This window comes from Antedon mediterranea, chromosome 3, assembly GCF_964355755.1.
Source record: "Antedon mediterranea chromosome 3, ecAntMedi1.1, whole genome shotgun sequence".
NCBI classification, from domain to species: Eukaryota; Metazoa; Echinodermata; class Crinoidea; order Comatulida; family Antedonidae; genus Antedon; species Antedon mediterranea.
In genome coordinates, this window is record NC_092672.1 from 22,774,368 (window position 1) to 22,905,638 (window position 131,271).

The 131,271-nt window shown below is 31.5% G+C and overlaps 4 protein-coding genes, 1 non-coding gene and 1 pseudogene across 6 annotated transcripts; 3 read left to right on the plus strand and 3 right to left on the minus strand.

The window, feature by feature from the left end:
- Window positions 1-43,848: 43,848 nt before the first annotated feature.
- On the minus strand, window positions 43,849-43,920 carry Trnad-auc (transfer RNA aspartic acid (anticodon AUC)). Its single transcript has one exon. It is a non-coding gene; the product is annotated as a tRNA-Asp (tRNA).
- A 3,523-nt stretch (window positions 43,921-47,443) lies between these two features.
- LOC140044158 (uncharacterized) lies at window positions 47,444-48,952 on the minus strand. The gene is made up of 2 exons (XM_072088636.1): window positions 48,789-48,952; window positions 47,444-48,476 (listed from the first exon to the last, which is right to left on the minus strand). The coding sequence occupies exons 1-2, from the start codon at window positions 48,950-48,952 to the stop codon at window positions 47,582-47,584; spliced, it is 1,059 nt and encodes a 352-aa protein (XP_071944737.1). The 3' UTR covers window positions 47,444-47,581.
- A 6,959-nt stretch (window positions 48,953-55,911) lies between these two features.
- LOC140044159 (uncharacterized) lies at window positions 55,912-96,750 on the plus strand. Its single transcript, XM_072088637.1, has 11 exons — window positions 55,912-55,929; window positions 56,275-56,373; window positions 65,017-65,115; window positions 72,253-72,351; window positions 84,496-84,606; window positions 86,183-86,260; window positions 87,927-87,956; window positions 92,771-92,881; window positions 95,634-95,696; window positions 96,426-96,435; window positions 96,581-96,750. The coding sequence occupies exons 1-11, from the start codon at window positions 55,912-55,914 to the stop codon at window positions 96,748-96,750; spliced, it is 888 nt and encodes a 295-aa protein (XP_071944738.1).
- LOC140045727 (5S ribosomal RNA) lies at window positions 78,629-78,749 on the minus strand (annotated as a pseudogene).
- Window positions 96,751-97,133: 383 nt separating the features above from the next.
- On the plus strand, window positions 97,134-104,971 carry LOC140044160 (uncharacterized). Its single transcript, XM_072088638.1, has 4 exons — window positions 97,134-97,299; window positions 97,655-97,723; window positions 97,835-97,965; window positions 104,873-104,971. The coding sequence occupies exons 1-4, from the start codon at window positions 97,167-97,169 to the stop codon at window positions 104,969-104,971; spliced, it is 432 nt and encodes a 143-aa protein (XP_071944739.1). The 5' UTR covers window positions 97,134-97,166.
- Window positions 104,972-106,892: 1,921 nt separating this feature from the next.
- On the plus strand, window positions 106,893-114,368 carry LOC140045057 (uncharacterized). Of its 2 annotated transcripts, none has more exons than XM_072089788.1 (6): window positions 106,893-107,037; window positions 107,202-107,363; window positions 108,129-108,416; window positions 108,612-108,716; window positions 108,961-109,171; window positions 113,710-114,368. In XM_072089788.1, exons 1-6 carry the CDS (start codon window positions 106,906-106,908, stop codon window positions 113,964-113,966), a joined length of 1,155 nt encoding a protein of 384 aa, XP_071945889.1. In that variant the 5' UTR covers window positions 106,893-106,905; the 3' UTR covers window positions 113,967-114,368. The 2 variants fall into 2 exon arrangements, with proteins under 2 accessions (XP_071945889.1, XP_071945890.1); XM_072089789.1 differs by having other exon boundaries at window positions 108,630-108,716.
- The last annotated feature ends 16,903 nt before the right edge of the window (window positions 114,369-131,271 follow it).

The following is a 131,271-nucleotide window of genomic DNA, read 5'->3' on the forward strand; positions in this document are numbered from 1 at the left end:
GTTAATACATTCAAATACAGTACTATTCAAAGGCATAGTCCAATCTAATGCATGGTATTGATGCTTCTATACAACATTCTTATCTGTTATACATTCAAATACAGTACTATTCAAAGGCATAGTCCAATCTAATGGATGGTATTGATGCTTCTATACAACATTCTTATCTGTTAATACATTCAAATACAGTACTATTCAAAGGCATAGTCCAATCTAATGGATGGTATTGATGCTTCTATACAACATTCTCATCTGTTAATACTTTAAAAATTATAAAAGATCAATTATTATCAACCTATTGGTAAGATCAATATATATATATGTCATGTTATAAGCCTGTTATATAATCTGTCAACATTTTTTGTTTTAGTATTTTATGTTTTTAATATAATCATGTTTGTAATTGTTATTATGTTTTTAGGCATGTAGTACATATCATGTTTGTAATTATTATCGTACGAGTTTGCTATTTTTTGGTCATTCTTTCCATTTAAATTGTCAGAAATCAATTGTGATACATCTAGTGAATCACACAAATCGATGAGAACATTTTAGAGATTGGTTACCCTCTCATTATGCCCAGTCTCTCAGCTGAAATATGTCAGGAGTCAATTGTGATACATCTAGTGAACCGCACAAATCGATGAGAAAATTTAAGAGATTGGTTACCCTCTCATTATACCCAGTCTCTCAGCTGAAATGTGTCCTATGTGTTTACATCTCTGATATGATGTTATATAGGCCTATATTCTAAAAAGAGAGATGGGAACAAATAAACTGACTCTGAAACAAAAATTATTAAAGTAAAACATGCAAACTAGATTGAAAATGAAAGCCATTTATTCTATGATTGTACACAGCTAATTATTATGTTATGATACCATATTATATAGGAATCAGTTGTTAATATGTTATGATACCATATTATATAGGAATCAGTTGTTAATATGTTATGATACCATATTATATAGGAATCAGTTGTTAATATGTTATGATACCATATTATATAGGAATCAGTTGTTAATATGTTATGATACCATATTATATAGGAATCAGTTGTTAATATGTTATGATACCATTATTATATAGGAATCAGTTGTTAATATGTTATGATATCATTATTATATAGGAATCAGTTGTTAATATATGTTATGATACCATATTATATAGGAATCAGTTGTTAATATGTTATGATACCATATTATATAGGAATCAGTTGTTAATATGTTATGATACCATATTATATAGGAATCAGTTGTTAATATGTTATGATACCATTATTATATAGGAATCGGTTGTTAATATGTTATGATACCATATTATATAGGAATCAGTTGTTAATATGTTATGATACCATTATTATATAGGAATCAGTTGTTAATATGTTATGATACCATATTATATAGGAATCAGTTGTTAATATGTTATGATACCATTATTATATAGGAATCAGTTTATAAAATGTAGTGTTAACTATCTGTCGGTTATTTTGTACTCCAAAGCAGATGTATTTTGTGATGTAGTTAAATATCTATGGACGTTTTATTACGAAAGGAAAATTATAAAACACATTTTAAATATTTTTATATCACTATTTTGAATATAAAGTATCTAATTTACAGTACTAAATTGTTTATATTTGTATGATAAAATAATTATAAATGAATAAAAGCGGGATGATATTTCCATGAAATATTTTTAATTACCGTGATAATAATTTGTATAGTTTGAGCTTAATTCATTTTAAATCTGTGTCGTTGTAAGAAGAGAACACCTCAAGTATTAATCCGCGTCTCTTTGATTGCCGTTTAAATATCACGTCATCGTTCATCATCATTGCCGTTCGTGTTCATTACCATTGTCACTATCGTCATTATTATCAAATCATTATTCGCCACCATCATTCGAAACTGTATATTAAAATGCAACGTATTTTTTTCGGAATTCTGTGGGTCACCTCATTAGTGCACTAGAGAGAAATTTGTACTAATGCGTCTTTAAATTATCTCTAGACTTCAAAAGTATATAATTAAATGCACCGTGCAGCAATCAGTATACTTCAAGAAAGAGATCCAAATACTTTGAGGAACTGTAAGCACGCCGAAAAAAAAAACAACTCATCATGGTGAAGTGAACATGATAAATAGTAAGCAAATACGAATAAAAACAACTCATCATGGTGAAGTGAACATGGTAAATAGTAAGCAAACATGAATAAAAACAACTCATCATGGTGAAGTGAACATGATAAATAGTAAGCAAACATGAACAAAAACATCTCATCATGGTGAAGTGAACTTGATAAATAGTAAGCAAACATGAATAAAAACAACTCATCATGGTGAAGTGAACATGGTAAATAGTAAGCAAACATGAATAAAAACAACTCATCATGGTGAAGTGAACATGATAAATAGTAAGCAAACATGAATAAAAACAACTCATCATGGTGAAGTGAACATGGTAAATAGTAAGCAAACATGAATAAAAACAACTCATCATGGTGAAGTGAACATGATAAATAGTAAGCAAACATGAATAAAAACAACTCATCATGGTGAAGTGAACATGGTAAATAGTAAGCAAACATGAATAAAAACAACTCATCATGGTGAAGTGAACATGGTAAATAGTAAGCAAACATGAATAAAAACAACTCATCATGGTGAAGTGAACATGATAAATAGTAAGCAAACATGAATAAAAACAACTCATCATGGTGAAGTGAACATGATAAATAGTAAGCAAACATGAACAAAAACAACTCATCATGGTGAAGTGAACATGGTAAATAGTAAGCAAACATGAATAAAAACAACTCATCATGGTGAAGTGAACATGATAAATAGTAAGCAAACATGAATAAAAACAACTCATCATGGTGAAGTGAACTTGATAAATAGTAAGCAAACATGAATAAAAACAACTCATCATGGTGAAGTGAACTTGATAAATAGTAAGCAAACATGAATAAAAACAACTCATCATGGTGAAGTGAACATGATAAATAGTAAGCAAACATGAATAAAAACAACTCATCATGGTGAAGTGAACTTGATAAATAGTAAGCAAACATGAATAAAAACAACTCATCATGGTGAAGTGAACATGATAAATAGTAAGCAAACATGAATAAAACAACTCATCATGGTTAAGTGAACTTGATAAATAGTAAGCAAACATGAATAAAAACAACTCATCATGGTAATGTGAACATGATAAATAGTAAGCAAACATGAATAAAAACATCTCATCATGGTGAAGTGAACATGATAAATAGTAAGCAAATACGAATTCCTCCAATTTAACTTATTGGGAAAGATGTAATTTTAATTGTAGATGACCTTTGCTGTTTTCATTTGGTTTTTATTGTTCAAATGTTATGATTGTACCGTTAAGCCTAAATTTCAAGCTTTGTTTAAAAATGATATATTGATAGATCTATTTATTGAACGAACAGTAGGCCTAATGTACTGTCTACACTATCAAACTATTTTGACAAAAAAGTGTGATGTGCCCAAATATGGTAATGATATTCCCAAATATGGTAGTGATATGACATCATCATATCCATATATGGGCACATCACATTTTTTTGTCACATATAGTTTGATGGTGTAGACAGAGCTTAATAATAATAACGGAGCGTTATTTGAGGGAAAAATGCCCCGGGGCGTTTATTATTTGAGGAGGTGGAAGGGTGGGCGTTTATGTCAAACGATGTCTTATTCAAAGGGGGCGTTTATTCGAATAAATACGGTAGATTATTTTGAAGTTAATCACTTCCGTAAAAAAACGACAAATGACAAAATAAAATGGTTAAATTCTACCAAAACCCATTGGCTTGCACTTGCAGCAATTTGACTCTTTATAAAATTACAATTTTTCAGGTAAATTGAATTTTTGTCAAAGTGGATAACTATAATGTGACATTAAAATAGCATCTGTATTTAAAATAATTACATTTCGATGATTATGTTGACACCTTAAATAATGAACAAAATATATATTGCGATATTAATTTGATTTAAAAATCAGGATTAGGATATAACATTAAACAAAATAAAAAAAACATTATCACCACTTAATACGAAACGATTTGGGAAGGCAACTTTAGCTTATGGTCATAAAAGATATCTCTGATTATTTGATGATAAATAGATGTATGAATTACTTGATCACAGTCATTCCAAATTACATCTTTCTTGCGTCTTTTAGTAATTAGTTAATAGATTATAATGATTAAGACATGGTTTATTCTTCCAGGTCTAAAAGTCTGTCGATCGCTTGATGATCGATTGATGACATAATATAGGGCCACATCCCTACCATAGGTCTGCAATATTTATTACATAATAGTATATCCTCACTTGCAGTGATCTCAACCATGATCCTGTTTTAGACTGATTTAAAAAAAAAAATAGATAAATTCGTATTATGGGTATTAGGCCTACTTTTTTTTAAACATTTCATTAACATTACGTCATTTCAGTAATTTCCCAGGTACGTCTTCTTAAGATTCCAGGTAATCTCTTTAGACGTGTACTATACTGGTAGTCGTCGGCAGAGGTCGTAGTAAGACACGTGTGTGTGTGTGTGGCACAAAAAAGTTTTCAGGAATCATGACTGTTTATTTACTTTATTCAGTGGCTTTTGTATAGGATAACAATAGGCCATTTCAATACAGGGGCCTAAGCCTATTAATAAGTATTAAGCTAGCAAGACAAGAATGAGTTTAGCCTTAATATAGTAGGCTGTGTAGTAAGTAAGTATGTAGGCTAACGTTAAGCCCCAGACCCGGCTTCACTAGGGCCTAGCTAGCTGAAATTGAGGTACCTGTCTTTCTTACTATCACAGCAGTTTTCCGACATGCGAGGTATGCAAGACTTGATAATTTTAAGATTGAATACCTACAACTTAAGCAATAAATCCGTTTAATAACTTGGTAGCAAAAGGGATACATTAGTCACTATACAGTGTGTGCCGCAATTGTAAGTAAACCACTGATGGAAGGTATCCCATCCTTTAAGTCCCATTCTCTACGTGTTTGGACGTTTTGTAAAAGTAATGCATAATATATATTACTTTTAGGTTTAAAAACACGAAACCAGGTCATTCCTTGTCGTAAATGTACGTTTTATGGTAATATGATAAAAAGAGAAAACCAATGCACTACTAATCTATTAGAATTGATTATTTTTCAGAGTTATCAGAATAGGATAAGATGAATGTAATTTGTGACCTTATTAAATTAGATCTAAAAAACATAGGGAATGGGACTTTAGACAGACTTCCTTCTTGATTGTATACTCCCTCAATGGTGGTATTCACAAACATTGTTTTGCCAAATGACTCCTTTGAAAGTACCACTACACCATGACATTTATATTAACTAAAAAGACTACTAAAAGTATTACGGTTACCTCTGACTTAATAAAAGTCTTACAGTCCATGTTGATTAGATTGCTGTAAAAGCTAAACCATTGTATAACTCACTATACGACAAAATTATACATGGTTTGCAAATATTTTTTTCTCAGATTTTGTTTTAACTCCAAAATTGTTCCACTCATTTTACCCGATGTCATCCTTTTAAGTTTGTAAAGCTTGGTTTAATACCTTTAGCAGAGCATCATTTCTTACATTTGTATCAGGGAGGTATTTGTATCATGGACACATTCTCTACCTTACCAAATTGTTAAGCCCAAACAAACACCATTTAATAAACAACTGACACATAAAATCTATGAGAGTAGTCAGCCTAGACGAGTACTTACTCTTTGCCTCTTTATTGCATTTAAGGTAAAGATTAATAAGATAATAAATTAACTTCTATAATAATTAATTATGGAAAACTACAGGGATATTGTAAATTAGAAATGTAAAACTATGAATATATCCACTGTCATGTAACATATACACATCTATGAGGCACACACTGCAGAATAAGTGTAATTTTCAGAATAACCATTAATTAATAGTTCTAGACAGTCTTTCTCCTTTTTTGCTGGAGTAGAGGAAGGCCATTTGTCCCTGTATCCCCTCTTTTGATCCTGCATTTGCCCTCATCATGGTTTTTCAAGATTAAAAAAACCATTAAAAACCTGTTGAAATACTGGCTGTTCTATTTAACTCAGTTCAACCTTCTTTTAACAATAGTCAATCTTTCAATTCATGACATTTTCTCACCACAACTCAAACATTCATTATTTGCATACTAATGCCAAGTGCCAAGCCATAATAACATCAATTTCCATAGACAGCTGCCAACTATTTTATTTTGCAGGTTCATAACTGGGCAGCAGTGCCTCTTGTGGTTGTTACCTTACCACAAAGGCAGAAATAGCAAAGCATTGAAGAAGACTGCTCATAAAAGTGTGCCGTACAGACAACATAGTACGGTATGTTTTTGCTATAGGTCTACAGTATAGCAATGATTTTCTATTGAAACTTGTTTTAATGATACTTGTATGATTGATATTATGTCTATTAAGTTTCCATATACTACACTTAACAACTTCTTGTGTTTTGTACTACAATTCCAAAGGAAATCATGTGTAGGAGTTTTGTAAATGAATTGTAAGAATTCTAAAGTGAAATTCAATAGAATACTTGTGTATTGTGCTTCTATATTTAATAAGTGCATAGACCGTGGACACGTTTTTGTGATATCATAGTTAGGTACTATTCATTGTGAATACTAATAAAAGAAATATACTCTAAAGAGTTAGACAGTTGGTGCTATGAATTGATTGAATTCAGACAACTAGAAAGTCAGTCCAGTTATTGTGAATTACCAGATTATTCCATTTTAACCAATAATAATGTAAGTTTGCAATGTAGATGTTATGTAAGTACAGTAAGAAATACAGTATATTGCTGATTTTTCAATTTTATAAATTTGATTAATATTAGTTTATAATTTTGATTATTAAGAGTAAGAGTTTTAAGGAAGAAGGAAGCTAAAATAAGCTGGTTGAGAATTGAAATGTTTGGATACAAGAGAAGAAAATTAAATGGGTTGTTAAAACAGGATATGTCATTTTTTTTGTCACCAGTATGTAGATTTAGGAAGACACTTTAATATAGTCTAACTCTATTTCCTTTAACATAACATGTTTGGTAGCCTGATAAGTTTAGTAGACTTCTTAGTCAATGTAAAGAGTGGCCTACTGTATCTTTTAAGCTGCTTGGTCAGTTCTGTAGGTCTGTCAGTCTTTTAAACATGTAACAGGTTAGATCTAGTACACCAATTGATTCCTGTAGGTCTGTCAGTCTTTTTTAAACATTTAACAGGTTAGATCTGATATACCAATTGGTTTCTGTAGGTCTGTCAGTCTTTTAAACATGTATAACAGGTTAGATCTGATATACCAATTGATTTCTGTAGGTCTGTCAGTCTTTTAAACATGTATAACAGGTTAGATCTGATATACCAATTGGTTTCTGTAGGTCTGTCAGTCTTTTAAACATGTAACAGGTTAGATCTGATATACCAATTGATTTCTGTATGTCTGTCAGTCTTTTTTTTATTATGATAACAGGTTAGATCTGATATACCAATTGATTCCTGTATGTCTGTCAGTCTTGTAAACATTTATCACATTAGATCTTATATACCAATTGATTCCTGTAGGTCTGTCAGTCTTATAAACATTTAACAGGTTAGATCTGATATACCAATTGATTTCTGTAGGTCTGTCAGTCTTTTAAACATTTAACAGGTTAAATCTGATATACCAATTGATTCCTGTAGGTCTGTCAGTCTTTTAAACATTTAACAGGTTAGATCTGATATATCAATTGATTTCTGTAGGTCTGTTAGTCTTTTAAACATTTAACAGGTTAGATCTGATATACCAATTGATTTCTGTAGGTCTGTCAGTCTTTTTTTTTTATTATGATAACAGGTTAGATCTGATATACCAATTGATTCCTGTAGGTCTGTCGGTCTTTTTTTATTATGATAACAGGTTAGAGCTGATTTACCAAACCTACAGAAATCATTTGGTATATTAGATCTAATGTGTTAAATGTTTAAAATACTAAAAGACCTACAAAAATCAATTAATGTACTAGATCTAATGTGTTAAATGTTTTATTATTTTTTCTGTCTAAACTTGCAGTCCTCTAGTTACCATACTGAGAATTTTCCTCAAGTAGTAATTAAATTAAAATACTATTTATTTTTTTGGCTTAAATAGCAATTATTTGCTAATAAAAACTGGGCTAAACTTGTTTCCCTTTAGTACTTTTTAGGGGTTTTATAGAAATTTAATAACAGAATTCTAAAGAAAATTCCACAGAGTATTGTGAATTGTACAAGTGCATAGACCATGCAAAAGTTGTTGTGACATCATAGCTAAAGTCAATAAGCATATTATGTGAATGAACACTAAATATGAAAATAGACTGAGGAGTGGTAGGCAGTTGGTGCTACAAATTGGTTGAATTGGTAAAGTCAGTATTATAAGTTATCAAGATTTCTAGTCCAAGTTGAGTCCATAATTTGTAAGTTTGCACTGTAGTTCATATTAAAGCAAGAAATACTACCCTAACTATTATCAGATTAATTTATTTACAAATCTGATTTGTAATTTACAGTGTAGTATGGAAGGCTGCAATGAGTAGGTTTGAAAATAAACACTGAAATACTGGATTTGGATCAGAATGCAAACCATTTTTGTAAATGTAAAAATTACACAATTGTGGGATGGTGTTAAGAGTATGGGAGGGGCATGTGCTTTCACCCCTAATTAGGAATGTCAGAGCCTAAAATCTGGGCAATCCCTAGGCTTTATTGTTTTTTATCCAGTCACCATGCATACAGATTTATGAAGCCAATTAAATTGGACAGAAAAGTATGAGTCAAATGTAAAATTGTCATATTAAACATTTTTTTGAACGGCAACAGATTCTATGTAAAAGATGCCGAGATTGAATTCATTTTCTTAATTTTGTTTTTCTCTTTTGTTGGGGCAGTCCCCCTTTTATTGCACATATTATGATAAACAATATGATAAAAGTTATATCTATCTATCAATGGATATTTATGTTATACATTTTTTACTGCACTTTTAAATTTTGGCCTATAGGCCTATAACACACACAAATTCCTATTAGGGAGTGCATTAATTGTCTCTTTTATCATAATTAACCTTAAAATGCACATTTAATGTTTTTAAAGTTATACTGTATATATGCATTATTTTTACAAAACGTCAACAATTGCAGATCTAGTGTCTTTGACCAATATTAAAACCGATGTTGTAATTTCATGAATTAAGTCATAGATTGTATACCTTCCAAAACTCCTAAGCGTCAGAATCATTTTTTTGTTAGGTCGTTTTCTGACTTAGTGTATTTATTATTATTATCAAGCAAAGTAAGAATGCAGTGGCGCACTCTCCGCATCTCATTCGTAACGATTTGTACAGAGGACACCGTCATACAACCGTGGCCCCTAGGCCTACCTATTGTTTAGCTGACAGTCAGTAAGCATAAATAAAAGTGTATATACGTCAAAAATGGAACGCCTTGGTTACCTACAGATCATCATCATAGAGGATATGTTAATAATAATATAGTACACTAACTGTGGTAACTGTGTACTGTAGTATACATTATAGCAACCTATTTTTTTCAAGGCCATCCACCCAACTGTATCAATACCTATTTATATATTTAATTTCTTCAACAAATTGATGTAAATAAATATTGAGCTATAATAAGCATTAAATTTTGCGCTTTTTTCGGGGCTTCCCCTAGATGTACGTTCACAATGAACTTGAACGCAACGCAATAAAAACTAAATACTGAGTGAATGAAATCGGCAACAAAATGTTATATCGTCCTGCAATTAGTCATGTGTGTTTATTGGAGGGGAAAAGTATGATTGTTTTGCTCATTGGTAGCATGCTACTGTACATATGAGAGTGTCTTTTCCTGCAAATTAGAGGTGCCATTTATCATGAATTTTATGTGCGAGAGTACCATTTCCAGCCATCTAGGGTGTCATTTAACATTTTAAGTTCGCTTCGCCATAGGTCCTGTCGACGGCCCTGGACAAGCACCTTTTTCCACCATGTGCAAACGCTAACTTGCTCGAAGCGCCCTGTTGTGACGGAAATTGGGGAAAATGTCACCCTTTAGTAGGCTAGTACCTCAACTCATCCCCAACCAAGGTAGGGCTGAGTTAGTGTGGACTCTCTACAGTTGCGCCCCCTCCCCCCTTTCACAAAATCCTCGATCCGCCCCTGGAATGCATTAATTAATTTATTAATAGTAAAAGCCAAAGTTGTTTTTCGAAATGCTTATTGGCTGATTCAGCAGCTGGTTATTTAATGTATACGTTTTAGTTTTACTTTGTTGTTTGTAGGTATAGTAATCATTTTGACATACTGTATATCATTTATTTGAATGGGTACATACAGCACAACTTCATTAACTGTATTAATAGTTCATAGTACACAACTGTATTAATAGTTCATAGTACACAACTGTATTAATAATTCATATGATCATTTTCTTTGGTTTTGCCTGTAAACATTCAGTTGGTTTGGTTTTGTCTTGTCTCTGATTATTAACTACTAATGCCTTGTTTAATAATGGATTTATTCAATACCTAATTACATAGAGTAAGAAAATTACTGTTACCATCTTTTTTTATTTTATAATTGCATTATACTGTATTTGGTTTTATAGTCAAACCTGTTTCAAGATCATTATTCATCATGCATACAGATTTACGAAATGTAAAATTGTCTTAATAAAAATGCTAAAGTAATTTTTGTGTATTTCTTGAAACACATAAAACGGTTATGTTTTTTAAAGAAACCTATGTTGGATCGCATTGTACTTTATTTCCTTGCGCCTGTTTTAAACTGTACATGAGACAGTATGCGTTTGTAGTTCTAATCAACTATATGATAAAACAAGGACAACCTATGGTGTAAATTTTACAGAATATATTGAATTGCCCTGGTTATCAGATAAAAGTGTTGGTCTTTTGTACAACAATTTGCATTCAAGTATTAATATAGAAAAAGCATTATATATTTTAGATTTGTTTGTATTTCAGCATTACCTACTTGTAGAGCTAGAGTTAATATATTATTAATTGATAGAGGACGTATTGGTTACGTTGAGGAAAGTGTTGATAGATGAGACATTGGATTTACTCAACATCATGTTCAGTACTTTTAGTCCTAGTACTGTATTTATATTGATTACTGTCAAAATTAGTGGAAGGGATAGTATTTAGGTTGAGTTTAAAGCCACAATCTACAGATGATCCCAATGATTGCTTCATTCTTTGCCATTGTGATGAGCTGTCAAATTAGAGGAAGGGATAGTATTTAGGTTGAGTTTAAAGCCACAATCTGCAGATGATCCCAATGATTGCTTCATTCTTTGCCATTGTGATGAGCTGTCAAAATTAGAGGAAGGGAAAGTATTTAGGTTGAGTTTAAAGCCACAATCTGCAGATGATCCCAATGATTGCTTCATTCTTTGCCATTGTGATGAGCTGTCAAAATTAGAGGAAGGGAAAGTATTTAGGTTGAGTTTAAAGCCACAATCTGCAGATGATCCCAATGATTGCTTCATTCTTTGCCATTGTGATGAGCTGTCACACAAGTTTCTTTTTATCATTAAGTATCTACCACTAGTATTCAAATAACTCATAATATTATCATCATGTTTTTATGTCTGTGAAAAGAAGCTGTGTATTTATTAATGCAGTTTACTTTAATATAAAATATTTTTATTTGAATTGAAAAATTGTTTTTTTTATAACTTAAATAAGCATTATACATTGTTTTTGTATTTTCTTTCAGTTTAGCAATACAATGGTTCTCCATGGAAGGCTGGTTAATCTTTGTGCAAAAAATGGTCTTGAGGTAGGCAAGTTTACACTGTTTTAGGATAATAGCATTTATTTAGTATAATAGTATTTATATTTAAGTGTGTATGTATTATTTTTCACTGTAAACTTGTTGCACATCTCATTGAGACTGTGCCTCTGATTTAAAAGAGATACAATAAAAGTTCAGTTCAGTTCAGCATTTAACCAGCAACAATTATAGCAATGCTATCACAAACAACTTAATAAATTGTTCTATTAGCTTATGATCTGGAATCAAAAGAGAACTAAAACAAGTAACTAAATAAATTAAATAGTGACAACAAATTACAGTAATACAATGAACAAAATAATCACTGTAGTGCTTCTATGCTGTTGGCTCATTTGATGTGATTGTTTTGCTTTAATTATTTTACCAGCATAATACATCAACACATTAACATACAATACAACATAGAGATGAAAAATGCTGGGCAGGGGCAACTTAAGTAAAATACATTGCTGTAAATCAAGTCAGCCAGCTACCCCTCATACAAAAATAAATATAAACAAAATAATTAAATACAAATTTCATTAACATTTTTCTATAAAAATATGTCTACAAAATTAATGTAAATACAAAATTTAAGACAAGAAGAAAAAAAACTTATTTATTTGGGCAATCTAATATATTATGATAATATTATAATATAATGGCTGTAATTTAATACAACATGGAATGTATTTTGTTGTCTATGTTTACTATAGTATATGTATTTTTAAGAAAAATGTAACTGAATGCATATTGATCTATATGTTTTATTTCATAGATTGCAGGGGAAAAAACTGCTGAAGAAATTTGCCATTTCATTGTTAGCAACAATGCTGTCAACATCCAAGACCAGGTATACATCAATTTGTTTTCCTTTGTAATGAATTTGATAATACAACATTAAATTACTTGACACTAATTAAAGTACATCAATAATTGTTCTCTGGTTGCATATTTGCAGTTAACATTCACACTGATTGTTAAAAGCATCATACTTTTTTTTTCTCAACATAATTGTTTCATCTCTTAAGCAGTTTTAGTGTTAAAAAGTATATTGTGTGTTTATATCTTATCTTAGCTGTATGTTAGATGGTTTGTATATTGTGTGTTTATATCTTACCTTAGCTGTATGTTAGATGGTTTGTCAATATAATTTAGTACATTAGTCTTTCAGTACAATTTGCTTAGACAATTTGATTGGCTAATACCGGATTTGAATAATGGCTTGGTAACTCAATCCCCTGTAATTGTAATTAATTTGAGAATCTGAACAATGATATAATTATTCATCTGTTGGACAAATAACTAAATAAACTTTTATTAACATAGAGTAGTAGAAATATATACTTTTCATTTATTAAACTTTATCACTGAAAAAAAAATACAAGGCACAAGGCAGTGAAAAATAAGTGATGAACAGGTGGCAATCACATCTATCCACGTTTAACCTTTGAACAGATAACAAAACATAAAAACACAAACATATAGGCCCTTAAATAATTTCTTACCCTACTACATGTACCAATTTAACTCAGCACCATTTTTATTCAAGTTAAACACAGTGAAATTCTTTGGTTTAATGAAAAATATTTCCAGGAAAAATGTATAAATACATTAATTATTATATTCCAAGTTTCCTGGACTTTCTGCATTCTCACTCATGATGACGATCAAAGTATACTGAGAGAAACGTCGAGAAACTCAACAGTTCTTTTCAGAACTAATATACGTAGTGTACCGCAAACTTTATATCAACATTCGATTTCGCCATGCAAACCTTCAAACAATATTACATTAATTATGTTGTTACAATTCATGATAAAAGTACAATTGGGCCCAAAACGATTGAACTGAATGTGATTTTGTGCGTCCCGAAAAACCCAGCCGAAGCATGTGATTGGTCAGTCATTTTTCTGTCATGATATAATATTTATAACCATCATCTCTCAACAATCTCTCGATCTCACGCTCAGCAGTGACTTTGACATCGGACACTCAGTATATTCGATCGATTTAAACATGGTCAATAGAAGTAAAATGATCAAAAAATCTGCTATAATTGATAATTAATTGCACGATTTTGGAAGTAGGGCCTTTGTTTTTTAAGGTGGGGTGTTCGCTGGTAAAAGGGGGTTCGCGCAAAAGGTGGGGGGGGGGGGGGGTGGTTCGCCCGAACCCCAAAAAACCCTCTGGCTACGGGCCTGGATATAAGTAGGCTACGAAAGTTGTTATTTGATCATTTTGTTCCAAAATAAACAAGATGTTTTTGTCATGATTTATTGTGATACAGATGTTAAAGCACCGCTCACTCTGTCACCCACTTGATAAACTAATAACGGTTTCCTCCTATGTGTATCGTTCAGATAATAATATAATATATATTTATGTGACATACTGTTCTTTACTATTATATTATTTGCATCTTACGTTTTTATGATTAGTACCAATTGTTGTAAAGTGTTTACATCATTACAGGAGAATTAATGTACATTTCGTTTACAAATAATTAAATATATTGAGTAACTTTTCATTACCCTGGAAGTGATATTTTTGGCGTACATAATTTACAGACCACAATAAAACATCACAGAATCAAGATGCATACTCATCAGTCATATGCATAGGTGTCACCCGGGCTTCAATTTCCAGAGGCGTTGGCCATGTTTTCGTTTCAAAGACGTTTATATTATCCTCATCCTGTAGATACTGAAATTGTTACATATACTCAAAGTGCAGTCGTTTCAGTACATATTAGACAATGGGCTGTTCTGAATGATTTTAATCTTCATGTTTCATGTTTTTGAGGGACAATACATCTTTAAAGTATCTCAATTATAAATACAGAACATGGGATAATTTAACTATACTTCATTCTAATACTATTGACAAAAAATGAATATTATGGATAATCATTAAACTGGACTGACAATACTGAAAAATAAAAATTGTTATATTTTTTTTAGCTCTAATCTCTAAAATGTTATATTAATCCTCAAAAGACAGTAAAAATAATGGCAGTATGAATTGTATTTTCACTTTAAATCAACTTTTAGACAATTACAAAGCTGTATTTTGTATGGAGACAATTAAATGGTTATGGTAATTTTCAACATTTTAGTGATTTACTAAAATGTATGCTTGGTTACATAATATAGGCTACAAAATGTTTATTATGTTATAAAAATAATAATTCAGTTGTTTGATGGAAAATAAGTTTGTTAAGATGAATTGACCAGAACATAGGATAGCTCAGTCACTTTGCAGGTTTAACACAATTCTAACATTTTAATGTTTTAATATTTCAATAGGATGGTAAATCAGCATTGGCTTGGGCTGCATTATATGGTAATTTAAACATATGCCAAATATTGGTGGGTGCTGGAGCTAAAGTGAACCTCCAAAATAAAGTAAGTCATTTTATATTATTTAACATTTCAAACAAGTAAAAGTGAATGTAATACTAATTCACTGCATATTTTGACAGAGCCTACATTATTGTAAGAATAGGCAGAGTAGTATCAATAGTAACATGTTTACTATTCCCTGATATGTATAACTACAGATATCAAAATGATTACAAGTCTGTACATTAAAACTATAGTTTAAAAAAATTACACTATTTGTTGTATTTAAACATTTGTTCTACCAAACATACTGTAGTTGTGCAAGGAATGTTTATATAGCAATGTATGAATTTAATTATTAAACATTTAAATGTCTCCAAATAATAAGAGGAAAGATATGATTCAAGGTTTATGTCTTTATTGGTCATCAGGGAAACAATACTAATTCAATTAAAGTATGCAATTGAGGAAAGATAAACAAAGTAATTAAATATATGTAATAGTAATACCTGTACCTTGATTTTACTTTTAGATCTAAAATATTTTATTCTTAAAATCTATTTTTTAATATCTATTTTTTAATTGAGCACTTTATACCTTAGAAACTTAGACTGGGCAAATTTTATACACAAATAGTTTTTTTTTATAGATTATTTTTGGGCAGCAGAAACGTCGCAAAATTAAATAACCTATTAAAAATAACGGATTAAAAACACTCAATCCATTGCATGTTTTAACCGATTATTTCATGTTTTAACCGATTATTGTGGAGCAGTTTTGAGCTGCAACACAAATAGCGATTATTGACCACACTTTGTCCTCTAGAGTATGGCAAGCCTCACTCACAGAGCATGCTGTTTATTTGCGCGATCGACGACGATCAACAAAACAATGATGTGGACCGAACATTTGATTGTTATTATTTTGTGGGGGAAAATTATACCGAGAGGATTCTGCATTACAAGTACACCGTTACATATCCCACCCAGTCCAGGCTAACAGTGTTTTGCATGTCCTTTTTTAGGCCTGTTGTTTTCGGTAGAAATTATATCTCAGCTACTAGGCTTAAGGCTAGGCAGAGTAGAACCAACAACGAAACAAACTTTCTCGCCGACATGCCCTTATTAATACATCATTATTCTGTTGTATGTGGTACGGTAGTAGGCCTAGATGTTTATTTTACAAATAATATAGCTTTACGTAAGAGTTCAATTTTTACTTTTTAATCCTACATGTGAGAGTTTTAGGCAGCGATACTGTAGGATGTAAACAAACCAACTCTCATCGGCCTTCCATAACTTGAACTGCGTTGTGGGAATTGATGACATGATTGATAAAAAGCGATTACCAGATAACCGATTAACGTTGGAGAACATTTTCAGTTACAATGCAATCAATTCTGTGGTTTGTGGTACTTAGGAAAAATCGATTATTTTAATTTTTTCAGCAAAAACAGACCCTAAAAAATTTACAATTTGTTGCTGATGCACTATAGTATATTACAAACAAAATTTACCTCTCTTGATAATCAGAGGAGTTTCTTGATATTTCATGTTTTTCCGTAAAAAAAAAAAAAGATTTCTGATTTTTTGGATAATTCAAAAAATGTCCTGACAATGTATATTTCTACTACTAGTATGAGAATAGATATAGATAAGATAATAGAAAACAAGAATATTGACTTTTAAGATATTTATAGTAAACTACTTTACTTAATAGGGCCCGGGACAATACAGTCATTCAGCGTTTGGGTAACAAACTCGCATGATGAATATACATGTGGTAAATTCTTACCAGAGGGGTACATGTACATCAAATGGAATTTCACAACAGTCGTTCGGTGTTCGGGCAACAAACTCGCATGATGAATATACACGTGGTATGCCAGAGTGCGTGAAATTGTAATTATTTCTACTTATTTGTCTATATTACACGAAAATAACGTTTAAATCCTGTTTAAAAAAATTGTTTTCATTCAGTTTGCCGACGACATTTTTTTTTGGCTTTGATATGAAATATGAATCAATATCTTTACGATTGACGATTTAGAGACGCTTATCAGCATGTTAACGCAGGTTTCAATCGTGACTTGATTCGTGTTAATGCAAATTGGCGTGAAGATAGTAGGTAATGCAACGATACGATTTACTGTCACTCTCGCTTGCGATCAAAATAGGCATAGCATCAGGTAAATTTCGGTTAGTTGTACATTTTGCCAGAGACATGATTATTGTATGCGTTTGTGTCGTTTGGAATAATTTGTTGATCACAGCCATGAACTTTTATTGACCCAAATCAATGCACATGTTTACCAACCGCTGAACGAGCACATTGTTTGTGTTACGCATTCATCGTCCTCCATTTGTTTTTGGTTAATTCGTGTACCCCAAAAATGACAGTTCGTCGTTATCGAGTCAGTATTAGGCCTAACGTTTATTTTCCAATAAATACATTTTCCAAATATCGAAAGCGCATTTATATCAATAAAACATCAATTAGTTAGTTTTATAGAATAATACATCCACTGTAAAAAAACCTTGTTTGTGGGTTTCCGGCCGTTGTGTGCATAAACTTGTATACGCAGATATTTATATACTTTCTTTGCAAGTATGCCACTGTTTTAAAAGTCTAGATTTCCAAATAAATTTTTATTAATAATTCATTTTTTGTACTGTAGTATGTATTTAAGTGTATGTTAAGTAATAATTCATGTTTTGACCTAAACAATGATAAGCTAGGCCTAGTCTTAGATTTGTTGGTTCTGTGAAATGATACCAAGGTTGGTTAACAACATAGGCGGTAATACGCATTTTCTATGTATTGTTTCACCATACAAAAAAACAAGCAATACAGACGGGTTTTAATCACACATACCCCTTTCACACCAAAAGCAAAACTCCAGAGACACACCGGAGTTGACGCCCCGGTGTTTTGGTATGAAAGGTAAAATCAAGCAACTTTAAGTTTAAAACTGTGGAACATTCTCCGGAGAGCGAACTGTGAAAGGTACTGTACCAACATAAAACTCTGCGGGGACACCCCGGTGTTTTTAGGTCAAAAGGTCATTCTCACACGATCACTCATTGAATTAGTATTATTTCAAAATACTTTATTTTAATATTTGTAAAAAATATATAGCGGGTCTAGAAAATAATAAGTAGTATCAATAAAACATTATATAACTTCTGAGACTTTTGAAAATAATTATTAAATTAAAAATATTGTCAATTAAAATGATTCTAATGATTTTCGCTATGTAAACAAACAAAATAGAGGGCGACATTTACAATTTCATTTTATAAACCTTGGGGTTGCTAGGTTGGTGTGAAAGGGATATCTCCAGAGTTTCTCGATATTTTGAATGGTCATAAACCCCGAGGTGTCTCCGGATATTACTCAGGAGTTTTGGTGTCAAAGGGGTATAAGTTGGCAACACAATTTAAGCCTGACATACTTATATATTTACATTTTTTAATAGCAGCCTTTATGGTTTGTATTTATTTTTTTCAAATTTTATAGCAACTTCTGTAGTTTGGCCATGCTATCCCTCCCTATATATAGGCCTAGCCTATATCAACTTCTGTAGTTTGGCCATGCTATCCCTCCCTATATATATCAACTTCTGTAGTTTGGCCATGTTATCCCTCCCTATATATATCAACTTCTGTAGTTTGGCCATGTTATCCCTCCCTATATATCAACTTCTGTAGTTTGGCCATGCTATCCCTCTCTATATATATCAACATCTGTAGCTTTGACCTTGGCCATGTTATCCCTCCCTATATATATCAACTTCTGTAGTTTGGTTATGCTATCCCTCCCTACTGTATATACTGTATATTTCCAAGTTGTGAAGTCTGTACATTTTGCAAATTGTACACTGAATCATTAATACAATAAAAAATAATTACCGTATTTATTTGAATAAATCTCCCTCTCCCTCATCCTGAATAAACATTCCAAATAGAACATTGTTTGAAAACTACCCCCATCCTATGCATACACACAATATTGTATTGTAACTCATTTTTATTTGTAGTAAAATTCATTATCTTCCATGATCTACATTTACCAAATACTTTGATCTATTTTTTATTGTATTTTTTCACTATTTTATATTAATTGTGTTTTTTTCATATCTAGAGGGTATTTATTTCATTATACAGGCTACCATAAAAGAAATGAATGCCTCTTTCAAATTAACTCCTCTCTCGCAAACACGCCCTTTTACAAACCATCTCAAACAATAAACACCCTGGGGGTTTTTAACAGTTGTTTGATTTGCTAAAGCATCGACTCATCTATGTACAGTATTATGAAACCTGCTGCATGTTCCTTTTTTACTTTTTTAAACTGTACAATAAAGTTATAGGTGCATATTTTATTGGATACCAAATAAATTGAATAGTGAGAAAAAATAAATAAAGACCATTTATTTTTTTTTAGAATAAATCGGCATCCTCAATATTTCTCACATTCAAAATCTACTTTGAATTATTAATTATTTATTATTATTTATTATTCCAAATTCTTCAATAGACCTACTGTTGCCAACGCTAAAGTTCTTGCAATTAACAGAACTTTTTTTTTTTGGATTTTCTAATTGTGTTATATTATTTATGTTTTATTTGTTTTGTTTTGAGGAGCCTATTCACCACAAGCTTTGCTTTCTTTTAGGCTCCTCCACTTTATATTTACAGTATATATTTGTAAAGTGAAATAAATAAATGAAATGAAAATGAAATGAACTTTCCACTTCAATTTTTTATTCATAATACAACATTTTTTTAAATCAAATGTTGTACAGTAAATGCGAGGAAAAAACAGTTTCTATTTGTTAGCTAAAATTTAAAACCCAGTGTGAGTTTGAAAGCAAAGGCTTGTTTTGTGTACTTAATATAAACTAATGTAGAAATATTACAGTGGTTCAATCATGGAGTTAAATTTGTTCTAGAATAGTATTTCTGGAGTTTATTAAATCATCAAGTAATTTGATAAACATTTAACAATAACAATTTATTAACTAGAATTTAATTCGTCACTTTGACGAATTATAGGTGATCATTTTTATCATTTTAATGAAATTAATTTTTTTTAAACATGTACGTACGTTAACATACGATAGGAAAATGTTGATGTATGCCATCCTATTATACGCTTATAGTGCTGAGTTATGCCTATTATATGCCATATACAATGTACAGTATATACTGTATATCTATATACAGTGTAGCATAGGTGAAATTATGGGACACACATCAAGTTCAAATTTTTTGGTATGATGGAATTATCAAAATAAACTCGAAGATGACAATTTCGAAAGATAATGAATTGAGCAAATAAATATAAGGATTGGAAGAGAATTTGACACGTAGAAGCGCAATGCGCGCTCTTTGAAATTTGTATAACTTCGACTAAAGAAATTTAAAAACTACTTTTTAACTTCAACTGGCCATATGATAACATCACAACATCCGATAGGCTTAATTTTGATATGAATTCATATCTACATTTCATCAGCTTTCATAATAAATTATAATCTTCAAGGTCACCTTTAATTCTGAGGAGCTATAAGATATTCAAATGTATGGTGTAGCTGAAATTACACGACCTAGGTTATTCAAGTTTTTACGCGTGATGACGTCATCACAATAAAAATGTTGACAACTCACGAGAAAGATAATTAATTGAGCAAGCACATACTAAAATATCTGCAAAAATCGGCCTCAAATAACGGAGATGCGCTCTATTGAATGTGATAACCCACACAAAAAGATAAAAATTACTAATTTTTAAATTCAAGTGGCCATTTCATGACGTCATACCATTTTGTACGTCTAATATGTATATATATTTATATCTACAACTTATTGGCTTCCATAATAAGTTAAAAAAATTGGGGTCACCTGCCATTCTGAAGAGTTATATTCATTTTAAAAAGGCCTTATTTTTTACCATTTTTAGCACTTTTGTACAATTAATGTGTGCATTTTGTCATTTTTAACGTGCTCGTATAGCGTTATTTTAAGTCGGAATGGACTCAAAGTCGGAGAATGTACTAAGGATTGTGAGTAGAATATGATGTATACATCAAATTTTATTTTTTACCCTTTTTAAAAATCGCGTGCGCAAAAATGTGTTTTTGCACAGTAATTTTTTGAAACACGCAAATGGCCTATTTCATGCTCTAAATTGATCAAAACTTAAATTTGAGCTTTTTAAAATTTTAATGCGCGATTTCACGCGCATGACCTTGAAACACGCAATTTTTTATTTGCTAATACTTTTACCTTTGACCTGAAGTTTACGTGTAGTGAATTTCATTAATATGTGATAATGAATTATGGAGATATGATTGACAATGTGATTTCACAAAATGGCGTATACGCGACGTCATGGATGAGTGATCACGCTGAAAAGCTTATTAGGACTAAGTTACAGTATTTGAAAGACATTGTAAAATTTTGGTAATCATTTACATTAAACTTTTTGAGATAATTGTTACACAAATTTGTACAGAGAGAAATAAATAATAAGAATAAGAAAAAGAAGAATAAAGATTTCATACAATAACAATAGGTGATCATTTTATTCTAAATGATCACCTAAAAAGTTGTTAAAAAATAAATTATATGATGATAAAGTAGAATAATTCTAGATTATTGGGGATAAAAGATTTATGATACTATTAAGCAATTTCCATACAGTAATAGCCTTATTCAGTTTAATTAAAACTGTATATTTTAATTTTAATATGCAGTTTTTTTTAATTTTTTGTGTTCACATTTATAATTTTTGAATAAATTTGTAGCTTTACAATCTAATTTTGAAGTGTGCATCCATATCTTTTATGTATTTTTTTTGTAATATTTTCAAACTTTAGCTATCCTTCTACTTATGTACAGTATTATTATACCCCAAAAATAAGTGTTAAATCAAGTGTGTGATACACTACATGAAACAGTAGCTGTTATATTGGTTCGATGGGGTTTGCTATGTTTTTTGGAGAAAGTTTGTGGGGTTTAGAAATTATTTTAAACCAAAATATGATGTTTACCCCAAAAGTAAGTAAATTAGCAATGATCATACAGTTATCATTTTCAACTAGATTTTGATAAATTTGTCTTTTAATACAGTAACAATACATCTACCTTTGTATAACCTCTGTACTTAACATTTTCAGTATGGATCGTCACCTTTGCATTATGCTAGTAGAGAGGGACACAAGGATATCTGCCATTTTCTAATTCAAGCCGGATCCAATATCCATCTTGTTGATCAAGTAAGTCATACAAACCTATTTATTTAGGTGCATATTGTGATTTTAAAGATATACCACTTTTGTTAAAGATGTTTAATTTTTTTAATAACAAACAATAATATATTTTAATATTATAGTTTCATTGAATTAATGTTTACATTTTTCATAGAATCTACAAACTCAAATTGAAGATCTTTAATATAAATGATTCTGTCTGATGTCTTATTGTTGTACAGTATTATAGAAAGAATCATTTCCTCTTAGACCTTATCTTTATTCATTATACTTATATTTTAACGATTTACATTACTGTATATGTCGCTATTTTTTATTCTTAGACATTTTTTTGGCGCATGATCTTAATTGTGGCACTTTTTCTATAAACAATTTCATAGAATTACGATAAGTAATATTAGTAAGGAGATTGACTCAATTTTAAATAAAAACCTGTTTAATTTAAATTGATTCCCTTTTTTATTTGTTATAATAATAATGACATGTCTATTTGTATTGATAATGATTGCAAACTATTATTATGCCGATGACAGTGCCTTATGGTGGCTCATCATGATCCAATATACATTTTATATACTGTAAACTAGGGCATGTATGCAACCATGATGCAACTATGTTGCAAGTGGTTGGTTGCAAATAAGTTGTCCTTACACCCACAAAACAGAGTGGGAATTTAAAAGAAAATTTTCAAATATTTAGAATTTCAAAGTAATTTTTAATGATTAGACTATCCTTAGTCATGATTTCATTGAGTAGCTTGGTTTACAAATTGATAACTGTATTTCAAATGAAGACTATAATGTTACATGCCAAAAAGCAATGAATTCAAGACTGACATTTTTGTACAGGCAGACTAACTTCTTAGACATGCAAAGTAGACACTTTTATGCTCTGCAATAATTCAATGTGTTTTCGACTACTGTATGCTACATCAGTCTGGTATTCTGGTTTAACTTCACTCCTCAAAATAAACTGTAACCGTAAATAAAATTGTACAGTTTATTCTTCTCACCCACTAACAATCAACCACTAATGAAACAATTAACAGTAGAAAATGTTGAGTTATTTTGGGAAATATTCTGGATTTTTTTTTTCTAATTTGTTGAACTTCAGTTTTAATCCTATGTGTGTTTGTCAATTCTCTATGTTTTTCTTCTCTGAGACAAATATGGTACTACATTTTTCGCATGTATGCGCTCATGAACTTTTGTCTGTCCCACTTAATAAAGTTGAATTGTCAAGTTTGTTGAATTTAGCCTGGTTAATGTCTGTCCGTTCATTTGTTAATTTAATATTTGTACAAATGTAGGACATACAGTATAGGGTCTTTACTTTTTATAGAGTCTATTGAACCTAGTTTGACTGTCTGTCCATCTTTCTGTTCTCATTTTTAACCTTTGGACTTAGGGTATTTAAAATGAAAATGCCACCTTCGGTTTTTTGCGAGTGGGAGATGTGGAAATGATAATTTACAACGAGAGTATCTCCCCAATCCCATATTAGAACAAACTAAATTCCCTTTATCTAATTATAATTTGAGTAGAATATAAAAAATGATAATGAAATATAATGAAACACCTAACTTTTTCTTCAAATATGTTAGATACAGAGATGCTGTACTGACAGCTGTAAGTTGCTAACTTTTTTTGTGCAATTGTTGTGTATTAAAATTGATTGGGAAAAAAGAAATCACAAAACATTTTAATCTTTTGTAGTTTATTGTAAAGAACATTGTTTTTATTTCATTTTCATAAATAGTAGTATACACTTACATATAAATAGAATTCAGTACCGTAATACTTAAAAACATAGGCGTACAATGTTTCAAGCAGTTAAGGTAAGAGGAATCATTGGACAGTATTAAACAGTTTAAATTTAAAAGAAAAAATTAAATTTATTGTATTTTGGTTCTCAAACAACAAGTGTTGTTCAGTGACTTTATAGAGATCCTTACTGCTAGCTGCCAAGAAATGTTTTTCTTGGTTCTGTGAGATTTTGTTTAGTACATGTTGTTGTATCTCTACACATTTCCAAACTCCTTTATTGCTTTATTAATCCTTCTAGCTTCATTTTCATTTTGTTTGTCATTTCTGTCATGGTCTGTTTAATGAATAGGAAAAAATATACCATTTAGTCACATGATTTATATATTTATACTTTTATTGTACATGAACGTTATTAGTGAAATGAGGTTGGTTATATTTTGTTAACATATGTACAAAATTGAACTATGGTGAAATGCATGCAGTACATAATGTTATTATAAAAAATGTTACACTTTTGTACCAGTAACTTCCATAATGAATGAAGGAATGTTGAATACTTTGATTTGGATGAGGGTGGGGCTACTGATATTTTTTACCTACCGGTAATAGCTTACTTAAGATTATTTTATTTTTATTTTTTAATTTTAATTTATCTATCAACTGACAGATATGAAAACCTCCACTAAAAAGTTGATAAACATGAAACAGTAACATCTTTATCTCATTGTAACATTAAACAACGGAAGCAGGTTAATAATACTGCAGTGTAATTCTTTAATATAATAAACAGTATGAATATTATTATTATAAAGTGTTGTACATTAAACAAGCATTGCGGATTGTTTGTATATTAGAAATATGCACAAAATTAAATTATGACAAAGTGCCGGTTTAACTTGGTAACAACAGTTTCTACTAGGCCGACATTACAATTCCTTAATCTAATAAAACAGTGCATGAATCTTATAATGAATTAATGCACATTGCACAGGAGGTGGAGGATGGGTAGGGTTAAATGAATTAAGCACAATGGTGGTACTTACCTGACTGAATGTTGAATACTGATTGTTGAATGTGTCTCTCCTGGCGGAGGGAAACAACAATTTACAAAAGAATGCCATAACATGTGGAGTAGCGTGATTGTTGTTCACCTAGTTGTGTGTGTATGTTATTATAAAATTTATTTTATCAAAATATTAAAACCACTTTAAAAATGAAATAAAAAATGTTTACATGGAACTACATGTAATACACAAAACAGTGATATTTATTAGGCCGTCATCCTTTCACCCACTAACAAGTTTTACAATAACAAACCTTTTTTCTCATACTTTCTCTCTCTCTCTCTCTCTCTGTAAATGTGACTTATCTCCAACTTTCCGTACGGAAAGTCTTACGATTACAAAATTGATGACCGGATGGGCACGGACTGATAATTTTAAAAATGAAAATATGTTTTAAGATTAAAATTTACATTTCCATCTGATAATTAAGATACTGTCAGGTTAAAACATTGAAGTATAGATAAGTAAACAAAGATTTTGGTTAAGTTTAATTTAGTAGTCAAACCATTATTTATCCAACAAGAGTTGGCGGACAAACAAACGTAACTCGAATCCTAGATTTCCAACTTTCAAAACATAACAAATATTCTAGTGGTTAAACTGTTGTTATGTTTGGTAATGTATTACATTATTGAAAGCTATATTAGTGGTTAATTGTTGTTATAAATGTGTCATTTTAACAGAACAAATACTAAGAGATACATTATAGCATTTATGTTATAAGACTTCAGTTAATAGAAGTCCTATTTTGATATTTGTGTCTTTTTTGGTTTTCATTAATTCTAAAAGCAAGTAATATAATTTAAAATACAAATTGCAGAGTTGTAAAATAAATGTTTCAAACATGCAGTTGCAAATAAAAAAAAGGCAAATTACTAAAAATAATGACAATGCTATGCTATGGGTGGCTGGATCTCAATGGAAATAAAGTAAGCAAAAAGCTAAAGTAAAAGTTAAAACAGCCAGACATTTTAATATAGATATCTTCTCTATTGTTTGTGTGTAAATGGACATTTATTTATGTTTTGTTAATATTTTTTAATTATATGTCAGTCACATATTTTCCATCCTCGTTTTTAGTGTAGGACATTAAAACTGCATTCATTGTCATGTTTTCTGAGCTTTCAAAGCCTGTTCTTTAATATCAGTTCAAACTGGAAAACAACATCCTGGTTGAATATTCTAGCACTCGAATATTGTTCAATGTTTTTAATGTCTTGATTTGTGGTGAAAGGAATGTTTGATAGTTGGTCTTAACAGTGGCAGATCCAGAGGGAGAAAGTAAAGTACTTTCAATTCATTAATTAAAACACATTGTTTCAGCGCCGTGCTAATTTAGTCTTTATTAGAGGTTGCCATTGCTGTTGCTGTCATCACACAAAATTATTGTTATGGGTGTTTTGCTAAGTGGTATGACACATGTTCTTTTGCTGTCTAGCTAGATAATTCTGAAGAATATTATCAGCCTAGACAAAGAGCGCACAGGAGAAATATTTGAATACTCATTTAACCAAGCGATTCCTATACTGTAATTTGAAAACAGTCCTGATAGTCTCTCCAAAACATTGGAGAATTTGTGTGTTTGAAAACTACTGAAAAGATGTTCAATTGCATTTTTTGATGACTATAAACCCTGCAACCAGTGCATCAGCAGAGCGAGAAAATTTAGCTCTAGAGACTGTAAAAAATTATCTTTGAGGTACCATAATGGAAGATCGACTAAATGCATTGTTATTGATGTTTGTTCATCAGGACATTAAACTTAATTACGATGTCATTTAAGTATGTGAATATGTATCCCCGCTGGATGAAGTATGTAGGCCTATTTTTATTTATTAAATTTACAGCATTGTTATTACATGTTATTGTTAAGATAATAAAATTAATAAGCAGTATAGAGATTCAGCCACTGATTACCACAGCATTGTCATTTTTTATTGAAGTCGCGTCATTTTTTAAAAGTAGTTAATAGGCAGCTTTCGAAACACACAACGCGGTGATTATCGAGATGCGAAAGACTGTGAAATCCTACTGCGTATGCGAGAGCAAAGCCAGTTTGTTCGGCCTGCTCATCACGAGACGAGATTTGGCTGATTTGGAAGACACAAGACTTGTACTACTGATTGTATTTTATTTAGAAAGATATTTAAGAACTGTTGTGTGATGACAATGTGTTATTAAATTTCCTACCAAGGAACACATATTTGGAACAATTTAACAGACTATATAAAACAATCCCCCACTTTAAGTTTGTTTAAACAGAGATTAAAGCAATATTATAACAATAGAAATATTTAAGTTAAGTAAATCACATTATGTTATTTTGGTCTGTTCCTTTTGTTTGTTCTAATTGTTTGATCTTTTTGTTAGGGTTACATGCTTAAGCACTTGTGCTTATTTTGTATCCCATTCCATTATCTTATTATTTGTATTGTATTTGTATATGTATTTATTTTGATTATGGAATAAAAATGTCGATGAATTGAATTGAATTGAATTGAAATTAGACCCTAGTAGTAGGGAAATGCGATCATCATCATGAATCATGGTGATGGCAGGTGCTTTGGTATTAGCGATCCTGTGACAATGACCTGATCGCGTTTTCATAAAATTGAAACAGTTTATAATTCGTGATGCGAAAGGCATGTAAACGGTATCCATGGTTGACTGACTTCCGCGTCTCGCGTCGCCACTTCGAAAGCTCACTATTGCCATACCGGAAGTACCTTTATCAGGGAATTCCCCCAGATGGTCACATTGAACGTGTGTTTACAAGCGGAAAAAGTAGACTACGATCTTTTTACCAATTGTTAACACGCTATGGGAGTGTCATTTCCGGCCAACTATAGGTGCCATTTATCATAAATTTTACGTGCGAGAATACAATTTCCAACCGTCTGGGGGTGTCATTTAACAAAATTTGCTTCACCACAGGTCCCACCTGTGCCTCATGTACTTGATGACTGGTTGCGTCCCCTCTCCCCTTTACTAGAAGGCTGGATCCGCCCTTGTTTATGATGAGCAACAATGCCTGTTTTCTGTGTGGTGTAATTAAAAAGAAGTAAATATGATTGCAACTTCATTCTCCTTGTACCTCCTTTTACACCCCTTGAAAATAAATTACATAAATGAATAATTAAATATCAAAATGAATAATTATAAACATAATGTAAGTCCATCATGTACTTCATATTTCATATCATAAAACGCTACCACAGGCACTAATAATAGAATTAGAAGCCAGGCATATACAGTAGGCACATTGGTGGGCTAGTTTGTCCTGTCACATCTGGACCGAATCGTCCTGAATTCAACTAGTTATAGTAGCCTAGGCAGTAAGTAACGTAATGCTAAACATAACCTAGTGTTAATTACATGCATTAGGTGTTTCAAGCTTATTTTTGGCAAGATCGGCGTACATGAGTTAGAAACATGAACAAACCATACTTACCACCGATTCGAAGTTTGAAATGTGCGCTGAGCACATGCTATCTCTCAATATTTGCTAGCAATGACTTCTTAAGTGATTTGATTTTGACGCAAGATTTATCGAATGCAGCATTTGACAATTTGCAAATAAATTGGTCTAAAAACACATTTTTCGCAAAAATGTGCCATTCTAACATCGATTAATAAATAAAAGGAACTAAAAGGTGTCCCAGCTCTAACAGCGCTAGCGGTTTTATTATATTAGGAGAAGATAGAGTAAATAGGCTTAATTGGTTATTGATTAGGCCAAATAAAACCTCCTTTTTAAAAAACTTTTTTTTGTAAAGTTGCCCAAGAAACACCACTGAGAAGATCATTTTTTACTTTTATAACTTAATTGCTAAATTGTGTGTGCGGCCAAATATTATTTGAAAGGTGTTAAACTTCTAGACTGGTATTTTGTTTGGATATCATAGATGAAACTACCCCTACAGCATCGCAAAGAAGAATAATAATAGTTTTGAAGACTTTTTTTTTTAATTATGATTTTATATCATTAAGTATGTCACGGCAACATTGCCAGTGGGTTTGGTGTGTTGTGGAGGGTGGACTCAAGACAAGAATAATATACATATAAAACACTATAATATTATATGTCCAGATTATCTACAGGTGAATTATCTTCATGAGTCCATTTCCAATTTTACGTCGAAATACAGTACTCTTTGTTCATGTCACTCCCATATTTCCACTCCATCTTATCCATAATTTCTTCGGTGATTTCTCTGATGTTTTCTAAGCTTAATCTAATTAATTTGCCACTTCTCTATTCTCAAGTGGCACTGTAACACAGACAAATATTACCGTAGTATACAGTTCATTTACGGTACCCTATAACATTCATTAGACCAACAATCTATTTTATAAATATAACTATTTACTTACAATGCAGCCTCGTACGCAAATCCCAATTTCATTGTCGTATGGTGACAATGCTCACTCGCTCCACGTTGTCTACAAAAAGACTGTATGCGCTACTCCGCAGTCTACACAAAACCTCGTTATTCAAATAATTTGCTCATTACCATAATTATAGTGATCACCTGTTGGATTATTATTATTTTGTGACAAAGTAGTCAAATTTTGAAAAGCATATTTCACAGTTTAAACTTTTTAATCAAAAATACTATGTAGAAATGTTGTCATCAGTGACTTAACTATCAATACTGTGCAACTCCTTTTCATAACTTTCTCAGTTGGGTTCACTTCCAGGATTCAACATTTTTTTAAATTACTACTTTTCTGAAATATGGTGAGGGACCTAAATGATGTATCTCTACAAAACATTAAAGACCCCCACCCTGCATTGAGTAACTCTTTTAGAACAATTCTGTCCTTAACATTTCATAGTATGCAAATACAGGTTCCTGGCAAAGCAGCATAAAAGTGGACGTAGTTGTGCAAACATTAAGGAGGTTTCGCAACACGGTTATGTCACACAAAATTATTCGTTTTCATAAGCCAGTACAAATCTGTTTCGCATGGCAACAAAATATTGAGGGCGCCATCCAAAATCTGACTGCTGTAAATTTGAATGAAATGCAGGTACATGTTTCAATGGTTGCCTATAGGCCTAGTGTAGCGAGAGAGGACTTTAAAAACTGCTATTTATCAAAATTGACTTGGCATTTTTACTAAATTACTTTCAATAAATTATCTATAATTATATTATAATCATGAATCATTTTTTATTCAATGCAAAGCGTGCAAAATAGATAAAAAACTATGACTGGTGATTTTAAGCTATACTCGTTTTTTAGTTACGAATATGACTGGTGATATTCGTCAACACAATTACGCTTTACGAATATCAGCTCAAAAGTTTAACAAATGTATGACCTATCCGTTTTCGTTATCGTATTCGTAAGGTTGCGAAACCTCCATATTATTGGTGCCATCATATATCAACATCTTTATAGGCTATGTAGAATCTGTAGCAAAACTAGCATCGATATGGCTTTTACTTTTTCCAATACTATAAAATGAAAATAGAGAATATTTAATATTCTTAATGAATCACAGGATCAAGTGTAAAATTGTATTCAGAGATTTATGGAAAATTATGGTTTCAATTAATGTTTACCCAATTTGTAATAATAACGCTATTAAACAAAATAGGGTGAAGTTTGAACAACTTAGTGTATAAGTCCTTTTTATACTGTATTCTAATTGATACTATTGTACCACGTCATAATGTTAGCAAACTCCCTGCTTTGTAGCCATACTACAGTTTTTTCATGAACATTTTCTGATTTTTGTAATACCAATATAAACATGGTCAATTTATTTCATCTAATAGAGATCAATGAAAAAATTAAATAGAGATCTAAAACAACAGATGATCACATTTGTTGATTTTAAATTGTCTGCTTTACGGCATATTTAACTGTCTACTGACTGCATATTTAAACATTGATGATTGTTAGAATTCAAATTATTCTGCACTCAGATCTTTAAATCACTGGTGCTTATACTTGTACATATACTTTACAGTGGAAACAGGATGCTAATTTGTCAACTTATATTATCTCTAAAATACTTTGATAACAAGTAGTATATCAACACTGAAATATTATGAAGAGGGAAGCTTGAATCATTCCAAAATAGGGATAGGCTGCTGTGTAGTGTTCATATGACATGTTCAGTTTTGAAATTCACTAGTAAATAATAAAACCTTACTTTCTGTCTATAATAGCATTACTCGTAATCATCATTAGCAAGTAAGGAGAAAAGAGGGACTTACACCTTCATTTTAAAATTAGTTTGTCATATATCTATATATATACAGCCATGAAAAATAGGAATACCAATACCCAAAAATACAACAAGATGGGATTTGTAATTTAATGAATAGAGCACGCAAACAGACAGAAAACATTTTTGTTTTTGGTTATGCATTTTGTTTAATACAATTCAATACCCACATTCTGGATTTCTGTAGTACATTTATCTTTTCAGTTCATATTTTATGCATACAAAATTGAGAACCACCAATTCATCACCATTTCCACTTACATTAAAGCAATAATTAGTATTATAGTATTTTGTTATGATGAACTATTATAATTTTATTTAAAGCAATTTCAGATAAAAGCTATGCATAGAAATCTTTTGAATTGCAATAAATAAACACATGACCTTTTTCTACGACAATTAAAAAAAGCATTATAGTGAACAAAAACTATGATTGTATTGTTTTTCTTGAAAAATCAGTAGATCAGAAATATTTAAAAAACAATGATTAAAATGAAGTTGCAACAATTTGAATATCATTTATTAGTAGGAATGTACAAAAGCCCTAAACTCATACTTACAGTGAGAGCTCACACATTTCATTTTACATACACATGCACTTGAAAATGAAAGTTACACAATGATGACACATTATCTTCAAAACAAATGTAAATGTACTTTACATTAATTGTTTCTCCACTTAACTGTTTTCATAGTCACATTATTATCATTTATATGGGACTGTTTTGTACTACAATACTTTATGCTGTTATCAAAATGACTTTATACTATACTGCAATATTTACATCGATCTTCCTTTCTGGTGAAGTAGACCCTATCATAGAGGCTTACACTATGTATATCAAGGTCTGCTCGCCCTAATTTGGCCAACATTTTCGGCCGCTATAAATGTATTGGCCACGAAACATTAATTACATTACTCAAAATTTGCGCCACCTTAATTCTGTAGTATTTGTCCATAGTATTTCAAGAACGAATTCTGCTCATTATAATATTTTTAATTCATTTCCACGTCTGTTCATAACTTGCCTCCAAATGTTAAAGATAGTCTAGTTTTTTCCCTTTCTTCATTTATATATTCACTTAAGAAAAACTTGCCTCAAATACCTGTCTGAACTCAATGAAATGTGAAATGTTATTTTAAACTGTTTTTCTTTATTTAAGTTTATTTAATTTTTACACTTTAGGGGTGTCATACTTTATTTCATCGTTCACACCAACAGTTGATTGAATGTAATGTTTAAATATTATCTACTCAACAAAAATATGTTCCATTTGTATAATGTATAGTAATAAATTAATAAACCTTACATTATTCTTTCTTTGCGCATCTAAATACCTTATAAAGTATGAATACACATGTGGTTGATAACCACAATAAAATAAAATATAGATAATTCTAATTGGTACACATACTGGCCCACATCTTTCTGTTTCACTACATCATACTGGTCCTGCCAGTTGAATCTATTTCTACAGAGCAATCTCACTATTTAAACAAATTCCGAAACTTATTTAAAAGGTGAGATTCTATGGTGTTTTCTGTCTGCAAATAACTTTCTGAATTCCAATAATTCAGACAACAATGAATAAAAATATACAAGAAATAATTTTTACTGTAAAAAAAGACTTTCTGAGATAACAGTTTTAATTATTGTTCTTTCTTCATAAAATGATATTTTCTAAATTGATATTCTATTTAATAATTTAAGAAATAAAGATTTATTATCAATTATTTTTGTTTAAAAATCACAAACATTTCAGTGAACAAAAAATGTATAATTTTCCATGAGCCTTCGTTGTACAGCAGCAGCCGACAAACATACACACTAATCAAACAATTGTCATCTATATACACCCCATTCGGCAAAAATATTTACCATAGAGAAAGGATTGTTTTGACCATTATTCAATGATATGATGGTAATTATACTTGGCCTCTATGTTGACAGCCAAAACACAGTTATTGTTTATTGAACATAGGTCTTACAAACTTAATGTCTGCATACTGTACATATCTCAAAGACCCTCTGTGCACATGCCCAGTTTGAGTTTACAAATTCCCATTTAGACTTTCTTACCAGACGTGCTTTGGGGTGTGCTCATGCCCAGTTTGTGTTTCTAAATACCCATTTTTTCAGCCTCAGTAATCTATTATAAGCTTCTGCATGGCTAATGCTTCCGTTCTCTTGAATGTAACTGCCTAAAGGACTGGTGCGAAAATTATTATTTACTTTTGAAAATTAACTTTTTTATTTATTTTATTTACTGAAGTATATAAAATGTTGATGGGATAAGCAATGATTATGGAACATACAGCACTTTATTTGTTTATTGGTATACTCCTGGTGAGCATGGTCTACTATGAAAGTTTTAGCCTCAGTGAATATTATTCACATCCTAATTCCTATACACAATATATTGAACTTTTTGTCTTCAATGTTCATCAAAATAATATATTAATATCAGATTATTTATTTTTGTTTTAAATTAGTTATATAGGATTTATATAATTTTTTATTAGATAATTGTTAGTTGCATTAAATTTGTTTGAAATGTCAGTATGTATACATATGAATAAATAATGTTTATTATTTCTTTTATAATTACTGTATAATGTCTTTTTTCCAGTGATTGTTTTTGTTATATCTTTGAAATAAAAAGAATATAACATTTTTTTTGGTGTAAATTTTAATCATTTTAATAAGTCAATTCAATAAATATAAAACACTAATAATAAAGATGTTATAAAATCTATTAAAATGTATAAATTTTAATATTTTTTACATTGATATGATTTGCTTGGTTCTTGGTAGTATTCTGGCATCAGCCAAACCTTCACTCATTTTAAAGACAGGCTTGAGCTATCCAGGGAGGTATGAAAATGGTCATGGTATTTCTAAAAACTGTCCATTTGATCTAACAAATTTTAAAAATGAAAACATGTTTATACATATATCTGTTATGTGGTTCAAAAAGATGTCTACAATTAACTTGTTTATCTATTTTAGTCGTGTGCAACGTGACTCTACAGCTCACTATGTTGGTCGGTCGGTAAACACTAACTCAAATTTGCGCACACGACTGCAGCCATGTATATGGCCTTGTTTTTTTATCAGATTAAACTCAACATTAATATTGTTACAATCAATATTTAGACTAATGTGTGTACGTCAAACCTCTTAAAACGGACAATGTTTTGTTGGTACACTAACAAATCTTTCTTTAGAATAGTGCAGGCCATTTACTCTAGGTCCAGAGAATTTGACTTCAGAAATTGGTTTAGGGTGGTCAAACAATCATTTTTGGCTTGGTTACACATTTTGAAAATGTGGCGAAAGGTCAAAAGGTCAGGTCAAAGGTTATAAGATCAAACAACATTATGTCCTTAAATCTCGACAACCACTGGTCACAGCGAGGTAATTTTGGTCTCAAATTGATCAGAAGGTATACATTCATATTCAGTCTAATGAAACATTTTAGTCGAAAATGACCGGAAATGCCATTTCTGACCTTTGACCCATAAACCAGGGCATGTCTGTATCTCCGTAACTATTGGCCGTAGAGACTTGAATTTGGGCTCAAATTGTTCGAAATATACATTTAGTTATTTGTTATACACATTTTGAACAATGTTACAAAAGGTCAAAAGGTCAAGGCCAGGGGTTATATGAATTAACACAAATAGGTATTTGTATCTCGGCAACCACTGGTCACAGCGAGTAAATTTTGGTCTCAAAATGTTCAGAAGGTATACATTCATATTCAGTCTAATGAAACATTTTAGTAAAAAATGACCGGAAATGACATTTCTGACCTTTGACATACATACCAGGGCATCTTCTTATCTCTGTAAGTACAGGTCGTAGAAACTTAAATTTAGTATCAAATTGTTGGAAATACACATATTTACATTCATTCTAACAGAAAATTTGGATAAAAGATGATCATAAATACTATTAATTACTAATTTTTTAAATGAAAAACATATCTACCCAACTTATCATTAGACAGTAATGTTATGCAATAATTGATGCTTAATGATTTCATTATACTGTAGGAATTAAAACAAATCCTTTACTGTTTGTAATAATTGTACTTTTGCTTATAATAATGCTAGAAATTATTGTTGACCCCGAACGTTCAAACATTTTGAGAATGCTAGAAGTAATTTACTGTAGTTACCCGAATAAAAGCCTCGGGCATTTATTTATTCAGGGAAGGCGTTTATTTTGTTGGGTGTAATAATGGTAACATGTATAATCAAATAAATACACCCCAGATATATAAATAAAAAAATAAACCGCTATGGAGAGATTATCAGCATTAACTACTCAACGAAGAACGTCCCATTACCATCACAGAAGGACTATTTACAACGACTTATCGAAAAAACCGAGCAATTTTTACGCAGAATGCGATGGAAGGCCCACTTCTTCCTTAATTCCAGTACCACCGCATCATCCAAGCAAACATTTGGCTTCAAGTCTACCAAAAACCCACCACCGATCGATGAACTATACGAATTTGAAGATGACATACTCCATCTGATACAATCGACAACATTCAAAAACGCAGAAAACCCTCTACTCAACAAGTTAAAAACCGACTCCAAGAAAATTGAAAACGAGCCCAAACTTTTAATTGCAGCCGACAAAACCACAAATTTCTACAAACTAGACCCACCGACGTATGACAACCTCCTAGAAGAAAACATCACCAAATCATACAAGAAAGCAGAACCTGCACTCGTACAGACGATTCATAGAAAAAACAAAAGTATTGCAACAAAATTGAACATCGCTGACAGAGTGGATACAACTGCAAATAAAGATGCTTTCATAACCCTCAAAGACCACAAACCGAACTTCACTAACAAACCTACTTGCCGATTAATAAACCCGACCAAATCCGAGATAGGCAAGATAAGCAAAACTATACTCGATCGTATTAACAGCAAAATTACATCAAAACTTCGCACCAATCAATGGAAAAATACCTCATCGGTCATCGAATGGTTTAAGAGCATCGACAAGAAACAACAACACAACTTTATATGCTTCGACATCGTAGAATTTTACCCCTCTATCAGCAATGACCTGCTGAATAAAGCACTAGACTTCGCTAAAAGATACGATGATATTACCAACGACGAAAGAGACATCATCGTACATACCAAAAAATCAGTACTATCACACAAACAGCAACCATGGCAAAAGAAAGGCCCACAGCATTCGATGTGACTATGGGTAGTTATGATGGCGCAGAAACATGTGAACTTGTTGGAAGCTTCCTGTTACACCAATTACAACAGAAACTAGGAATCAACATAGGACTTTACAGAGATGACGGCCTTGCAGTCACAGACACCACACCTAAAAGCACAGAAAATATTAAAAAAGACATATGCCAAATATTCAAAGATAACGGCCTACGCATTACCATAGAAGCAAACAAACAAGTCATCAACTTTTTAGACGTCACACTCAACCTAGCGAAGAACACATACCAGCCCTACACCAAACCAAACGCCACGTTACAGTATATCCATCAACAAAGTAACCACCCACCGACCATCCTAAAGAATATACCCGCCGGGATAAACAGGCGACTCTCGTCCTTGTCATCCGACAAGAATTCATTCGACCAAGTGAGTGAGTGGCCGAGCGGTTAAGACAGTGGAACCGCAATTACGTAGCCATAAACATCGGCATAGGTTCGAGGCTCACTCACTCCATGGTTCTGGTGGTAGAACGAGTCTTCTCGGATAAGGACTATAAACCGTAGGTCCAGTGTACACATCTAGCTCGTGTGCACTTTAAAGAACCTAGTACATCTTTCGAGACGAGTAGGGGGTTACCCCGGTGTATAGTACATCACAGCCACTGATCACCAACTGGGCCCTCTGGGAGACCAGTCTTTGACTGAAGAGGTTACGCAGTATAAATATATATTTCAATTCAAAGCCGCCCCTGTATACCAGAAAACTCTCAACGACAGTGGATACCAGTACACACTAAAATACGAGCCGGTAACCCAGACAAGACAGAAAAAACAGACAACGAAAAGACATTCTGTGGTACAACCCACCGTTCAGCAAAAACGTCAGCACAAACATTGGACAGAAATTCCTATCCCTAGTAGACAAACATTTTCCAAAAGATAACAAACTAAGAAAAATCTTCAACCGAAACACTATCAAGATTAGCTACAGTTGTATGAACAATATGAAACAGATAATAGACAGTCACAACAAGAGAATACTCAACCAGCCCGAAACAACATCCGTGGAAAACACGCAAGAAAACAAAACATGCAACTGCCGACAGAAAAACACATGCCCGCTAAACGGAAATTGCTTACAATCATCTGTAATATACCAAGCCACAGTTACACGCAAAGACAAATCCACCTCGGAAACTTATATCGGACTTACTGAAAATGATTTTAAAACACGATACAGAAATCACACCTCATCATTCCGTAATTCACGTTCTAGAAACTCAACAGAACTCAGTAAACATATTTGGACACTCAAGGACAATAACACAGACTATACAATCTCATGGCGCATCTTGACATCTACTAAAGCATATAGTAGCGCAAACAAAAAATGCAATCTCTGCCTCAAAGAGAAATTATTTATCATCCGCCACCCTGAATTATCGACATTAAACAAACGTAACGAACTTGTGTCCGCCTGCCGGCACAGAAAGAAAGCATTGTTACATAACAGCTGACATTCCAAAACATATCACCTGTAAATGCTAATTCTACAAGTAAATGTGCTTATAAGCAGCGTTGTAATTGATTCTTCTCATTATAGTCTCCTGATGAGTGAGTTGCACGACTCATGAAACAAGCCTGTAGAGACCAAACTGTAGTTTTTACTTCTTTTCCAGACTTAACGTATAAAAAAAAAATATATATATAATAAGAATAATAACGGGATTAAACCTCATTCTATCCTGGAGGAAGTACAATCATGTAATAAAAGGTATCGGAGACCACAATAATAGACCAAGTCATTGTCATTATTAGGTAACACTGTTGCATAATAGTTTTGAATGTCAACGACATAACTTATACAATACACGTCTGTTCCCAGTGTAGATAATAAAACAATATATATTTCTGGAGATTTATTATCAATACCACTAGAAACTTTGACATGTTTTAGGTACTGAATGCATTGACAATAAAAGCATCAGAAGTTTATCATGATAAAATCATACTACAACACTGTATTTACAATACACAAGGGTGTTTTCAGGAAAGCTGGACATATTGTACAATAGTAATGAAACTATGTATTGGCATTTAAAACTATGCAAAAGATTGTTGTCAAATTGTAGAAACAAACAAATAGATGATAGAATGAAGATCCATTATGAGTGCAATCGTGTCAGGATAATGATGTGTCATTGTTTTATATCATTATACTGGCACCTGGAGGTGAAGATCCATTTAATGGAATCTATCACTTTTATTTTATTTTAAAAGACAGAAACATTTCGTTAAAAAGCATAAAGAGGAAAACGAATCATGTAAAGTACCTTTTATCAGTTGAGAAACAAAATACAATTATTAAAATTAGAGTATTCCTTAAAATAAACGCCACCATTCCCTCAAATAGAACACCATGTGGAATAAACGCCCCGTCACGTCAACACATTTCATTAACTACCATAATCTACAATTTACCAAGCATTTTGACATAATTTTATCACTTTTTGATATTAATTGTGCAGTATTTTTTTACATCTAGGTGGTATTTATTTGATTATACATGTTACCATATTATACCCCAAATAAAGATGCCTCCTTTCCCCCTAAAAACCATTTTGAACAATAAATGCCTGGGGCGTTTAATCGGATACATATGGCAAGTTACTTCTAGCATTCTGAAAAGAACTGTTGAGCTTAACGTTTCTATCAAAATGTCCTCGGGGACAGCAATAACTAGTACTTGAAATTAAAACAATTTAAAGTATCAGTTATTGCATAACATTACTGTCTAAGGATAAGTTGTGTAGATATGTTTTTTGTTTGAAACATTAGTAAGAGTATTTCTGTTCATCTTTTAACCACATTTTCTATTACAATGAATGTAAATATGTATATTTCGAACAATTTGATACCAAATTTAAGTTTGTACGACCTGTACTTACAGAGATATAAAGATGCCCTGGTATGTGGGTCAAAGGTCAGAAATGGCATTTCTTATCATTTTTGACTAAAATGCCCCATTAGATGGAATATAAATGCATGCCTTCTGAACATTTGAGACCAAAATTGACTTGCTGCGACCAGTGGTTGCCGAGATAAAAGTACCTTTTTTTATTTGTTCAAATAACCCTTGACCTTGATCCTTTGACCTTTTGTAACATTTTTCAAAATGTGTAACAAATAACAAAACATATATTTCGAACAATTTAAAACCAAATTCAAGTGTCTACGACCAGTAGTTACGGAGATATATACATGCCCTGGGTTGTGGGTCAAAGGTCATAAATGGCATTTCCGGTCATTTTTTACTAAAATGTCCCATTAGACTGAATATAAATGTATACCTTCTGATTAATTTAAGACCAAAATTACCTCGTTGTGACCAGTGGTTGTTGAGATTTAAGGACATATTTATGTTTGGTCTTATGACCTTTCACCTTGACCTTTTGACCTTTCGCCACATTTTCAAAATGTGTAACCAAGCCAAATATGATTGTTTGACCACCCTAAACCAATTTCTGATGTCAAATTCTCTGGACCTCAAAGTGCATACGAAAGTTGATCTAGCTACTAGAGTATAAAATAATAGATTTTGCATTACATACAAAATAATATTCCATGTGCAAAGCTTCCAATTGAAATGAAAGTACCAAAGCAATCGATAAAATAGGATATGCTACACTCACAATAACTTGTACTAGCTAATGCCACCATCACACCATACGGCAATGAACTATTTCTTTGCTCTATGATCGCACAAAGGATAATTTAAATATATTGAAGTTTTAAACATGCCCCTGAAAGTAAAAGTTTATACACCAAACCAATCCAGTAATTTAATATTTAAACAATATTAAATTTAAAAAAAGTTAAATAATTTAAATACCAGGCAACAACATTTTTATGTAAAAACTGGAATAATAATAAAAATGTATACAAAAGTAGAAATAAAATTTTAAAAAGCTAATTTGATAGTATTTGTGTGCATTGCGTATATGATCACACACACAGCAAATACAAGTTACAAATTGAATTTGAAAATTGACACTTAATGGATGTTTAATTATATAAAATATTAATTAACCAATAAATATGTAAAAGATGTAACTTGTATGATTTTATATTTTAGGATGGACGCTCAGCTTTGCATTTGGCAGCTAGGACAGGTCACTCAGCCTGCTGTAACCTGCTGGTTGATGCAGGGTCAGACATCAATATCCAAGCCAGAGTAAGTTATACATTCTTTCATAGTCATATTTTTTTATATTTTGTATTTTAAATATAATGATCTTTTGAGTAATAATATCTGCATGTTATAATGCTATTTAATGTTTTTATTTAACTGTATTGATGCTAGAATTGGCATTATTTGGAGTTTTTCAATATATTTTTTTCTCTGATATTTAGTTATAAAAATTGCTATGACACTATACATTTTGTCATGTTTAAACATTTCCATTTAACTCTTTATAAAACAATGAAAACTACAGCAACATACTATTGAAATATAATCCTTATTCCAAAGTGTAGATATACAGTAATTAAATCGGAATTATGTACACTTCTATTACACAAAACTTCAATTTTTTTTAGTTCATTTTCACAAAACTGTTTAATAACTTTTGAAACACTATGATTTTACCTATATATCACATAGAGGTACAAATGATCAAAGATGCTAGTTGATAGACATATAGACTGTATTCATTTATTACCTCCGCCAAGGAGGTTATGTTTTCACCCCTGTATGTTTGTGTGTGTCTGTGAACAGCCTGGAGGCCACAGTTTTTATCCGATTCTAACCAAATTTGGACACAATGCTCTATGCCCAAAAAGCTCGGAGGAGTTTGAATTTGAGAGGGAAAGGTCATAGGTCAAGGTCACAACTAACAAAAAACTATTTTACTGCCTAGAGACCACAGTTTTGATCCGATTCTCACCAAACTTAGCCACAATGATCAATGACACATCATATAATTGTGGTTCAATTTTGAAGGGTCAGGGTCAAAGATCAAGGTCCACAAAAAAAAAAAAATAAATAAATAAAAAAATAAAAAAAAAAAAAAAACCTCAGTGGGGCTTGAACCAGCGATCTCAACTGTGAGAGGCTGGATACATAACCATTACACCACACTGTCATTCACAACTTTGTAGTGTGCAGTTAACATATTAACTAATAAAAAAAAATGTTTAAAAAAAAATATTCAGGGGGAATTTTATGTAGGGGAATTTTACAGTAGGCGGAGGTTTGTACTCTCGGAGTACCTTTAGTTTTATAATTATTATCATACTCATTTGCCATACTCTTTATTCCTTTCAACAACATCACCACCAATCCCAAGAATGATGATGCAGAATTTGGTTGAGAGCTAAAGTGATCTTTTAATACACACCACGATTATAGTTCTTTGTTATTAGGTTGTAATTATTTTTTCCATATACAATATAAGATACAGATAGTATATCTGCCACATTCATTCTTTCTTTACCGTACCTAGTTTTTAACAAATCACCTTACATAATAATTACAGTATCAAACCACTATTACAATGTCATACAAAATGTAACAAGAAATATTTCTTACAAAAAACGCTGCGTAACTTTTTGACTGGACAGTCTTCATTAATCTAATATAATAGGTCGGCCAATCAAAACGCAAGTGAACAATTGGGATTGATAGTATAGACAGAGCTTAAGGATTATATTTAAAAAATGTTTTCTTACATTTTGAAAAAAAGTATTTATTTGTTTATAAGCCCAATTTTCCAGTCTTAATTTTACATTTTGAAAAAAAAGTATTTTATTTGTTGATAAGCCCAATTGTGCAGTCTTATTTTACATTTTGAACGAAAGTATTTATTTGTTGATAAGCCCAATTTTGCAGTCTTATTTTACATTTTAAACGAAACTATTTATTTGTTGATAAGCCGAATTTCCAGTTTAATAATAATGACCTTCCACAGTGCTTATACCATATACATTTTACATGATATTGACCGTGGGTTCTTTACGCCTCTGATGCATTTGTTTTTATTGTAGCTTTTTAATAAATTATTATAATTATGTTTAGGCCTAATCACACCCAATTTAATGAAACGGTCAGATTCCGATTTCAATTGAACAAAAGTAGTACTGTATTTATTATTCATTGATAAGCCAAGGGTCCCATGGCGTTAGCCGATATCTTGAGCATTTGACTCATGTGTCAACCTGTAACACAAATCATTCTTCAAAATCTAAAGAAAGAACCTCACACGTCTTTTTTGTGAGTGATACACTATGGATATGCCCACGGAAATAATATGTGGACATTGCAAACAATCATAGGCCTACAGCAGGGAAGAGTTAAATTACAATTTAACTCTTCCCTGCCTACAGTAACAAACATAACATGGCTAATAAGCATAAAATTCAGACTTGTTTGTTTTCTAGTGGATTTTTATTTACTTTAGCATGTAGAATAAAACTAGTAACAGTGGCTATATTAATAATTATACTGATTATCCTTGATGTTAATCGCGTCTAATAATAAAATGTTTTGTTGTTGATAAGCCCAATTTTTTAGCCTTGATTTTACATTTTGAACAAAAGTATTTATTTGTTGATAAGCCCAATTTTGCAGTCTTAATAATGACCCTTCCACAGTGCATTTTACATGATATTGACCGAGGGTTTTTACGCCTCTATAGCCACTGATCAATACCATAATTAATGTACTTTTTTAAATGAATATTGAAATGTTTCAACATACCCAATTAAAAAAAACGGTCCGTTTTCGCATTCAATCTTTTAGAGAGGTTGGAGTTTCATTTTGAACGAAAGTATTTATTTGATTGATAAGCCAAATTTCTAGTCCTAATGATTTGAGATTCAACGGGTTTTGCTTTCAATTGTATAATAACATAATTATATATTATATATAAACAAATCAGGCACAGAACATTAATTCTAAACCGCCCGGTGATATACTGAAATTTAATTAATTAATTTGTAACGATAAAGATGAGGAAATCTGTGAGAATGAGAAAAAGTCGCCCCAACCGAGACTCGAACTCGGACCGCCTGCTTGATATGCAGATGTCCTAACCATTAGACCACTGGGGCTTTCATGGTATTGTTCGAACTCGATTGGATAGCGACTCTTTAACATTCTCGGCGTGGTACGGCGGAACAGCACTAGTCCTCAGTTGTACGCACGCGCACCAGAGATCAAATTGATACGCCCTCATCTTACAGTATTTTTATTCATGAGGCGGGATATATATATAAATATAATATTAAGTATAATTATGAATTCACCAACACTTTCAGGCCCAATAACAATGATCCCGGGCCCGAGTTTTTGTAGACCGGACTTCCATGCAGAGCCACATGTTAAGGAATATGAATCTCTTTATGATTTTAATATGGTTCGAAATGATATTACACAACAACGATTAGACAGCAACTGTGCAAGAGTCCAACTAATAAAATCGGAATGATCAATTAATTGAACATTTACAGCATAAGGCCCATACACTAGGACGATAACGATCGACGATAAATAGACAAATGTGCATTTTTAATACATAAACCAAAAGAAATATAAACAATTCCTTTGATGAAAATTATATTTTCACACGTCCAATCAAATGACGTCATGATTAGTAAGACCAATAATATCGTGACAATACAGCGATTTTATTGTTTTTATTTGATTGGAATTTGAAAAACATTATTTTTATCAAAGAAAGCATAAATGATTATCCTATAGGTCTAGAACGAAAACCTTTCTAATTTCTTTTGGTTTATGTAAAAAAAATGAATGCTATATATTTATCGTCCGTCGTTATCATCATAGTGTAATTGGGCCTTTATACAAAAAAAAATAAATTGATTACGAAATTACATGTCATTTTCACCTATCACCAAAAAACTAACCTTTTCAACACTAATTAATTGTTACGAAGCCAATTTATATTATATATTTCATTAAAACTGAACTTTACGGTAAATGAAGAGTAAGTATCAGTTAATATGAATAATATAACTAGTAGGTCTATGAAGTTGCGTCCAGACACAGAACTGTGACATTACTATCATAAATGTTGAAACCACTTATAAAACCTTTTTTTAAAGAAAATATAATTGTGTTAGGAGAAGGCTAATAAACAAATAGATAATGTACAAACCTTTTCCTGGATTAATTAATGGAGCAGGCGTTCCTAATAATCTGCTGCTGCTACCTAGACTGATTGTTCACCTTCTGACGATAATTGATTGGACCCCCCCCCCCACCCCCCACGGCATCTGATAACCAAAACAAAAAAATTTACCAGGACTGTTTCAATGATTTAATATCTGACGGCGTATTATTATAACATTGGTTATGATTATTTGACAGTGATTTATTATAATACCGGCCTGGTTGACAGCAAAAACGAAGTTATTATTTATTGAACAAGATTTTACAGATTTCCGTCTACATCTCAATAATAGAGAGTTTACGAAACACGACGGGAGCTTAGACAACGAGCGATTGACAGTGATAGCCACGCCCACTGGCGACACTGCGCCTGCGTAAGTAATTTCACCAGTTGTCGTCTAGTAGCAGACAACTGCAAAATTGCTGTTTTGCAGTTCACAGTGCACGAAAAAAAAATACAAACAATGACTTCTCAATTAGCTGCCCAAAGTATGTATATTTGGTTATGTTTATATTTAAAATGATCATCAATTAAATAATGGGATCCTAAATAATGTTTGCATCGATTTCTGATTTATGACCTAATTTAATAATAGATAAAGTTATCACTTAAAATAAAGTGCCATTTGCTGCCTAAAAAAGTAGGCTAGAAAGAATAGGCCGCAGGTTGGCGCACCTAGGCTAGGCCTAATAGCTATTACTATCTAAGCTTAGGCTACTACTAGGCCTAACTAAACTACGGCCTATTCTATGCCTAGTCCTCCTACATATACTAAGTCACTAACTAGGCCTAGCTAGGCTGGGAAGGCCCTCTATTTTTTTACCTCCTATTCATATTGCCACGCTGTGTAGGTAGGCCAGGCCTATAATAGGCCTAGGGCCTAGGCCTAGCTAGGCTAGACCTAGGCCTAATTGTTTTTTTTTAAATATAGGTAGGCCTAGGCTAGGCCTATATATTTTTGTGGCAATCCAAGTTGAATGTTTAGCCTGGCTAGCATTAGACTAGGCCTAGCCTCTAATGGTAGGCCACCTACCTAGGTTGCCTACTACTGGCCCTAGCCTAGGCTAGGCCTAGTTAGTAGTATAGTACTAGCTATATGCTAGTAGGCTCGAGCAAGACACACAAATTTAGCTTTTGGCGCAACCCATCCTACTTCTAGAGACTAGCTAGGTCATACCAGTCATTTTTCATCCAGACCTGTCTACATTGGTTTACCTAGATTTGGTTTGAGGCCTAGCCTATAATATACTGAGCTATAACAACATCAATGACAGAATACTTTTATTCTGTAGTGTTATTGATTGATATTATACATACATTTTTTATCCTATTTTAGCAAAAAAAATATCTCCAACTAAGAAGTGGTCTCCAGAAAAAGATGACCAGTTAGTGAAGGAAATGATACATTGGATCCTTTCCAGTACAGAGAAAGAAGGCAGCAACATGGAAAAGTATGGAAAGACATTGCAGGCAATCTTTCACCATCTTTCGACTTTAACTTAGATGGAAGAAATGTAAGGGATAGATGGAATCTATTAAAGGACAAGTTGAGGGCAAAATTGAATAATGAGATAAGAGGGTCTGGTATCGCTCCATCAGCATTATCAGAAACAGAAGCTGCAATAGAAGATTTGCTAAGTCAGGAGTAAAATGCCTTAAACATAAGATCAGAGAGTGGTGATGCAGCCACAGCACGAGCTGCAGGTGAAGAGGTCGTGAGGTGGTTTCCCGAATGATCGTAAAATCAAAACGGTACTGGGTATGACCAACTAGCGTTATTGTCACCGACTAGTCATCCATTCATATAAGTACTGATGTAGTAGCCTACCTGTACGGTGACCATATAATGTGACCCGAGGCATGACTAACTACGACTTTTAGTTGATAGAAGATTGAAAAAATTGTTAATAAGAGTTGTACTGTATGTGGATGTTTAATGAAATTATGTCAATAATGTTTACACACTAGGCATATAAATAGGGATAAGAAATTGTATTTTTAGGTTTCTTCTATAGCCCTCTCTGTTTTTGATAAAGGTGGTCTCCCATCTAACTTAAAACCATTAAAAGATTACTTGCTGAGTCCTTTAAAGTGTATATACTGTATAAGGTAATTAATAATTGTGCAATATTAAAAACAATGCAATATCAACAACTTTTAAAGTAAACATGCTTATGTATTCTGTAGTAACATTAATATATTTTAATGTTCAATATAAAGTTTAAACAGTTGAGTTCATAATATATTTTAACAAATTGAATACACTGTATTACACACGGTACAATATTAATTGTGCAATATTAAAAACAATGCAATATCAACAACTTTTAAAGTAAATATGCTTATGTATTCTGTAGTAACATTAATATATTTTAACGTTCAATATAAAGTTTAAACAGTTGAGTTTATTTACAGTACTACTATAAATAAAATTGCCCTGAGACTTTACAGTATACCTAACTTACGTGTATCAATCTGATTGTATAAATATGATCCAATGTATTACTGTATTAAAATTATTAACTTTTAAAAAGGTGTAAAATGATTTATTTTATAATTACTTGTATTGCCTGTATAATTTATCGGAAATATTCCTCAAGGGCAGGCGGATCTAATTTAAAGGTTTTGGATGTAATGTTGCCATAAAGACACGTGTGAGCATTTGTTAACAGACAACAAACTACATAGATCTTCCCAATTGCACTTAAGCCTATTTTTTGGGTTTTCTTGAAGTCCACAAATTTCCAATTTTCTATGATATCTCTGAATAGCCATTCAACAGACACCCTAGCCTGGCTCATGGATCTGTTAAAATCCTGTTGACCTTGTGTCAAGTTTCCTTTAAAAGGAGCCTGTAAATGGACACGAAGGGGATAAGCCGGGTCTCCATAAATGCAGAGAGGATCTCCATTTAGCCGTACGGCATAACGTTCTAACTGTTGTAATAAGTTGGATTCTCTTAACATGAAGGCATCATGGCGACATCCCTCTATTGGTCCGAACAGGTTTGCGATTAGTCCATTTGGCGTGACAACTGACTGAAATTTTAATGAATGTACACGCTTATGGCCATTATATACAATTCTTTGGTGTTCACCAGGCCTACAAATTGGACGCACCGTCCCATCCACGAACCCCCAACAATTGTCAATCGCAGCACCAGAATCATAGATTGCAGCAGCAAAACGTTCCATATTGCCAGGTGATAGCCAAGGCTGTCGAAAACAATTGCTAAACAGATGCTCGAATCCGTTATATATGTAATTCAGAGCCATATTCGTTATCATGCAGAGTTGGGGAATGGGCCTGGCAAACATTGGCACCATATCAATGTACCTGCATGGATATGCAAACCTTTTCAGCAAAATGCACAAAGTTTCGATGCCAGTAACTTTAAGACCGTTAACACATTTAACATCATCCTCTATCTGTAGAGCTCTCTGCAGTCGATAAATGTCTTCTTTTCGAAATCTTTAAATAAAATTGAAAGCATGTGTTGTAACTAAACTAAGTTGAATACCTAGCCTAGCCCTAGTAGTATAAATAAGTAGCCTATATTGGCTATAAATCATGAATAGGCCTAGGCCTATAATAATATTAAAAATACTGTATTATAGACAGACCAACAATTTATTAAATCAACTTGGTGACAATAAATTAGCCAAAAAGATTAGCTCATAATTATGCCAGACAATACTACTTTCTCTAAAGCCTACCCTACTGTCTAACTAAGTCTTAGTAATATGATGAATGATTGGCTTGTGGGTGACTTATCCCCGGACTTACCTGAAAAACGTATTACATTCGTCGTCATTGTAAGATTCCAGATTAAATTTATTGTAATCATTGTACTGAACATTTAAATTATTTCTTTTATTAAGATTATATAAAAGCAAATATTCCTCAGGGTCAATTATATCTTCATTTAATGCATCTTGTACGAAAGCCATGATGATTGTTTACAAACATATCAAGCCGAGCGTGACGCGACGTCGTCGTCCCATCGCGTATCGTAAACGAACTTTTTAAAGTGGACGACAACCAGCTTTTCACGCATCAGCGCGCACTGGTAATCCGTCGTCGTCCCTCTCCGTCGTGTTTCGTAAACTCTCTAATACTGTATTATCAGCAAAGGCTTTCATATAGACTCTCTTCTCCCAGACGTTTTTTGGGTCCAGCAGCTACCTATAAATTATAGTCGAGTTTCCAAATTCACAAAACTGTCAGCCTTAGATACTAAAGCTACCGCTATGAAACAGCTTATTAATGAATGTGTCCTCCTGGGACATAGCTGGCTAGAGCCGCGGCGCGAAAATAAACAAATCATCATTAGCATGGTGATGATTGATCCATAGCAATATTTTTAGTCTATTTAAAAAAATGTTTATTTCTTAAAATTTATTTAGATATACATACACACATAGTAAATTATAGTAAACAAAAAATAAATGGAAATTGTTTAACACTAAACAACCTACATTAGAGGTGAAATTATACCACTAAGAAACACAAGAAAGCTGAACTTAGACTTATGTTCTACACAACTGTAACAAGTTCAGAGTGTATCCAGCATTTAACATTATGACATATTTTAGACCACTGACAATGGTGATCACCAGTGCTTCGCAAAGTCTGCAGTTGTACTTTATATCATGTTTTATTCATTCATATTTATCTCCATCATCCAACTTTATCAAACAAAACTTTTTTGAGAATAAACATACAGTAGCTATATGTAAGGTTCAACTTTAATAATTTTAAAAAGTTTAACATTTTCTAACATTAATGTTAAAATATTACTTTTAAAAGAACTTATTATTATAATTTCAATTTTCAGTACAAGCTATTTAACATTTTTTTTTAAATATATGCCAAGTTATTGTAGCATAACTTTATATTTTAATCAATGGATGTAAATGACTTTGCATTATATAAATGTATTACAATTGTTTATAAACTCTTCATTGTTGTAGATTCTATTTCAGTACAACCTTTTTTTAAAACTAATATTGACCTTGGTTCATCCTTGTTTCAGTGTGATGGTCCTACCTTTTCAATAGAATTACATTCATGTTCACAGAGTAAATTAAGATTTATCTCCTTTAAAATTAAATTCAATAAAACTATATCCCATAACAATTTTCCTTTGAATAAATAGATGGAATTATTCGTAGTTTATTGATTTGATTCAGACCAATTTCATACACATTTAGCAATATTTTTTTCATTTTTTAACTAATAATATGCATAGAAAATGTTTATTTTACAACTACAATACCTCATTAAGTAATTCATTTATTTACTTTTTTATGGCTTTAACTAGTTGAATTCTCTCATGGTACCAATATAAAGTCTTAATCGGCAATAAATTTCTATTAATCATACATTCTAATAATTTTAATATGTTTCATAATTTTTTGGATTTTATTGTGTTACAATAAAGGAAAAATAAACGGTGTGGGAAAAAACATTATCAGATGACTAAATATATGTAATATAACGTTTTAATACATTTCTGGTGTTTTTGTGCAACTTCAAATTTTTATTTTTGTGCTATAGTTTAGTAGTAAACTAAATTTATCTTCCCATTTCCACCCTTTAAGACAGAATAGTCCAACTTCCCTTTCCCTGTAGTAGAGCACCATATCTTATTTTAATAATTTTTACGGTTAATTTTTATTTTCTATGAAAGACAAGAGAAATAAATGTTACTTTGATTTGATTTGATTTGATTTGAAGAATGTTAAATAACAGACAAGGGACATAAAATTGCTTGTCTACATACACTTTATTCACAGTACACATATGGCTGAATGCACATAACAACATTACTATAAGCCCAACAACTGGGAAACCTTTAACACGTGGCTTACCTTTCATCGGTCATGCTTTTTAACAACCTACCTTAAACCCCTGCGTTAGCGGCTAATGTAACACCAACCCAGCGAATGCTATGCAGTCCAAATAGATATTTATTGTACCCACATCTTCGTAAAATATCCTTAACAGCGTGAATAGGACATCTTTCTAGCATGTGGCTACTAGTTTATTTCACTGACTAAATAGTGCTATTGTGGTTCCATGCCTTAGTACTCTCTATATCAGCATGTATAAAGACCCAGGTATCTGTCTCCAACAATAATGTCCAACCACCAATAGTTCTTGATAGTTCAAACCCTGAATTATTTAATATTTTAAATAAACTAAAATTTACACTATGTAGTATTTTTGTAAAAAAAATAATAAAATATGCACTAAATGTTGATTTTTCTTTTACCTAAACCTTGTATTATTTTAGGTAAATACAGAATTTCATTTACAGTATTGTGGTACAAAACTATGGTACAATCAAGTCCTTCTGTTTCTGAATTATTTCTTGTAACGTTAAATCTTTGATTAGTTTTACACCTTTTCACCTTCTGTCAATTATCAATTATTTAAGAATTACTGACATTCAGTGACTGAAGTTTCTCCTTCATCTAATGTTCAAGCAGTATTGTTATAATGTTTTTTTTATTGAGAATTGTCCTATAATTTCACACATAAATTAATTATTCCCTGAGATTTGAAATCAAAATAAAATGTACATTGACTTATTTAATAATTGCCCTGATTTAATGCACAACTATTAATTTAGATTGTATACTGGCTTTTTCTTTTTATCCAAATGTACATATGAAAAACATAAGCACTCATTTTGAGGGCTTGTGATGAGTTTAAAATCAAATAACAATATTATCAAGTTAAAGTTCAAAACAATTTTTTTTGTAATGGTCAAATGAATACAAAACAGAAAATATATTTAGGTAACATTAATTTGTTTAAAAAGTAGCATGAAAATATAAAATAAATTACAGGAATAAAGGTAATAACTATACAGGAACCAAAACTTAAAATAAATAAATAAAATCAACAGAAATATAGACAATAGCATATTATTTTATCAGAAAAGTAGTTGGAGAGATAATGATTTTCAATTATTATATAAAAGTTTTTCTGATTAGAAACAATGGTTAAATCAAGACTATTCCACTTGTATTTGGGTTAAAACATCAATTTTTTGGTTAAAATAATTGCCAAATTCTGCAATCCTCCAAAAAACATAGCAAAACTCATTTAAAAAATAATTGCTAAACCTTTCACCCTCGGATTAGAGGGGGCGTAATTACCAGCCCAAACAATATTACAGTACTGTGTCAATCAATGAATTCTACTACAAATAGAAATATGTTGTAAATGCAATATTGTGGGCATGCAATGCATGGTGGTGGGACATTTACTCAAGGAAATAGTAGGAGGAGGGGGAGGGTTGTTTAATCCAAATGATTTTTCATGAGGGAGTTTATTCGTGGGGGATTATTCAAAAGAGGGTGTTTAATCAAATTGTCATCTATGTACCCAACCAGGTCCTCATCTCTGAAACCTATCAGCACCACAACCACACAGGTTCAGTACATTTTCTAGTAAAACGACCCAGCGAATTGGCATTTGATATGGAACACAATCTAAAATGTTTGTCACCGAAGTTGAGCTTGAGTGACAGTCGATACTGAAACACACGTGGAATTTGATTTAGTGATTTGAATAAAATAAATTTAATTAATTTCAAACAATGACAATTTATTTAATTTATTTAAAAATTGATATTAAAATATAAAGCATTTTTCATTTAATCTGGGGATGGCAATGGGGTAAAAAATAAATAATAATTTAAATATAAGCTAGTAAAATAGTTTGTTTAGCAGAATTGCTATTGAAGTTTACTCAAGTTCTGCTGTTACCACTATTACATTCTTGAATGATTAATTAACACCAAACATGTTGAGTGCTTTCTGCCTTTTTAGCTTGCATACATGTTGCCATTTAGGTTAATATCAGGTGAATAGTGGCACCACCTGCAGTTGATTAAATGTATCAGTTAAATGTTCTTGATTATAATTTCCAGGGGATAGACCTATAATCATTGATACAACTGAAGTATCTTAACCCTTATCTATCTTATCTAGTTTGTTAACTCTTCTCAAAATGAATTAACAAGGTTCTTCTAGATAGTGTAGTGTTTTTTTCGTTTGTTTTTTTGATAATTTTAGGTCTTGAAATTTAAAAATGAATATTTGGTTGAAAGAAATGAAAAAATGATGAAAATGAGAGCCTCTGTTTAGGCTGTACACTTTTATGTATTTAACAGTATAGCTGTAAAACTAAATTTTCATGATAAATGGTTTATTACATTTTATAGACTATTATGGCTAGTATGGCAGCTATTAATTATATAAACAGTTTAGTTTTCTAGTAATACCAAACATGTTGGATAATCATTTGACTAATATCAAAAAAAGTTTATTGTTTAATAATATTATGCTTTTATAAATAATCATAGTTTTACTAAATAAAATACCAAAAAGTAATTAATTTATTATTTAAAGTATTTATTATTCTAATACACAACAAATTAGTTTTGCTTATTATTAGTCTGTGAATCTTTTTAGTTTCTTTGTAAAAATAGTTATTTCTTGTTTATATTGTTTTAAAAGTATTTGTACTAAAAAAATATTAGTTTAATATGTAGTATTTTTAATGATTTAATTAACACAGTAGGCTGTGAATCATTTTAGTTGTATGCCTAATTACTGTAATAATATCACAAATTGTTCAATATTATCTTATAGTTTAAAAAGTATACTAAAATTTAAGAAATTAAGACTCTTTGTACACATTTTGTAGATCATTGATTTTTTATACCATTGCCACCGCATTTTCGTTCTTTGAAATACCCATGTTTATACTGTTATATACATTAATATTTTTCTTTTTTAGTAAGTGCCCTCTATGTTTTGATATTTTCCAAAAATGTTATAGTGCATGCTATTAGTGTGGACATACTATCATAAAACCTCAATATTTCATTTGTTCAAGTTGAGATGTCATACTTTAATTCATCGTTCACATCAGCAGTTGGTTGAATGTAATGTTTAAATATTATCTACTCAACAAAAATATGTTCCATTTGTATAATGTACAGTAAGCATTAATAAACTTTACATTATTTTTTCTTTGCGTATCTAAATACCCTATAAAGTATGAATACACATGTGGTTGATAACCATAATAAAATAAAATATAGATAAATTGGCCAGACAAATTGGTACGCATACTGGCCCACATCTTTCTGTTTCACTACATTATACTGGTACTGCCAGTAACTGCTGCTGCTAATAACTTGATCAATTCCAATAATTCAGACAACAATGAATACAAAAAAAAATTTCTTTTACCATAAAAAAGACTTTCTGAGATAACAGTTTTAATTATTGTTCTTTCTTCATTAAATGATATTTTCTAAATTGATATTCTATTTAATAATTTAAGAAATAAAGATTTATTATCAATTATTTTTGTTTAAAAATCAGTTGTAAACATTTTGTGTAACATAAATATAGTTTGAATTACTATAGACAATAGTACTATGCATATTCTGAGTGGCATTACTCCCTAAGGTTGGAGTGACCCACTCATACCCACAAACATTTCAGTGAACAAAACATATATAATTTTCCATGAGCCTTCATCGTACAACAGCCGCCGACAAACGTACTCACTAATCAAACAATTCCTCATCTATACACACCCCATTCGGCAAAAATATTTGAACATTATTGGTATACCTGATAGTATTATACTCGACCTCTACGTTGAAAGCTGCATAGATATCTCATAGACTCTCTGTGTACATACTCAGTTTGAGTTTACAAATTATCATTTAGAATTATCATCCCAGACTTGCTTTGAGGTATCCACATGCCCAGTCCATGGAGGTAAAAAATATTTTTTTTTTTACCTCCATTTCTTCTCCATGTTTCCAAATACACATTTTTCAGCCTTAGTAAACATTAAACATTTTTTTCCGCCTTAGTAAAAACTATAAGCTTTCCCATGGTAAATGTTTCCCAATACTTTCGTCCTTTTGAATATAACTGCCTAAAGGTGTGGCGCGAAAATTATTGTTTACTTTTTGAAAATTAACTTTTTCATTTATTTCATTTACTGAAGTATAAAAAATGATGATGGGATAAGCATATAATTATGGAACATACAGCACTTTATTTGTTTATTGGTATACTCCTGGTGAGCATGGTCTACTATGAAAGTTTTAGCCTCAGTGAATATTATTCACATCCTATACACAATGTATATCATTCCACTGTTTGTATTCAGTGTTCATTAAAATAATATATTAATATTTATTAGCTTGTTATAAAATCATTAGTTGTAGGATTTATATAGATACTTTTTAGTTCAATCTGTTTTAAATGTCGGTATATATACATGTGAATAAATAATGTTTATTTCTTTGTTATAATTACTGTATAATGATTTATTTCCAGTGATTTTTTTTATATCTTTGAATTAAAAAGAATAACAATTTTTATGAATTTGTTTTAATATAAATTTTATTAATTTTTTGTAAGTCAATTCAATAAGTATATAATATAACACAAATAATAAAGATCTTAAATTCTATTAAACTGTATAAATGTTAAGTTTGCATTTCTTATGTACTGTATTGATTTTCAGATTCAATATTTTTCACATTGATATGATTTGTCACCCATTTTTATTCTCTGACAGGCTTGAGCTATCCAGGGAGGTATAAAAATGGTCATGGTGTTTCTATAACCTGTCCATTTGATCTAACAACTTTAAAAAATGAAACAAATATGGTTCAAAAAGATGTCTACAATTAAATTGTCCATCTTCTTTTTTATCAGTTTCAATTCAAGATTAACATTGTTACAATCAATATTTAGACTAATATGCTACACTTGCTAGAACTTGCTAAACTCAACCACCACACCATAGAGCAATGAACTATTTCTTTGCTCAATTAACATAATGAAGTTACTTAAACATGCCCCTGAAAGTAAAAGTTTGTATGCCAAACCTTAGATAATTTAATATTTAAAAAAATTTATATAAATAAAACTAAAATGTGATTGATAATTTAAATACCAGCAACAACATTTTGACATTAAAATTGAAATAATACAAAATTGTATAAAAGTATATAACATAATTATCATATTAATAAAAAATTGTATACAAAAGTAGAAATCAAATTCAGAAAACTAATTTGACTTGGTTCATTGCGTATGATTATGCAGTAAATAGTTGCAAATTGATTTTTGTAAAGTAACCCTCTGTATAAATTACATAACAAATGAATATGTGTACTGTAAGATATAACCAATATTGTATGTATTTCATATTATAGAATGGTTCGACAGCTTTGCATTATGCAGCAGCCTCTGGAGAAACAGACTGTTGCAGCCTGCTGGTGAATGCAGGAGCAGGTGTCAATGTATCAAACAAAGTAAGTCATCTTCATTATTATTCATTGTCATTTTTAAATATATAACATTTTATATTTTAAACATAATGATATTTTGGGTAATAATATTTAATGTATAAAACTTCATTGATGCTGAAATTGGCATAATTTGAAGTTATTCAATATATTTTTTTTTTTATATTTAGTCATAAAAATTGCTATGACACTACATTAACATTTTGTCATGTATTTCCATTGAACAATTAAAACAATGAAAATGATAGTGTCAATTTTACTTAACTAAACTACAGCAACATTCTATATGCACAATTGCAATATATCATCCTTATTCCAGTGTTGATATACAGTAATTTAAACAGTATTATGAACACTACAACTTCACAAAATTTCAATTTTTCTTTAGATCATTATGATTTTGTATATCTTAAAAGTTCATTTTTTAACAATATTTTTTAATAACTTTTGAAACACTATGATTCTACCTATATATCACATAGAGGTACAAATGATCAAAGATGCTAGTTGATAGACATATAGACTGTATTCATTTACTTTATAATTATCATCATACTCATTTGCCATACTCTCCTTTATTCCTTTCAACAACATCACCACCAACTCCAACCACCTACTGGTTTTAGTCACCAAGGATGATGATGCAGAATTTGGTTGAGCGCCAAAGTGATCTTTTATTACACACCCACATTATAGTTCTTTTTTATTAGGTTGTAATTAATTATTTTTTCCATACAATATAAGATACAGTATATCTGCCACTTATCTTTTATCTATCTTTATTTATTCTTTCTTTATACTCAGAATAACTTTTTTTAAATGACACATCTAAAAACAACAATAAAACTGAAATAGTGGTACAAATATAATTTGTTTATTTACCGTACCTAGGTTTTAACAAATCACCTTACATAATAATTACAGTATCAAACCACCATTACAATGTCATAAAAAATGTGTAAAAATAAACAAATCATCATTAGCATAACTAGGTGCAATATTTTTAGTCTATTGAAAAAAATGTTTCTTTCTTAAACATTTATTTAAATATACATACATGTCACATAGTAAATTATAGTTAACAAAAAATAGTGACATTGTTTAACACTAAATAACTAAGAAACACAAGAAACCTGAACTAGACTTAAATGTTCATACAAACATGTAACAATTTCAGAGTGTATCCAACATTTAACATTATGAAATATTTTAGACCACTGACAATGATGATCACCAGTGCTTTGCAAAGTCTGCAGTTTCTGTAATTATTCATTCATATTTATCTCCATCATCCAACATTATCAAACAAAACTGTTTTGAGGATAAGCATAGCTATATGTAAGGTTCAACTTTAATAATTTTACAAAGTTTTACACACAACACAAATAAGTAAAGCTTTCCCAGTTTATTCAAAGTATACATTTAACAATACATAATATTTAATTCTACTGATACTGTACAAGCAATGCTAAATACTACTAAAGCTTAATAATAAACTACATTTGGCCTCTTGGGGCTACCACTCATATGATATCGCTGTATTAAAGGTCCAGTGTGTTGTCACAGGAGCCAGTAAATCAAATGGTTGTTATTAAGTATATCGGAAGGATGTAAGTGACATCCGTTAGGTAAATTGTGGAATTTGGGGGAAAAATAATTCCCCAGAATTATACCAGCCAAATGAGCGAATAGCATGAGTAACATATGAGTTAGCGCCTGTGTTGAAGTTAGGTGTTGGATGATGGCGGGGGATGGCTGGGTGGGAAGATTGAAAAGTTTGTACAACTATTAAACGGCTAATTTAACAATGAAGTCTGCTATTATGCATCTTAGTAAACAACTAAAATACCCATTGGTTGCCAATTAGAAATTAGCCTATCCTACATTTTGTGGTTCCACTATTAGATATACCCGTTGGTCTATAGAAATACATTGTCAATTACTGTGGTTGGAACTTTAATTACCTGTAGAAACAATATACCATTCATCCTAACACTTCTGTAACTCTGAAATCTACCCACATTATATACCACATCCTTAGTTAAAAAGAAAGTACTTGTGCTGTGTATAAACTATAATTTATTACTTTAAATTTCCTTTAACATTTTCTAACATTAATGTTAAAATATTACTTTTAAAAGAACTTATATAGACAAATTTCAAATTTCAGTACAAGCTATTTAACTATTTAAAAAATAAATATGCCAAGTTATATTTTAATCAATGGATGTAAATGACTTTGCATTATATAAATGTATTACAATTGTTTATAAACTCTTCATTTTTGTAGCACAACTAATATTTGTTTCCTTGTTTCAGTTGGATGGTCCTACCTTTTCAATAGAATTACATTCATTTTCACAGAGTAAATTAAAATTTATCTCCTTTAAAATTAAATTCAATAAACTTTATCCCATAACAATTTTCCTATGAATAAATAGATGGAATTATTCTTAGTTTATTGATTTGATTCAAACCAATTTCATACACATTTACACATCCAGCAATATTTTGTTCATTTTACTACTATTATACAATTCATTTATTAGCTTTGTTATGGGTTTAACAAGCTAAATTCTGTCTGTCATATAATATAATAGTCAAAGGCAAAAAATGTCTTAATAGGCAAACAATTTCTATTAATCATACATCCTAATAATCTATCCATAATTGTTTCATAATATCACATAATAATTTTGATTTTTATTGTGCTACAGTACAATAAAGTTCAAATTACACAGTAAAATCTCTATTCTTTTGTACATAAATGATAGAGAGGCACTTTAAACAAAAATTGGAAAAATAAACGGTGTTGTAAAGAATATTATCAGATGACTATAATATAGATAATATAACGTTACGTTTCTGGTGTTTTTATGGTCAAATTTTTATTTTTGTTTTATTGTTTATTGTGGCTAGAACTACACTGTTTCCTTCGCTAGGCTGATCCTAATGCTAATCCTAATGCCCCTAATGTTCACATGATTATCATGGAACGATATGTCCCCCACCTTCAAATGAATAACCTTATTTTTTCTCATAAAACCAAATAAAGAAAGCACTAGATCAAGCATTTAGTAAAAATTTTATACCTGCATTTTCTTACGCACAACGCCTTTGCACCTACGCTTAGCACCTTCCAATATCATGTGCAATTACACTTGAGTTATTGTCTTATTCTTCTAGACTGCAATCATGTTCCCATTTAATACTGAAATATGGAGATTCAATCCTGGAATAGCACCATTCACCATCACAACCAAATACGACTTAGCATTTGTTCAACATTATCGACTCCATAACTCAATTAACCATTTAGTAGGTAGCCTAACCAATACGGTTCCTGCCACAATCATCCAGTTTATGGGCGCTTGGTCTGTGGCTGTAGCCATTCAGTTTTCCTTAGTCATTTGACTTAACCATTCCCAATTGGCAATTGGTAAGCGTCTATACGCAAACAACACTGAGCTACTAAACCGAGGAATCTTAAAATTATCAAAAGTGAGTTGACCCCAAATGGCATTCCAAATAATAGAAAAATTTCATTCATAAAAATCTATCTCCCTGCTGAGCAGATCAGCCTCCCAATTGCGCTCTCTATACACCCATTGGACGTCTCTGAATAAATTTTTTCGCAAAGCTCTAAAGCCAACTGATTCAAGTCTTCATGCATGCTACCTTTCCTACAAATTGAAACAACACCTCTGTTGTCTGTAATTATTTTAATTTGTTTCTCTTTTAAGTTAGGAGCAAATGCTTGCAATGCCAATAACACACCTTTCAGTTCTCTCCACGTACAGCTTCTGACTGACTCATGCTGATTCCAGCCGAGACAAACTGCAAACGGTCATAGACCTCGCTCCACAATTCACTCCACTAGCGTCAGTAAATGTAATTGAATAATCAAAAAAATATTTTGCTTCCAGAAAAATATCTCCTCAATAACTAGACCCCCACTCGCTGTAGTAATAAAATGCCACAACTTGAGAAAGGGAAATTATCTTCCCCACTAGCCTCACTAAATCTCTGGACCTATATAGTGAGGGAAACCCTGATTGACCTCTAATAAACCCAAACCAGCCATAGCCAGGTTACAACCGGACTTAGATCCTATATTGATTTTTTGACGTTTTAACAATGTTAGAGACTTTAGTACATGCGGCATGGGAACCTCTCTTACCAACCATCGTCCAAAAATACTAGGATCCAATACTTCACTAATAGGTGAAGAACCTTTATAAAATCCTTGAATACGATAAATGGTTGAATCAAGACTATTCCACTTATATTTGGGGTAAAACATTATTTTTTTGTTTAAAATAATTGCCAAACTCTGCAATCCTCCAAAAACATAGTAAACCTCATTTAACCAACATAAAAGTGATTGAATCAGTAGTGCAAACTCACTTGGTTTGTCAATTAAAAAAAAACAATTTAAATATATTTTTTGTTTAACTAATTATTTTGCCATAAAGCATTATTGTTTGGTTTAAAAAAACAATTGCTAAACCTTCACTCTTGGATTAAACGGGACGTAATTACCAGCCCAAACAATGTTACAGTACTGTATAATTAAAACATTTTATTTTAATTTCTTTAGAATACTAATATATTTAGATATTTTATTTGATAAAAATTGTTGGCAGCCAATAATCCAATTAAAGACCAAGGAATGATACTTCACTTACTAATTTTCCATCAAAAAAAATATAACAATTGTTGTGTGTAAGTTTATATCTAATACAATTTGTTTTAACCGTATTAATTAATAATTGGTTTGTAGTGAACCATTCACTAGCTTACTTAACTCTAAACTTAGTAAAAAGTTCAACAAGAAATCAATATTGTTATTAAAATAAAATAAAGTTGTATTGTATCATCTGCATAAAAAAGGTTGTCTGGAAGATTTACTAATTATTAATTTGAAATAATGGTTTCGGTCTGTAAAATAGCTTTAAACCAATCTAAGAAAAATACCATAGCGAAACAACTTGAAAATATCATGGTTAACAACATCAAAATGTTTTGATAAATCTAGAAAAGTACTTCATAAAATTAATTGTTTTCAAATGCAGTATTAACAGAATTAGTGAGTTCAAGAAAAGCATGACAAAAGTGGTATTGTATGCATACATTTTTCATTATTTTTTGAAAAATGGGTAAAATTAAGATTGGTATAAAACTATCCGTTTTTAAATACAGGATTTACTTTTAATATGATTAAGTCATGATATTATTTTATGCTCACAAAACTGAATTCAGAAAAACATCAAACATATATTTATAAATAAAATTGAAAAAAAAATGAATTAGTAGTTTCTATAATTATAAATTGCTTAAAAAAATAATTTGGGATTTACACTACCCATCTGAATATCATACACCTTAATCTGAATACCTTATCAACATGAATCAGAACATTTTTATATTGTCCTTTATTAATAATTATAATATTGACAACCATTCTGATGTTTGTTCATGGTTGTGCAGAGCCATGATAAATACAATTGTCACAGCTTGAATAAGGTGACAGGGAGAAAATTAAATGAAAACTTTTCTCAATAATATTTCTCTGCTCAAATGCTGGATTGTAATGAGTTTTTAATAGTAAATGTGTCCATATAATTTATTTTTTTGTTAAGTAGCTGGTCTTTTACAACACTGATGTTTAATGTGAAATGGTTAAATGTATTCAAAGTGAGATCTGACAATGCAAATTATCTTAATTAAAATCATTTATATTAAAAACTTTCAATTGTATTTATATTATATTTTATTAATTTTAAGTGCTGTTTTTAAAATACAATTGCAGTCTACCAAATCATGGAGCTATAAAGCTCAATGAGACTAAACACTATTAACTTGTGATGTACACAGCCTATTTAATACTTAGTTGAAATGCCATTATTAGACATTTTTAATCATTGATTTATTTAGAGAAGTTAATAAAACTTCACCAGAAGTTTTAGAATGGTCATATCAGTTGTTTTGATTATTTATACTACTATAACAATATGTTCACATTTTGTAGTAATACACTACCAACATGTATAGATAGTATTTACAATACCCATCTGAATAATTATACTACACCTTAATCTGAATACCTTATCCAATCTGAATACAGTGTTTAAACAGCGAATACTGTTTTGTAATTAATTCATTCCATAAGACCATAATTTAACATCAAATAAATAGTCATAAAATTAAATCTTCTTTATTTTAATATATTCCTCTTTTTGTTTTCTTTTGAAAAAGATTTTAATACACCAAAAAAAACAACACAAATATAAACATCTACCCTGTATACACATCGGGTCAGATCATTTTTCTATTTGACCTATTCGCTTCCCTTCAATATCTACATCCGTCACTAGGACAGAATAATCTGGATTTTTTTGTTTTACATTAATCCAAGTTAATCAACTACCACACTCATTTATTTCAAATAATAACATTTTTTAGCATAATTATTTTTTTTGTTAAATGACTGCATAATTAGTTATCCACACCTTGGCGGATAACTCCTTGTGATTGTATAAAATCATCATCAACTTTTTTTATCTGTATTATTCTTCTTTCATTCCATATTTCATAACTTTGTAAAGTTTTGTGCACCTCCTACTTTTTAAAAACGTCAGAGTTGCACAACATGACTTTCGCACGATTTTATGAATTTAAATGATTGATCATAGATTAAAAACCAAACGTCATTTTGTATTGACACTTTTTAAATTTAAGTCATATCAAGAGTAACTTTCTGTGGATTGAAAATGCCATGCTTCACACAAAGTTACGCGCACAAGATTTTTTCTTATAACCAACACCTGCAATTGCTGTAACTAATAATGCGTATTTTCATTATAAGCCTTAAAAGAATTGAAAAGTCAATTAAACCATATCAAATTTTAGTTTAATGATTTTACTGATTTTGATTTTAAATGTATTATGGCTACCCTTACAGTACATGATGGCATTGTTAACCCTATTTCACATTGACCATTCTTATTATTTTAAATGCATAATTATGGCTACTCATACATGCTGATTGCATTCTTAACCCTATTTCACATTGACTATTCTTTTTATTGTACAAGTTACTAAATGTTTTAGTTTACTTAATTCACTTCCCACAACCTTAATCAATAATCACCTTGACAAATTTCAATATAAATTTACCTCCTGGTTCATCCTGTTTTTCATCACTGTTTTCCTCCTTGTACTCTATTTGCACAAACATACTTTGCCTATTATATTATTCTTAATAGTTGTTGTTTACTATGAAAATGAAAGCATTAATTTTGAAAATTTCTGTAATTTCGCGTGGAAGTAATCATATTTATCTTAATTTATGTCATGTTCATCCCACCAAAATCTGATGATGAAAACAGTTACCATGAAATTAGATTCAGGGTTTAACAAAATATATGACATAATCAATTTTAACCGGCTGAAAACATCTATTGAAATCCTCCATACATTATGTAGAAGAGCTAACTATTGCAATATGCTTTATTAGTTGATGCCATTCCAAAAGATTGTAAGTATAATTAAGAATCATAACAACAATATGTCTGTACATATTAAGGATGAATGTATTATAACAAATAACACATAACACATAACAGCAAAATGTATACTCATGCTTTAAATCAAAAGCTATTACTTCTCGTGTTTTAAACAAATGGAATGTTGCTCTCAACGCCCAAAACATAAATCCGATAAAGAAGGTGAAAAATGAAAAAAATATACCATTATAAACCATTACATAAAATTGTTCCAACTAACTTACAGCTGTATCTGGAAATTGAAAAAAATGAATGTTATATAATGTGTTATTGAAAATGAAAAGCATATGTTCTTTTATATTGTATACATAACAAATTATGGAAAAATGTTGATAACATTTTTATAGGAATAGACAATAGCAGAAGTTCATTTAAAGTAGGGCCTACCTCTTTAATGCAGGCTCAGATTGTATACAGTATATACATGTATACAGTGCAATGCCAAGTATCTAATACCTTGCAATTGTATATTCTTTTAACAATCATAAATCATACAGGTTTGATAATGCATTTTTTCTCATATTTTAATAAAATAGGTGTTTATCAAGTCAATACTGTATTCAAATTTAGGAACAGCTTAATCACAAAATAATGGGATAATTGTGCACTTTGTAATATTAATAATTCATTATAATGATGTATTGATACTTTAACACTTCTTTATTGTATCTTGAACTTTGTTGTTATCATTGATACAATAATGCATGAATCAAGTGTCAACAATTATAGAGCATTCATATTAACAGTTAATGTTGACTGATATGATTTTACTGTACCTTTCATCTCATCTTGAAAATTAAAAAAGTAAATAAAAATTAATCAAATATTAAAAATAATACAAATATAAATAAGGCTGATATTGATGATATTGATTGCAATTTGCCTAATGAGGTTTGATGATTAAAATGAGAAGGGTGAATTTTCAATACAAGATGTAGGCCTACTGTAAGTAATAATAACCTGTCATTCTTTTAAAATACAAAATAAATTGGCAAATTGATGGTAAATGCCACTTAAAAGAGTTTATATGAAAGTATTTGTATGAAAAAATTGAATTATCATATGCATTTATTATTTTTAGTATGGAAGCACACCTCTGATTAAAGCTGCATATAAAGGTTTTCATGAAGTCTGCTTGGTCCTTCTCAATAAGGGAGCTGATGTAAATCACCAAAACGAGGTACTTTCACACATTGTATTTTAAACATTTTTAAATATAGGTGGCCAGTACAATTAAATTAATAATTTATGTTTTGTCATTGATACTGTGATTGTAGGATAATTCAAAGTTAGTACTAGTTCAAAATCTAGACTATTAGTATATTTAAATTTGTTTGAAAATGTATACCACAAATATTTTTTGACATGTGCACAACAAATAGTTTGTTTATTTTGCTTTGTTATCCTATTTTGTAAAGAAATTAATCAGAGCCTTATCATTAAAAGTTTATATTATTTATGCAGTATGTTTATTATTTACATATTTCTTGGTAGCAGAAATGAAGCTCACCTTATTCTGTCATGTACGATCCTCATAGGGGTTTGAATTCAGTACAGTACATTGCATTTCATATGCCATTTCTTATACCTTACTGTACTGTATATTTCTCCCCCTTGACCATAACACATCTTTAAAACTCAATTTAAGAAAAAAATTTTGCTGTCTAGCTAGATAATTCTGAAGAATATTATTAGCCTAGACAAAGAGCGCACAGGAGAAATATTTGAATACTCATTTAACCAAGCGATTCCTATACTGTAATTTGAAAACAGTCCTGATAGTCTCTCCAAAACATTGGAGAATTTGTGTGTTTGAAAACTACTGAAAAGATGTTCAATTGCATTTTTTGATGACTATAAACCCTGCAACCAGTGCATCAGCAGAGCGAGAAAATTTAGCTCTAGAGACTGTAAAAAATTTTCTTTGAGGTACCATAATGGAAGATCGACTAAATGCATTGTTATTGATGTTTGTTCATCAGGACATTAAACTTAATTACGATGTCATTTAAGTATGTGAATATGTATCCCCGTTGGATGAAGTATGTAGGCCTATTTTTATTTATTAAATTTACAGCATTATTATTACATGTTATTGTTAAGATAATAAAATTAATAAGCAGTATAGAGATTCAGCCACTGATTACCACAGCATTGTCATTTTTTAGTAATTTTCCTTTTGACCTTTTTTTAAATAAGATATAGGCCTATAGCCCTAAAATCCTAAAACACGCTCTTTCACTATGTATATTATTTAACATAACTAGGGCAATATGATAAATTTGAAGTCGTGTCATTTTTTTAAAATAGTTAATAGGCAGCTTTCGAAACACACGACGCAGCGATTATCGAGATAAAAAAGACTGAAATCCTACTGCGCATGCGAGAGCAAAGCCAGTTTGTTCGGCCTTCTCATCATGAGATGGGATTCGGCTGATTTGGCATATGCGTGGAAGACATGACTTGTACTACTGATTGTATTTTATTTAGAAAGATATTTAAGAACTGTTGTGTGATGACAATGTGTTAAATTAGGCCTATAGACCCTAGTAGGGAAATGCGATCATCATCATGAATCATGGTGATAAGGATGGCGATGGCAGGTGTTTTAGTATTAGCGATCATGTGACAATGACCTGATCGCGTTCTTATAAAATTGAAACAGTTTATAATTCGTGATGCGAAAGGCATTCAACGGTATCCATGGTTGACTGACTTCCGCGTCTCGCGTCGCCACTTTGAAAGCTCACTGTTATTGCCATACCGGAAGTACCTTTATCAGGGAATTCCCCCTGATGGTCACATTGAACGTGTGTTTACCAGCGGAATAAGAAGACTACGATCTTTTTACCAATTTTTAACACACTATGGGAGTGTCATTTCAGACCAACTATAGGTGCCATTTATCATAAATTTTACGTGCGGGAATACCATTTCTAACCGTCTAGGGGTGTCATTTAACAAAATTTGCTTCACCACAGGTCCCACCTGTGCCTCATGTACTTGGTGACTGGTTGCGTCCCCTCTCCCCTTTACTAGAAGGCTGGATCCGCCCTTGTTTATGATGAGCAACAATGCCTGTTTTCTGTGTGGTGTAATTAAAAAGAAGTAAATATGATTGCAACTTCATTCTCCTTGTACCTCATTTTACACCCATTGAAAATAAATTACATAAATGAATAATTAAATATGAAAATGAATAATTATAAACATAATGTAAGTCCATCATGTACTTCATATTTCATATCATAAAACGCTTCCACAGGCACTAATAATAGAATTAGAAGCCAGGCATATACAGTAGGCACATTGGTGGGCTAGTTTGTCCTGTCACATCTGGACCGAATCGTCCTGAATTCAACTAGTTATAGTAGCCTAGGCAGTAAGTAACGTAATGCTAAACATAACCTAGTGTTAATTACATGCATTAGGTGTTTCAAGCTTATCTTTGGCAAGATCGGCGTACATGAGTTAGAAACATGAACAAACCATACTTACCACCGATTCGAAGTTTGAAATGTGCGCTGAGCACATGCTATCTCTCAATATTTGCTAGCGATGACTTCTTAAGTGATTTGATTGTTACGCAAGATTTATCGAATGCAGCATTTGACAATTTGCAAATAAATTGGTCTAAAAACACATTTTTCGTAAAAATGTGCCGTTCTAACATCGATTAATAAATAAAAGGAACTAAAAGGTGTCCCAGCTCTAACGGCGCTAGCGGTTTTATTATATTAGGAGAAGATAGAGTAAATAGGCTTAATTGGTTATTGATTAGGCCAAATAAAACCTCCTTTTTAAAAAACTTTTTTTTGTAAAGTTGCCCAAGAAACACCACTGAGAAGATCATTTTTTACTTTTATAACTTAATTGCTAAATTGTGTGTGCGGCCAAATATTATTTGAAAGGTATTAAATTTCTAGACTGGTATTTTGTTTGGATATCATAGATGAAACTACCCCTACAGCATCGCAAAGAAGAATAATAATAGTTCTGAAGACTTTTTTTGTAATTATGATTTTATATCATTAAGTATGTCACGGCAACATTGCCAGTGGGTTTGGTGTGTTGTGGAGGGTGGACTCAAGACAAGAATAATATACATATAAAACACAAAATATTATATGTCCAGATTATCTACAGGTGAATTATCTTCATGAGTCCATTTCCAATTTTACGTCGAAATACAGTACTCTTTGTTCATGTCACTCCCATATTTCCACTCCATCTTATCCATAATTTCTTCGGTGATTTCTCTGATGTTTTCTAAGCTTAATCTAATTAATTTGGCACTTCTCTATTCTCAAGTGGCACTGTAACACAGACAAATATTACCGTAGTATACAGTTCATTTACGGTACCCTATAACATTCATTAGACCAACAATCTATTTTATAAATATAACTATTCTACTTACAATGCAGCCTCGTACGCAAATCCCAATTTCATTGTCGTATGATGACAATGCTCACTCGCTCCCCGTTGTCTACAAAAAGACTGTATGCGCTACTCCGCAGTCTACACAAAACATCGTTATTCAAATAATTTGCTCATTACAATACCATAATTATAGTGATCACCTGTTGGATTATTATTATTTTGTGACAAAGTAGTCAAACTTTGAAAAGCATATTTCACAGTTTAAACTTTTTAATCAAAAATACTATGTAGAAATGTTGTCATCAGTGACTTAACTATCAATACTGTGCAACTCCTTTTCATAACTTTCTCAGTTGGGTTCACTTCCAGGATTCAACATTTTTTTAAATTACTACTTTTCTGAAATATGGTGAGGGACCTAAATGATGTATCTCTACAAAACATTAAAGACCCCCACCCTGCATTGAGTAACTCTTTTAGAACAATTCTGTCCTTAACATTTTATAGTATGCAAATACAGGTTCCTGGCAAACCAGCATAAAAGTGGACGTAGTTGTGCAAACATTAAGGAGGTTTCGCAACACGGTTATGTCACACAAAATTATTCGTTTTCATAAGCCAGTACAAATCTGTTTCGCATGGCAACAAAATATTGAGGGCGCCATCCAAAATCTGACTGCTGTAAATTTGAACGAAATGCAGGTACATGTTTCAATGGTTGCCTATAGGCCTAGTGTAGCGAGAGAGGACTTTAAAAACTGCTATTTATCAAAATTGACTTGGCATTTTTACTAAATTACTTTCAATAAATTATCTATAATTATATTATAATCATGAATCATTTTTTATTCAATGCAAAGCGTGCAAAATAGATAAAAAACTATGACTGATGATTTTAAGCTATACTCGTTTTTTAGTTACGAATATGACTGGTGATATTCGTCAACACAAATACACTTTACGAATATCAGCTCAAAAGTTTAACAAATGTATGACCTATCCGTTTTCGTTATCGTATTCGTAAGGTTGCGAAACCTCCATATTATTGGTGCCATCATATATCAACATCTTTATAGGCTATGTAGAATCTGTAGCAAGCATCGATATGGCTTTTAATCCAATACTATAAAATGAAAATAGAGAATATTTAATATTCTTAATGAATCACAGGATCAAGTGTAAAATTGTATTCAGAGATTTATGGAAAATTATGGTTTCAATTAATGTTTACCCAATTTGTAATAATAACGCTATTAAACAAAATAGGGTGAAGTTTGAACAACTTAGTGTATAAGTCCTTTTTATACTGTATTCTAATTGATACTATTGTACCACGTCACAATGTTAGCAAACTCCCTGCTTTGTAGCCATACTACAGTTTTTTCATGAACATTTTCTGATTTTTGTAATACCAATATAAACATGGTCAATTTATTTCATCTAATAGAGATCAATGAAAAAATTAAATAGAGATGTAAAACAACAGATGATCACATTTGTTGATTTTTTATTGTCTGCTTTACGGCATATTTAACTGTCTACTGACTGCATATTTAAACATTGATGATTGTTAGAATTCAAATTATTTTGCACTCAGATCTTTAAATCACTGGTGCTTAACTTGTACATATACCTAACAGTGGAAACAGGATGCTAATTTGTCAACTTATATTATCTCTAAAATACTTTGATAACAAGTAGTATATCAACACTGAAATATTATGAAGAGGGAAGCTTGAATCATTCCAAAATAGGGATAGGCTGCTGTGTAGTGTTCATATGACATGTTCAGTTTTGAAATTCACTAGTAAATAATAAAACCTTACTTTCTGTCTATAATAGCATTACTCGTAATCATCATTAGCAAGTAAGGAGAAAAGAGGGACTTACACCTTCATTTTAAAATTAGTTTGTCATATATCTATATATATACAGCCATGAAAAATAGGAATACCAATACCCAAAAATACAACAAGATGGGATTTGTAATTTAATGAATATTTGTTTTTGGTTATGCATTTTGTTTAATACAATTCAATACCCACATTCTGGATTTCTGTAGTACATTTATCTTTTCAGTTCATATTTTATGCATACAAAATTGAGAACCACCAATTCATCACCATTTCCACTTACATTAAAGCAATAATTAGTATTATAGTATTTTGTTATGATGAACTATTATAATTTTATTTAAAGCAATTTCAGATAAAAGCTCTGCATAGAAATCTTTTGAATTGCAATAAATAAACACATGACCTTTTTCTACGACAATTAAAAAAAGCATTATAGTGAACAAAAACTATGATTGTATTGTTTTTCTTGAAAAATCAGTAGATCAGAAATATTTAAAAAACAATAATTAAAATAAAGTTGCAACAATTTGAATATCATTTATTAGTATAGGAATGTACAAAAGCCCTAAACTCATACTTACAGTGAGAGCTCACACATTTCATTTTACATACACATGCACTTGAAAATGAAAGTTACACAATGATGGCACATTATCATCAAAACAAATGTAAATGTACTTTACATTAATTGTTTCTCCACTTAACTGTTTTCACATATTATCATTTATCATTTATATGGGACTGTTTTGTACTACAATTCTTTATGCTGTTATCAAAATGACTTTATACTATACTGCAATATTTACATTGATATTCTGTTCTGGTAAAGTAGACCCTTCATAGAGGCTTACACTATGTATATCAAGGTCTACTCGCCCTAATTTGGCCAACATTTTCGGCAGTTAGAAATGTATTGGCCACGAAATATTTAATTACATTACTCAAAATTTGCGACACCTTAATTCTGTAGTATTTGTCCATAGTATTTCAAGAACGAATTCTGCTCATTATAATTTTTTTAATTCATTTCCACGTCTGTTCATAACTTGCCTCCAAATGTTAAAGATAGTCTATTTTTTTCCCTTTCTTCATATCATATATTCACTTAAGAAAAACTTGCCTCAAATACCTGTCTGAACTCAATGAAATGTGAAATGTTATTTTAAACTGTTTTTCTGTATTTAAGTTTATTTAATTTTTACACTTTAGGGGGTCAGAGAGTCACTTGATAGTGTTTTGTTTCACTTTTTGACGATCCCGTCTACCCCCTGAAGTGCTCTGTACCTTGTGATTTTTATTATTTATAAAAGACGAAATAAATTAAATGCATAGATTATAAATAATTACAATATTGTTTATCATGTGGATGGACGATTGTGTTTATAACCCTTTGATTAACCCCACACCTCATAGGATACATACAGTACAAAACAATTACCGCCTAGACTCTGCTTCTACAGATCATTTATTGAGACTATTCAGGCCACTGGTTCCTTCTAAGCATGCACAATACAATTGTGTCATCATCTCCATTGAATCCTTTGCTTACAAGTAATCAAAGTGGTGGTGAAGCAGGTTGATTTGACAGGTTTCCGTGTTATTTCATTGCCCCTTGCTTAGTCTCAGTAATATTTATTAGTATGTTAACACAACTTCTGTAACACAAGGCAAACTAGTGCTGGTCTATTGATACTAACACTAAGAAATCTTCTGACAGACCTAGAGCTATAGTTTATATCCATTGTTAATCTAATTTGTTTTAATTCTGAATTGTTTGACTTGGCATAACCATCTGGTATGCAAATAACCATCTGGTATGCAAATAACCATCTGGTATGCAAACACAATAATCAAAGGCAGTGTCCTCATTATCACATTACCTGTACAAATTGTTGTACTTTATTAAAAGGAATTTAAAAGAGAAATAAATGTTACCTTTGAGTTTGATTTTTAAATTACAGTATAACAAAGTTTACTAAAAATAGAGTATGACTCTGAGAATAAGAACATGATATTTGGTATGATAATTATCTATATTATGTGAAATATAATAATCTCTATGTGCTTAATAATTTCAGAATAAAAGAACACCTTTGTCTTATGCTGCCCAATTTGGTCACAGCAGCACATGTATGTGCCTGATTGAGGCAGGAGCAGATGTGAATGTTGCAGACAAGGTAAGTCATGCACACTTGTATTTAAGTGTCTCAAGTAATTGTATAATTTTAACAAAATATTTAACTTTTTTTTCCAATTTAAACATTTTAGATAAATTTTTCATAAAATCTACAAATTGGAGTAGTAAAGATCTTTAATGTAATATTATTGTTATTAAATATAATTGTGGCACATTTTAACAAATTCCCGCATATAATTACTGTAGATAAAACCTGTTTAAATTACATTTGCTCATAAGAGCATTATCGTTCTACGGAATGTGCATTGAAAGCTTTGGTCTTTGCTCTATCGTCCTTCTCTACCCCATCGCTTGTAGTATAATATCACACAACCCGGTCTTTGTTAAATATAAAGGCATCCATGTATTCTAATTCATATTATATTTACCTGTTTCAAATGAAAAAATGGATAAGCTAGATTGTTTTAAATTTAAAGAAATGCAGAGAATAATTTGCAAGCATATAATTATATTTGAACATAATAAACAACTATCTAAAAGGTAGTCTTCTTTATTGTACCTTTTTAATATCCTAGATGTGGGTAAAGTACTTTAGAAGAATCCTTTCTCACTTCTCATCTGTTGTGCTGGCATACATATCTTATTTGTTTTATTCTTTGACTTCATTTATATATTATCTTTCATTTATGTAATTGTGAAACATTCTAAGCATGCCATTATTTTAAAATATTTTCTTATCTTATTTTATGCAATGTTATTATATTCTTCAATTTTCAACAGCAGCTAGCTATTTAAAAAGAAAGAAAGTTGATTGAATATAATTGTATGTAAATTTTTAAGAAAATTCAGTCGATGATCACTGTTTAAAAAAAAAATATAAAATAAGAAATATTTAATGCAGTATTTAAAATGAATTAATGAAAACAATTATGCATTTCTTCAATGGCCGCAAATGGTAACTGTCTGCAGGCATTTTAATTTATTTTAAAGTCAGGTTTTTCAAAATTTACCCAACTTTGTCAATAAAATGATCCAATATTGGGAAATAAGTAAATAATATTCTAATTTTAGCTATTAATTATGTGAAAATTATTAAATTTGAGACCTCTAATCAGTCTCATACTTAGTAGATTTATTAAAACTAAAGACAAGGGTTGACATGATGATTTGTTTGTTGCTAGAGGATAACAGTGTATTACTATCAGCAAGTTAAAAGAAAAAATAATGTTCCTCAAATTTTCTAGACTATAAAACATGTCCTACTATAACAATTTGTCATGATCCATTTTAAATTTGAGTGCTAAATAAAACAATTGTCTGCTAAATCTAAAACTTAGTTTTCTTTATCTTTCTGATTTGACAGTAAAACAAATGTAATGTCATTGCAAACCCTTGTTTATATCACCATGGTTAAGGACAGTTTTAAAGAAAACTGAATAGGCTAAATTGTTTTTGTTATGTTCCATGTCCAGGATTTGAAATTTGTATTTTTTATTTGAGAAATATGTGAAAGATGGTGTTACAGTTCAGTTGTGTTACATACCTTAGAGTGTGTAATAAATGCTTTATTTTTATTTTTTTTATTACCATTAAAATACAATGTAGCTAATAGATTAAAAAGCCATCCATCTCAAAATTTGCTTATAAAGGAAATGTGAAACTAATTATTACATTTTTTCTTTATTTATTTTATCTTTCATATGTTATTACTCTATGATTTATATATACTACAGCTTGTGTATCTGTCAGTGTTCTTTCTTCTTTTTTTAATTAAAAAATGCCCTTTTGCAGCAATGTCAAATGATCAAAGCTAAACATAATTGTAAAAAATAATAATTATTCTTAATTACAAACTTTCTTATTTACAAATGCCGGTAAAATCATAACTAAGTTTGTTTACACTTGATATACTTACTTTCTGCAATGTAAATTATAATATTTTTAAAAAGTACTATGTTATTTCAAAATTACATGGATCAATAAAGTTATTGATTAATCATTAATACTCCTCACACTTTTTTAAAATTTTATTAATCAAATACTGTAATTTAATAATATTGATAATGTGCCAAATTGTTAAGTTAAATTGAGATTTGCTATTCTCTTAAAAACAAAAAACCAATATATTCTTAGGCTAAATCTTACATAATTTATTTTAAATTGTATTTTTAAGTGTATATTGTCATTATTACAGTTATGATCATACTTCAGTTTAAAATAATTTCCATTACACAATTCTATAAGAGAAGGAGCACAATACATGCAATAGCTTTCTTTAACTTACCAGTATTTTCAGTTAATTCATTGCAAATATATCCTGCATTAATATCATTGCAATTATTATACTACTATATAATTTGTATTCAAGCAAATTATGTAGTTAGACAGGGGTAATAATGTCAGCTGCATTACATCAAATCAAGAAATTTTAATACAATTACACTGCTAGAAACAATGGTCAATCCAATTGTGGTCCCAATATGTCCTTCATAAAGAATGGGAAAATAATAATAATAATGGATAAATAAATGACAAATATTGTTTATTATTATTATAACTTTAAAATCATAGCACATGGGCAGTACTCACCAATTTTCATATTTGTTGCTCATACCAAAATGTAAAACCATTAATGCTAGAGAATTTATTTGTTACAGACTTATGGCAAAATCAGCATTGTATTAAACTATCGCATGGAAGTTTTCAAATAATATATACTATGGCCCTGTTTCTTCTGCAAAGAATATACACACTGTATATTATTTTATATGGTATTTTTTGTGGCAGCAGAAATGGGTCTCATAAAAAATATACTGTATAAATATACCGTATAATCTTGATCATTATCGATATCGTTATCTCTGACATTTTATCATACTGTATATTTCTTGCACCTTTCTGCTGCGTCATGAATATACCATCTATATTGTTCACCCATAACACAAGGTTTGTTGAGCATACCCTACTTAGAACAATTACTAAAATGTCACAGTGGACTGAAAATCTTAAGATATTTGCTCTATTTAAATGTGATAGAACCGAGGTTTCAGGGTAATAGGAGATGTGGGGTTTGGTTGTCGTCAAAACAAGTGAATAGTAAGCAGTACAAAACAGCAATGGACAATGACTGAAAGTTCGGTAGACACGGGGTTATCCGGTCCCATATGGGATTTTACGGGATCGAACCATAGCTATCTATTCCTCAATCCATATAATCCCACAAAGTAGTTTTCAAAGGAAACGGGTCACCGAATTATAATTCTAATATATTATTACGTTATGTTTATGCCGTACATATTGTAGCAGAAACAGGGCCTATCTTACATTAATGGCTCATTGGGATGACTAAAGGTTGGTATTAATAGTAATACCTAAGGGTAGACTCACAGCGTTAGGTTTGTTATCCAACACAAGGTAATCCTCTCTTGCTAGGGTTCCTATTAACGCAAATGGCGAGGCGTAACAGCTTCCTAACGGTAATCTGCAGCTTAGTTCACATACAAAAGTATGTACACTGCTTACATAACGCCACCGTGAGTCTGAACATACCCTAAGACACTGAACAGTACTATGTTTAAAAATAAAGGTGATTAATCAAAGGCTGATAACTCCTCCACATAAAACTCCTAGAAAGTAGGAAGCCTTTTGTCCTCTTCCCTGACTGACTGAGCATATGATCTCTCTATTAATAATTTATATTGTAAACCTTATTATGTAAACAGAAATATCAATGAAAATTCTTCTTCACTAAAAAGTTTTTAAAGATATGCTACATTATTAGCAATTTACACCTAAATCCAGCCCTCAGTCTTAACCCTTTTCCAACATGCAATTTTTTTTTTGAGGATATAATTCACTACATTATTAGCAAATTACCCCCTAAATCCACCCTTTTCCAACATGGCTGTTGAAAAAGTGTGTCATCCATTGGAATAGTTTTATTGCCAGTATTGTATGTCTGTGGATTTTCCATCTGAATTGACATAGCAGCAATCAATCATTGTGCCACTTATGAATTTCATGTGTGAGAGCATTTCCGGCCATCTAGAGGTGTCATTTAACAAAATTTGCTTTAAATCCCGCTCCCTTTTCAGATCCTGGCTAAGGCCCTGGACATTTGGGCAATCCCCTTACGATAGTCCTGCTACCGCCCCTGTAAATAATTCTAAGCAGGTGAAACAAAATACTGATTATTGATTATTTGAAAGTGGATAATTTAAAAACATAAAATATGTTGGTATCACATGGATGACACACACACAGAGTGATATATCACTTTGTTAGTTTTTCTGTCTTGTGCTGCTATCTGTATCATGGTATTCAAGCTTTAAAGTTTAAAAAAATTAAGATAAAATGAGTTGAATATTTATTATTGAAATGAGTAATTATTATTCAATTACATAATAAAAAATTAGTTTTGATAGCTGAATTCAATTAGCTTGGTGTTTATGAACATTACTATTACTACATTAATACATAACTTGCTTGCTCATCTTGATTGTGCTAAATACTTATGCTAGGGTTTTATTTCTAGATTTTTCGTCCTCTTTTAATTCTATACAATCAAGTATTTTAATGAAATCAGTAAAACAGCTTAAAGAATAATAGGAACTAAAGAGAACACTAAAGATATTGTTAAAAGTGTAAAAAGTAATTATGTCGGATGAGTATCACCCTTCCTCACCATTATCTTGTCTTTAGTAAGTCAGGGCGTTTAATAATTGTTGGTGTTCCACTTTAGTGCTTTTTGACAATTAGGCTTAAATATAGTTGTTACTGTGTGCAAAACAATATCAGTTTTTTGTGGCAACAGTGTACAGTTATATGCTCTAATTTAAAATATAATCTTTAATGTGTATTATTATCAATACATAATGCTATACATTATGTTTTTTCACGCTATGGTCATAAATTTCCATTTGAAACACAGTATTTAATCAATAGTATGTTATTTTGTAGGGTTTTAATAAAGTTACTGTAATTACTTCCGTAGAAAAAAAATGGTGTTTTCACTTATAAAATGACAAATAAATGGTTAAATTCAACAAAAACCCATTGGCTGGCAGCCAATTTGAACATTTTTTCTTTAAATTATTTATTTTGAAAATTTTTTTTCAGGGGCCATTGCATTTTAACAAAAAAACTTCAAAAACAAAAAAAATTTCACAAAGCTTCAATTGTTCTTACATGATTTTGTATTTTAAAAGCGCAATTTTTTAAACAAGTCACTTAAATGCCCTATGATCCCTGTGTATTATAATGATCAAAGATGCTAGTTGTACTGAATATTTTAGTATGATTTATTCATCATTTTTAGTAATGCATTTTGCCATACTCTCTTTTATTGTCAACACACTACCAACTCCGTCCACCACCTCCTCCTCATTAAATAATGAAGAGCAATGATATTAAAGGATGTAACATATTAGACCCATTTTTAGTTTGTAATTATTTTTTCCATAATACATTACAACGGCCTATACATTTTATATTACACAGTGCCCTCGCTCATCATTTATTTTACTTAAATTCTGTTTATATTGTTAGCACTTTCAGTACCAGTGTACTGTTCAATAAAAACCCAAAAATATGTACAAAATTTTATTTAATTTAATTTTTTTAGACCTTTTTTACAAAACAACTTTATTGAAATAGCATTTAAATAAAAAAAAACTATTACCAGCATTAAACTAGATGATGATTTCAATTCATTATTCGGTCTATTTCAGTATATCCAAAAAAAATAAAATTGGGGAGACCAGGGTCAACCTAAGTGAACTTAATCACTGAGACTCTAAGCTCACTATGTCGGTCGGTAGGTCGGTCGGTAAACACTAACTCAAATTTGCACACGTGACTAAAGCCATGTATACGGCCTTGTTAATCATCTATTTAAATAATAATAAATACAACATAGTATAAAACTGACTCCAAATAACAATGATTCAACGTTTCAAACTTTATTTGATCATCATCAGGAATGATGATAAAATGTATTATTACTGGTCCTCAAGTTTAACTGGAAACTGAGGAAATTCGGATTAGGCCCTCCACGGACCCACTGCAGCCAGCAGTGCAGCGCCTACCAGATCAGCACACCGGGAGACGATCCCCTACTCTTTTCGAATAGTGTACCAAGTTCTTTAGCGTGCACTGTTAAGTACACGGGACCAACGGCTTTACGTCCCATCCGAAGGACGAGGCAATGAGAGTAAAGCATCTTGCCTAAGGATGCAATTAGTATGGTACAGATAACCTCGAACCCATGCCTATCACATGCTAGTTCGATATTACCTTTCCACCATCACTCTCTGGTGTATATACAGCACCCGCCGCTATTTCTAGACGGTCTCCCATCCAGAACGCAACCGGGCCCAACGTTGCTTAACTTCGGTGATCTGACGAGAACCGGTGTTTCAACGCAGTATGGCCGTATAATTTGCACACCTGACTAAAGTCATGTATACGGCCTTGTTAATCATCTATTTAAATAATATTTACAACATAGTATAAAACTGACTCCAAATAACAATGATTCAACGTTTCAAACTTTATTTGATCATCATCAGGAATGATGATAAAATGTAAGCATTATTGTTATTATTATGGAATGCTTTATTAAATAGGTAACAGCAGTGAGCACCAGTGCTTTGCACAGTCTGTAGTATAATTAAAATTATTCCATCTTCTATCATTGTTATATTTATTCATCTTCTTCTTCATTATAAGACAATAACAAACAAACTCGTTTAAATATAAATCTACCCACTGTAATGTTGGTGTTGCTACAGTTGTTCATACTTTAGAACAATGACAGATTATCAATGCTTACTTTATAGCATTCATTCAAGTATAAGCAATAATGTCAACAGTATACTATTTGAAAATCACAAGACAAAAAGATCAACTTTATTATTATGATTTTGTAAAGCTTAATATTTGTTAACATACTGTTCATTCTTTTAAATTCAAACTTTATTTATCCACAAAATATCAAAGATTAAAAATAAACTTGTTTCAAAAATGAAAAATTTTAAAACAGTGATCGTGCCTTTAGTTGCATGGTCATTGACACTATTTTAACTAAAATAACTAACTAAATTTAAAGTTTAGTTAGCAAAGTTCAAAAGGATGAATTAAAACACCTAATAAAATCCTTAAAAAGAGGCTACGAGGATGCTTGTTTTTCTTGTCTTACCATTATTGAATAAATGTTATTGAATTGAAATTAAATTGAATTGAATTAACAGCCACCACATATTATAATATACATTAATGACAAAATATGATGTTTTAATTAAGTTTAACTAAAAATGAAAAACTACAATGTGTATTCCCTTTGCGTACTGATCAGCCATTTTTTATTGTTGCAAGGTTTCAAAATGATGCAATGAACTTTACTCCGTCCATTGGATTGAATGTTAAATCGACCAAATATAAGTCCTGATAATGAACAGAACAGAGTATGCTCAGTATAATGTGCATTAAGCATGCGCAGATTAATATTTTGTGTAGATTACCGTGATCCTTTCATCTACCGTCCACCTTTGTCTACCGTCCTGTCATAAAGTCACTAGTAGGTTTTATTGTAAATTAACAGCAACAGCTATACTAAATAGTAGTACTAATCATTGTCAGTATTTTCATGTTATTGTTAATTAATAGTCAACAGATACCTCTTAGAATCAGTCATCATCCACCCTTGAACAAAAATTTGGGACTTTTAAATTGTTTTTCTTTGCATCATATATATTCATTTATGACTGACAATTTTATACTTATAGTTTCATTCTACTGTAAAACAATAATACTCTCATTGTCATTACATTCAGCCTCTTACATTAACATTCAAATTAATTCAGAATAAATACATTTGAATGATGAAGCCTAAAAAAACCAGAATAACTAAAATACAAATAAATTGGTATATTTCTATACTATTGTACCTTATAACACAAGAATCTCCTGTTCGTTCGAAGCGCGTAACAATTTCGAAAGGCATTGTGAGATAGAATAGAGCTAATGGGCGCCCTCATCTAATTAAAAAGTCAAAATCATAGAGGGGATCTGCTAATACTATAGAAGGGATAGAGTAATTGACTGAGCCCTCTATAGGAATTAATAGTTTTGACTTCCTAGTTTGGAGGGGGCGCTGCTCCATGCTGTGAAATGGCATCGCCCAGTTTGACCTTTTAACCCTGTACTTCCGATACTGTATTTTGAATGCAAATTGAAGAACAGGAGATTCTTTTGTTATAAGTTCTTTGCTTTGATGGAGATGATGATACATAAAACTGTTATAAAGCCTATCAAACATACAGTAGTAAGTCAACCAGAAATAAAACTTGGTTTACTAAAGCTTTGGTTGTCAACACAATGTAGGCGCTGCGCAAGTGAGTTGACCAATAACAAGCAACAGTTCGGATAATCCATAACATTGTGATTGGTCAATTTGCTTGATTTAATTCACACAAAAATTGGATAGACTACAGACAAATGGACAGACTAAATGTTGGGACAAACAAACTTATTACATGCAATTATTACTCAGTAATCACCTCTGTAGTCCCATGGGTTTTCTTTTAAATAGTTATTGATTACAGTGCCTTAAAATATTCTTTAAATAATAATTGTGTAAATGAATTTGACCAGAACCTTTACCATGCCAATCCATATCAATACTTTGAGTTACAATTGTAGATAATATATTGATATTCATGTGTAGCTATACACTAGGCTTCATTATCTTAAGATTATTAGAGTATGCGTAACAGCAGTTGACCATATGCACTGTTTATATTTTGTGTGGTGAAACGAGTACAGGGGTAGGCCTATAGCTACAGCAGTATCTATAAATTATGGTTAATTCTGACATAGGCGAGCACAATGCAAAAACTTCGGTACAAATCTCCGCCTTGGATACCTACCTTATCTATCTGAGAGGTACCGCGAAACGTAGATTTGATAACATTAGTGTTCACAGCGACGCTATTGTTCCATATTTCTATCTTAGGAAGATGTTATAATGTTAGAATGGTCATATCAGTAGTATTTTGATTATTTATACTACTATAACAATATATGTTCACATTTTGTAGTAATACACTACCAACATGTATAGATAGTATTTACAATACCCATCTGAATAATTATACTACACCTTAATCTGAATACCTTATCCAACCTGAATACAGCATTTATACAGCGAATACTGTTTTGTAGTTTCATTCCATAAAACCATAATTTAACATCAAATAAATAGTCATAAAATTAAAATTAAATCTTCTTTATTTTAATAGATTCATCTCTTTGTTTTCTTTTGAAAAAGATTTTAATACACCAAAAAAAAAAAAAAAAAATAAATAAATAAACATCTACCCTGTATGTGATGATACACATGGGGTCAAATCATTTTTCTATTCGACCTATTCGCTAGGACAGAATAATCTGGATTTTTTTTTTTACATTAATCCAAGTTAATCAACTACCACACTTTATTTCAAAAGATAACATTTTTTAGCATAATTATTTTTTTTGTAAAATGGCTGCATAATAGTTATCCACACCTTGGAGGATAACTCCTTGTGATTGTATAAAATGATCATCAACTTTTTTTATCTGTATTATTCTTCTTTCATTCCACATTTCATAACTTTGTAAAGTTTTGTGCACCTACTATTTTTTAAAAACGTCAGAGTTGCGCAACATGACTTTCGCCCGATTTTATGAATTTAAATGATTGATCATAGATCAAAAAACCAAACGTCATTTTGTATTGACACTTTTTTAATTTAAGTCATATCAAGAGTCAACTTTCTATGGATTGAAAATGGCATGTTTCACAAAGTTACGCGCACAAGATTTCTTACAACCAACACCTGCACTTGCTGTAACTTAATGCGTATTCTCGGTTTGTGAACTTAATTCTCTTGAATTTTTCATTATAAACCTTTAAAGAATTGAAAAGTCAATTAAACCATATCTAATTTTATTTTAATGACTTACTGATTTTGATTTTAAATGCATTATGGCTACTCATACATGCTGATTGCATTCTTAACCCTATTTCACATTGACTATTCTTTTTATTGTACAAGTTACTAAATGTTTTAGTTTACTTAATTCACTTCCCACAACCTTAATCAATAATCACCTTTACAAATTTCAATATAAATTTACCTCCTGGTTCATCTTGTTTTTCATCACTGTTTTATGTATGTTTACGTTTTTTCCCCTTGTACTCTATACGCACAAACATACTTTACCTATTATATTATTCTTAATGTATATATAGTATAAGCCCTTAGAGTAATTTATAATTCTTCCGTAAGCTTCCTAATTACATGTAAAAATAATAAAAGAGTCACATTTTGTATCTTATTTGTTTTGTGTATTTCAGTTATTTTTTTGTACTGTACGGTAATTATTAATTTAAATAATAATATTTATTATTTGCATATCTACGGACGTACCATCATTTTCAAAATTCTTTTCAATTCAATATGTTCTATCAATACTTTGGAATTCATAAATAAAGTGTACTTGCTTTTTGAACTTCAGATTAAGGACGATACCTAAACTTACAAGTGTATTTAAAATATACAGTAGTGTAAAATATTCTGTATTTATTTTTGTTACAATGAATGTTACTGACCGCAAACATTCATGCATAGCCTACTTATAATAAGCATTTAGCCTACCAGACGTATATGTTGAACTTTCTTTCAATCCTTTTGTAGTGAATATTTATCTTAGTTGGTTCGGAGCTTTCTCAGGCGTATATCCACTCGACGTACACTGCTGTCACTGAATGATAACTCATACAAAAAGTATATTTAACTCAACTAGAACTTTTATTCCTTGTAATTCGATTAATACATCTTTCTACCACTACCAGTCAAGCCTTAATATATTCTTTATCATCTTTCTGTTTATCTACTCTGATCTTATTCTCTCTTCTCCCCTAATATCTATTACATTCCACTTTTATACTGGACATGCAAATTTTAGGCTTCAGAGGAGGATAACATTTTCTCTACAAAATGTATACGATTTTGATTGGCTAATAATATAAGGTGGACCTGGTCTAAAGCATCCTTCTCTAAACACAGAGAATCACAACATCAATAATATGACACCTTTGTATATCAATGGATTAAAACATAGAAAATGAGACTTCAATTGCAACTCTTGCATATAAGTTTAACTACGTCAACGTCGGTGAGGTTGAAATCTGTTTGTCAGTGGGTCTCACACCCAGCAAAGACGGGTACAGGTGCTAGTAATTTATATGATCAGATCATTTGATATCTGCTGCTTTAAAGTACAGTTTGATTTAATGTGATCACATCATTTCCCTATTATCATTTGATTTATAATTTTAGTTGTAGTTTTGTTGTTGTTGTCGTTGTGGTTTATATTTGTGAAACTAAACAAGATGAACGGATTAAAAAATAAAACATCTTACAGTGTTTCTATATTGTGTAGTGAATATTTTTCATCAAGATCAAATATGCATAAATTAGAACTCAGAATTAGAATGCTCAGGATATTAATGAGTATCACTGAAATATTTATTAATAAATACAAATGTTGAATTGTGTTATCCTAATGTCTACTACCAACCTTCATTCAAAATCAATAATTTTTTTAGGTAGATCAAGATCAAATATAGTTCTGACTTATTAATGGTCACATGCCAGTATAGTTTATTTGGCTTGCCAGTGATAATGACAAAATATTTATTATTTTGGTCTACTATTACAGTAACACTTTTTATCAATTAATGATATAACATATCAGTGCAATGTCCACTATTGTATTTTAAAAAATTAACAAATATATATATATATATGTTGTTTTTTTTATATTGAAACTGAGAAAGGCATATATTCCTGATCTAAAATTATTTTCACTTCGGGATATTTTTGAAAATTATAATTTTCATAAAAAAATATTTAAAAAAGACATTGTATGTCCGAACATAGTATAAAAATGCACATGGTATAAATATATAATTTGTAAATGTGTCAGAAGTAGTATATTTACAAAAGTTAGTTAGTTTGTCAGTTTTTATGTCTGCTATAAAAGAGTTAGGAATAAAATTGTCATGTGACAGAATACCAATGTATCATTTTTTCTTTAATCAGTATTTTAAAACCTGATGATTATGACCTCTTTCCAGGATGGAGACTCACCACTACATGCACATCTGGCTTATAGATATAAGGATCCTACATTAGAAATGGTGACCTGTCTCATAAATAAGGGGGCGTCAGTGACATCACAAAATAAGGTAATATACAGACAATTTTCAGAAATAATGTATGGCACAATCTTTCACCTACTCTAGTAAGTTATTCTATTTTTTTTTTTTTTATATCTGGTTCATCATATAATTAATAATAATGATAATTAATTATTAAATTGTGTGGTTTTTTGTAGACCTATTTAAAAACCATTCCTTCAAAGATGACAATATCTACAATCACAGCGATTTTAAACTGATAGGAAGATTGTGGGTTGTATAATTTATGGTGAGATTGGACCTATCGGATATTTTGACATCATGAAGTAATGGTAGTGGGTTGAGATTATGTGCCCGTCCACACCCACCCATGCTTCATATAAGTTATTTAATAAGGGCGTGTAATCCTAAACCTATGCTTCATTATTATACTCTGTAGCCATCTCTATTTCAATACTGATCTACCCATGCACACAGCTCGAATCTTAATTGAATGAAAGAAAGAATATTTTCCATAAATTTGTTATCCAATGAACCATATCATATTCTAACTTTGCTCAATTTTTCCCAAATTCAATCTGTTTCATAAGTAAATGTTATTTTTTTAACAGATGTCAGGATTATTCTCAATTTGTAATTCAATCTAGAAATTGACATTGAAATCTGAATCATTCAGTTAAATAACTTATAAAGAGCAGACCTCCCAACTATGCTGATAATGGCGAAAGCAATTTGGGATATACAGACAAATTTCCTGATATTTCTAATCTCTAAGACTAAGAGGAAAAAGAAAATATGCTAAATATCCGCACAACGTTTGTAATAAATTCATGTATTGTTTAATAATTGAAATATTGTATTCTCCACCGTTTGGCATACCCATGTTTACTATTATAAATACCAAAACCTTTACATTTTTAGTAGCGCCCTTTATGGTCTAATGTATTTTTCAAAATATTATGGCGCCCTGTATAGCTTGGACATGATTTCATAAAACCTCCCAATGTATCATTTGATTTGTTGAGAGGTGACAAACTTATAACAGCCGATTAATATAAATTGAATAACAATGTATTTTACTTAAAATTAAGACACTACACATTAAACAATGATTCGATGAAGATTGAAATGTTGAATCATGAATTCCCTAATATTATTGTTGTTTTTGGCGTCTTTTCCACACCCAACATTTCCAGAAAAAAGGGTGAATTTTTGGTCAAAAATCACTCAAGCGTGACTTGTGTTTTTCACATGGTAATACATGAAATTTGATCACTAAAATGCTTTAAATGTTGCCATTTGGGTATGAAAACATAGGGTTTGCCACAAAAATTGTAATGAATGGACTATTAGGTTAGGATATGTGAAAACATGGGTTTTATATTTTATTTGTGATTGTGTTGGAAAGAGATTAACATCGTTACCATTTTAAGATAGTTAAAACAAATTATTCTATCACATGTAAATTATGGAATAATTTTTAAGGATAAGATAAATACAGCATCACATTTCACATTTTCACATTTCTTCTGTGCCTGCCATCACAGAAAACCAATTTCACATTTTTATCTGTAAATTACTGTAGCATTGTAAACTTCATGATTATGATTTTTTTTTACCACAGAATGAAAACACTCCACTACATGAATACCTGATTAGAACCCCCAACCCTACTTCTGAAATAGTGAATTGTCTCATAAAGGTACAGTATTAACATTGCCAACTAAGGTAATACAGACAATTGTAAGAAATAGCTTACAGAAACTAATGTAATGTAAGTATTTGAATAAACAAAATAATTAAAGCTTAATACCATGTTCTTAAAGAGGGTAAGCTAGTGATACAAGCCTACCCTGTTTAGTATCTAATCAGGGAATTTATTATAAAACAACCATCTTAAAGAGAGTAAGCTAGTGCTACAAGCATACCCTGTGAATTTATTATAACTAGCTGGTACGCTCGCTTCGCTCGCGTAGCCTACCATCTAGGTCGTGTCCACAGATGGTTCTCGAATACACAGTAATTTCAGCGTAAAAAAACTGCCCGATTTCAAATGTACGTACCGCAGGACTATAGTACATTGTCGTTTACAGAAACGAATAAATAGACACGATGATTTATGTAAAATTAGCACCCTGGGAATTAGGCCTTGTCTTAAAAAAATCCAAATTTTTTATTTGAACTCATTTAAACAAACCCAATTTGTGTTTTGTATATAACATTAGAGTTGAGGGATGGGAAGAGGATGGGAAGAACAATTTTAAAATATATTCTCTATCCACTTAGTAACGAAATATTGTTTTAAATGTTGTATAGGCCTATTAATAATATACCACTAAACACAGTAAAACATTTACGATTTATAATACTTTTTTAAAACTGTCCCTGTTATAGTCGATTGAAATAGTAAAGTCCATGTAACGATACACCACTACAACGTTTTTATTTTTTATAATTATTAATTAATACAAACGTTGAAAAACAACTGTCAGTAATCTACCCACAGTCACAGTAATAAATGTTCTTTGTATATTTTGTTTGTAAATCAAACAGTAACCACATTCACAGTAAGACAATTTCTATTCAAATGGCGACCAAAAATGGTTAATACATACAGTATTTATAATAATATTATTTTCAAAGTATTGCAATACTATATATAAATCTTATTCTCCAAGGCCCATAAATTTATCCACTTGTGTTAAACTGAGGGCTCATAAATTTACCTACAAACTGGGAGATTGGAATGTTCCATTCATCGCAAATCAATACATTTGCATAAGCGTATATTAAATCTATCAAAATAGTATTTTTTAAAGAAAATCGGCCTGTCTTCAACATTATGATGATGTACTCTAGCTGTTCAACCGGTTTTCAGCTATTAAAAACAATTATCGTAGGAGGAGATAGGAAAATGCGAAGCCTCCTCGCATTTTTGTGGCGGGTATTTTTCAAGATGGACATCCATTAGACAGTATATACCACGATCGGAAAACACCCCTATTTGGGGAAAATCGTTGAACCTAAATTCGTTTTAATCGTCAATAACTAATTATCTAACTTAATTTAATTAGTAAACAGGGTTACATCAGTTGGTTAAAATCAGTACCGAAAGTACGAATTACCGAATTTTGCCCTTACGTAAATTTATATATAGATACAACCATCTTAAAGAGAGTAAGCTAGTGCTACAAGCATACCCTAGTATCAGTGAATTTATTATAATAAAACCATATTTTTTATGCCTGCCATAACACAGTTGGTAATTAAATTGTCAGCAGGATGTAACAGAACATCAATTTAACATTCTTTTTTTAATCAATATTTTTAAACCTATGATTATGATTTCTTTCCATGATGAAAACAAGGACAATGCAATATTGGCATCGCAAAATAAGGTAAGGAACAGTTGCAGAATTCTTTAGAACAATTTCTTTAGATGTGATTGCTATATATATGGAATTATTTTAAAAGTTTGTGTCACAATACAGCATCACATTTTTCCTATGATACAGATACATAATAATTATGATGCTGTAATATAATTTTTATCTAAAATATTTAACAAATTGTAGAATTACAAGAACAAACATGGTTTTCTCAGTTTAGTAATAACAACGAATTATTAATTGTTCTGATGTAATTGTTCTAATTAATGTGCGACTGATATTCAGTTACTGGTATTTGAGTTCTAAATCTCTTTTTCTCACTCTTACTCAATATTCCTACATACATTCACTTAATACATTTCCTAAGGTTCAACAACACCAAAGCACACCCTATAGTATCAGTGAATATAATGCAGGAATCTGTAATCAATATTTGTATACTTCATGTAAACGTTTGATTTCATTCTTCTATTTGTCAGACTTTTTTAGTATTTTGCATTCGTTATTATAACGTTTTTTCTGTGTCTTTATGTAACGTAATTTCTTATAAACTGCAATGTTAAAAAATAATATTTTAAAATCGTTTTGAAAATATGATCACAACTGTCCTGAAAATTGGTAATTATTTTGTTATATATAACGTTCTGTAAACGTTTTGATGCAACGTTGTTCGATTATAAAATTTATTTCTACACAGAAACGTTAAAAAAACGTTTTTAAAATGTTTTAGAAAAACCAAGCCTTAAAAAACCCAAATGCAAACGTTTCGATTACGTTTTACAAACGTTCTGTGTTTGCTGAGATGTAGCTGGGGTCCCGTTAGGCATTTGAAATCAGCATTGCTGACTCTTATGGCAGCCCTTGCATCTAGTATCTGCCTCAGACGTATTGGCCTATGCCTTTCCTCTGGTCGAGGTGGGCACTGGACGTGAGAAGCCCTTGATCAATGTTAGGATCAATCAAGGTGCTTCAATCAGTCCTGGCTTTGTTTGTATCAAACCTGTTAGGGCCGGTAATTATCGCTGTTGGTTTCGATTAAATAAAATAAATTTTTTTAAAAATTAATAATAATCACAATAACCAAACAAATAAAGCAAACCATCTTCCCAAAGATGACAATTAAAGTGATTGTGTTGGAAAGATGTTAAATATTTACTGTTTTAAGATAGTTAAAACAAATTATTTTTTCACATGTGAATTATGGAATTATTTTGAAGGATAGGATAAATACACCATCACATTTTACATTTTTTTTCTGTGCCTACCATCACAGTGACCAATTTTTTTATTTTTTATTATTAAGAAAGAAAACAAATCAAATAGTTTATTCATATCGATATTGCAAAATTATATTACAACTCTTTATAGAGTATTAAAAAACTCATTTTCTGTGTGATCTATTAATCAATTCCTCTTGTTGACTTTTTTGGTCATTTTTAGATTTTATTTTGCATGTTTTATGCACACATTATGTTTGTGAACAAGCTCCATTACAAAAATGATTTTATTATTATTATTATATTATAACTTTATTATCAGGGTTCTTTTATTTTTGAATGAATCCCAAAAGTTTGAGATCTGTCAGTCTTTATAGTGTAAGAGCTGGGGTTAAGACAGAGCTAAAATCCTCTGGATAGGAAATAGGGTAGTAGAAACTCTTGAGATGGTGAAAAATGTTTGTAGAGCAAAGTTTCTAATGGAATTTTTATTTTATGACCCGACCCCCCCCCCCCACCCCCAACTAAAAAAAAGTTTTAGATTACATCGTTCTTCTTGAGTTTGAAGCATGGCCTCCTGAGCTCAATTTGATTCTTTCAAAGTTAAAATAATATATATACTAAAAGGAAAATATTATGTGTTACTAAGTCACATATCCATGGTGATTGTGATGACAGGCCCAGACTCTATACTATACCTGATATTACGATACCATCTGAATTAAATATTCAGCCAGTGTGCAAAAACTTCTGGATACTATTTAAGTTGATTATCAATGAAGCATTCCTATAATGCTAACACCTTTTTTATGTTTATTATATAATGCTTTGTTTTTTATATACACATTATTATACATGGATAAAAAGGTTAAAGAATAAACGAAAAAAGAAAGAAAAGGGGAGAATTATATTCGATAATAACAATTTAAACAGATTATAAAGATGCAGTATTTAGAACAACAACACATATTGCGGATTGAATTGTGTCTTGTTGTGAATGAATTATTGTTGGTCTTTATTTTGAATATTATATTGATAAAGATATACAATAATTACGAAAAAAGGAGGATTATATTGGATAACAATGATCAAATAGATTATGAAGATTGTAGATTTAGGACAACTACTGTATTACATACCGTATTACTGATTAACTTGTATTAATAATGTCATTGAATGAATGAACAACAGTGCTGGTTCAAGCCACAAAAGAGAAAAAAAAAAGACAGTGCTAGAACCCTAGTGAATTTAACATCGTGTATAAAGCAATGAAAGAGTATAAGAGCATGATGTCAATACAGAGAAGAGATTAGTGGCTTTCTGTAGTTTGCAACGCCCTTTTCATTAATTGGGTACGCTGTGTGTTAATAGAGCATTGTCACACATTGCATACAAAAACAAGTCATGATATTTATTTTATGCTCACAAAACTGAATTCAGAAGAACATCAAGCATATATTTCTAAATAAAACTGAAACAAAATGAATTAGTAGTTTCTATAATTATTAAATTGAATTATGAAGAACATCAAACATATATTTCTGAACAAAACTGAAAAAAGGCAGTTTCTCTAATTATTAAATTGCTTTAAAAAATAATTTGGGATTTACACTACCCATCTGAATACACCTTAATCTGAATACCTTATCCAACATGATTACAGTGTTTAAACAGCGAATAATACTATGCCTTTGTAGTTTCATTCCATAAAAACTACAATAGTAGCATTATCGTATAACCTATAATTATAACCTACCACTTTTTTAAATAGAATAAACCAAATGCTATCGTCTCTTTTTAAAACTATTTAATACACAATAACATCTACCCGTCTATGATAGTGCAGCGTGTCAATCACAGCTAAAGACACCAGTTGTACACCTTTGTGTCTTATTATCCAATGCATTTAAACACAATGCTGCTCACACACCACCTTTATTATTCTACTTGAGTTTGCTAGATCATCATATAAAAGTGCATTATGATGAGATCAGATTGTTTTTATATAATTGTCCTTTATTAATAATTATAATATTGACAACCATTCTGATGTTTGTTCATGGTTGTGCAGAACCATGATAAATACAATTGTCACAGCTTGAATAATAACATGGAGAAAATTAAATGAAAACCTTCCTCAATAATATTTCTCTGCTCAAATGCTGGTTTGTAATGAGTTTTTAATATTAAATGTGTCTATATAATTTATTGTTTGTTAAGTAGGTCTTTTACCACACTGATGTTTAATGTGAAATGGTTAAATGTATTCAGAGTGAGATCTGCCAATGTAAATTATCTTAATTAAAACTTTCTGATTTTGATTTTATTTGCATTATGGCTACTCATACATGCTGATTGCCTTTTTAACCCTCTTTCATATTGACTATTCTTGTTATTGTACAATTTACAATTTTGTTTTAGTTTACTTAATTCACTGAAATCTGTTCGTCTGTAGGGCTCACACAAAGACGGGTGCTGATGCTAGTAATTTATATGATCAGATCATTTGATATCTGCTGCTGCAGTTGAGATTCATACACTTTAAAGTTCAGTTTGATTTAATGTGATCACATCATTTCCCTATTATCATTTGATTTATAATTTTAGTTGTTAATTTTGTTGTTGTCGTCGTTGTGGTTTATACAGTATTTGTGAAACTAAACAAGATGAACGGATTAAAGAATAAAACATCTTACAATGTTTCTATGTTGTGCAGTCAAGATAAACTCTTTTCAGTTCAATATTATAGTAACTATTTTTATCAAGAAAGAGACCATGCCCCGCTCTAAATAGAGATGCGGTTATGTTGGGGAGACAGAAAGAAAACTTTCCAACATTTATGAAGCTCATCTGAAAACACTGTTTTCATCAAGATCAAATATGCATAAGTTAGAACTCAGAATTAGAATGCTCAGGATATTAATCACTGAAATATTTATTAATGAATACAAATGTTGTTGAATTGTGTTATCTTAATGTCTACTACCAACCTTCATTTAAAATCAATATTTTTTTTAGGTAGATCAAGATCAAATATAGTTCTGACTTGTTAATGGTCACATGCCAGTATAGTTTATTGGTCTTGCCAGTGATAATGACAAAATATTTATTATTTTGGTCTACTATTACAGTAACACTTTTTATCAATTAATGATACTGTATAACATATCAGTGCAACCTCCAATATTGTATTTTAAAAAATGAACAAAAATATATATATATTGTTTTTTTATATTGGAACTGAGAAAGGCATATATTCCTGATCTAAAATTATTTTCACTTTGGGATATTTTTGTAAATTACAACTTTCATAAAAAAATATCATTAAAAAAAAGACAACATTGTATGTCTGAACATAGTATAAATATGCACATGGTATAAATATATAATTTGTAAAATGCATCAGAGGTCGTACATTTACAAAATAAAAAGAAAAAAAGGAATTTACATATTTATTTTTATACAGAGGTAAGTGAGTGCCACTAGCCTTAGTCAGTGTAACTCTATAAATGAGTTAGGAATAAAATTGTCATGTGACAGAATACCAATGTAACATTTTTTCTTTAATCAGTATTTTAAAACCTGATGATTATAATCTCTTTCCAGGATGGAAACACTCCACTACATGCACATCTGGCTCGTAGATATAAGGATCCTACATTAGAAATGGTGACCTGTCTCATAAATAAGGGGGCATCGGTGACATCACAAAATAAGGTAATATATATACAGACAATTTTCAGTAATACTGTATGGCAACAATCTTTCACCTACTCTAGTAAATTATTCTATTCTTTTTTTTTCTTTTTTTATATCTGGTTAATCATATAATTAATAATAATGATAATTATTATTAAATTGTGTGATTTTTGGTAGACCTATTTAAAAAACCATTCCTTCAAAGATGACAATATCTACTATCACAGCGATTTTAAACTGATAGGAAGATTGTGGGTTGTATAATTTATGCTGAGATTGGACCTATCGGATATTTTGACGACATGAAGTATATGGCAGTGGGTAGAGATAATGTGCCCGGCTTCATAAGTTATTTAATAAGGGCGTTTAATCCTATAACCTATGCTTCATTATTATACTCTGTAGCCATCTGTATTTCAATACTGATCTACACATGCGCACAGCTCGAATCTGAATTAAATGAAAGAAAGAATATTTTCCATAATTTGTTATCCAATGAACCATATTTTTTTTTAACTTTCCTAGATTTTGTCCCAATTCAATCTGTTTCATAAGTAAATGTTATTTTTTGAACAGATGTCAGGATTCTCAATGTGTAATTCAATCTAGAAATTGACATTGAAATCTAAATCATTCAGTTAAATAACTTATAAAGAGCAGACCTCCCAACTATGCTGATAATGGCGAAAGCAATTTTGAATATACTGATATTTCTAATCTCTATTAAGAATCTAAATAAGAAGAAAAAGAAAATATGCTAAATATTCGCACAACGTTAGTAATAAATTCATGTATTGTTTAATAATTAAAATATTTGTATTTTCCGCCATTTGGCATACCCATATTTACTATTATAAATACCAAAACCTTTACATTTTTAGTAGCGCCCTTTATGGTCTAATGTATTTTTCAAAATATTATAGCGCCCTGTATAGTTTGGACATGATTTCATAAAACCTCCCAATGTATCATTTGATTTGTTGAGAGGTGACAAACTTATAACAGCCGATTATATAAACTGAATAAAAATGTACCGTATTTTACTTTACTGTTAGTGTATTGTCAGTTATAGGCCTTTTGCTTATTTCATAAGACAATACACATTAAACAATGATTCGATAAAGATTGAAATGTTGAATCATGAATTCCCTAATATTATTGTTGTTGTTGTTGGTGCCTTTGCCGCACCCAACATTTCCAGAAAAAAGGTGACTATTTTTAGACAAAAATCACTCAAGCGTGACTTGTGTTTTTCACATGGTAATACATGAAATTTGATCACTAAAATGCTTTAAATGTTGCCATTTGGGTATGAAAACATAGGGTTTGCCACAAAAATTGTAATGAATGTACTATTAGTTTAGGATATGTGAAAACATGGGTTTTATATTTTATTTGCATTCAAGTGATTGTGTTGGAAAGAGATTAACATCGTTACCATTTTAAGATAGTTAAAACAAATTATTTTATAACATGTGAATTATGGAATTATTTTTAAGGATAAGATAAATACAGCGTCACACTTGACATTCTTCTTTCACAAAAAAAAATAATTTTTAACTTCATGATTGATTTTTGAAAGAATGCTTGTTTATACTAATAGCTATACAACTGTTAACGTAGTAAAACCTCCAGCTAATGTAGAAACACTAACAGCTTATGTAGTAAATAAAAAGTCAACACCAGCTAATGTAGAACGTCAACAACTAATGTAGTAACAAAAATTGCCTCACACTATCGCCAGCTAATATAGAAAATATATATTTTACAAACCTGTTTTTTTTATTTAGCTATCAGTCTATCCACTTTTGTAAACGACCAATTTTCTAAGACGACCATACATTGTAAGCAAACATTTCTCTTAAGAGAGCGCTTTTCATAATTGACTACCTCTTGTAAGGGATCACCTCCTCTCATAAAGGACTACTTCTTATAATCGAACACCTCTTGTAAACGACCACCTCTCTTAAAGAACACACCTCTCTTAAGTGACCACCTCTTTCAAGGGACCACAACCTCTCTCTTAAGGGACAACTTCAACCACCACAAAAGGTAGGTTCATGGTGATCCAAATATACAATTGTAGGGGTTTTCTGTCAAAACAATTGATTAACAGTGCACTTTTATTTATTTATCAAATCCAAACATTTAAAAGCTCACTCATATTATGGGATAAAGAGGCCTACTTCCCATTATGGGGATAGTGTAGCATGTGGTGAAAATTAAACACAGGAAAGCTCACTCATATTATGGGGTAAATAGGCCTACTTCCCATTATGGGGATAGTGTAGTATGTGGTGAAAATTAAACACAGGAAAGCTCACTCATATTATGGGATAAAGAGGCCTACTTCCCATTATGGGGATAGTGTAGTATGTGGTGAAAATTAAACACAGGAAAGCTCACTCATATTATGGGATAAAGAGGCCTACTTCCCATTATGGGGATAGTGTATTATGTGGTGAAAATTAAACACAGGAAAGCTCACTCATATTATGGGATAAAGAGGCCTACTTCCCATTATGGGGATAGTGTAGTATGTGGTGAAAATTAAACACAGGAGAGAATGCTATTCTTGCTTCTACATAATAAATAGATAAGTTGGTTTATCTGCCAGCAGTTTTTCTCATTGTTAGTATATTATTACTATTTACGTTTAGATTTATAGATCTTGCCTACTACAGAACAGAGGTAGTGTTTTGGATCTGGGTGTCTATCAATTAATATGTCTTTGTAAATAGCTTGTTTAAGTAAATATTTTTGTTTTTAGGAAGGAAAGACGCCTGAATCTATTGTAGAAACAAATATGTACATAACGAAAAAAGGAAAAAATGTGATTTTAAATTATTTTGACAGTAAGTAAAGTTTATAAATATAAATTATGCATTAATCTAAGATAGGTAAACACAGTGAAAAAGCTTTAGTGTGGTACAGGTGGTCATTTGAAATTATCAATGCTACTACTATAAATTTTACAAAATTGTACTACAGAAACAAACTGTAAGGTGAATATTTTTAAAGCTGGCAGACCTTATTTTTCTGGTTCATTACAAATGAATAAAACTAAATTCTCTGGATCAGCCCAATCAATAGCATAATTGATATGTATGTACATGGTTGCCACTATTTTATTATATTAATTGAGAGTTGGTTTAATATATTTGTATTAAAGATGTGTCCCCCTGAAAAAATAATTCTTAACAAAATGTTTGTTGAATATGCCATTTTAATGTAACATAATAGTTATCCACATTTGACCAAAAATTGGATCGGAGAAAAAACTTTAATTTAAAGCAAAAAATGTTCAAATTGGCTGCCAGTCAATGGGTTTTTGGTTGAATTTAACCATTTATTTTGTCAATTTATAAGTGAAAACATTATTTTTTTTTCATTTTTTTTCCTACGGAAGTGATTATCTTTATTAAAACTACAAAATAACATATTCAAAGTCTGATTTAATTAATCTTCATTTTTCATGTTTTTGGGGGACAATACATCTTTAATATTATTGTATTGCTGGTACTCGAACATAATTTAATATTCTTATTTCCCATGGTTCAAGTTTACCGGAGGTATTATTAAAGTTGACGATAACTCTTGTACTGTATATGGGATGACATTTATTTTACTGTTTAATAACAAAATACTGATAATATCAAGCATTTTTAAGGCTTACAGAGGCAGAATGAGATAACAATTTATTTTTTGTCATAATAGAATTGTTAGTTCCTGCAGAGATACGTGCCAGGGGTAAACAAGCTATTAAAATATATAAAGAAGAACTTAAAACGGGTAGCATGTCTGTTGTGAATTCAAGATGTATGTTTCTGGGAAAAGAAGGTGCTGGGAAGACTAGCTGTGTAAAGGCTATGGTTGGAGAAAGGTAAGAAGTAAAATGGTATATTGTTTATATTACGGTATCTTGCTGTGTATTAACCATCAACCATTTTAGTGATCATTTTAAGATTTTAGGCATTCATAGTTTAAGCCTCTTAATAATCAGAATGCTAAGAAATGCTTTGTGAATGGTAAGCGAAGGCATTCAGCTTTGGTAAGGGAATGTTTAATTTGAATTATTATACACTAAAGGTAACATTGCAGTATTTTAAATTATGATTCTTATTAAATAATAAAAACGTTAATTTTATTCACTTTAATTTACTTTTAATTAACTTACTATAGATGTTCTATTTATTTAAAATTTATCAGTTGTTTTATGATTGGAATGTATATTTAAATGCAGTCTCCTTTTATGATTTAGTCATTTTATACATACTTTGTATGTGTCTAAAACGTACAATAAATGTTTAACTTTACTATACAATGTTATAATAGATTCAATTCTGCAGAACAATCCACAGATGGAATCGTTACAACCACAGTTTTTCAAGCAAAGAAGGATTGTAGTCAATGGAAAAAGATAAAAGATGTAAATGGTGAGAAAAGCAACTGAAAATGTTAAATTTTAATTATTCATAATTTTGCTATAATTTTAACTTTAATTTATTTTTGGTAAAATAATACTAATATTTAAATAAAAACATTCTTAAATGTATAATATAATGCCATTTACACATTGGCTATACAACAAATAACAATTCAAAATTCATTTGGCTAAGTAACCATTACGTCTTGGTCTTACATTTTCAATGAGGTGATTGAAATCACCTCAGATACCAGGAATTGGAAAATTACTGTCAATGTTCAGAATATTGCTTATCATTGTATTCCTCTCATCCCATACAACACATTGGTTTCCTAATCTAATTGTCCATTTCTTGCTTTGTATAGGTATTGACCTATCAGAGCAAATTCGTTCACATGCTTTAGGAGAAAAGGTTGATAAAAGGTTACAAGAAGGTAGGTACAGACTAATAAAGCTTTTATAACATTTAAATCTGCATAAAAGATGTATAATGATATCGATCAGTAACACTGTTATATTGGTTTTGTTTCTGTAATTTTTTGTAGAAGGCAATGTTGGAACCTGGGCTAAATTTAAGAATGGTATGTATAAGATGGTAAGAAGAAAAGAAAAAGTGAGTGACATAACTAGTGTATGGGACTACGCTGGTCAACTAGACTACTATATAACGCACAGGGTATGTTTTCATTATTGTATTATAAATATCACATGTATTCTAAGAGTCATATTTAAAACAAATATTATTTTAATTGGGTTCAGAAATAATAAAATTTGAAGTTCTTAAATACTAATAGACCTTTTGTATTGATTAATTGTTGATTAAAATAAGAAGAACAGACTTTCCTTTTCTTTTTACATGATGTGTTCTTATGGTATTTTGCCAAGAACATTTTTAACAGGGTTATTTTATCAATGTGCAACTTTTTTTTTAGACTATGCTATGTTTTTGTTGGTTTTTCTAGTTCCATTGATCTTACATGTTTCAATTACTGATTTTTTTTTATCACAAGTTTTCATATAAAACACCACCAGGGGCTGATCCAGGGGAGGGGACCACAGGGCATTTGTACCTGTCAATATTGTCAACAGTAAAAAGAGAGGGCGGAGTGGAGTAGATGTGGGAATGAGAAGGTTAAATATATTATTTAAACATCGTCAGTAAACAAATTAAAACAACCTCAGAATACCATACCTCCACCAATTATACCAGGCCTTTCTTTCTTTCTCTTTTGTTCTTATTTCATGCAATAATGCGATGTTGAATAAAGATCAATAGGTGATCTACAATAAACAATGCTAAAATAAATACTTTACACATACTAATTCACAATCTAAATACAACAAATACTATTCCTGATCTAAAAAGGAAGAAGGTCGTAAGACTCAATAATAAATGCAAATCACTATCCAAATGAAAAAGTAAACAGAGAGGTATCACTTTTGAAATAATATCAACAATTAAATAAGTAGTATTACTGTGATGGTATTTAATGAAATTGTATTAAATCGTAATTTACACTTACAACATTTATATTGTTTGTTTCAATCTATGCATAAGTGTTTTTATGATTAAAATCAATGTATGCAGAGAAAATGTGATTTTAAAACTGTCCTAAAATCCCACTGAGCCGAATTCCACTCGTTCAAAACATCATCGGAAAACATATATCAATGAAATATACACTATATTTTAACACATAAAACAATGAATTGTACAAGTTAAACTTGAGAAGGAATTCTTTTTCGTTTAGAGTTGTACTTTTGTGGAATGGTCTTTCTGACTATGTTGTTTCAGCTAGTTCTTTAAATTTGTTCAAAAATAGACTAAATGAGGCTTGGATAAACCATCCATTAAAGTTCACACCGTTTGTACAATATGACATGATAACTGCGAGGGGCTTACAAGCAATATGCTTCGCCTCAATTTCCCTCTATTCATACGACTACAAGGGATTACAAGTAAACAAGTAAAAGTCATTGTAATCAAAAAAGCTTTGAATTTAACTGCAAAAAAACACAATTTCCAACCAAAAATTGTATATTTTTTAATACTTAAAGAACTTGAACCGATACTTGGATTTCAGTCATTTAAATTGCAAAATGATAAACATTAATTTTTTTTTTGGTTAACTGAAAGAAAAGTGAAATGATTAATAAATGACTAAACTTGACCTACACGCATGCACCAGTGACCTCCTGCGAGGTGAACAATGGTTGTGTAAATTCCATTTGATGTAGTACACGCACCCCTCTTGTAAGAATTACAACATGTATCAATGCAAGCTGAACGATGGTGGAAAAACATGCATCCCTCTCCCTGTTCCTGCCTGCATTAATGGTATCTGTTCCGATTTACAATCATATTGTTATGTATCACTCTGGCCTAGTCAATGACGACAATACGACAGGCTCATGTGTATACCAACAATGAAATTGCGCTATATTTAGACATTGACAGGGTTTGCTCACAAGTAGGTTAGACCTATTAGCCAATGTTTTTGAAATGATCATGACAACATAACATACATACATAGCAATACACATCATGTCAAGTTAGTTCCCACAACATAGGAACCACAGTCCTTGTAGGGGTCTGGTATCACAGTGTATAAGACATACATAGCAATACACATCATGTCAAGTTAGTTCCCACAACATAGGAACCACAGTCCTGGTAAGGGTCTGGTATCACAGTGTAAAAAACATACATAGCAATACACATCATGTTAAGTTAGTTCCCACAACATAGGAACCACAGTCCTGGTAAGGGTCTGGTATCACAGTGTAAAAAACATACATAGCAATACACATCATGTCAAGTTAGTTCCCACAACATAGGAACCACAGTCCTGGTAGGGGTCTGGTATCACAGTGTAAAAAACATACATAGCAATACACATCATGTTAAGTTAGTTCCCACAACATAGGAACCACAGTCCTGGTAAGGGTCTGGTATCACAGTGTATAAAACATACATAGCAATACACATCATGTCAAGTTAGTTCCCGCAACATAGGAACCACAGTCCTGGTAAGGGTCTGGTATTACAGTGTAAAAAACATACATAGCAATACACATCATGTCAAGTTAGTTCCTGCAACATAGGAACCACAGTCCTGGTAAGGGTCTGGTATCACAGTGTAAAAAACATACATAGTAATACACATCATGTCAAGTTAGTTCCAACAACATAGGAACCACAGTCCTGGTAGGGGTCTGGTATCACAGTGTATAAAACATACATAGCAATACACATGTCAAGTTAGTTCCCGCAACATAGGAACCACAGTCCTGGTAAGGGTCTGGTATCACAGTGTAAAAAACATACATAGCAATACACATGTCAAGTTAGTTCCCGCAACATAGGAACCACAGTCCTGGTAAGGGTCTGGTATTACAGTGTAAAAAACATACATAGCAATACACATGTCAAGTTAGTTCCCGCAACATAGGAACCACAGTCCTGGTAGGGGTCTGGTATCACAGTGTAAAAAACATACATAGCAATACACATCATGTCAAGTTAGTTCCCACAACATAGGAACCACAGTCCTGGTAGGGGTCTGGTATCACAGTGTAAAAAACATACATAGCAATACACATCATGTCAAGTTAGTTCCCACAACATAGGAACCACAGTCCTGGTAAGGGTCTGGTATCACAGTGTATAAAACATACATAGTAATACACATCATGTCAAGTTAGTTCCCACAACATAGGAATCACAGTCCTGGTAGGGGTCTGGTATCACAGTGTAAAAAACATACATAGCAATACACATCATGTCAAGTTAGTTCCCACAACATAGGAACCACAGTCCTGGTAAGGGTCTGGTATTACAGTGTATAAAACATACATAGCAATACACATCATGTCAAGTTAGTTCCCACAACATAGGAATCACAGTCCTGGTAGGGGTCTGGTATCACAGTGTAAAAAACATACATAGTAATACACATCATGTCAAGTTAGTTCCCGCAACATAGGAACCACAGTCCTGGTAGGGGTCTGGTATCACAGTGTAAAAAACATACATAGCAATACACATCATGTCAAGTTAGTTCCCACAACATAGGAACCACAGTCCTGGTAGGGGTCTGGTATCACAGTGTATAAAACATACATAGTAATACACATCATGTCAAGTTAGTTCCCGCAACATAGGAACCACAGTCCTGGTAGGGGTCTGGTATCACAGTGTATAAAACATACATAGTAATACACATGTCAAGTTAGTTCTCACAACATAGGAACCACAGTCCTGGTAGGGGTCTGGTATCACAGTGTATAAGACATACATAGCAATACACATCATGTCAAGTTAGTTCCCGCAACATAGGAACCACAGTCCTGGTAAGGGTCTGGTATCACAGTGTATAAGACATACATAGCAATACACATCATGTCAAGTTAGTTCCCGCAACATAGGAACCACAGTCCTGGTAGGGGTCTGGTATCACAGTGTAAAAAACATACATATCAATACACATCATGTCAAATTAGTTCCCACAACATAGGAACCACAGTCCTGGTAAGGGTCTGGTATCACAGTGTAAAAAACATACATAGTAATACACATGTCAAGTTAGTTTCCGCAACATAGGAACCACAGTCCTGGTAAGGGTCTGGTATCACAGTGTATAAAACATACATAGCAATACACATCATGTCATGTTAGTTCCCGCAACATGGGAACCACAGTCCTGGTAAGGGTCTGGTATCACAGTGTATAAAACATACATAGCAATACACATCATGTCAAGTTAGTTCCCGCAACATAGGAACCACAGTCCTGGTAGGGGTCTGGTATCACAGTGTAAAAAACATACATAGTAATACACATGTCAAGTTAGTTCCCGCAACATAGGAACCACAGTCCTGGTAGGGGTCTGGTATCACAGTGTAAAAAACATACATAGTAATACACATCATGTCAAGTTAGTTCCTGCAACATAGGAACCACAGTCCTGGTAGGGGTCTGGTATCACAGTGTAAAAAACATACATAGCAATACACATCATGTCAAGTTAGTTCTCACAACATAGGAACCACAGTCCTGGTAGGGGTCTTGTATCACAGTGTAAAAAACATACATAGTAATACACATCATGTCAAGTTAGTTCCTGCAACATAGGAACCACAGTCCTGGTAGGGGTCTGGTATCACAGTGTAAAAAACATACATAGCAATACACATCATGTCAAGTTAGTTCTCACAACATAGGAACCACAGTCCTGGTAGGGGTCTGGTATCACAGTGTAAAAAACATACATAGCAATACACATCATGTCAAGTTAGTTCTCACAACATAGGAACCACAGTCCTGGTAGGGGTCTTGTATCACAGTGTAAAAAACATACATAGTAATACACATCATGTCAAGTTAGTTCCTGCAACATAGGAACCACAGTCCTGGTAGGGGTCTGGTATCACAGTGTAAACAACATACATAGCAATACACATGTCAAGTTAGTTCCCGCAACATAGGAACCACAGTCCTGGTAAGGGTCTGGTATCACAGTGTAAAAAACATACATAGCAATACACATCATGTCAAGTTAGTTCCCACAACATAGGAACCACAGTCCTGGTAGGGGTCTGGTATCACAGTGTAAAAAACATACATAGCAATACACATCATGTCAAGTTAGTTCCCACAACATAGGAACCACAGTCCTGGTAGGGGTCTGTTATCACAGTGTATAAAACATACATAGTAATACACATGTCAAGTTAGTTCCCACAACATAGGAACCACAGTCCTGGTAGGGGTCTGGTATCACAGTGTATAAAACATACATAGCAATACACATCATGTCAAGTTAGTTCCTGCAACATAGTGGAGTGGAGTGGAGCTGTGGCTTGGTGGTTATGATGCTTGGCTACCAATCTAAGGGTCCTGGGTTCAAGTCCTGTCATATGTCAGGGTTTTTTTCTCATGACAATTTACAACTCCACTCCCAAAGACTTAATAATAAGTCTTTGTCTATGTAGAGCATCTTGTGTATATGTTTGTCTTATATGTTCTAGTGCAGTATATGGAGAGCCATCTCGATAGTGCTTTGCACTCATGGCAATCCTCAGGGTGCTGCACCGCTGTGTTGTCATGTATGTTTGCCTGAAAATTAAATAAAATAAAATAAAATAAAAAATAAAATAAAATAGGAACCACAGTCCTGGTAGGGGTCTGGTATTACAGTGTATAAAACATACATAGCAATACACATCATGTCAAGTTAGTTCCCGCAACATAGGAACCACAGTCCTGGTAAGGGTCTGGTATCACAGTGTAAAAAACATACATAGCAATACACATCATGTCAAGTTAGTTCCCACAACATAGGAACCACAGTCCTGGTAGGGGTCTGGTATCACAGTGTAAAAAACATACATAGCAATACACATCATGTCAAGTTAGTTCCCGCAACATAGGAACCACAGTCCTGGTAAGGGTCTGGTATCACAGTGTAAAAAACATACATAGCAATACACATCATGTCAAGTTAGTTCCCACAACATAGGAACCACAGTCCTGGTAGGGGTCTGGTATCACAGTGTAAAAAACATACATAGCAATACACATCGTGTCAAGTTAGTTCCCGCAACATAGGAACCACAGTCCTGGTAGGGGTCTGGTATCACAGTGTAAAAAACATACATAGCAATACACATGTCAAGTTAGTTCCTGCAACATAGGAACCACAGTCCTAGTAAGGGTCTGGTATTACAGTGTATAAAACATACATAGCAATACACATCATGTCAAGTTAGTTCCTGCAACATAGGAACCACAGTCCTGGTAGGGGTCTGGTATCACAGTGTAAACAACATACATAGCAATACACATGTCAAGTTAGTTCCCACAACATAGGAACCACAGTCCTGGTAGGGGTCTGGTATCACAGTGTAAAAAACATACATAGTAATACACATGTCAAGTTAGTTCCCACAACATAGGAACCACAGTCCTGGTAGGGGTCTGGTATCACAGTGTAAAAAACATACATAGCAATACACATGTCAAGTTAGTTCCTGCAACATAGGAACCACAGTCCTGGTAAGGGTCTGGTATCACAGTGTAAAAAACATACATAGCAATACACATCATGTCAACTTAGTTCCTGCAACATAGGAACCACAGTCCTGGTAAGGGTCTGGTATCACAGTGTATAAAACATACATAGCAATACACATCATGTCAAGTTAGTTCCCGCAACATAGGAACCACAGTCCTGGTAGGGGTCTGGTATCACAATGTAAAAATGGTGAAAGTTTATTTTACAGTCTGCATTAATCTGCATGTTTGACTTGATGAGGCATGAACAAAAGTGCTCAGAACAAAAGTGCTCAGAACAAAAGCAGAGCAAAATAGATAAATAAATGACTATTTATTTGCGCCCTAGATTGCTTCATAAAAATGATAAAAAGAAGAGCTATTTTATCACCTTGATGAAACAGTACAGTATGTAGTGTGCAAATAGAATGTTGAAGTTTTTACTTGAGTCATTAAACTTTATCTATATACAATATTGTAATATTATATTTTAATTAACCATGAAAACATAATCCTTGTTAATTTCCAGTTTTTCCTGACAAATACAGTATCATACTGTGTTGCTTTCAATGTCATGGACAACTTGGATGAGCCAGCTAAACCACGGTATTCAAAAATAGTAGGTTAAACTTTAGTACTTTAGACAATCTTGTGAACTACAAATGCTATGATTTAATAATGTAATTTAATTTCAATATTAGTTTAAAAATATATTGTCATTGTCATTTTAGGGTCAGCTAGGAATGACTAATTTGGACATGAATTTCTTCTGGATAAGGTCCATTTATGAACATACTGTGTCACAACATGGTTCAGGAAACACTATTTCAATTGATGGCAAGAACATAGAGTCACCTCCCATCTGTTTGGTTGCAACTCATGTGGACAAATTATCAGGGACAGCATCAGAAAAAGAGGAGGAGGTAAATACTATATAAATATGTAGACATATGCTTAGTTGCATGTATAGTTACCCATGTTCCATTTTTACTGTAACTGAGTGAAACTGAAAAGTTTTAAACGTGTCACACGTGTGGTATGGGTAACGGCGACCAGTCGCGATTGGTTTGTATATACTGGTTCCTATACAACTATGACTTGCGTTGTGCGTGTAGTAAGGTAAATTAATAGGCTCTTTAGAATTAATATTTTGCCTACAAAAGGGTTGACTGTATTTAACAACCCATCAGTACAATTAGAACAAAAAAGCAGTTTGAGGTCGAATGTACATGTTTATATACAATCAAATATTTGTCATTTTGAATTACAGTATGAATCAAATAAAACAGCCTGTAACAGTTATGGAAGATTGTATACATTAGGTTGTGACATATTGTCTTGTAAACCACGGATCATGATGATCACTGAGATCACGCAGATTGATCTCGCTGATCATGTGAGTATTCTCAGTGGATATATCATTGTCAACACTTAGCTTGAAAATATGCCTGGAGGCGCAAACAAAATCCAAGATGGCGACAAAAATCCAAAATGACCATTTGATTTAAATTGTATTTATAATGCCTATTAAATGCTCTTTCCGAAAATTTTTGATTGGGTATGTCATCTTCAGAATGTATTTTGTAATTTAACATATGACTTCTAAGTCCAAGATGGCCGTCAAAATTCAAAATCGCTTCAAATTGATCTAAATTGTATTTATAAAAAATGTCCATTTTAAACTTGTTTGTTTTTTTTAATTTACCACTCATTGAATACAAAGTAAAAATATTAAATGAAATATACTATATAGATAATACAGTATATCAGCGTGATCAGTAATCATTGTGATGAGTTATCAGCGATAACAGCAATATGAATGTATTTATTAATTGAAGGTTATGAAGATGTACAAGAAAATGTTTGATAAAATGGAAGGAATGCCATATGCTCACCATGTAGATCGTGAAATGTACATGGTTGATAACACCATGAAATCACCTGAAGGTATTACAAAACTTAAGCGAAACGTTGGTAGATACATGAAGGAAATGGTGAGAGAAGTTCCAGTAAAGTGGGTTAATTTACAGGAAAGTTTGCAAAGAATTGGTGAAACAAAATTGTGTATTACGTTTGAGGAGGTAAAGTTTTGATTGTGGATTCCAATGTAATTATATAATAATATTATTTATTGTTACTTTGTTTTATTCCTACAGACACTAGTAATATTTATAGTCCTGGCGGCGTATTTTTTTTTCAGGACGAATGTGGGCAGAAATCATAAATAATTCATATACTAATAATAATTCTATAAAGAATTGCAAGATAGCTGATCTACTTCCTAAATATACTAAACCTAACCCTCTAAATAATCTCTCTCAACTATTAAAAAAACAATAACATAATAAGCCACGCCCATTTATGTAAATTGCCCACGTTCGTCCTGAAAAAAAAAATTACGCGTCCTGGCCTATCATTGAATTTTCCATTAGATTTTCTCCAGGCTCTACAAGTAATGTACTGAGTTAAGTTATTTATTTAAATTAAATTCTGTATTAGGTTTCCAGGCTTGGCACTAAATGTGAAATATCCAAAGAGAGTCTCGTCACTGCCATAGAGTATATGAATGACATTGGGATCATTTTGCATTCGAGTTCTAACAAAAAACTGAAGAACACTGTGATAACAGATCTTCAAATGATGATTCAAATGGTGACAAAAGTGATCACAGTAGTTAAACCGTCTATTAAAGTGGTAGGTAGATAATGTATTTTATTATGATATTAAATTGTCAAAAATGTGGATGTATAGGTGATGTTAATAATCTGTTCTTAGTAACTTGATGTGAAACAGTATAATTGTATTGATCATGTGACTGTACTGTATAAAGTAAGAATAAACTGTTTTTTTAAATATAGAAGCAAATAAGGGTGCTGTGGAAAAGGCTTGATGAGGAAGGAATACTGGAGGAAAGACTGCTACGGTATTTATGGAAACATGAATTAGAGGAAGATCCACATCGCTTTGAAATCTTTACTGAAGTGATGAAGACATTTGGTTTGCTCTTTGAGAAATCAGAGGTAAGTTAAAAATCTTATTTTAGATTGGCTGTCACTTAAATTAGCTTAAATGTTATACTTGTAATATTTTATTTTACAACACTTTTTCTTTTTATTTTTTTATTTTATTTCATCTTCTTCCAACAGCGACCAAAGTCGCCCATAACAGGATTGAATCAATAAATATAATTTATATAGATAATTAATTAAACAACACAATTAGCTAAAATTACAGGTATTTCAATACCAAAGCAAATTATCATAAAGAAAGTAATTAAATAGATGTAATAGCAACAGTAATGTTACAACGAAAACAATAAATAGTATCACAAAAAATATCAATAAACAGATTACAATAGCAAATAGAATTAAATAATCTAGGAAGACGACAGATCCAACAATCCCTAGTTACATTAACCCTTCCCTATGGAACAAAAAATAACCCAGGATTTCTTAATCTATAAACAGGAACGGAAAGTTTAAAGTAAGAAATGAAGTTACCATCAACAACAGAGTTCATACATTTATACAAGAAAATTAAATCAAATATATTCCTTCTATCTTTAAGTAAAGTTAACTCAGGATTTTGACCAAATTTACGGAAATAAAATCTACAAAACTTATTTTGAACACGTTGTAACTTAATAGACTGAGAAGAAGAAATTGAATTAAAAATAACAGAGCAAAACTCAAGATTAGACGGAACTAAAGATTTATACATAATAATCAATGCCTTACTATCATTGATATGTCTGCAAATTGTAGAAACTTTGCTTACATCTGCAGGTAACTGAAGGTAACCAGGTATTCTTGGTTCCATCTCGAATGAAAACCAAGAAAGAGAGTCTTAAAGTTGAAATGGACAAGAAAAATATGGTATCGATCTATCTTACACCTACTGACTTTCTTCCCAATGCTGTATACAATACATTGATTGTTGCATTTCTTGATTTGATGGAGGTCAAAGGTAGACCTGGTGAACCAGTTGTGTTTCAAAATCGCAGTGAATTTGACTTTTGGGATCATGGAGTCAATCTAGGCACAGTGAAAATTGAAAACAAGCATGCATTAAAGGTTTGGAAATTAATTTATTTATTTAATGTTTCAAAATAAATATATTTAAAGGAAAAATTGTAGAAATCTATATATCAAGTGATCTTGTGGTGGTTGCCACTTTATGGTATTAAAATGTTTATGATTAAATGTGACTGACAAAAAGTAAAATTCCATTGGTACTGTTTTGCATTTATTGTTTAACTAATTTTACAGAAAAACTTTTCTCATCAGCTTGAAATATGTCATCTGATTGAAGTTGATAACAATGCTACAGAGGTAGGCCCAAAAAAGGAGCCGCAGCTAAGCTTCTGCATAGAGGTAAGAAAGGATATGATTTTTAATAGTTTCAGCCACTTCAACTGTTTTTAATCAATTTTTTTAGCTCTTGCTCACACAAATCCATTGAAAACATTTTAGTGGTGGGATTTCCCCCATAATTATGGCCAGTTTCACCAGAAATTTTAAATATGTAATCATACCCCTGGGTAAGGATGATTTGTCATTCTGTGTAATAATAAAAACAAATGTTTATGATCTTCATTTTTTTAAATTTGTTTTGTAGGTGTTGAAGTATCTAAAACATCAACTAGAAACCGTGCTTGTCACTAGTGAAGAAGTTGGCTACAATCTATGTGTGTTGTGTACTGCTTGTTATCCAGCAGAGAAGCCTCATTTACATGATCTCAAACGATGCTTGGAACAAGGTATCAATGGTGTTAAATGTGGCAATAAACTCATGAATACCACTCGTTTAAAGCACCTATTTTTAGAAGGTTAGTTAAAAGTATATATATATATATATAAACACAACAGGCATAGAAATAAATTCCAAACCGCCCGGTGATACACGGAAAATTATTTAATTAATTTTTGAAACGATAAAGATGAGGAAATCTGGGAGAATGAGAAAAAGTCGCCCCAACCGAAACTCGAACTCGGACCGTCTGCTTGATATGCAGTTGCTCTAACCATTAGACCACTGAGGCTTTCATGGTATTGTTTTTTAACTCGATCGGACAACGACCCTTTAACATTCTCGGCGTGGTACGGTTGGAACACAACTAGTCCTCAGTTGTACGCACGCGCACCAGAGATATATATATATTTTTCATTATTATTTCATTTCCAAAAACACAATCAATAGGCCACCAGGTTCTCAACATTTATCATTGTTTGAATAACAAAAATTATGAAGGAGTTTGATAATTAATTATTTAAAACCTACTGTAATAGCAATTTATTTATTCGGTATGTAAAACAAAACGACAGTGAAGGACTGAAATGAATTGTATTACAAATAAATAAAAATTAGTTAAAATTGCTATAAAAATAGAAACATCTTATTAAAATTAGATATCGTACCATAACATTATAAAACATACATGAATAAAAAACCTTAAAACATTCACTTATTACATATCTAAAAAAGAGCTAGTGGTGCCTATTAATTAAATCCACCATGGTGGGAACTGGAGACGACCTAAGTCTGCTGGTTTTACAATGAGGTACTTCTAGAAAGCGGTTGAATCTGAGAGACCGAGCTGGCTTATGAAGAGGGGGAAGTATTTCTCTAAACAGCTCGGATTTTAATAAGCCTTCCCCGAAAGACAACACCAGTTTGTTTCTTCTCTCAACAAGAGTAGGTAAACCAGTACCAAACAATGCATGATCATAGCACAAATAGTTGTTACCTAGCATGATTCGCAATGCTCTCTTTTGTACCTTTTCAATAGACTTGGACATATCCTTAGTGATAGCGCCATGCCAAACATGGACATGATGATGTCATATCACTACCATATTTAAGCATATCACCACCATACTTATCACCACCATACAGTATTGGGCCCTTCACACGTTTTTTTTTCAAACTAACAGAGCTTTAAACAAAAATGAAAAAAAAAACAAAACAATCAAGCAACATATCATAAAAATCATGAGTAGTTACACGACAGATTTAATAATCCTACATTTTTCCATTTTAGGTTATATGCATGCATATTATTATTTTCAAAAGCAATATATTTTTCTATTTCTATATTTCCTTTAACAATTTGACGTTTTTAAATTTCTACGTTTTTTAGATTTAATTTAAGGTCACAAACTACATTAATGTAACAATAAATACTATATGGTCTTATTGAGATAACTTCTTTCACCTTTAAATGGTTTAAAATGTGAAAAATAAGGCGATTCTAATAATTTGAGGGGCCCGCTATAAACCCAACATGCAGATTGATATTTATGTTTTTTTCTGTAATTCCCCCACTTTTCGATCGATCGTGAGGACAAAACAAGTAGAAGACTTTTCAACGAAAATACTGCGGTTTCCCCCAATTTGTATCAACAGAGTCTGTCAAAAACATAAAGATAATTAATGCAGCAACTATACAACGTCAGACTAGGCCTATAGCTCACGTACGATGTTGGTACGTTACCGATGTTTACCAGCTAGACATACAAAACTAAGCCTAGCTAGGCTAGGCCTAAACCCCCTAAATACGGCCAACGACAGGACATTCACCGCGATCTACTTAGGTAGTGCATTGTTTCTCTCTTTTTATCATAATTTACCATAAAAAACGTACATTTAAGACAAGGAATGACCTGGTTTAATGTTTTTAAAGTAATATATATATACATTATTTTTACAAAACGTCACAAATTGTAGTGAATGGGTCTTTTATTTATTCAATTTCAATTTCCAGGTATACAGACAACAACATTAACAAACGAAGTGTGGATGGAGTACCCTGTGGATTGCCAACAGTGCAAGCACTATCAAAGTGGCTCTCCAATACTCCAAACCACATACATAAATCACATAAAAATTGAAGACACACATAAACTTTAAAATATATAAAATACAGATCAAAAGATTATAAAAATGAAAACTACAATATGACATAAATAGCAAAAATTCAAAACAAAAAAGGCAAAAACAAATTGAGCAATCAACAATTATAAGAAACTAGATGCTACGCTCGCTTCTAGTTCGTGCCCACAGATGGTTCTCGAATACATAGTAATTTTAGCGTTAAAAAAACTGGCGACTTCAAATGTACGTACCGCAGGACAATAATACATTTCGTTTACAGGAACGAATAAATAGACACTGTGATTTATGTACTCAACTAAAATTAGCACCCTGGGAATTACTTCCGAAAAAGAAACTTGTCACAAAATAAGAAACAAACTGAATTTGTGTTTTGTATGTAACATTAGGGTTGAGGGATGGGGAAGAGGATGGGTGCAAAGACGAACAATTTTTAAATATATTCTTTATCGATTTAGTAACGAAATATGAATTGGTTTCATGTTTACCACTAAACACAGTAAAACATTGCGATGTAATACTTTGTTGAAACTATCACCGTCCTAGTCGATTGAAATAGTACATTACATGTAACGATACATCACTAATACAATGTTTATATTTTGTTGTAGTTACATTATTAATTAATACAAACGTTCAGAAGGAACTCTCAGTAATAAAGTAAACACCTCTATTCGGGGCAAATCGTAAATTCGCTTTAATCGTCAATAAATAATTATCTAACTCAACTTAATTAGTAGGCCTAATGGTCAATTGTTTCTTAGAGCAAATTCATACTTAAGTTGTTTCCTAACCACCAAAGTTGTTCTGCGTTTAGGGCATGTGATCCTTCGTACTGTAGGCCTGTCCTCTACTGGATTTACAACGCTACCCATGCCAGTGAGGGGAGGGTGGTGGTGTTGGTGGTGGTTTAGCTGCAATAATAAAGTTGATTGTACATAATAGACGGCGACTGGAAAGGCTAGCTGATTATGCGTTAAAAAATAAGATTCCACAGATTGGAAAAAAATGTATCGAATTTCTGTTATGACTGTACTTGTCTTTACGACGCCTGAGGGAATAGACACTTGTGGAAAAGAGATTGGAATGTTCCATTTATCGCAGATCAAAACATTTGTATAAACGTATATTAAATCTATCAAAATAGTATTTTTTAAAGAAAATCGGCCTGTCTTCAACATTATGATGCTGTACTCGAGCTGTTCAACCGGTTTTCAGCTATTAAAAACAGTTATCGTAGGAGGAGATAGGAAAATGCGAAGCATCCTCGCATTATGGTCTGCGGGTATTTTTCAAGTTGGACATCCATTAGACAGTGCATACCACGACCACGAAACACCCTCATTTGGGGCAAATCGTTGAACCTAAATTCGTTTTAATTGTCAATAACTAATTATTTAACTCAATTTAATTAGTAAACATGGTTACATCAGATGGTTAAAATCAGTACCGAAAGTACGAACCAACTTTATATACCATCGAGTAAAAATTCCAGAAATAAACCGCGATTTATCTAATTTTGCCCTTACGTAAATTTATATATAGATAATTGTAATTACACAAAGAAATGCACAATTTAAAGTTCAGTAATAGTTGAATGAAGAGAATTTTTAAATTGGCTGAAGCTAAATAATAATCGGTCTTTGATGGGGTCAGGGATATTTTGCCAAATACGTGGAAACTGATTGAATAATGAGAATTTTAGACAATTGGTTCTTGCAAATTTGTGTTTAAAAATAACTTTTTCAGGGTGTCTAGGGTTAAAATCAATATAATTGTGAATTTCAAAATCAATATGACCATAAAAACACTTAACTACAAAATAATACTGAGATACTTTAATCTCTGGTCAATCGAAGGCAACTTTAACCTAAGTAATCGCTCCTCGTAACCACCAGGAACACATAACTTGGTGACTCAACGAAGGGATTTATTAATAGCAGTGGGTCTTCTGAAATGTTACAGTTGAATATAAATCTTTTAGCTATCACAATTAGTGTATTTAATCGAAACTCATGTTACATTTTCACATACCAAAACATATATTGGTCCATTGGGTCTGAGAGCTCCAAATTAAAAAATTATATGTTCCTCTAGTCGTCTATGGTCACGTTCGGGATTTTGGATTTACTTTTGATTTATTGTTTTTTTAACCAAATTTTGTTTCTTCTTCTTGGACGCACCATTTGACATAAGTTCACAAAAACTCCTTTCTCTTTACTCACTAGTCAGTATTTGTTAAACATATTTTATAGCATGCTATATTAAAAATCTAGTTAGTAATTCATTTTCATAAAATTCTAATAGCCACTATTTTTTCAAACTTATTACTTAATCACTGGCAGATATGAATATAGTATGTACATACTACAGTCAGAGATGTATTAGTTTAACTTAAGACTGTTTTTACTTTTTTTAATAACCCCTTGTGGTAGTGTCTTGATTTATGACAAATATATAATGTTCCTTTCATAGGGCCATCAAATGTAGATCCATCAAATGTAGATCCATCGAATGTAGATCCATTGATTGTAGATCCACCGAATGTAGATCCACCGAATGTAGATCCACCGAATGTAGATCCACCGAATGTAGATCCATCGAATGTAGATCCACCGAATGTAGATCCACCGAATTTAGATCCACCGAATGTAGATTCACCGAATCTAGATCCACCGAATGTAGATCCACCGGTTGCTGCCCTGGTTACAAGGCCATTTATATCAGGTTAGTTGATTGCAAATTTTGCTTAGTTCTAAGCAATCTGTATAGGATTGCAATAAAGAGGACAATGACAGAAAATGAAGAAAACAATCTTACATATTTTTTTATGTAAGGTTACCGTTTAATTATCGGATTTTTTAACGTTGAATGAAATATACAGAAAATTCCACAAAAGTTTTTCGACACCACATGATCAAGAAATTTGCTTATACTGGACAGATATTTCATAGGTGCAAATACAGCACTGAGAATCAGAAGAATTAATTGTGTGTGTTTTGTGTTCATGGCTTGTATAATAGGTTGTGCCAGAGTAAGCATCAATTTAAACTCTGGGCAAACAAACAAAAGCCAGCATTTGCTATTAAAGGTTTTCTCATTAATTACCTACCAGTACCCTAATTTCATAAATGTTGTATTATATAAGATAATAACTTGATTTTTTTTTTTACTGGTTATCTAGTTAAATCACTGATTTATTTTCAATTTTGTGCATGGTGTGATGATTGTCTACCATGTGTCTTCTATGCATCATTTATGATGTGGATTTTAAACTTGAACAATCAATTTACATTTTGTTTGGCCAATTACAATAGTATGGTCACGAAGATTATAAGTTGACTGGGAAGAATGTTATAATGATTTAAAAGATTTTCTGTTTTGTTCACCTTTAAACTTTTTATGTTTTTGATTAAACTACTGTTTGGAACTACATCAAGAAACCTGAAGGATAGATATATTATGTGAAGTTAAATGTAATATAAAATTGGTAATACATAAGGATAACAACTAAGGAGGTTCTGTATTTATCACTTTCAACTACCATGTCTGTGTTTTGGGGATATTAATTATTCCCTATGCAGCAATATAAATTGTGATCTGATTTCTGGAAAGTTATGGTGTTTTAAGAATTTATATTTATACATACAGACATATTCAAACAATGATTATCAACAACTATGATAATTATGCTATTTATCCTAAATTTATATCATAATTTTGGAAACTTCTCTTCAACGATTTAGATTTAGATTGTCAGAGGACAATTTCAAACAGTTGATTGCAGACTTTGCAATGGTTTGATGATCGTGGTCTTCTTAAAAGGCTACAAGTTCTATGCATAGAAATAGTAGATGATTGATATATAAACAATGAGCTGTAATAATACCAACAATAATAAAATTATTAAGGAATACTTTACATACCTGTCCTAATACAGCTTATGAGCTTTGATGAAACTATTGGGGAATACTTTACATACCTGTCATAATACAGCTTATGAGCTTTGATGAAACTATTGGGGAATACTTTACATACCTGTCATAATACAGCTTATGAGCTTTGATGAAACTATTAGGGAATACTTTACATACCTGTCCTAATACAGCTTGTAAGCTTTGATAAAACTATTGGGGAATACTTTACATACATGTCCTAATACTGTACAGCTTATGAATTTTCTTTCTGATTAAAATGAATATCATGACAAAAAGTTTAACAAACACACTTTTTTTGCCGAACCATATCTCTATGTTTCTTTATCTACCCACTAGACTAGACTACTTATTGTACAATAGATAGCATCTGATGGATCATGTAGATATGGAAGGCAACAAACAACTGACATACACCATTTTAAATCTCTATGTTTTTGTAGCCTCTTTATCTACCCACTAGACTAGACTCATTAATGTGCAATAGATAGCATGTGATGGATCATGTAGATATGGAAGGCAACAAACAACTGACATACACCATTTGAAATCTCTATGTTTTTGTAGCCTCTTTATCTACCCACTAGACTAGACTCATTGTACAATAGATAGCATGTGATGGATCATAATAATGGAAGGCAACAAACAACTGACATAGACCATTTTAAATGTCTATGTTTTTGTAGCCTCTTTATCTACCCACTAGACTAGACTCATTAATGTACAATAGATAGCATGTGGTGGATCAAGTAGATATGGAAGGCAACAAACAACTGACATACACCATTTTAAATCTCTATGTTTTAGTAGCCTCTTTATCTTCTCGCACTAGATAATAATAATAATAATAATAATTTATTGGAAACTTCACTTTTACAACAGTGGCACACTTTTACCGTCTTCAACCCAATACGAGAGAGCTAGATTTTTCATAATTATTTTTGTATTGGAAGCCCAGTTGGCATCAAAGTTATCATTACCATTTCGATTATCAGAAAAAAATATCATGTGTACCACAATTATCAATGATATTTCAAACACACAATGGAATTTTAAATGATAGATCATTAAAGTTCTGTCAATTTAACTAGTGTTTTCAGTAATATCCTAGGCCAACGTTCATCTTCCATTCTATTTACATTTTGAATATATGAGATTTTTGTCCACCCAAGTTCCCCATAAAGAGTAGCACAAGGGGTATTCCTAGAGGCCTTAAGGATAAACCTTGCCATTTGTAATTGTAGTCTTTCAATTCTTTCACAATAACTTTTGCTACCAACCCAAATAGTACTACCATAATTTATTGATGGAAGTGCAATTGTTCGCCAGAGGATATCACCATAATATACTCTATTAAAATTGTTTAAATTACCAATTATGGCTTTTGTATAGCCTATGAGTCGGTTACATTTTTGTATAATATATTCTACATTGCTATGGTCATTTGCACCTCTTGATATCATTACACCTAGATATTTATACGTTTCACACTCAGTTATCGACTGGTCTCCTAATTTCCATAACTTTTGTTTATCTATTTTCTTACCTACAACAAGTACATTTGATTTAGTTGGGTTAAATTGCATTTTCCAATCAATGGCAAATTTTGCAGTTAGCTGTAACATGTGAGTCATTTGTTGCTCATTTTCAGCTAATAGCACAATATCATCTGCCCAGAAAAGGGCTCCTTGCCATACGTTATTAATATGAACTCCTATATCATTTAATTTTAAAATTTTTGTGAGCTCATTGATAAATATACAAAACAGAATAGGAGATAGCACACATCCCTGTCTAACTCCTTGTTCAATTGAAAATTCATTAGTTACAGTATCCCCAAATTTTACTTTCCCTTTGACATTTTTGCATAATTTTATCAATAATTCTCCACAAACGCCCTCTTATTCCTATATTCCATATGGCTTTCAGGAGCCCATCTCTCCAAACGGAATCAAATGCCTTTCGGAAGTCCAGGAAAGCTAGATAGGTGTTTTTTCCTTCTTTTTTTCTTAAAGCAGTTATACTTTTGATTACAAAAATATGGTCCTCACACCTATGATCTTTCCTGAAACTACCCTGGACTTCCGTCAATTCATTATCACTTTCCAAATAGTTTGATCCATTCATAACAATTACTCTATTAAATATTTTTGATACACAAGATGTAAGAGAGATTCCACGATAATTGTTCAAATCTCTCTTATCACCATGTTTAAAGATTGGAATAATTAAACTTAAATTCCAGTCTTCTGGTGGATGTTCAAAAAGGATGATTCTATTAAATAAATCTAACAGAGATTTTACCATAATATGACCACCATTTTTTTAAAGTTCATTAGTAATGTTATCTTTCCCTGGAGATTTACATTTTTTTTGCAAATACTTAATACATATTTTGTACTTTCAATATCAATAGAAATATCACATAGAGGATCTGTAGCATCATCCTCATCTCTGAACAAGACTTGTTTCTAATGTTTTGTATACAGTTCTCAGTCATGTATACATTATTATTGAATGTATTATTTTTAGAATTACTTAGTGATTCCCAATAGTTTCTTAATGTTTCGGCTTTTTCTTCAACACTAGTAACAACTTGTTCCGACCCTGGAACCTTAAAACAATCAGTATTTTGTTTGTTAAACTTTGACCCTCTAATTGTTTGCCAGAATTGCTTACAATTTTTACCTTCTTTGTTTGCAATAACAATTGATTTATCTACCCTCATTTCTAATATCTTAATATCAAATTCTTAGCAAACAACCGCTTTTATTGGTAATTCTGCCAAAGGAAGTCACATGTTGCAGCATCTTTGTCTTTTCTTTTAACATAATTTCTATTTGCATCCTATTCTTTAAAATCTCTTTCTAAATAGGTAGTATATTCACTAAAATCTTCACCAAACTTAATATTCTTACTACACCTATTATCTTTGTTTTTCGAGTTACTTATATTTAATTTAAGTAGTAACATATATTATAATATTTTGTTGTTTTGTTATACAATACATTTTCATTGTAGATTCTGTCAGATTTACAATTGTTTTTTTGTATTAATATAAGGATGAGATATAACACAGGATCACAGTTTTAACACTTACCCAAATTAAACAAGCATTATAAATAATGTATTTCTAAAAATCATCATGTCTCAAGTTCAGCAAATTCTAAATGGAATTTAAACAAAAATCATGAAAGATGTCGTGGTGGCTAGGTGTGGTAGTTAGAGATCAGTCGGACACAATCATATGAAGGCAGCATTGATTTCCATCAGTATTTCATTTATTCATATTCACATTCATATTCACTGGCATTTATCACATATAAACTACAATCGGATTCACATTCATATTCACTGGCATTTATCACATAAACTACAATCAGCCATCTCTTGGAAAAAACCCCTATAAATACAACAGACAAACATACATAATAATAATCCACATTGCTAACCATTGTTACACTCATTATGTTATCTTTAGTACAATACATACACATAGCATCAGTATTACATTATTATCAATTATATATAACAATTGATAACCACATCTATACCTGGATTAAACTATGTTAATTTTGGAGGTGCATACCCATCTTTACTCAGCCTCCATTCCATTCAGCCAAATCTATTAATAAACATGTAAAACCAGGTTCTTAACAGCATACTATTCACAACTACATATGACCACAACATTGGTCGCCATATCTGGGGCGGATCCAGACATTTTTGAGAGGGGGGTCCGCCGATAAAAAGGGCACATCAGGTATTGAGTATTTGAGTCACAGCCCCCCCCCCCCCCCCCCATGGTGGGGGTTGTGGCGAAGCGAATTTTGTCACAGGACACACTTAGATGGCCGGAAATGGCACTGACGCACGCAAAATCCATGATAAATGGCACCTTTCTAGTTCGCCGGAAATGACACTTTATTAGCAGGGATAACGATGCAAAATTAAAAGTTGTTATTTTTCAACCAATTTAAACATTATCTGTTGGTATTTTGTTTCAATATTCCAATAAAGAAAGAATTACGAAAATCTGACTTGTAGTTTTCGAAATATAGGGTCTAAAATATTGCCGAAAATGATCGTTTTTAGCCACGAACGTTAACAAATTGCGCCATTTTTCGCTAAAATAATTACATATAATCACGTTTTATAGTAATTTCTTTTATATATCAACATTGGAAATATCAATAAAATATGTTATTAAATGTTTATAAAATATATAGAGTTGTTTATTTAACGGAATTCGTACAAATTCATTGCTGCTCTAAATTTGTGTAGTACCGTTCAGTACAGAGAGATCACGTGACTTCTTGGTACACGCGAGAGAAAACATTCCGCTGTGGGTGATTCGCGTCCACCAATCAAATAGCCAGAATCCAAAATCATTCAACCGTGAGCTCTGCCGATCGTCGCGGGAAAGCTCAGCTTTGATTGGCTTACGATGACATCATATCACAAAATGGTGGTTTTGTAGTTGAGCCTCACGTAATTTTCACAAATATTGTTTCAAAAATGAAATAAATGAAGCTTCTTTATGGTATGTGTGATTTTTCTTTAAAAAATTTGAATAATAAAGGCTTCATATCGAGAAAAAAACATTTTTTTTGGCACTTATAATAAATATTTCTCAGAGAAAAAAGCACATGGCTTGTAGAACTATATTATCTTGGCGTAGGAAGTAAACAATCTACCGCGTATGGTTGTACGCGCTAGATAGTACGATATTTTAACTACATTTTTTACATGTTTGGTTGGATGTAATGGAAATGAAAAATAGTTGATCTGATGGAATGATATGTAAATAAACAAATAAACAAAAGAATTATGTTTACAGTTCAATTATTTTCAGAATAATAATACATAAAAATGTGTTTACCAATGGACAAATAATCGCGTCAATGACATATCGCGCAGGGTAACGTACGCGGAGTTGAATCGTAAAAAGTTTACATGTGCCCTCTGTAGTATGTGAAACGATCTATTTTTAGAAGTTTAAGTAGAGATCATCACGCGTCACCACCTCTCACGATGCTCTTTGATCGGCCGCCGTAACTTAACATCGCGCTCATTGTGATAAATTTCTGTTTTTATTTTTGGGGTTAGTGTAGCCTACTCTGTACACACAAATATGTCACACGAATAAAATATTGAACCTCTAAAAAAAGGGCACCCTTAAAATTTAGAGGGGGGGGGGGTCCGGACCCCGTGGACCCCACCTCTGGATCCGCCCCAGCATATTGGAATCTGAACTTGCACACTTATAGGCGAGTCATTCTACCATCAATTATAACTACATTTTTTAGCATAAATAACACATTTAATACAATACTACTATTCATTATCATGACTAAATACAACAATTGATTATCTTAATTTATGATATAGTATTACAACGTACCTGGAAACGAATAACTGATAATTTAATTAGTATAGCAACTGCCTCTACTCAGCCACAATGGATATGCCCAATCTGTACCCACGTGCGGGGAAATGGAAATATATGTTTTTAAACAAAACTGTGTGAGCTATTATTTTAGGCCTAAATTTTTATGTTATCTGAGATTAACAAAAACATACAAGTATTAACTAACACTGACACACAAGCTAATTTTCCCACAAAAAATATAAACGTCGTAGTGGTGTATCGTTACATGTACTTTACTATTTCAGTCGACTATGACAGTGACAGTTTTAACAAAGTATTAAATCGCAAATGTTCTACTCTATTTAGTGACACTATTCTATTCTATTCATGACACAAAATACATGAATAAGGTCCAATGTGAATGGCATAATAAAACAGTGTATCCTAGTGTTAAAAGAATAGTTTATTTAATAAAAACTAACTTTAAAATCTGTATTGCATAAATTGTACGTGATACTGTTTTTGTTATTATAACTAATATGTTTATTTTGCATAGATACACAGACTGCTACTCCTCTGTCTACAAGCTCATTAGAGACAGGTTAGTGGTTATCATTAGATCATTATGTATCATATGGACAGTTTGTCTGAAAATACATGAATATAATAGCATAACATCTTGGTGTCATTAGCAGAATAGTTGATTTAATACTGGTATTCTTGATTATGACTAATGTATATGTTTATTTTGCATAGATGCACCTATTGCTGCTCCTTTGGCTGCAAGCTCATTAGGGACAGGTATAGGTGAGTAACATTAGATCATTAGGGACAGGTATAGGTGAGTAACATTAGATCATTAGGGACAGGTATAGGTGAGTAACATTAGATCATTAGGGACAGGTATAGGTGAGTAACATTAGATCATTAGGGACAGGTATAGGTGAGTAACATTAGATCATTAGGGACAGGTATAGGTGAGTAACATTAGATCATTAGGGACAGGTATAGGTGAGTAACATTAGATCATTAGGGACAGGTATAGGTGAGTAACATTAGATCATTAGGGACAGGTATAGGTGAGTAACATTAGATCATTAGGGACAGGTATAGGTGAGTAACATTAGATCATTAGGGACAGCTATAGGTGAGTAACATTAGATCATTAGGGACAGGTATAGGTGAGTAACATTAGATCATTAGGGACAGATATAGGTGAGTAACATTAGATCATTAGGGCAGTGTTACAACCACTTATGTAGTACCAGCTATAATAAAAACTACTGCTAAGAGAGAAACAATAAAGATAACATATCATTTATTTCATTTGAACAAATACAAACATGAAAACAGAACAAATGTAAATCAATGAGGCAGGATTACCTAAAATAACAGTCAAGAAGCAAAAATAAGACATTCAAACATATTTAAAACATAATTAAAAACACATTTTTTGGAAGAAAGTTAAAATTGCTTTATATGAATGACAAGATAGTTTAAATTGTATGAAGTTAAATGTATTACAGCAAAATCCACCACAGGTTAGCTAATTCCTCAAAATAATCAAAGCCGAACAAATCAGAATGGAACCGTGCTCATATTTCTTCTCACTTTCAGAAACATAGAATTATCAACATTATTTTCTTTGATATTATTAATTTGAATACTATAATAACAATTTTCAAATAGTAGGCAAAACTTTTCTACATAGGAAAGGTGGTCAAAATAATAACTAAAAAATCCTTGAAAACAGATTGTGTGTATACACTGATCATTTGAAATATATTAAGTCAAATTTATGAATATTATGAAAACACTTTTATTTATTATTAATTTTAATTCAAAAGTTGAGGCCTTAAAATTATACAAAAAAATATGGAAACCGTCATCATTAATTACTGGTTTGGCTTTAAATTATTTTCCATATCAAGCCCAACTGTGTTAACATAGAGCCTGATTTATTCCTTTTCTCAATGCAACTAAACAAAAGGAAACAGGCTTATGATTAATATGGTGACTTTTAGTCATTAACAATAATTCTTTATTACAGAAACAAGTCCAAATTCACTGAAAGACAAGTTAAACAAGTTAAATTATGATCTCAGTGAAGTCTTTATGAAGAATAAGAGAAAATTCTTATTTTTGAGATGTTGTCTCTTTGATGAAGTAGATTTACAAGTCCTTGGCAATAAAGATTACAAAGCAAATGATTATTTTAATGAACTCGCTGATAAAGGAAAGATCAAACCAACCGACGTCAACCTTCTGCTTGAAGTGGCAACACTATCAGAAATTAAACATGCTAAAGATCTTGTAAAACAGTATATGAATGACAACAATGTACACATTAGTAATCAACAGAAGTTGTCCCCATATAGAAAAAGATTGTGTAAGGCATTGGAACAGTTTATCCCAAGTGAGTTGAATAGAGTTACAGCTTATTATCAATTGGAACAACCAACCATTTGGGATGTAACATTTTATTTAGAGAGCAAATCCAGATTGGTAGATGAATCAGAAAGAGAGAAGTTTGCTGAGCTGCTTGGACCAATCCCAAATAAAATAATGTGTAAGTCAATTTGAGAGATTTCTTACCTTAAATCCACAGATTGTAGGTCACGTATATTCTCCCACAATAACTGGCATCAAACCAGAATTTTTAGAAAAGGGTAAAAATATATTGAGAATACATTGAGTTGCCCCCTCATAACATAGAATGAATGCTGGACCATTTGATGATGACCGTATGATACAAAATGATTTGTTGACACAGGTTAAGAACATGAAATAACAGGAATGTTTTCACATCCTGACTTTTCTTTGTCACTAAGGTTCTTATACCCTTTACAACATTATAATGCTCTGTCTATACTATTATAACTTTATGTGACAAAACAATGTGATGTGCAATTTTATGGACATGATGATTTCATTTCACTTCCATATTTGGAAACATCACTACCATATTTGGGCACATCACTACCATATTTGGACACATCACACATTTTTGTCAAACTAATTTGATAGTGTAGACAGAGCTTACAACTGCCAATTATTTTATAGTAATGTTATTTATCATCATGTGTCAGGAAACTGTAAAAGGGGATTTTGTGCTAAAACAATTTATGTCATTGTGAGAAACTTGTTTAATAATAACCTAAAGAAAGTGTATACCTTGTTTTAAACTTTCATTGTGATAATTTTTAGGCAACAAAGAAGATGATCATTGAGGCAACGCTGAATACGCCATTGAGGAACCATTGAGGCACCATTGATACACCATTGCGGCAACACTGAAGACACTATTGAAGATGCCATTGAAGAACCACTGAGACACCATTGCGGCAACACTGACGACACTATTGAAGATGCCATTGAGTAACCATTGAGGCACCACTGAGACACCATTGCAGCAACACTGAAGACACTATTGAAGATGCCATTGAGGCACCACTGAAGATGCCATTGAGGAACCTTTGAGGCACCACTGAGGCACCACTGAGACACCATTGAAGATGACATTGAAGAAACTTGAGGAACCTTGAGGCACAACTGAGACACCATTGAGCACCACTGAGCCACCATTAAGACACCATTGAGGCACCACTGACAGACACTTGAGACATCACTGAGTCACCATTGAAACACCACTGATACACCGTTGAGGCACCACTGAGCCACCATTAAGGCACCACTGATACACCGTTGAGGCACCACTGAAGAACCATTGAGATAGCATTAAGTATTGTGAAGCCAACCAAGTGAAGGCAAGTTACGAGTGGATAGAGATATAATAGAGTAATATTAAAATTAGTGTCATGATGATAAACAAAATATGATAATGTAGAGGAAGTTGGTGATAAAGATGACATTGACGTTGAATAAATGTTTACTTTAGGACAGTATATGAATAATGACTTTTTTTTTTTCATTAAATGGGAAGAATATTTTCTGCCTCGTTAAATAGAACATATACCCGTTCCAGTCCATAAATATTCATTATTTTGTATAATGTTTACTGAATGTAAACTGTAAATTTTAATTCATTCCTTAATTTTACAGCTTGTTCAAGATCTCTTATTCATCTGTGGATAGGTGGAGAAGACTGGCAGTGCGACTTGGTATTCAATGGGATGTTATCAGTAGGCCTAATACCACAGGTAAAAACAGACATGATGAATATGAATATGACATGTTGGAAGAGGTAGACAATGATCAAAGCATTAACACAATAGGGACGTGTTGATTTAGCTGATAGCTGGCAGCATGCAGCAGAACATCAACTACCTACAATGGTCAAGGCATTAACACAACAGGGATGTGTTGATATAGCTGATAGCTGACAGCATGCAGCAGCACATCAACTACCTACAATGATCAAGGCATTAACACAACAGGCTTTAAAATAACAGGGACATGTTGATTTAGCTGATATTCATTGTTTATTTTGATTTCTTGACACATGAAACTGAGTGCCAATGCTATATAGTGTGCATCATTAGTATTATCATCAATATTATGATTATCAATATTATTATTATGATTAAAAGGGGCGCTTGATATATAATATAATATAACACAGTAACAATGGGGATTATAAAACCACACTTCTAAAATAATTTTAAATATTAACTGGTGCGTGTGATTAAAGTTGTGTACTCTCTATACCAAAAACAAGATCAGCAATGCATCTTGGGGTTTATAGTGGGCCGCTAAAATTTAAACAATTATTAGAATCGCATTTTAATCCGTTTAAAGATGACCAAGGGTATCTCAATAGGACCGTATAGAATTTATTTTTACATTAAATGTAGTTTGTGACCTTAGATTAGATCTAAAAAACGTAGGGAAAGGGACTTTAATGTAATTGACTGTTGTAGGACTTTCTGTAACTGCAGTTTTTTTGTATATAAGATGAGTCTTAGTAATTCGTGCTTTGGTGGCTATGGCTAGTTTTAGTGGCTATGGCTAGTTTTAGTGGCTATGGCTAGTTTTAGTGGCGTACATGGTAAACCCACTGTGTATTGATTAGCAAAAACATTAACATTCAGAATTAAATAGTCAAGATTTAAATGTTTCATTGGTATAGCTTTATTCAATATCTTTAGTCGCGTGGACGCGACTCTATAGTTCACTATGTCGGTCGGTTGGTCGATCTGTCTGTCTGTCGGTCTGTCTGTCGGTCCGGTATCACTATGCGTTTTATCGCTTTCTGACCTTATCTTGATATCAGTTTAATCTAGCTAGGTCAATTTTTCACAGTATATTCCTTATGGCCAGGAATCGATGTGGTTATGTTTTCACGGTGCGCAATAAAAAATTACGCGGTCTACGCACGATTTAACGAAATCACGTTTGTAATCATATCTTCACAACCATGAATCACAATTAAATAAAATTTGGTACTCATAAATTTCAGGGCATAAATCATCATATGGCAATACAAATACGTGCGTAGCGCATGCGTACGCGCGCTTAAAATTTTCAAAATTTATTTTCGATGAAATAAGAGTACGTTTCAGGCAATTTTAAGCGTTTACAAAATTGCCATGAGTGCGCATATTTTTGCGCGCGCTCTGCGCGTTAAATGTTATTGCGCACTCTTTTTGCCCGATTTCTGTTTTCTTGACTTACTTTTCAACTCGAAATCACGTTATACGAGCACATCAACAGTGACAGGCTACGCACGTGTAAATTAAAAAAATATAATGTTTTTAAACATTTCTAAACATGTTCAGTAATTTCGGTCAGTATAGTTCACTGTGTCGGTCGGTCTGTCTGTCTGTCTGTCTGTCGGTCTGTCTGTTTTAAACTTATCTTGTAAAGATAAAGTAAAATGTTGGTGTTTTATGTATTAATCACTGCCGATGATTTAGAAAGGTTTAATAAGCTCTCTAAACAAACTTGCTAACAGTACATTTACTAAAGCCAAATTAGTAGAGTTAGAGTTACTGCATAAATACATATTTCATATTCTATTTTATTAAATGATATACAATCTTTTTTGTATTGTATTTTTGTTTTCTTTTAAATCTCAACGCGAGTCACAAGTAAACTCATTATATAATGTTAAGATAAATTGGTTGGTTTCAGCATAGGCAATTGACTATGGTACCAAAATAATAAATGATGTTTGATATTATTTTGGTATCTCTGAATTTAGTAAATGATTTGGCTATTGACTTGCCTAATGCAAATGAGATCATTTGTAGAAATTAGACTTACAGAATTTGATTAATGGCCAATATCACCTTTATATGATTGACAGACTTACTAAACAGGACGAAAGGTATGGAGATGGGATCATTCACTGTATAACAGCAATTATATAAATATCTACCATATTTTCGACCCCTGGTGTGTAATTTTTCAATATAAAATTGACTAATGGTTGCCAAGGTATGGGACATATTTTTAGTATAGTATCATTATGTCTATAATTATATTTTGTATTAGAAAACTTTTGTCTAATTTTTATTTTGTTTACTTGCATGTTTGTGGAAATACAATTTTTTTTAAAGAATAAAAAACCTGACATAGTTCATATTTTGATACACCACCTGATTATGCAAATTACATTCTCTTTTGGTTGGCATAGCTTAATAGTGTTTATCCTTAAAATTCAGGAAAGTGGCATAGCCTATCGTGTGCGGCCCATCAATAAACATCAGTGTGCCAAATGTGAGCATGTACCGTTCAGTGGTTTTGGAGGAGATATGTAAAATACGCGAACAATTTAGTAGCATTTAATATATAGATTGCTTTATACATTGATACCAAAAATTATGAGCATGGAAAACTGCACTTACAGATATTTGTGTCCCTACCCCAAAATTGTCCAAAACTGTGGAGATGATTGGAATAATTAGAAATGCGTTAAAATCCCACCTTTCATATTCCGTTATGGTAATTACTTTATTCCATTTACTATTATTTACTAATTTGATTTTAGGTACTTTTTGTTTTTGTTCAGGCACTTTCAACACAAGCTTTTGCTTTTTAGAAATGGTGCCTCCTTCATGATATTGTTTTATTCATTTTAAAGATGAGAAAAAAAATTGTATTGTTTTAACTATCTTTCTTCATGAATTTTGTATTATATTATTTATTTTGTATATTATGAAGGAATTAAATGTTACTATGAAAAAAATATGTAATGTATGATTTTTGTGTTCACTGGATATAGATGACAAAATATGTACGTAGTGTAGACCTCTCATATCCCATGTACTGTATTTTGTTGCTTGTAACCCGTTTTTCCCTTCACTTCTTCAATGCTCAAACTTGTGGCCATGTCAAGAACTTAATCACAAGATGATTCCTGATTCTTGTTAATCTTCCTCTGGCCAACAGAATAGACCACTTTCATTACTCTAGTGTGCAAGGCTATCAAACAACTTGATAGCCTTGGTCTGTGTCCCTTCTTTAAAGTTGTCTTTTCTATAAATATATTGGGTTGGATGGAACAACTCAGTCACAATGTACTTCATCGAAGTGAAAATCTAAATTTGTGAACTATGATCTAATCGGATGCTATAAAGGATATTACTTTTATAATTTACAGTCCCTTTCTTTTTTATGCAAAAAAATAGAATAAAAGAATACTAAAATCAAACATTGAAAAGTCATTTTGTAGTTTTAATCAGGTTATTTAAAAAATAATGATTTAGCTTATAAAAAATAAAAACCCATTGAATTTCAAACAATGGGCTTCCAGTTTACTACTTTAAAAAAAAATTTTATTAGGTTAAATAATTTTTCGTTTCCATCAATTTTTTTGTCAAACTAGTGTAACATTCAAAAATAAAAAAAATATGTGGTGATCATTTAAGCATTTGACCTTTAACATTGTATCTACAGAAGAAAGCACAGATAAAATGTTATTTTAAAGCTTTAAGGCCACATTTATATTTGTACCTAATACATTCTTATTCAAAATACTCAAGTTTAAGATATAAAATAATTGTATATAGTGTATTAATTGACCTAGACTCTAAAGGCAAAATTAAATTAGTTATTCTAAATTTTAAGAATAATGTTTGTATGTGTTTCTTTCATTCTTTACAAAAACTTAGTGGTTAAAGAGAAAATTAGGGAAAAGTTTTCAAATGGCAGCCATTTTGAATTTATGGAAAACAAGTAATTACTAATACACAACCCAGGGTATAGATACTAATATCTATATAGGCCTATATTAAAACAAGTAATTACTAATACACAACCCAGGGTATAGATACTAATATCTATATAGGCCTATATTAACACAAGTAATTACTAATACACAACCCAGGGTATAGATACTAATATCTATATAGGCCTAGTATTAACACAAGTAATTACTAATACACAACCCAGGGTATAGATACTAATATCTATATAGGCCTATATTAACACAAGTAATTACTAATACACAACCCAGGGTATAGATACTAATATCTATATAGGCCTATATTAAAACAAGTAATTACTAATACACAACCCAGGGTATAGATACTAATATCTATATAGGCCTATATTAAAACAAGTAATTACTAATACACAACCCAGGGTATAGATACTAATATCTATATAGGCCTATATTAAAACAAGTAATTACTAATACACAACCCAAGGTATAGATACTAATATCTATATAGGCCTATATTAAAACAAGTAATTACTAATACACAACCCAGGGTATAGATACTAATATCTATATAGGCCTATATTAAAACAAGTAATTACTAATACACAACCCAGGGTATAGATACTAATATCTATATAGGCCTATATTAACACAAGTAATTACTAATACACAACCCAGGGTATAGATACTAATATCTATATAGGCCTATATTAACACAAGTAATTACTAATACACAACCCAGGGTATAGATACTAATATCTATATAGGCCTATATTAACACAAGTAATTACTAATACACAACCCAGGGTAGATACTAATATCTATATAGGCCTATATTAAAACAAGTAATTACTAATACACAACCCAGGGTATAGATACTAATATCTATATAGGCCTATATTAACACAAGTAATTACTAATACACAACCCAAGGTATAGATACTAATATCTATATAGGCCTATATTAACACAAGTAATTACTAATACACAACCCAGGGTATAGATACTAATATCTATATAGGCCTATATTAAAACAAGTAATTACTAATACACAACCCAGGGTATAGATACTAATATCTATATAGGCCTATATTAACACAAGTAATTACTAATACACAACCCAGGGTATAGATACTAATATCTATATAGGCCTATATTATGATTTACGTAATCGCTTCGCTCGCGTACCATCTAGGTCGTGCTCACAGATGGTTCTCGAATACATAACAATTTCAGCGTTAAAAAACTGGCGATTTCAAATATATACGTACCGCAGGACAATAATACATGTCGTTTACAGGAACGAATAAATAGACACTGTGATTTATGTACTCAACTAAAATTAGCACCCTGGGAATTACTTGTCACAAAATGAGACAAATTGTTTAAGTCAAATTTAAACAAACTTAATTTGTGTTTTGTATGTAACATTAGGGTTGAGGGATGGGGAAGAGGATGGGTGGAAAGAAAGAGGAACAATTTTTAAATATATTCTTTATCTATTTAGTAACGAAATATTAATTGTTTTCATGTTTTACAAATAATATACCACTAAACACAGTAAAACATTGCGATGTAATACTTTGTTGAAACTATAACCGTCCAAGTCAATTGAAATAGTACAGTACATGTAACGATGTAACATCACTACGACGTGTATATATTTATATAATGTAAAACAATTTGTGAAACGATTTGATCGTCAATAAATATTAAATTATCTAACTCAACTTAATAAGTAGGCCTAATGGTTTTCAATTGTTTCTTAGAGCCAATTCATACTTAAGTTGGTTCCTACCCTACCCACCAAAGATGTTCTGCGTTTAGGGCATGTGATGTACCGTAGGCCTATCCTCTACTGGTTTTACAACGCTACTCATGCCAGTGAGGGAAGGGTGATGATGTGGGTAGTTTAATTGCAATAATAAAGATTTGTACATAATATACGGCGAGTGAAAACTCTAGCTCATTATCCGTTTAAAAAAAAATGTATATCCAACCACTGCAGCACAGATTGAAAAAAAAATGGATCGAATTTCTGTTATGAGTATATAGTACTTGCCTTTACGACGCCTGAGGGAATAGACGCTTGTGGAACAGAGATTGGAATGTTCCATTCATCGCAAATCAATACATTTGTATAAACGTATATTAAATCTATCAAAATAGTATTTTTTAAAGAAAATCGGCCTGTCTTCAACATTATGATGCTGTACTCGAGCTGTTCAACCGGTTTTCAGCCATTAAAAACAATTATCGTAGGAGGAGATATTTTTCAAGACGGACATCCATTAGACAGTGTATACCACGATCGAAAAACACCCCTATTTGGGGCAAATGGTTGAACCTAAATTCGTTTTAATCGTCAATAACTAATTATCGAACTCAATTTAATTATTAAACAGGGTTACATCAGGTGGTTAAAATCAGTACCGAAAGTACAAACCAACTTTATATACCATCGAGTAAACATTCTAGAAATAACGCGCGATTTACCGAATTTTGCCCTTACGTAAATTTATATATAGATTAGAGCAAGATTGGTACAAAAAGATTTCACAAAAACAATTCACAAATGCTGTGCCATATCTAAATAAGGACAAAAT

Coding starts and splice junctions, on each gene's coding strand:
- LOC140045057 (XM_072089788.1), top strand. CDS start 106,906: ATGAATGACATTGGGATCATTTTGCATTCGAGTTCTAACAAAAAACTG. Junction 107,364..108,128: donor TGCTCTTTGAGAAATCAGAG/GTAAGTTAAAAA, acceptor TTACATCTGCAG/GTAACTGAAGGTAACCAGGT. Junction 108,417..108,611: donor AAAACAAGCATGCATTAAAG/GTTTGGAAATTA, acceptor CTAATTTTACAG/AAAAACTTTTCTCATCAGCT.
- LOC140044158 (XM_072088636.1), bottom strand. CDS start 48,952: ATGGCTTTCGTACAAGATGCATTAAATGAAGATATAATTGACCCTGAG. Junction 48,477..48,788: donor GAATGTAATACGTTTTTCAG/GTAAGTCCGGGG, acceptor CAATTTTATTTA/AAGATTTCGAAAAGAAGACA.
- LOC140044160 (XM_072088638.1), top strand. CDS start 97,167: ATGTTTAACTTTACTATACAATGTTATAATAGATTCAATTCTGCAGAA. Junction 97,300..97,654: donor AAAGATAAAAGATGTAAATG/GTGAGAAAAGCA, acceptor TGCTTTGTATAG/GTATTGACCTATCAGAGCAA. Junction 97,966..104,872: donor ACTACTATATAACGCACAGG/GTATGTTTTCAT, acceptor GTTAATTTCCAG/TTTTTCCTGACAAATACAGT.
- LOC140044159 (XM_072088637.1), top strand. Junction 65,116..72,252: donor ATGTAAATCACCAAAACGAG/GTACTTTCACAC, acceptor TAATAATTTCAG/AATAAAAGAACACCTTTGTC. Junction 84,607..86,182: donor CAGTGACATCACAAAATAAG/GTAATATACAGA, acceptor TTTTTACCACAG/AATGAAAACACTCCACTACA.